The 144,179-nt window shown below is 47.1% G+C and overlaps 1 protein-coding gene across 1 annotated transcript; it reads right to left on the bottom strand.

Moving 5' to 3' along the window:
* Positions 1-32,848: 32,848 nt before the first annotated feature.
* On the bottom strand, positions 32,849-123,685 carry GIPC2 (GIPC PDZ domain containing family member 2). The gene is made up of 6 exons (XM_073643950.1): positions 123,189-123,685; positions 79,383-79,568; positions 62,128-62,308; positions 49,383-49,492; positions 47,213-47,294; positions 32,849-35,414 (listed from the first exon to the last, which is right to left on the bottom strand). Exons 1-6 carry the CDS (start codon positions 123,477-123,479, stop codon positions 35,263-35,265), a joined length of 1,002 nt encoding a protein of 333 aa, XP_073500051.1. The 5' UTR covers positions 123,480-123,685; the 3' UTR covers positions 32,849-35,262.
* Between the last annotated feature and the right edge of the window lie 20,494 nt (positions 123,686-144,179).

Here is a 144,179-nt window from a genome sequence, read left to right as displayed (position 1 = left end):
ACTCCTTGCAGTCTCTTCTCTGGCGTTAATGGTGCAACCTCGAAAATTTACCATGTTCTCATGCCCAAAAAGGCCCCCAGCGAGACCCTATATTGCTGCAGGGTCAGAAGGCCAGACAACCTGAGGACGCTAGCCTTTACAAAGCCAATCCTGCATTATCAGTGCAGTGTCCAAGGCTAGACGTGTAGGGGCTTTTGCTGACATCATGGTCATGTAATTAATGGTCATTCACCATGGGGGGGACTTAAGGCAATAGTGTGTGTGTCTAACATTACGTACAGTATATATTTTGTGTTCAGCGTGAAGTTTGAGTGTCTGTAACATGCAGAGTGTGTAGCATGGAGCTTATGCAACATACAGTGTGAAACACAATGTGTATACTATGCAGTGTGTGTAACACATACAATTTGTATGTAACATAGAGTGTGTGCGTAACATGCAAAGTGTGTGTGTAACATGGAGTGTGCGTGTATGTAACATACCGTGGGTTTAGCATGGAGTATGTGTAACATAGTGTGTAGCATGCAGCGTGTGTTCATGTCTGTGTAAGTAACATACAGTGTGTGTAGAATAAAGAATGTGTGGTAAAATTCAATGTGTGTCTGTATCTATCACACAGTGAGTGTGTAACATACAGAGTGTGCATGTGAGTGTGGATTATGTGTTCATAGCACGCAGTGTGTGCAGCATATAGTACGTGTGTAACATACAGAGTGTGCATGTGAGTGTGGATTGTGTGTGCATAGCATGCAGTGTGTGCAGCAGAAAGTACGTGTGTAACATACAGAGTGTGCATGTGAGTGTGGATTATGTGTGCATAGCATGCAGTGTGTGCAGCAGAAAGTATGTGTGTAACATACAGAGTGTGCATGTGAGTGTGGATTATGTGTGCATAGCATGCAGTGTGTGCAGCAGAAAGTACGTGTGTAACATACAGAGTGTGCATGTGAGTGTGGATTATGTGTGCATAGCATGCAGTGTGTGCAGCAGAAAGTACGTGTGTAACATACAGAGTGTGCTTGTGAGTGTGAATTGTGTGTTCATAGCATGCAGTGTGTGCAGCATATAGTACGTGTGTAATATACAGAGTGTGCATGTGAGTGTGGATTATGTGTGCATAGCATGCAGTGTGTGCAGCATATAGTACGTGTGTAACATACAGAGTGTGCGTGTGAGTGTGGATTATGTGTGCATAGCATGCAGTGTGTGCAGCTGAAAGTACGTGTGTAACATACAGAGTGTGCATGTGAGTGTGGATTATGTGTGCATAGCATGCAGTGTGTGCAGCAGAAAGTACGTGTGTAACATACAGAGTGTGCATGTGAGTGTGGATTATGTGTGCATAGCATGCAGTGTGTGCAGCATATAGTACGCATGTAGAATTGAGTGGATGACTGTAACATACATTGTATGTGAACCATTGAGTGGTGTGTGTGTTTGTGGGTGTGTAATAGTGGGGAAGGATATAGCCTTCCTTTAGCACCTATGTAGTTAAAAGAAAATGTTCCCGGAGTTAGACCTCTCTGAACTGTTGTTAGACCAAGCTAAGGGGTTAGCTGCAGTGGTCCAGTCAGTAGAGTAGGGGGGGGACTTAGTACCATGATCAGACGCTGAGTGTGTCTGGAGGTTAGTTTAACATAATTCCTTGTGAGCTGCAGTACTTGTAACCAGCCACAAGATGCCACTGTTGGGTACAGCTGTTAGTAAGAGTCTACTAGCAGGATGACAGTGAAGAGTTAATTGGGCAAAAGGACAGCCCATAGAGGGGGGCACTCTAGGCAACAAGTAGTGAGTTTCCAGAAAGATTCAGTGAGAGTTTGGACAGTGAACCTTACGGACAGCCTAATATAGTGGCTGCTAGGGTAGACAGGAGCTCCGTACCCTCAGACAGTAGGATCACCAGTGTAAAGATCTCCCTACGCAAGAGTCCTGTTAGCCGGCCGGAGAAACTCAACGGAGGTATTGAGGACCCGGGGCACTTTCAGTCTGCAGGCAGCAGAGGAGGAAGATAGGACTCCAAACTAAGACGTGGGGGAGATATAGGATCCGGATATATGGTCACTGGTGAGGAAGATTCTCTTGGGCTAGAGATTAGAGTTACAGAGATGCTCCACTTAAAGAGGGAACCAGGGCTGAAGATGTTGCCAGCGTCTGTGAGGGAGATGATAACCTGTCGGGCCTTATCTATTATATCTGCCTGTAAATATTGTACATATTCCTCTTCCCCAAGTAAAGTCCCAGTTATGGTTAAGAACCTCATGTCCTCTGAATTTATTACTGCCCTGGTCCCAGAAGAGAAATGCCTGGAGACAGTCGCTATTGGGTGGTCTGAAGTAAGTGGAGAGCACCACATACACAGCCACACATCAGAGGGGGTACACATATTGTCTGTAGAGTGCCAGAGCGAGCAGGGCCCACAGCTCGCCCACGACTACCTCGCTGAGGCACCTTACATTTGGCGTAGTCGGCAGGATGCGAGCTCCTCACATGAAGAAAACGGGGAAGAGCCGACCCAGAACACTGAAGAGAAAGTGTTGGAAGACATGCGGCCCAAGATGGCGGCCCGAAGCACGGATTTCAAAATGGCGACAGTGGCGGTAAAGTGCAAGAGAAGAACTGCCTATCGTGGGAGTGGATGGCGCCCGAGAGCGCAAAAAGGTGTTCAGCCCAAAGAAGGATGGGCCCAGCAGCCAAGATTTGTCCCAAGATGGGAGGCACAATGAAGAAGAGGGCACGGCGCAGAGTGAAGTCCGGCCCAATGAGTACCAGTGCATCAGGAAAGGAGGCGCGGCTGAAGGCGGAGTGAATTGTGACGCTGTGGCCACGTCAGGGATTCAGCCTAGGAAGAGGCAGATCCAGACGTGAAGGAAGCACGCAGTCAAAGAGCGACCGGCGCCATTTTCGCCCCAGCACATGAGAGGTAAGGTACTGGGGAAGATATCAGTTGTGATGACACACCATGATGGCGAGGCAAGAGCCCATCCTGTATTATGAATGAGCATTGGCATTGATGACGAAGAGATGGAAGACATGAGCGGTGAGAGTCAATATGGGGACCCGTATGCAGTGGACGAGTACTGGCGGGGACTTGGAGTCTTTTGTCTGCCCTGGGGACCTGATCACCGCGATCAAGTAGTTCCAGAGATACTACCATCCCCAGTTATTGTGGCTCAGCCTGAAGGGGGGCACTCAGTGTACACCGTTCCAGGGACTGGAGAGTCCGTGACCGTTCTAGAATACCAAGAAGAGGTGGAGCCCACTGCAGAAGGTATGCAAGCCTCAGCTCCATCCAGTTCAGTAAGGTTGGATGCAGGCCAGCAATTATTGCATGCTGCTCAGTTGCCAACCCAAAGAAGCTGCCGTGAATTCCTCAGAAGCATAGAGCGATGGTATGCCAAGGGGAGGAAGATGGTAGAGGAGCTTCAGGAAGGACTTTGGGCCTTGACTTCACTCTGGGAGCCTGATGCAGATGTGCAGGTAGTTCCAGTGATAACTTCAGCTGGAAGTGGCTTGGTTCTGCCTGAGAGGAGTCTGGAAGAAGATTGAGAAATTCCAGGAGACACCTGAGCAGTGACCTAGGTGCCCTATGGGCAGTTGCAGTTACTTGATTCGTCCACCAGTAGGCTATTTTGAGGGGTCGAGTTCTGAGGAACCCCTATTTAAAGACTGAAGACCAGTCGAGTCTCAGGAAACGAAATTTAAGGCACCTCGTCTTTGTTATTCTAGGAAGGACTGTTGATACCTTCATGGCCAGAAGGCCTGTGTGTGTTTTTTCCTGAAAAGGAATCAAAGGAACTGTTTGAGATATCCTAGAGGCCAAGTGGGTCTGTAGAAGCCGCGGACGGCTGAAGGTTTGTTTGCCCCTTTCTCATTCTCTGCTCCTGCTGGTTGTGGGGCTTTGTACTGTGAGAGGCTTCACACTGAGGCACACCTTAATGTTTGATATCCTCTACTACTAAGAGACTTGCAACCTAGCGGGAAGAACCGGTGACCGCCGCTAGGGCCAGGAAGAAAAATAATCAAGGGGTGTACCCCGTGACTGTGTTTCTCAGGATCCAGCCCTTAAGGAAGATGAAGGGACATTTGTGAGATGACCTGTTTTCGTAAAATGGACATGTACACTGTGCTTCTGGGGTCCTTACCAAGAAAGACCAGTATTCTTGAAAAGTTTTGAAAGTTATGACAATGAACTGTCTGAGTTGCTGGTCCGGGGCAATTAACCAAGAAGGGCTGGTATCCACACAAGAAGAAGACTTCACAACCAGTCGTGTACTAAAATGTTTTAGTAATCTGATATATGCTATAAGTGTTAATATGTGGTTTGTTGCCTGGTATGGTCGAGGACGACCATCATTAAAGTGTGGGGGAATGTAATAGTGGGGAAGGACATAGCCTTCCTTTGGCACTGATGTAGTTAGAAGAAAATGTTCCCGGAGTTAGACCTCTCTGAACTGTTGTTAGGCCAAGCTAAGAAGTTAGCTGCAGTGGTCCAGTCAGTAGAGAAGGGGGGGAACTTAGTACCATGATCAGATGCTGAGTGTGTCTGGAGCTTAGTTTAACATAATTCCTTGTGAGCTGCAGTACTTGTAACCAGCCACAAGATGCCACTGTCGGGTACAGCTGTTAGTGAGAGTCTAGTAGCAGGATGACAACGAAGAGTTAATTGGGCAAAAGGACAGCCCATAGAGGGTCGGCACTCTAGGCAACAAGTAGTGAGTTTCCAGAAAGATTCCGTGAGAGTTTGGACAGTGAACTTTACGGACAGCCTAATATAGTGGCTGCTAGGGTAGACAGGAGCTCCATACTCTCAGACAGTAGGATCACCAGTGTAAAGATCTCCCTACGCAAGAGTCCTGTTAGCCGGCCAGAGAAACTCAACGGAGGTATTGAGGACCCGGGGCACTTTCAGTCTGCAGGCAGCAGAAGAGGAAGATAGGACTCCAAGCTAAGACATGGGGGAGATATAGGACCCGGATATACTGCCACTGGTGAGGAAGACTCTTGGGCTAGAGATTAGAGTCACAGAGATGCTTCACTTAAAGAGGGAACCAGGGTTGAAGATTTTGCCAGCGTCTGTGAGGGAGATGATAACCTGTCGGGTCTTATCCATTATATCTGCCTGTAAATATTGTACATATTCCTCTTCCTAAGTAAAGTCCCAGTTATGGTTAAGAACCTCGTGTCCTCTGAATTTATTACTGCCCTGGTCCCAGAAGAGAAATGCCTGGAGACAGCCGCGATCGGATGGTCTGAAGTAAGTGGAGAGCGCCACGTACACGGCCACACATCAGAGAGAGGACACGTATTGTCTGTAGGATGCCAGAGAGAGCAGGGGCCACAGCTCGCCCATGACTACCTCCCTGAGGCACCTTACAGGTGCGCACATGGGAAGATAAGCGCCACGTTTTTAAACATTCTTTAAAAACACATCTTTTTATACAGGCCTATCACCTCAATTCACCAACCTTACTCTCCCCTGTTCCGTCTTTCTAAATTTTGCTTAGAACCTGCTCCCTCCTATTCATCTGTCTCCACACCCTCCATGCACCCAATAGCACTTGTTAACTGTACATAGACAGATATTGTCTGGTAACCGGGTCATGCAGCTTATTAAAAAATGCCCTATTTATTAAAATGAACAAGCACATTCTACCTATTGTGTTCTCCTATTTGCTTATAGATTGTAAGCCTGCGAGTAGCCGGACCCTCACTCCTCCTGTAACTGGTGAACTACAGGTGCTTCTCACAAAATTAGAATATCATCAAAAAGTTAATTTATTTCAGTTCTTCAATACAAAACGTGAACCTCCTATATTACATAGAGTCATTACACACAGAGGGATCTATTATATAGTCATTACACAGAGAGGGATCTATTATATAGAGTCATTACACATAGAGGGATCTATTATATAGAGTCATTACACACAGAGGGATCTATTATAGAGTCATTACACACAGAGGGATCTATTCTATAGAGTCATTACACACAGAGGGATCTATTCTATAGAGTCATTACACACAGAGGGATCTATTGTATAGAGTCATTACACACAGAGGGATCTATTACAAAAAGTCATTACACGCAGAGGGATCTATTATATAGAGTCATTACACACAGAGCAATCTATTCTATAGAGTCATTATACACAGAGGGATCTATTCTATAGAGTCATTACACACAGAGGGATCTATTATATAGAGTCATTACACACAGAGGGATCTATTATATAGAGTCATTACACACAGAGGGATCTATTATATAGTCATTACACACAGAGGGATCTATTATATAGAGTCATTACACACAGAGGGATCTATTATATAGAGGCATTACACACAGAGTGATCTATTATATAGAGTCATTACACACAGAGGGATCTATTATATAGAGTCATTACACACAGAGGGATCTATTATATAGAGTCATTACACACAGGGATCTATTATATAGAGTCATTACATGCAGAGGGATCTATTATATAGAATCATTACACGCAGAGGGATCTATTATATAGAGTCATTACACACAGAGGGATCTATTATATAGAGTCATTACACGCAGAGCAATCTATTATATAGAGTCATTACACACAGAGGGATCTATTATATAGAGTCATTACACACAGAGTGATCTATTATATAGAGTCATTACACACAGAGCAATCTATTCTATAGAGTCATTATACACAGAGGGATCTATTCTATAGAGTCATTACACACAGAGGGATCTATTATATAGAGTCATTACACACAGAGGGATCTATTATATAGAGTCATTACACACAGAGGGATCTATTATATAGTCATTACACACAGAGGGATCTATTATATAGAGTCATTACACACAGAGGGATCTATTATATAGAGGCATTACACACAGAGTGATCTATTATATAGAGTCATTACACACAGAGGGATCTATTATATAGAGTCATTACACACAGAGGGATCTATTATATAGAGTCATTACACACAGGGATCTATTATATAGAGTCATTACACGCAGAGGGATCTATTATATAGAATCATTACACGCAGAGGGATCTATTATATAGAGTCATTACACACAGAGGGATCTATTATATAGAGTCATTACACGCAGAGCAATCTATTATATAGAGTCATTACACACAGAGGGATTTATTATATAGAGTCATTACACACAGAGTGATCTATTATATAGAGTCATTACACACAGAGGGATCTATTCTATAGAGTCATTACACACAGAGGGATCTATTATATAGAGTCATTACACACAGAGGGATCTATTATATAGAGTCATTACACACAGAGGGATCTATTATATAGAGTCATTACACACAGAGGGACCTATTATATAGAGTCATTACACACAGAGTGATCTATTATATAGAGTCATTACACACAGAGGGATCTATTATATAGAGTCATTACACGCAGAGTGATCTATTATATAGAGTCATTACACACAGAGGGATCTATTATATAGAGTCATTACTCTATGTAATGACTCTATATAATAGATCGCTCTGCGTGTAATGACTCTATATAATAGATCACTCTGCGTGTAATGACTCTATATAATAGATCCCTCTGTGTGTAATGACTCTATATAATAGATCACTCTGTGTGTAATGACTCTATATAATAGATCCCTCTGCGTGTAATGACTCTATATAATAGATCCCTCTGTGTGTAATGACTATTTAATAGATCCCTCTGTGTGTAATGACTCTATATAACAGATCCCTCTGTGTGTAATGACTCTATATAATAGATCCCTCTGTGTGTAATGACTCTATAGAATAGATCCCTCTGTGTGTAATGACTCTATAGAATAGATCCCTCTGTGTGTAATGACTCTATAGAATAGATCCCTCTGTGTGTAATGACTCTATATAATAGATCCCTCTGTGTGTAATGACTCTATATAATAGACCCCTCTGCGTGTAATGACTCTATATAATAGATCACTCTGTGTGTAATAACTCTATATAATAGATCACTCTGTGTGTAATGACCCTATAGAATAGATCCCTCTGTGTGTAATTACTCTATATAAAAGATCACTCTGTGTGTAATGACTCTATATAATAGATCCCTCTGTGTGTAATGACTCTATAATAGATCCCTCTGTGTGTAATGACTATATAATAGATCCCTCTGTGTGTAATGACTCTATATAATAGATCCCTCTGTGTGTAATGACTCTATATAATAGATCCTTCTGTGTGTAATGACTCTATATAATAGATCCCTCTGTGTAATGACTCTATATAATAGATCCCTCTGTGTGTAATGACTCTATATAATAGATCCCTCTGCGTGTAATTACTCTATATAATAGATCGCTCTGTGTGTAATGACTCTATATAATAGATCCCTCTGCGTGTAATGACTCTATATAATAGATCCCTCTGCGTGTAATGACTCTATATAATAGATCCCTCTGCGTGTAATGACTCTATATAATAGATCCCTCTGTGTGTAATGACTCTATATAATAGATCCCTCTGTGTGTAATGACTATGTAATAGATCCCTCTGCGTGTAATGACTCTATATAATAGATCCCTCTGTGTGTAATGACTCTATATAATAGATCCCTCTGCGTGTAATGACTCTATATAATAGATCCCTCTGTATGTAATGACTCTATAGAATAGATCCCTCTGTGTCTAATGACTCTATATAATAGATCACTCTGTGTGTAATGACTCTATAGAATAGATCACTCTGTGTGTAATGACTCTATATAATAGATCCCTCTGTGTGTAATGACTCTATAGAATAGATCCCTCTGTGTGTAATGACTCTATATAATAGATCCCTCTGTGTGTAATGACTCTATATAATAGATCCCTCTGTGTGTAATGACTCTATAGAATAGATCGCTCTGTGTGTAATGACTCTATATAATAGATCACTCTGTGTGTAATGACTCTATATAATAGATCCCTCTGTGTGTAATGACTCTATATAATAGATCGCTCTGTGTGTAATGACTCTATATAATAGATCCCTCTGCGTGTAATGACTCTATATAATAGATCCCTCTGCGTGTAATGACTCTATATAATAGATCCCTCTGCGTGTAATGACTCTATTTAATAGATCCCTCTGTGTGTAATGACTATGTAATAGATCCCTCTGTGTGTAATGACTCTATATAATAGATCCCTCTGCGTGTAATGACTCTATATAATAGATCCCTCTGCGTGTAATGACTCTATATAATAGATCGCTCTGTGTGTAATGACTCTATATAATAGATCCCTCTGTGTGTAATGACTCTATATAATAGATCCCTCTGCGTGTAATGACTCTTTATAATAGATCCCTCTGCGTGTAATGACTCTATATAATGGATCCCTCTGTGTGTAATGACTCTATATAATAGATCCCTCTGTGTGTAATGACTCTATATAATAGATCCCTCTGTGTGTATTGACCCTATATAATAGATCCCTCTGTGTGTAATGACTATATAATAGATCCCTCTGCGTGTAATGACTCTATATAATAGATCCCTCTGTGTGTAATGACTCTATATAATAGATCCCTCTGTGTGTAATGACTCTATATAATAGATCCCTCTGTGTGTAATGACTCTATATAATAGATCCCTCTGTGTGTAATGACTCTATATAATAGATCCCTCTGTGTGTAATGACTCTATATAATAGATCCCTCTGTGTGTAATGACTCTATATAATAGATCCCTCTGTGTGTAATGACTCTATATAATAGATCCCTTTGCGTGTAATGACTCTATATAATAGATCCCTCTGCGTGTATTGACTCTATATAATAGATCCCTCTGCTTGTAATGACTCTATATAATAGATCCCTCTGTGTGTAATGACTCTATATAATAGATCCCTCTGCGTGTAATGACTCTATATAATAGATCCCTCTGCGTGTAATGACTCTATATAATAGATCCCTCTGTGTGTAATGACTCTATATTATATGAGTTTCACTTTTTGTATTGAAGAACTGAAATAAATCAACTTTTTGATGATATTCTAATTTAGTGAGATGCACCTGTATGTGTTACTTTCTGATGTTTCTATTGTCTCTACACTATTGTAAAGTGCTGCAGAATATGCTGGTGCTTTAGAAATAGAATAATTATTTTTATTATTTGTGTAACATACATTGTGTATGAAGCATTGAGCGTGTGTATGTATAACAGATAGTGTGTGTGTAACATATCATGTTTGTAGCATATAATGTGTGTAACGTATAGTGTGTGTGTAACGTATAGTGTGTGTGTAACATGTAGTGTGTGTGTGTAACATATAGTGTGTGTGTAACATATAGTGTGTGTGTGTAACATATAGTGTGTGTAACATATAGTGTGTGTGTGTAACATATAGTGTGTGTAACATATAGTGTGTGTGTGTAACATATAGTGTGTGTGTAACATATAGTGTGTGTGTGTAACATATAGTGTGTGTAACATATAGTGTGTGTGTGTAACATATAGTGTGTGTGTAACATGTAGTGTGTGTGTGTAACATATAGTGTGTGTAACATATAGTGTGTGTGTAACATATAGTGTGTGTGTAACATGTAGTGTGTGTGTGTAACATATAGTGTGTGTAACATGTAGTGTGTGTGTGTAACATATAGTGTGTGTGTGTAACATGTAGTGTGTGTGTGTAACATATAGTGTGTGTAACATATAGTGTGTGTGTAACGTATAGTGTGTGTGTAACATATAGTGTGTGTAACATATAGTGTGTGTGTAACGTATAGTGTGTGTGTGTAACATATAGTGTGTGTGTAACGTATAGTGTGTGTAACATATAGTGTGTGTGTAACGTATAGTGTGTGTGTAACATATAGTGTGTGTAACATATAGTGTGTGTGTAACGTATAGTGTGTGTGTGTAACATATAGTGTGTGAGTAACGTATAGTGTGTGTAACATATAGCGTGTGTGTGTAACATGTAGTGTGTGTGTGTAACATATAGTGTGTGTGTGTAACATATAGTGTGTGTCTGTGTGTGTGTGTAACATATAGTGTGTGTAACATGTACTGTGTGTGTGTGTAACATATAGTGTGTGTAACATATAGTGTGTGTGGCATCCACATTTAAATGCCGGCAGCACAGACGAACAATCGTAGGTGGAAACATGTCAGCAATCATCCAATTACTAAGAAATATGTTGCTTATTCATCAGGTGATTGGATTGTTTATGCCAGAAGAAAAGTCATCATTCTCGGCAGCACATCATCTGGTGTAAACAGGAGATGTGCTGCCAATAACATGAAATGTATGGAGATAGAGCGATTGTCCTCAGCCTGTGTAAGGAGGCCGGTAAACAAGTACTAAACAACTTGAATATAGTTGATCGCGAGCATCTTAAAGATTTCTGTCCACAAATAGATGTTGATCCAGCACTTCACATGAAATTAAAAAAATTCTATTCCATCTTTAAAAACATGTGTCTTAAGAAAGTCCACATTATTAATTGCTCTGCTAAATCATCCGAGGAAAGAATCCAAAAAGGATTAAGGTTTGGGTTGACACGTTTCGAAGTAACACTTCTTACTCATAACCAAGCTGAACAATTGATGATGTGGACTCTCTTTAGACACCACATGCTTTTAACGATGGAATAACAATTTTGTATTTTACCTGAAGTGCTGGATCAACCTGTATTTGTGGACTTTCTTGCCTTTGGACCAGGGATCCTGCGCACTCGTGGATAGGTGAGCTGATCACTCCCTTCATGTATTAAAGAGTTCTGTGTGACATCACAATATATTAGCCATTGGGGCTCCGCTTTGAATTTTGCTCAAGGCAAAATTTTGTCTAAAACGAGCCCTGTCCACAGTCATAGAGTATAAAGAAGTTGGCCACTACTTTTTTTTATTGATGGTCTATCCCTAGTTTAGGCCATCAATATCTCATTGTTGAGGGTGTGACACCCAGCAGTCCCCTCCCCACCGATCAGCTGTTACCAGAAGCATTGTCAGATGTTGCTGGAACACAGCAGCTCCATCAAAACTACAGTGGCTGCAGCCGGGTACTGCAGGTCCACCCCTATTCATTTACCCAGTCGTGGCCACTATAGAAATGATGGAGCGTGTGTGTTACATAATAGGCGGCTGATTGCAGGGGTTTCAACCAATAGCCATCCCATCAAACCTGATAACAGGTTGAATGGAGAGAATGTCATGCATGCTCACCATTGCTCCATTCATGTTCATACTTAACTACATGTGTTTAGGGCTAAAAATCACTTTTCTAATTGAGTTTGATTAACAATTTTGCATTGTTTGCCCTCTATAGCCTCTGTGCTGCACTGTCTATTGCAGAATGGGTTACATGAGAATCCCTCAATGAGCTCCTTCTGGCGACCTGAAGAAGAGCTTGCAACTTTTTCTGATATATCAACACAGACCACATCAAAGTTTAATGTACAGGGAACCAAAGAGCCTGTAAAAGCAAATCAGTGCACAGTTTTTAATGAAACCCAATTGCAAAAATTAGGTTAAGCCCTAAATACATGAAATAAAATAACAAAAAATGTCCCTGAAGGTGGACAAAACCTTTAGCATGTTTGGAACTAATGATGTCATTGCAGGTGACATCATTTTATGTCAGAACTCCTAAGCCAATGAGACCACTAGTGTCCAAAGATAGAAGTTTACTACAAAAGTCCAATTTAAATGTAATTACAAAAGTCCAATTTATGTTATTTTACATTATAATTTGTTATTATACACATTGCATCTAAGAAAATTCTAAAAAATTCTCTCCTCCATCCCCCAGTGCCTCCTCCCTCTCCTCCCTCTCCTCTTATTTCAGCCGAAGACTTTGCCTCATTCTTCAAGCAGAAGATTGACACCATCAGACAAAGCTTTTGCCTAAAGCCCCCACAGCCCCTCCCCACACCTACTCAACCCTCCTCCTCCAAAACCACCTTCTCCACCATTACGGAAGATCAACTTTCCTCTTTACTCTCCAAATCACACCTCACCACCTGTAAACTTGACCCAATCCTGTCCCACCTCATCCTAAACCTTACCACTATCTTCATCCCAGCCCTAACCCACCTCTTCAACCTGTCATTAACAACTGGTGTCTTCCCCTCATGCTTCAAACATGCCTCAATCATCATCAAAAAGCCCTCCCTTGACCCATCCTCTCTGACTAGCTATTGCCCCATATCACTTCTCCCCTATGCCTCAAAACTACTGGAACACGTCCATTCTGAGCTGTCCTCCCACCTCTCCTCCTGCTCCCTCTTCGACCGCCTACAATCTGGTTTCCGACCACACCATTCTACTGAGACTGCACTGACTAAAGTCTTCAACCTACTAACCGCCAAATCTAAGCGACACTACTCTGTCCTCCTCCTCCTAGACCTGTCATCTGCCTTCGACACAGTGGACCATTTCCTCTTACTACAAACTCTCTCATCTCTCGGCATCACAGACTTGGCCCTATCCTGGATGTCCTCATACCTAACAGACAGGACATTCAGTGTCTCCCACTCACACACCACCTCCTCATCTCGCCCTCTATCTGTCGGTGTCCCCCAAGGTTCAGTTCTAGGACCTCTGCTCTTCTCCATCTACACCTTTGGCCTGGGACAGCTCATAGAGTCTCACGGCTTTCAGTATCACCTCTATGCTGATGACACACAGATCTACCTCTCTGGACCCGATATTACCTCCTTACTAACCAAAATCCCACAATGTCTGTCTGCTATTTCATCCTTCTTCTCTGCTAGATTTCTAAAACTTAACATGGACAAAACAGAATTCATCATCTTTCCGCCATCTCATTCACCCCCCCCAACTGACCTATCTATCAATGTCAATGACTGTCCACTCTCCTCAGTCCATCAAGCTCGCTGCCTTGGGGTAACCCTGGACTCTGAACTCTCCTTCAAACCACATATCCAAGCCCTTTCCACTTCCTGCTGACTCCAACTCAAAAATATCTCCCGGGTCCGCACATTCCTCAGCCATGAATCTGCAAAAACAGTAGTGCACACCCTCATCATCTCCCTCCTTGACTACTGCAACCTCCTGCTCTGTGGCCTCCCTTCCAACACTCTTGCACCCCTCTAATCCATCCTAAACTCTGCTGCCCGACTAATCCACCTGTCCCCCCGCTATTCCCCTTCCTCTCCTCTCTGTCAATCTCTTCACTGGCTCCCCATTGCCCAGAGACTCCAGTTCAAAATGCTAACGACGACATACAAAGCCATTCACAACCTGTCTCCTCCAAATATCTCTGACCTAGTCTCCTGTTACATACCTGCACGCAACCTCCGATCCTCACAAGATCTCCTTCTCTACTCCCCACTTATCTCCTCCTCCCACAATCGCATACAAGATTTCTCCCGTGCGTCCCCTCTACTCTGGAGCTCTCTACCCCAACACATCAGACTCTCGCCTACCGTGGAAACCTTCAAAAGGAGCCTGAAGACCCACCTCTTCCGACAAGCCTACAACCTGCAGTAACCACTGATCCACCACACCGCTGCACGACCAGCTCTACCCTCACCTACTGTATCCTCACCCATCCCTTGTAGATTGTGAGCCCTCGCGGGCAGGGACCTCGCTCCACCATACCGCTGCACGACCAGCTCTACTCTCACCTACTGTATCCTCACCCATCCCTTGTAGATTGTGAGCCCTCGCGGGCAGGGACCTCGCTCCACCATACCGCTGCACGACCAGCTCTACCCTCACCTACTGTATCCTCACCCATCCCTTGTAGATTGTGAGCCCTCGCGTGCAGGGTCCTCGCTCCATCATACCGCTGCACGACCAGCTCTACCCTCACCTACTGTATCCGCACCCATCCCTTGTAGATTGTGAGCCCTCGCGGGCAGGGACCTCGCTCCACCATACCGCTGCACGACCAGCTCTACCCTCACCTACTGTATCCTCACCCATCCCTTGTAGATTGTGAGCCCTCGCGGGCAGGGACCTCGCTCCTCCTGTACCAGTCGCTGTCACATTGTGTTCAAGATTATTGTAATTGTTCTTGTATTATACCCCTTTTTCACATGTAAAGCGCCATGGAATAAATGGCGCTATAATAATAAATAATAATAATAATTAAAAAGTTCTAAGCAAGTTCAACTTGTTTTGCCCCTGCTGGTCTTAGGTGGTACTGCAGCTTTATAAGGTACAGTACGTTAGCAGTGGCAGTGGTTGACACCTGTGGTATAGAAATAATGTCCACATACTATGGATCTATCCATAAGTTAGATTATGAGCTTTTTTTCACTAATGACTGATATGTCACTCTTAGTATAATCTACTATTGTAATACAAAGAGGATGATGACGATGACGATAACTCCCAAAGCTATTGTAAAGGATTTCCAGTTATGTAGAGAGTGCTGGGAAGAGCGCAGTTATCTAGTAGACAGCGATGTTGTGTCTCCATACAATATGAGTCTATAAAGTCCTAATGTATATCTTACAGGCCCCGGCCCGGCTGTAATAAATATCCATTGGATATCAATTTGTGTCCTGTGAGTCATCTCAGCTAAAGTACATTGATGGATGAAGATGGTAAAACATAGTGCTTGTTACTAAACTCAGTGTTGCCCACTGCTGAATACATTTTCTTTGTATACACTCAAACAAGCTGTGCGGGAAGCAAAATTACAAATGGTTACTACAAATTCTGATTCTAAGCAATGATTGTTGATTCATGTTATAATTGCATTCAATTGTTCCACTGACTCACAGAATAATTTGACGAGCTTTAAAGGAGTTGTCCACTACTTTTTATGATTCCCCCAATGTATTAACCCTGTGATTATAAGTGTTTTTGTAATTACCTTTGCTTGTTCCTTCTTGCCTGTGAGTGGCGCTATCGCTGGCCGCTCACAGGCATTACGTGACCCCCGGCTGCAGCCGGCTCTAACATCCACTGATGTCATGTCAAGTTTCGGCTGCAGCCTGGGGTGACATCAGTGCTGCGTTCCATGGTGAGTGATGGGTTGTGGGTGGGGTTACCCCGCGCGGCACACTCAGTATCCACTGCGCACTCTGCCTCTCCGCATTCATTGGGAAAGCGCGAGGTGGATGCCGGGTGTGACACGCGGGGTAACCCCCGCCCACAGCCTAGCGTCCACCACGGGGAGCGCGTCACTGATGTCACGCCTCACTTGACATGACATCAGCGGGGGGGGGGTCACATGATTCCTGTGAGCGGCCAAGGATAGCACCGCTCACAGGCAATAAAGACTACCAAAGGTAATTACAAAAAGTCTTATAATCACAGGGTTAATACATGGGGGCAATCTTAAAAAGTAGTGGACAACTTCTTTAACTAATATAATACTGCTGCCTGTATAGAAGAGTATACCTAATATACACTGCTCAAAAAAATAAAGGGAACACTTAAACAACAGAATATAACTCCAAGTAAATCAAACTTCTGAGAAATCAAACTGTCCACTTAGGAAGCAACACTGATTGACAATCAATTTCACATGCTGTTGTGCAAATGGAATAGACAATAGATGGACCACAGACCACATCTCAGTACCAATGCTTTCTGGCTGATGCTTTGGTCACTTTTGAATGTTGGTTGTGCTTTCACACTCGAGGTAGCATGAGACGGACTCTACAACCCACAGAAGTTGCTCAGGTAGTGCAGCTCATCCAGGATGGCACATCAATGCGAGCTGTGGCAAGAAGGTTTCCTGTGTCTGTCAGAGTAGTGTCCAGAGGCTGGAGGTGCTACCAGGAGACAGGCCAGTACACCAGGAGCCGTGGAGAGGGCCATAGGAGGGCAACAACCCAGCAGCAGGACCACTACCTCCGCCTTTGTGCAAGGAGGAACAGGAGGAGCACTGCCAGAGCCCTGCAAAATGACCTCCAGCAGGTCACAAATGTGCATGTGTCTGCACAAACGGTTAGAAACCGACTCCATGAGGGTGATATGAGGGCCCGACGTCCACAGATGGGGGTTGTGCTCACTGCCCAACACCGTGCAGGACGCTTTGCATTTGCCACAGAACACCAGGATTGGCAAAGTCGCCACTGGCGCCCTGAGCTCTTCACAGATGAAAGAAGGTTCATGACGCGCCCCCTGGGCCGTGTGTGTGTGGGGATACCCGGAACCGGACCCGTTGTGGATGCTGGGGGTTGTAGTCCTTGCGTGGCGGGGACCCGGTCCCGTGGCTCAGGGCGGTCAACCCAAAGGGCAGTCTATTTGTGTGGCTTTGTGATATTTAAATGTCCGACTACGCCACCAGTGGATTGCGGTCAGAGAGTACCGCCGCTGCAGGGCAGACCGCTGAGGCTGGTATTGGGGGTGCAGCAGAGGATAGTATAACTCCCCACGGGAGGAGTATAGCCTCAGGGCAGAAAGTAGGGATGTTGGTGGTGATGGTGCGCAGGAGCAGCAGTAACCACACGGAGTCTGTCATGCAAGTCAGGGTCTTTACTGTTGGTGGTATTAAGGGACCCGTCCGGAATACAGGTTAACAATGGAGGCCTGGTCAGTCTGAGAGCAACTGGGAAATCCCACTGGTCAGGGGGAGTTTGTAGGCCTACCATTCTGACTTCACTCTTTCTTGGCTATCCTGCTGTAGTGTAGTGGTAGCCCACGTCTCTGAGTGTACCGTGTTGTTCTCACCCGTATGACTGGCGACTTGGGCCTTCCGTACTTCTCACCCCTCCGGGGCAGTAGTGGTCCCTCTCGTGTGGCTGAGCCTCCGGGCTTCCTTGGGCCAGAGGACTTGAAGTTGTCACGCTGTCTCAGCGTACAGGGGGTCAGGGGCCTGAGCTGACCCTAGACGGGGGCCCTGACTAATCCCTCAACCTGGAGGTACTGTTAATGGTACAGAGGTCCAGGCCACCAGCGTAACCCTAAACTCCTGAATATCCCTGAACCTCAGTAATCTAGTCCTGAGAAGGACCCCGATCACAACAATGAGGAACAGGATAGAAAATGCCCAAAACACAGTACTAGACAAACGAGACAGTACAAGGGGAAAACCAAAAACCACCTTGCATACAAAAACTAACACCACAATTACAGAGGGAACAACAACAGGTTAGGAGATAAATGATAAAGGGAGGAAGGGAACAAACCACACCGCATACTCCTCGCTCCGAACTCCACCAAACAACGATCCACTCTGAAGGTCTGCAAGAAATGCTTTCACCGACAACTTCCCTATCCGACCAGCAGGTATTTGAAGGAATCCCAATACTGCAGCATTAACTGCAGCTAGGCGAGGCTGAGCCTCGTCAAGCACAGAGAGAGAGAGAATTAACTCCCTCACAACCAAAAAACACAAAGCACCAAAAACTCAGCTGCGAGAAGTCAGGCTGAGTAGTCGCGACGATCTTCGTGGCGACACACCCATGACAGTACCCCCCCTTCTACGAGGGGCCTCCGGACCCTCAGGGTCAGGTTTATCCGGGTGAGTCGTGTGGAAGGCTCGAATTAACCAGTCTGCACTAATATCTGACGCAGGAACCCACGTTCTCTCCTCAGGACCATACCCTTTCCAATGAACCAGGTACTGAAGGGACCGGCGACTAAAACATGAATCGATGACTTTCGATACCTGAAACTCCAAATTTCCATTGACCACCACTGGAGGAGGAGGTAAAGGTGACGGTATCATTGGCGCCACATACCTCTTAAGCAAAGATCTGTGGAACACGTTATGAATTTTAAACGTAGGGGGGAGGTCAAGACGGAATGCCACCGGATTAATTATAGAACTGATCCTGTACGGCCCGATGAACCTGGGACCCAGTTTCCAGGAGGGAACCTTGAGTTTTATATTCTTGGTAGACAACCATACCCGATTGTTCACACTTAGGTCCGGACCAGACACTCTCCTCCTATCAGCCATACGTTTGTATCGGTTCCCCATAGTACTCAGATTATTCAGTACCCCTCTCCATACTGAAGCGAGTGATGATGAAAATCGTTCCTCCTCAGGAACCCTCGAAGAGCCCCCTCTACTGAAAGTACAAAACTGGGGGTGAAAACTATATGCCCCAAAAAACGGGGACTTACCAGTGGATTTGCTCCGCCTATTATTAAGAGCAAACTCCGCCAGAGGTAAGAAAGAAGCCCAGTCCTCCTGGTTCTCTGACACAAAACACCGGAGATATGTCTCCAAACTCTGGTTCAGACGTTCCGTCTGACCATTGGTCTGAGGATGAAAAGCCGATGAGAACGATAAATGCATCCCCCGCCGAGTACAAAAAGCCTTCCAGAATTTGGACACAAACTGAGACCCCCGATCCGACACCACATCGGAGGGTACCCCGTGAAGCCTCACAATCTCTCCAATGAACACCTGCGCAAGAGTTTTAGCATTAGGAAGAGCAGGAAGAGCGATAAAATGTGCCATCTTGCTGAACCTGTCTACTACAACGAGTATGACCGTTTTACCCGAAGACGGAGGGAGGTCCGTAATAAAGTCCATAGACAGATGAGTCCAAGGACGCTCCGGGATCTTCAAAGGTAAGAGGGCCCCAGACGGACGGTTATGTGGGGTCTTGGAGCGCGCACAAACCCCACAGGACGCAACAAAAGTTACCACCTCCTTATGTAAGTTAGGCCACCAAAACCGACGCGAGAGGAGATCCACAGTTGCTTTACTCCCTGGGTGCCCTGCCAAAGCTGAGTTATGGTGTGCCTCGATCACCTTTTGTCGTAGCTGATCTGGAACAAACAGTCTCCCTGGAGGTCCAACAGGGGCGTCCCCCTGAGCCTCCAATACCTCCTCCTCAAGCTCAGAGCATACTGCCGACACCACCACCCCCTCTTGAAGGATAGGAACCGGATCATCCGTATTCCCGGCCCCAGGGAAACTACGAGATAAGGCCTTCACATTTTTTGACCCAGGACGATATGTAACGACAAAATTAAACCTGGTAAAAAACAACGACCACCTGGCTTGTCTGGGATTCAGACATTTTGCGGACTCCAGATAAAGCAGGTTCTTGTGATCGGTGATGACGGTGACCGGATGGACTGCCCCCTCCAAAAAAATGTCCCTTTCTCCCGCAGAAGAAGCACCTTCCAGTCTTGTGGTGCACCGCCGGTCCCCTCCCCCGGAAAGATGTCCCTCCTAACTGCATAGGCTCCTCTGGACTGACCAGGGGAACCTCCATATGAGGGGACCTTGTAGGAGGTGGAGTCATCCCAGGGGGCGGAGTTATCCCGCACCTCTCCCAAAGCCGTCTGTCAGTGCGAATAGCAAGGGCCATAGCGGCTTCCAGTGAGGCGGGAGGGTCATACTGTGCCAACACATCCTTTAATTTGTCAGATAACCCTTGACAAAACTGGCTCCTAAGAGCCGGGTCATTCCGCTGGGTGTCCGTGGCCCACCTACGGAACTCCGAACAGAATTCCTCCGCCGGACGATCTCCCTGGTGGATCCTACGTAACTTAGATTCAGCAAGGGAGATCCGATCCGGGTCATCATATACGAGTCCCAGAGCAGCGAAAAACCTATCCACTGACTGGAGAGCCAGGGAGCCCGGGGGAAGAGAGAACGCCCAAGACTGTGGGTCCCCTTGTAGGAGCGAGATGACAATTCCCACCCCTTGCTCCTCACTCCCCGATGACCGAGGCCGCAGCCGAAAGTGCAACTTACATGCCTCCCGGAAAACAAAAAACTTGTCCCGCCCCCCAGTGAACCTGTCAGGGAGAGCTACTTTAGGTTCTGGTCCGACTTGCTCCAGAGGACACAAAACCTTGGAGTTAACGTTCGCCAACTCCATGGACAAACTCTGCAACTGCCGAGCTAGACTGGCTACTGGATCCATGGTGGTTGGAAAAATTTTTTTTTTTTTTTTTTGTGTCGGTCGGTGAAAATGTCACGCTGTCTCAGCGTACAGGGGGTCAGGGGCCTGAGCTGAACCTAGACGGGGGCCCTGACTAATCCCTCAACCTGGAGGTACTGTTAATGGTACAGAGGTCCAGGCCACCAGCGTAACCCTAAACTCCTGAATATCCCTGAACCTCAGTAATCTAGTCCTGAGAAGGACCCCGATCACAACAATGGGGAACAGGATAGAAAATGCCCAAAACACAGTACTAGACAAACGAGACAGTACAAGGGGAAAACCAAAAACCACCTTGCATACAAAAACTAACACCACAATTACAGAGGGAACAACAACAGGTTAGGAGATAAATGATAAAGGGAGGAAGGGAACAAACCACACCACATACTCCTCGCTCCGAACTCCACCAAACAACGATCCACTCTGAAGGTCTGCAAGAAATGCTTTCACCGACAACTTCCCTATCCGACCAGCAGGTATTTGAAGGAATCCCAATACTGCAGCATTAACTGCAGCTGGGCGAGGCTGAGCTTCGTCAAGCACAGAGAGAGAGAATTAACTCCCTCACAACCAAAAAACACAAAGCACCAAAAACTCAGCTGCGAGAAGTTAGGCTGAGTAGTCGCGACGATCTTCGTGGCGACACACCCATGACAGAAGTCCCCTGCATGGTGGTTTTCTGCGGCTGGGCTTATAACCCTCACAGCCTCGGACTCCAGTGTCCGGCTTTGTAAGTCTCTAGCCAGGTTGGGCTCTTCTAGCTCCCCTCCTGGCCTCGTGTTCCTCCTCTGCCTACAGGGACTCCTCAGCCTGCTGCTGACCTGTCCCCATCTGCAACTTGTCTGGAACTTCTCTGGCACTTGACTGACTAACCCCGCCCCAGATCCAGTTTATAAAGGGCAGGTTTCTCCCCTCCCTGGACTGAGGCAGGAGGTGCTGCATGCTAATTGTCCCCAACCAGGGAACCTCCCACCTGCTCTCAGACATGACATTGCCGCCACTGTGGCGACCAGACCTGGGGTGCCACATTCCCCCCTAGTGAAATTTAGTACTCCGGAACTAAACACATTTTGCAAAAACACAACAGGTAATAACAATACAGTAACATATATACAAGAAGTTTAGTCTTTTTTTTAGGTCACGGCACTCCCGTAACCAGGTGTCCTTGTCACCCATGATGCAGTTTGAGGGACCCGTCCAAAACCCTCCACGTAGGCCCTGGGGCGGCTACAGGGCTTTGATGATCCGGAGTTGGACCACGTCTTCAGCCACCTCCACGGGTTTTGTGTTCTGTGGTCGTCTTCAAAAGAGGGCACCTTACCAGGTGCAACTATGTACAAGGTACAGTTCCGGTTATTCAATGTCCATAACCTGTTAGTCCATGAACCCTGTCGGGTAACTAGAAAAACATAATTAATATACAGGCAACAAACAGTTTAACATTTGCAATGTACCGGCATTTATATCACATTTTTAAATTCTCCAGCGAGCGGGTATTTGACCTCTAGTGCTCCTGGTGGACCTACGTAACCCACTGTCTGGTGGTACTCTATTTGGGTCCCCTGTTTCCACCCCCTGTGTACTGGGTGTGCTCATGTCTGCACTAGAGGTGTTTGCAGATGTCACGGGTAGGTTGGGCAGCTTTCTGCGTACTCTTTGGCTCACCACGGGCATGGCAGGTTCATTACTAGCAGACGGTTGATTCTCCTGAGCTGTTAGTATGTACTCTTCTGCCTCCGGGGCCACTTGCTCTTCCAACACTACTTGCTCTTCTGTAGGCCCTTGAGGGGCTGGCTGGAGAAAGGTAAGGACGGGTACCACTATAGCGTTGTTGATTTGTGTCCAGGACCGGGGAAATTCTCCGAGCACTGTACTGACCATTTCTTCCCTTTCCTCTGCGGGTTGAGGGCTATCTTGGTTTTCATCAGCGCTTTGCAGCTGCTCGGGACACTTTTTCAGGTGGTCTCTGGAGACAGTGGCTGTGGTCTCTCCTCCATCCTTACTGATAACACATACCTTTGGGTTTTCATGGCTTGAGGGCAGTACGGTGTATGGGTCTTTCTCCCACTGGTCATCCAACTTGTGGAGCCATCTCTTCCTCTTCAAGACCTGCTCTCCAGGTGCCAGGGGAGCAGCAGGAGCATTCTGGTTGTAATTCCTCTCTTGCCTCTCTCTTGCTTGAGACAGACTTCGCTCCACACTCTCCTGTACTTTCCGATACTGCTGCTGTCGTTCTGTGTCCCAGTCTGCGTCTGGTGAGGTGTCCTCGGGTGTCAGGACTCCCATCTTCAGGTCAATTGGCAGCTTACCAGGTCTTGCTCTCATTAGGTAAGCTGGGGTGCAGTTGGTAGAATTTACTGGGATATGGTTATACAAGTCCACCAGATCCAGCAGTTTCTCAGGCCACAGGCTGCGTTCCTCCAGGGGCAACGTCTTGAGCAGGTCTATTACTACCTGGTTCATTTTCTCACACATCCCGTTGGTTTGGGGGTGGTAAGGCGTTGTCCTTATCTTCTTGCAGCCATACAGGTTGCAGAATTCCTGGAAGACATCAGCCTCAAACGCTGGACCTTGATCAGTCAACACTTGCTCTGGATACCCGTGTGGATGGCAGAAATGCTGCTGAAAGGCTCTGGCGGCCGTCTGAGCTGTTAAGTCTTTGACAGGGACCACCACTAGGAACCGGGAGTAGTGATCTACGATTGTGAGGGCGTAGACGTATCCCGATCTGCTTGGAGCCAGCTTTACGTGGTCCAGGGCCACCAGCTCAAGGGGCTGCTTTGTGATGATGGGCCGCAGGGGAGTCTTCTGGCTGACGCGGTCCTTCCTCCTTAGGTTGCACGGGCCACAGTCTCTGCACCATCTCTCTATAGCCCCTCTCATGCCTACCCAGAAGAACCGCTCACGCAACAGGAACTTCAGCTTCTTCCATCCAAAGTGCCCTGCTCTGTCATGGTATGCTTCTAGGATCATAGCCGCATCCCGCCTTGGGATCACTACCTGCCAGGTCAGCTCATGTGTTCGAGAGTTGATGGTTCTGCGGCACAGCCTCCCCTCGTAGAGAAACAGCTTGCTCCTCTCCTTCCACAGCTGTTTGGCCTCTTCTGGAGCATCTGGATCAAGGTGGGCATCAGCCTGGGTCAGCATCTCTTTTACCAGGCGGACAGCGGGGTCACTATCTTGTGTCTCTGCCCAGCCGTGGTGGGGTAAGGGATTGGACGTAGCGGTGGCAGAGCACCTCTCCTTTACGCAGTGGAAACACTGGGTGATCCCATGACGGTGGAATGCAGGGAGTTCAATTTCTTCCAGTTCTTCTGGATCCTCTCCCCCGTCCTGCAAGTGAGGTATTCTGGACAATGCATCTGCGTTGGCATTTGCGCGCCCTGTCCGGTATTTGATAGTAAATTCATAATTGGACAGCCGGGCCATCCATCTCTGCTCTAGGGCACCAAGTCTTGCAGTGTCCAGGTGTGTCAACGGGTTGTTGTCCGTGTACATAGTGAACTTAGAAGAAGCCAGGTAATGCTTGAAACGTTCGGTGACTGCCCACACCACTGCCAGGAACTCTAGCTTGAAGGAGCTATAATTCTCAGGGTTTCTCTCTGTGGGTCTCAGCTTTCTGCTAGCATAAGCAATTACCCGTTCTCTGCCCTGCTGGATCTGGGACAGTACTGCTCCTAGCCCCACGTTACTGGCGTCGGTGTGGAGGATAAAAGGCTGGTCGTAATCAGGGTAGGCCAGGATCTCATCCCCCATGAGGGCCATCTTCAGCTGGCGGAAAGACTCCTCCTCCAGCTTGTCCCACTTAAAGGGCGGCTTCTGACTTTTAGTCTTTGACTGACCTAACAGGAGGTCCTGCATAGGGGCTGCCATTTTGGTGAACCCGGAGATGAATCTTCGGTAGTAGCCTACCAACTCGAGGAACTGCCGCACTTCCTTTATGCTGGAGGGTCTTGGCCAGTCCGCCAGTCCTTAATCACCGTGATCTTGTCAGGGTCTGGGGCTACTCCGTCAGCACTCACCACGTGTCCCAGGTACTGTACTTTTGGCTTCAGTAGATGACACTTGGAGGGTTTCACCTTTAGGCCGAAGCCTGCCAGGGCATCGAACACCTCTGCCAGGTGCTTTAGATGGTCCTCATAGGTCTTGGAATACACGATGACATCGTCCAGGTAGAGTAGGACAGTCTCGAAATTTCTGTCCCCCAGACAACACTCCATCAGCCTCTGGAAGGTCCCTGGTGCGTTGCAGAGTCCGAACGGTATACAGTTGAATTCACTGAGACCCATCGGGGTGGTGAAGGCTGTCTTCTCCTTGTCTGACTCTCCTACAGGAACCTGCCAGTACCCGCTAGTGAGATCCAAAGTAGAGAAGAAGTTAGCAGATTTTAGTGCTGCCAAAGACTCCTCTATCCTAGGTAACGGGTACGCATCTTTGTGTGTTATTCTGTTGACCTTTCTATAATCTACACACATCCTCATCGTGCCATCTTTCTTTTTTACAAGAACTAGAGGAGCTGCCCAGGGGCTACAGCTATCCCTGATCACCCCAGCCTCCTTCATTTCTCGCAGCATACCCTTGGCATTCTGATAGTGTGCAGGGGGTACAGGCCGGTATCTCTCTTTTATGGGTGGATGGTCTCCTGTGGGGATTTGGTGTTCTACCCCCTTTACTTGCCCAAAGTCTAGCGGGTGTTTACTAAAGACTCTTTCGTACTCCTGGACCACCCAGTAGACTCCCTGTTTCTGGTGTGGGGGAGTGGAGTCAGTGCCCACGTGCAGCTTCTGGCACCCGTCCTCCGTTTGTCTTTTAGAGCCATTACCTTCCTCTGGGGGAGATGGAGGCAAGGGTTCCACGGCTTTTACAGAGTTTTGGTTAATGGTGAACAATTTGCCCAGAGTGGCATACCGGGGCAAGTGTACTTCTCTTTCCCCAATATTTAGGATGCGGACGGGTACCCTCCCATGGCGGACATCAACCACCCCCCCGTGCTGTCAAAATGGTGGGCCTACTGTCTGAGTAAACGGGCTCTACCATAGCTTGGTAGTCTCTACCTCTTAACCCGATTGCAGTCCGGCACCAGATCATCATTTCACTTTTTGGGGGCATGGGGATAGGGAACGGGTCACTCATCCTAACGCTACCAATCTCACCACCAGACAGTTCTACCTGTTGCCGCTTCATCAGGGCTCTGATCTCCTTTTGTAAGACACGCTGCTGGCTGGAGCTGGCATTCATTGCAATCTGCTGTAATATAACAATTATCTCTGAAAGACAATTTTCAATAACGTTAGTACCCAAGGTTATTTTAGGGTGACTTTCACGACGGTCAATGTCCACAATAATCAGTCCTTGCACCGGCAGTTCGACTTTACCAATTTTGATGGTCACCTCCTTGAACCCCACTTGCGGCACGGGCTGACCATTGCTGGTGATGATGCTCAAGTCATTATCTGGGTAGCGGGTAATATCCGTGTCATCCCAGTACCGCTTGAAAAGTATATAGGGGATGGTGGTTACCTGTCACCCGGTGTCCAACAGTGCATTCATGGGAATGCCATCCAGTACCACAGGCAAGGCCGGTCGTCCCCCCACATACTTGTCACGCCAGTTTGACGGGCCTGATGATCTTACGCCTGGGGGTTGGCCCTCTGCCCCAGGTTGGGCTCGTTTAACCCCTTAACCGCCGAGGGTGGTTTGCGCGTTAATGACCAGGCCAATTTTTACAATTCTGACCACTGTCACTTTATGAGGTAATTACTCTGGAACGCTTCAACGGATCCCCCTGATTCTGAGATTGTTTTTTCGTGACATATTGTACTTCATGATTGTGGTAAAATTTCTTCGATATCACTTGCGTTTATTTGTGAAAAAAATGGAAATTTGGCAAAAATTTAGAAAATGTAGCAATTTTCAAAATGTTAATTTTTATGCCCTTAAATCAGAGAGATATGTCACACAAAAGAGTTAATAAATAACATTTCCCACATGTCTACTTTACATCAGCACAATTTTGGAACCAAACTTTTTTTTTGTTAGGGAGCTATAAGGGTTAAAAGTTGACCTGCGATTTCTCATTTTTACAACAAAATTTACAAAGCCATTTTTTTAGGGACCACATCACATTTGAAGTCACTTTGAGGGGTCTTTATGACAGAAAATACCCAAAAGTGACACCATTCTAAAAACTGCACCCCTCAAGGTGCTCAAAACCACATTCAATAACTTTATTAACCCTTCAGGTGCTTCACAGGAATTTTTGGAATGTGGAAGAAAAAAATGAACATTTAACTTTTTTCACAAAAATGTTACTTTAGACCCAATTTTTTTTATTTTCACAGGGGTAACAAGAAAAAATGGACCCCGAAATTTGTTGTGCAATTTCCCCTGGGCACGCAGATACCCCATATATGGGGAAAAAACACTGTTTGGGCGCACGGCAGGGCTCGGAAGGGAAGGAGCGCCATTTGACTTTTTGATTGTAAAATTTGCTTGAATAATTAGCGGACGCCATGTTGCGTTTGGAGAGCCCCTGTGTGCCCAAACATTGGCGCTCCCCCACAAGTGACCCCATTTTGGAAACTAGACCCCCCAAGGCACCTATCTAGATGCACAGTGAGCACTTGGAACCCCTAGGTGCTTCACCAATTGATTCGTAAAAATGAAAAAGTGTTTGTTTTTTTTCACTTTTTCATTTTACGAATCAATTTGTGAAGCACCTAGGGGTTCCAAGTGCTCACTATGCATCTAGATAGGTGCCTTGGAGGGTCTAGTTTCCAAAATGGGGTCACTTGTGGGGGAGCTCCAATGTTTGGGCACACAGGGACTCTCCAAATGCAACATGGTGTCCGCTAACAAATTGAATGGAAAATCGGCTCAAATTGTTAGCGGACACCATGTTGCGTTTGGAGAGCCCCTGTGTGCCCAAACATTGGAGCTCCCCCACAAGTGACCCCATTTTGGAAACTAGACCCCCCAAGGCACCTATCTAGATGCATAGTGAGCACTTGGAACCCCCAGGTGCTTCACAAATAGATTCATAAAAATGAAAAAGTGTTTTTTATTTCACTTTTTCATTTTTACGAATCAATTTGTGAAGCACCTGGGGGTTCCAAGTGCTCACTATGCATCTAGATAGGTGCCTTGGGGAGTCTAGTTTCCAAAATGGGGTCACTTGTGGGAGAGCTCCTATGTTTGGGCACACAGGGACTCTCCAAATGCAACATGGTATACGCTAACAAATTGTCGGCTCAAATTGTTAGTGGACACCATGTTGCGTTTGGAGAGCCCCTGCGTGCCCAAACATTGGAGCTCCCCCACAAGTGACCCCATTTTGGAAACTAGACCCCCCAAGGCACCTATCTAGATGTGATGACGTTTTCAGCGGTACCATTTTTATTTATATTCGTCTTTTTGATCGCGTGTTATTCCATTTTTTGTTTGGCGGTATGGTGATAAAGCATTGTTTTTTGCTTCATTTTTTTTTTACCGTGTTCACTGAAGGGGTTAACTAGTGGGACAGTTTTATAGGTCAGGTTGTTCCGGACGCGCGATACCAAATATGTGTAGTTTTATTGTTTTTTTTTGTTGTTTTTTTATAATAAGATTTATTGATGGGTACATTATATTTTTATTTTTGGTGGATTATTTTTTTTATTTTTATTTTTATATTTTTACAATTTTTTTTTTCACTTTCTGATAGTTTTTATACTTTATTACTTTGTCCCACTATGGGACTTTCACTTTTTTTTCTCTGATTGCCTGCATGGCACAGGAATGCACCAACATCCCTGTGCCATGCAGGCTGTCAGCGCTGGACAGGGAGAAGATGGTTTGGAGATGCACTGCACATGTCCAAAAAATCTTCCTGCTGTCTGGAGACCCGGATGTTATCATGACGACATCGGGTCGTCATGGCAACATCCTGGAAGCCACGGCAGACAGCGCTGGAAGCCTGAAGAGGAGGTGAGTATCTGCGATCACCTCCCCTTGCCACCGCAATGCTGCGATCGACTTCGATCGCAGCATCGCGGGGGTTAATGTGCTGGGAACGGTGCGTGACCGCTCCCTGCACATAGTACCGGGTGTCAGCTGTGACAATCAGCTGACACCCGGCGGCGATCGCGCCCGCACAGCCTGTGAGCGCGCGCGATCGCCATGACGTACTAATACGGGTCTGGCTCTTAAGTCCCAGGGCACAGACGTGTATTAGTACGTCCAATGTTGTTAAGGGGTTAAATTACAGTACCTCGCCATATGTCCTGGCTGGCTGCAGTGGTGGCAGATGGGTTGTCCATCCTGGTCGTAGCGGTCCGTTGGCTTCACTCTGGACGGTGGGATCCTCTTCTGTCGGCGCCACGGGACATCCTCCGGACTGGTAGCTAGCTGGATCTTTCCTGGAGAAGATACCTGTAATGACTGCACAGTCCTGGTTAGTGCGGCAACGCTTTTGGTCAGTTCTTGGACCTGATGGTGCAGGTCTGCATCCGGGTCTTTGCCCAAAGCCTGTGCATCAGCTCCCACAGGCTCTACAGACAAGGGCGCCGCCTCCTGGTGATAGGTGATAGCAGGGCGCCTATGGGTTACAGCGCCACCTGGTGCCGGTTCCCGGAGCACCCGTATGGCCCTGTCTTTGAACTGTGCAAAGTCTAACTCAGGGTTCTGCAGGGCCATTAGGCGTAACTGGGTTCGGTGGGCGCTGGACAGCAGACCCTCAATGAATTGTTCAGTCAGCAGTTTATCTGCATTCCTCACACTGTCAGGGTCTGCCTGCTTAATGGCCCTCAGGGCCTCTTGCAAATTCAAAGCATAGTCTCTTATACTGTCTTGGGCCCGCTGATTGCACCCATAAAATCTCATTTTGATCTCTGCTGAGGTGTGGGTATCAAAAGTGTCCTTTAGACGGGCTAAAATCTCCTTCACGGTTCCCTTGTCCCTGACTGACCAGGACTTTACTTCTCGTTGGGCCGCGCCGGTTAACTGGCCTATCAGTATGGTCACTTTTTGTTCCTCCGCCAGGGGGTATACTTTAAATAGGCTATATAGTCTCTCTTTAAAGTCGCTCAGGGTATGCGACTCCCCTGAGTACTGAGGCAACCAGGCCGCCCCGGGGATATAAGCGGTGGCAGTTCCCTCCACTTTCAACATCTTCTTCCCCCCTAGTCAACCGTGGCCTACCTTCCGTTGCTTTTCTTCTGTAGGCCGCGGCTCCGCAGGCGACCGTCGGGGTTGAGGACCTTGCGTCGCGTCCTGGTGACGTCAGCGTCCGCTCGGCTCCTTTCAGGACCTTGCGCAGCGTCCGTGCGTAAGGCAGGGCTCCAGTTCTCGCGCGCTTTCGTCGTCCACGCCCCTCTTCTTCCCGCGCGGCGTCCCAAAGATGGCGCCTGATGGCGGGAAAATGGCTGCGGATGGCGGGAAACGGCTGTGGATGCTGGGGGTTGTAGTCCTTGCGTGGCGGGGACCCGGTCCCGTGGCTCAGGGCGGTCAACCCAAAGGGCAGTCTATTTGTGTGGTTTTGTGATATTTAAATGTCCGACTATGCCACCAGTGGATTGCGGTCAGAGAGTACCGCCGCTGCAGGGCAGACCGCTGAGGCTGGTATAGGGGGTGCAGCAGAGGATAGTATAACTCCCCACGGGAGGAGTATAGCCTCAGGGCAGAAAGTAGGGATGTTGGTGGTGATGGTGTGCGGGAGCAGCAGTAACCACACGGAGTCTGTCATACAATTCAGGGTCTTTACTGTTGGTGGTATTAAGGGACCCGTCCGGAATACAGGTTAACAATGGAGGCCTGGTCAGTCTGAGAGCAACTGGGAAATCCCGCTGGTCAGGGGGAGTTTGTAGGCCTACCGTGTTGACTTCACTCTTTCTTGGCTATCCTGCTGTAGTGTAGTGGTAGCCCACGTCTCTGAGTGTACCGTGTTGTTCTCACCCGTATGACTGGCGACTCGGGCCTTCCGTACTTCTCACCCCTCCGGGGCAGTAGTGGTCCCTCTCGTGTGGCTGAGCCTCCGGGCTTCCTTGGGCCAGAGGACTTGAAGTCCCCTGCTTGGTGGTTTTCTGCAGCTGGGCTTATAACCCTCACAGCCTCGGACTCCAGTGTCCGGCTTTGTAAGTCTCTAGCCAGGTTGAGCTCTTCTAGTTCCCCTCCTGGCCTCATGTTCCTCCTCTGCCTACAGGGACTCCTCAGCCTGCTGCTGACCTGTCCCTATCTGCAACTTGTCTGGAACTTCTCTGGCACGTGACTGACTAACCCCGCCCCAGATCCAGTTTATAAAGGGCAGGTTTCTCCCCTCCCTGGACTGAGGCAGGAGGTGCTGCATGCTAATTGTCCCCAACCAGGGAACCTCCCACCTGCTCTCAGACATGACATTGACGCCACTGTGGCGACCAGACCTGGGGTGCCACATTCACACTGAGCACATGTGACAGACGTGACAGAGTCTGGAAACGCCGTGGAGAGCGATCTGCTGCCTGCAACATCCTTCAGCATGACCGGTTTGGCAGTGGGTCAGTAATGGTGTGGGGTGGCATTTCTTTGGAGGGCCGCACAGCCCTCCATGTGCTCGCCAGAGGTAGCCTGACTGCCATTAGGTACCGAGATGAGATCCTCAGACCCCTTGTTAGACCATATGCTGGTGCGGTTGGCCCTGGGTTCCTCCTAATGCAGGACAATGCCAGACCTCATGTGGCTGGAGTGTGTCAGCAGTTCCTGCAAGATGAAGGCAAGCTATGGACTGGCCCGCCCGTTCCCCAGACCTGAATCCGATTGAGCACATCTGGGACATCATGTCTCGCTCCATCCACCAACGTCACATTGCACCACAGACTGTCCAGGAGTTGGCGGATGCTTTAGTCCGGGTCTGGGAGGAGATCCCACAGGAGACCATCCGCAACCTCATCAGGAGCATGCCCAGGCATTGTAGGGAGGTCATACAGGCACGTGGAGGTCACACACAATACTGAGACTCATTTTGACTTGTTTTAAGGACATTACTTCAAAGTTGGATCAGCCTGTAGTGTGTTTTTACACTTTAATTTTGGGGGTGACTCCAAATCCAGGCCTCCATTGGTTAATAAATGTGATTTCCATTGATGATTTTTGTGTGATTTTGTTGTCAGCACATTCAACTTTGCACAGAACAAAGTATTCAATGAGAATATTTCATTCATTCAGATCTAGGATGTGTTATTTCAGTGTTCCCTTTATTTTTTTGAGCAGTGTAAGAAGAATATAACTATTATAATACTGCTCCTATATACAAGTATATAACTACTATAATATTGCTCCTATGTACAAGAATATAACTACTATAATACTGCTCCTATGTACAAGGATATAACTACTATAATACTGCCCCCTATGTACAAGAATATAACTACTATAATACTGCCTCCTATATACAAGAATATAACTACTATAATACCGCACCTATGTACAAGAATATAACTACTATAATACTGCTCCTATATACAAGAATATAACTACTATAATACTATTCCTATGTACAAGAATATAACTACTATAATACTGCTCCTATGTACAAGAATAACTACTATAATACTGCCTCCTATGTACAAGAATATAACTACTATAATACTGCTCCTATAGACAAGATTATAACTACTATAATACTGCCCCTATATACAAGAATATAACTACTATAATACTGCTTCTATGTACAAGAATATAACTACTATAATACTGCTCCTATGTACAAGAATATAACTACTATAATACTGCTCCTATGTACAAGAATATAACTACTATATTACTGTTTTCACCAAAAATTGTGATTTCTATAATTTTCAACATTTAAATATATGTGTCTAGACATAATTTTGTATATTTAACTTGCTTAGAATCAGCGTTATAATGAAGAATTACCTTGTGCCGTGACGTTTCTATAACCTATCAGCATGTGATAAAGTGATCCAATATGAGCTGCTTGGAAGGTTTTACCCCTGGATCTTCATTGAAATTATCAAATAGACTTCATCCTCCAGCAATAGTTGCGTTTTTACCAAAATTTCACCAAATCGCCAAGTTTATATATTTTTTTATTTGTTTCGGTCATATTCCAACAAAAATATATAACTTAATATTTCAAGCAGTGATTTATACAAATGAAAATCAGGTAAAACAGTGAATCTGTGAAATAAGCGTCAGATAGATGAGAAAACTGCTTTAAGCTTACGTTTTCCAGGAATATCTATTGATTAACTATCCTGATCAGTGGTCTGATCCATCCTGATCGCCAGGATCCCCACTCATGACCCATCCTTGTGGGCGATCAGTGGAGATCCTCCCGCCTTATTTGTGCTGATCAGTTACAGTCCCGGGGTTTGGATCTTTTTTATCGCACTTTGATGGCCTTTGGCCTGATAGGTTATCAATGAATAGTTCTGGAAAATCCCTTTAAATGATGGTTGGTGTTCATGAATCATATACACTCTAAACAATAACAAAAAAAAACAACATTTTGTTGGATGATTTGTGGGTATTTGTGTATAAAATATCTACATATAAAATTACATCTTTCAGTCTCCACTTACAGGTAGCGCTTCATTAGAAAATTTGGATCCGGGGATAAAAACTCGAGGGCTCAACAAGATTAAAGAAAAACTCCGGAGGGTCTAAAGAGGCACCGCATGATGCAAACTTGCCAAAAAAAATAGAAAAATCTCTGATTCATGCAGTCCCTGCTTTGGGCATAACACAGTGTAACCCACTAAATACTCCTATAAGACAACAAGCAATAGGCAAGAAGAAACAAGTCGTCCTCTCAACTGTTTTAGGGAAGAAGATGCATCATGTGACGTACTTCTTTACAGCAGTGCTGCAAAGCTGTTCCGAGTGTGGGTGCGGCTTTCTTCTGCTGAATGGATACGTCGACTAATGGATTACAAGCCAAGGAAACATTCCCTTTAATAACTAGTTTAAACTCAGATGCCCTTGAAACTTTTTTTTAGGCTCATCCACACAGTGCAGTTTTGCTGTAGGTTTTTTTATTTTCCTTTTTATATTTTTGGATAAAACTGGGATTTAAAAAAGAAAAAGAGGAGTCATGTCAAATCTTTTCTAGCCCCTTCCCTCCACACACACACTACAACTTTATACTTTACTACTATTGATAGCTACAGAAATGACAAGAAAATTGCACCAATATGGCGCTGGGTGATATAACAGAAATGACTGAAACATCATCTGATCAGCGTAAAATCCCTTTACGTAAAGTAGAAAATAAATGTATCGTCAAATATGGATATTTATGGGGGCAAATTATTTTTAACTGAACTGCAAATATCTTGGCCTCAAATAATTTTTGCAAATACGTTTCAACTAAAAATGTTGCACCATTTGGCTTTTTAACAGGGTTTTCACAATGCTGGCGGCAACGAGTTAACTGAGAATACATCAGTGAGCTGTTATATAACTCTTTCTGTCATTTTCTGAATGCCTGATGAAGCGGAAGCGAAACGCGCGTCGGAGTGGTGTGAGGAGGCTGTGGTTGTGCCTTTCTGGTAAGTATCATGTCTTCAGTCCTTTCATTGAAATCCTTTGCCTCCCCATGAATGAGATTTTGACACATTATTAAAGTGATTTATTTGACATCATTGCCTATTTTTTCGATACAATTTGTTGGTTTATCATTTTCTGAACTCCTCTGTGCGGATTTACGACTACAGACCCCATCAAAGTTTAGCTGAACCTTGATGTGGTCATAAATCAGCTGAGAAGAGCTCAGAAAAAGACACATAAAAGATTTACAAACTGCCAGTCAGAAGGCGCTCACTGACGGATCCTCTGTTCAGTTATTCTGCATCCAGCAATATTCAGGGAAACAGCCTGTAAAAGCCAAATGGTGCAAATTTTTTAACGAGACCCAATTGCAAAAATAATTTGTAGCCCGAATTACATGCATTTAAGTAAAAAATAATCGGACCCTCATAGTCATGTGTAACCTTAATAATTTTCAAACATGACATCCAGCTGTGTTTTCACTGGCCCTGAAATTACTAGCCATGCATCCATGGGTTGGGCTGCTATTACATCTGAGCGTCCCTGAAGAAAATGGAGCTGAGATGCAATACCATTCACAACCTGTGGACAGGAGTGGTGCTGTTTTTGGATTGATGGCGTTCATGTTTTTCTAGTCCTGGACAACCCTTTTAATTCCATGCTCACAGCGCAGTTTATATACACACAGTGTGTGCCAATGTGGACATGCCCTTTAAACAGTATGTACATTAGTGGTAGCCGAGCGCATGGTCACACGTGGTGCCGGCGGTTCACGCTCACAGGTCAGAAGTGCACAGTTTATTCATCGAGACGTATGTACAAATATAAACTTTGCTTGGTGGAATTAGTGGATCCTCCGCGATTATTAAAATTATGGTCACAGTCATGTGCTCAGCAGTAATTAAACTGGATTGGAAATGTTGGGTTTTTCACGTTAAAGACGTCCTTGTTTCGCATCTCCGATCGCTCCCCAGACATCAAAGACAAACTCGTCAGGAAAAGCAAAGTCTCCGAGGGCTTCATCCAAGGCCACCGCAAACTCATCCGGATTATTCTTGTCCCGTCCGGCTTCCACCATGGTCGCAGCTGAGGATGAAAAAGTAGAAAGAAGAAAAAAAAAAAGCAGCATTAAAAAAAATACATACAATAAGTATAAAACATAAAAAAAGGGAAAAATAAAAAGTTACAATAAGTATAAAACATAAAAAAGGGCAAAATAAAAAGTTACAATAAGTATAAAACATAAAAAAAGGGAAAAATAAAAAGTTACAATAAGTATAAAACATAAAAAAGGGCAAAATAAAAAGTTGCAATAAGTATAAAACATAAAAAAAGGGAAAAATAAAAAGTTACAATAAGTATAAAACATAAAAAAAGGCAAAATAAAAAGTTACAATAAGTATAAAACATAAAAAAAGGGCAAAATAAAAAGTTACAATAAGTATAAAACATAAAAAAGGGCAAAATAAAAAGTTATAATAAGTATAAAACATAAAAAAAGGGCAAAATAAAAAGTTACAATAAGTATAAAACATAAAAAAAGGGCAAAATAAAAAGTTACAATAAGTATAAAACATAAAAAAAAGGGAAAAATAAAAAGTTACAATAAGTATAAAACATAAAAAAAAGGGAAAAATAAAAAGTTACAAACTCCCACATCACCCGCATAATACGGCATCTGGTTGTGCAGCCTATTAAAAACTTTTGGGCCCGATTCATTTTTGCACTTGCGCCTGTTATTTGTCTATTTTTTTTTTTCTTTTTTGGCTTTTTGTTTTGCTCCTATTTTGAACATTACGTTCAATACTTGTTTGTCTGTTTTTTTTCAGTTTTTTTGTAATTCAGATATTCGCGGCCAATTCAATATTTCTGACTTTTTAAAAAAAGTTGCAAAATTTGGACACAACCCCCAGAGTGATCTTTTTTTTATACGCCAGAAATTTTGGCACAAATATAAGAGTTGCCATCGACATTTTAACAGATTTTTTCACTTTGCTTGCTCATTTTTAAACAGACAAAAATAAAAGAGCATTTTTGGTAATGCGCAAATTTATAAACCCCTATGCGCTATATTAAAGAACTTGGTGCTACAAATGGCAACAAAAACCACAAGACAAAAATGGAAAGTGACTTTAAATAAAGAGCAAATGATGAATCGAGCCCCTCATTTTATGTTTATTGTTTTATTATTTTTTTTCATGACACGCTGGCCACTAGGTGGCAGTGTATTGGTGCAATGTACCTATGATGCATTTTGCTGCAGCCAATGAGTCCATATTTACCTGCGGGTTCAAGGGGGTCATTACTTGTAACGAACACATTGATATCTCTTCCCCCTACTTTTGATACTGTATAGAGCAATGTTTTGCCTATTTTTAAATGTTTTTATTTCATGTATTGTGGTAGATGGTCTTGTACAAAAAATTTTCAATAAAGATTTATAAATACAGTATATTGCGCATTTATTAGTGATGTACGCAATGATTGTTGTCGTCTGAAGTCAGATACAGTCACCATGAGATGTGTCATCTCAGCTAAATTTAGCAGAAGAAAGACCAGCGATGACCTCGCTTGTATTAATATCCCTTAATCTTACAGGAAAAACAAGATTTCGGTGAGGTAATAGGCTCTCCAGTGTAATGACGAGACCGGCGTAACTCACATAGAGGATACTGTGCCCTTGAGTTTCCAGAAATAGTGAAGAGGCGCAAAATACTGATATTTAGGTACAAGCGATAACTAATGTAATAAGCAACAATATAAGTAAAGTCCTGTGCGCCATAGGAAGCCGACAGTAACACTGAACAGAGCCGCATCATAGGTATGCAGCCTATGTAATACTGATGTGTACGGCATACATAGTACCGCTATCAGTCATACAGCTGTACAGAACCTACACAGTCCCATCAACATAGTGCACACAGGCCACATAATACCACCGTATACAGCCCATATAATGCCAATATACAGTCCATGTAATGCTGCCATACACAGAGCAAATAATGCTACTATACACAGTCCATATAATACCAATATACAGTCCATGTAATGCTGTCATACACAGAACAAATAATGCTACTATATACAGCCCATATAATACTAATATACAGTCCATGTAATGCTGCCATACACAGAGCAAATAATGCCACTATATACAGCCCATATAATACCAATATACAGTTCACGTAATACTGCCATACACAGAGCAAATAATGCCACTATATACAGCCCATATAATACCAATATACAGTTCACGTAATACTGCCATAAACAGAGCAAATAATGCTACTATACACAGTCCATGTAATTTCATCATATGTAGCCCCATGTAACACCATTATTCACAGACCACTTATAAACAGGCCACCTAATAAAACCACATGTAGTACATGTAATACTGCTGAACACAGACATCATAATGCTGCAATATACAGCCTATGTAATACTGCTGAACACAGACATCATAATGCCACCATATACAGCTCATGTAATACTGCTGAACACAGACATCATAATGCTGCCATACACAGCCCATGTAATACTGCTGAACACAGACATCATAATGCTGCCACCATACATAACCCATGTAATACTGCTGAACACAGGCATCATAATGCTGCCAAATACAGCCCATGTAATACTGCTGAACACAGACATCATAATGCCGCCATATACAGCCTATGTAATACTGCTGAACACAGACATCATAATGCCGCCATACATAACCCATGTAATACTGCTGAACACAGACATCATAATGCCGCCATACATAACCCATGTAATACTGCTGAACACAGACATCATAATGCTGCCATATACAGCCCATGTAATACTGCTGAACACAGACATCATAATGCCGCCATACACAGCCCATGTAATACTGCTGAACACAGACATCATAATGCTGCCATACACAGCCCATGTAATACTGCTGAACACAGACATCATAATGCCGCCATACACAGCCCATGTAATACTGCTGAACACAGACATCATAATGCCGCCATACACAGCCCATGTAATACTGCTGAACACAGACATCATAATGCCGCCAAACATAACCCATGTAATACTGCTGAACACAGACATCATAATGCCGCCATACACAGCCCATGTAATACTGCTGAACACAGACATCATAATGCCGCCATATACAGCCCATGTAATACTGCTGAACACAGACATCATAATGCCGCCAAACATAACCCATGTAATACTGCTGAACACAGACATCATAATGCCGCCATACACAGCCCATGTAATACTGCTGAACACAGACATCATAATGCCACCAAACATAACCCATGTAATACTGCTGAACACAGAAATCATAATGTCGCCATACACAGCCCATGTAATACTGCTGAACACAGACATCATAATGCCGCCATACACAGCCCATGTAATACTGCTGAACACAGACATCATAATGCCGCCATACACAGCCCATGTAGTACTGCTGAACACAGACATCATAATGCCGCCATATACAGCCCATGTAATATTGCTGAACACAGACATCATAATGCCGCCATACACAGCCCATGTAATACTGCTGAACACAGACATCATAATGCCACCATACACAGCCCATGTAATACTGCTGAACACAGACATCATAATGTCGCCATAGACAGCCCATGTAATACTGCTGAACACAGACATCATAATGCCGCCATACACAGCCCATGCAATATTGCTGAACACAGACATCATAATGCCGCCATACACAGCCCATGTAATACTGCTGAACACAGACATCATAATGCCGCCATACACAGCTCATGCAATATTGCTGAACACTGACATCATAATGCCGCCATACACAGCCCATGTAATACTGCTGAACACAGACATCATAATGCCGCCATACACAGCCCATGTAATACTGCTGAACACAGACATCATAATGCCGCCATACACAGCCCATGTAGTACTGCTGAACATAGACATCATAATGCCGCCATATACAGCCCATGTAATATTGCTGAACACAGACATCATAATGCCGCCATACACAGCCCATGTAATACTGCTGAACACAGACATCATAATGCCGCCATATACAGCCCATGTAATACTGCTGAACACAGACATCATAATGCCATGTAATAACCGCCTTCTATATTATGCTGAGTCCTAAAAATCATTTCAGATCAGGTTCTAACACTTTTATAATGGCCGATCACAACCACAGGTGACTGCATACAGACAAGCGATGCTCCGCCAGGCCCCGAGCTGAGGGTCAACACTATCAATTAGGGAGCACGTTTTTATCGCCATGTTACTTTTCTCCAACATTCGGTGCTGCAGCCGCCACCAGGAGAGCAGCTTCCTGCATACAGATTTATTATGGAGGTCAATGGAAGGACAGTATGCAGTTCACTCACAAGCTCCCCCTAGTGGTGTCAGCAGGCACCTAGATTTTTTCTCTTCATTTATATGCAGGGGATTTGGAGCTCTGCATCAGAAATAAAAGCTGAGACCCCAGAAGTCTCGGAGTCTCTGTAACTGCAGCGATCGCTGCCGACGTTACGTACAGAGAAGAAGCGTTCCTATAAGACAATTCTCAACTGCTCAGAGTAAACGTATTAATGCGATTAAATCACAGTCTCCTGGCATCACGGATCTGTAAGTGCAGCAACATCACATTAAATGAAGACGTTTTACAAAACACCAGATTATAAAGAGATGATTTACAGAAATTCCATTCAACATCTTCGATTCGCTGCTCATTAGCTGCTTAATGTCACCTCTTCCCATCTTAAGTGATCTTGGGACCAAGACGAGTTCAATGCTCCATGTGAGATCCTTGACTGCAGTAATGTCATTACGCCAGAACAGATAGCGCAGTGCCAGTCATTGACCCGGGCACCTGAAGCTCGGCGGGCAGAAGCCATTCTCTGCAGATCATTAAAAGTAGCAGCAAGAACAGAGCAACTACTGAAGAATCAGCCGTGAAGACGCCATGGAGGAGAAGAACGTCCCACCGACAAGGTGTCCACCGAGCACAAACCGTGGAACGCGATAAAACTCCTGCTGACACTTTTCTTTGCCGATCGAGCAGAGCGCAGGCGGCAGCATCACTCTGACTGATCCCGAGAAGAAAATGGGGAGGGCGGGGGAGGATGATGACTGGAAGTTATGGGGGGCAGGTGGCAGTTACCCAGTGTGATGTGACACTGTATATAAGGGGGGCAGGGGCTGACTAATATAGGGGAGCAGGGGCTGACTAATATAGGGGGGCAGGGGCTGACTAATATAGGGGGGCATGTAGCTGACTAATATAGAGGGGCAGGGGCTGACTAATATAGGGGGGCAGGGGCTGACTAATATAGGGGGCAAGTGGCTGACTAATATAGGGGAGCAGGGGCTGACTAATATAGGGGAGCAGGGGCTGACTAATATAGGGGAGCAGGGGCTGACTAATATAGGGGAGCAGGGGCTGACTAATATAGGGGAGCAGGGGCCGACTAATATAGGGGGCAGGGGCTGACTAATATAGGGGGGCAGGGGCTGACTAATATAGAGAGGCAGGGGCTGACTAATATAGGGGAGCAGGGGCTGACTAATATAGGGGAGCAGGGGCCAACTAATATAGGGGGCAGGGGCTGACTAATATAGGGGAGCAGGGGCCGACTAATATAGGGGAGCAGGGGCTGACTAATATAGGGGAGCAGGGACTGACTAATATAGGGGAGCAGGGGCTGACTAATATAGGGGGGCAGGGGCTGACTAATAAAGGGGGGCATGTGGCTGACTAATATAGGGGGGCAGGGGCTGACTAATATAGGGGGGCAGGGGCTGACTAATATAGGGGGCAGGGGCTGACTAATATAGGGGGGCAGGGGCTGACTAACATAAGGGGGCAGGGGCTGACTAATATAAGGGGGCATGTGGCTGACTAATATAGGGGGCATGTGGCTGACTAATATAGGGGGCATGGGCTGACTAATATAAGGGGGCAGGGGCTGACTAATATAGGGGGGCAGGGGCTGACTAATATAGGGGGCATGTGGCTGACTAATATAGGGGGCAGGGGCTGACTAATATAGGGGGCAGGGGCTGACTAACATAAGGGGGCAGGGGCTAACTAATATAAGGGGGCAGGGGCTGACTAATATAGGGGAGCAGGGGCCGACTAATATAGGGGAGCAGGGGCTGACTAATATAGGGGGGCATGTGGCTGACTAAGAGGGGGCATGTGGATGACTAATATAGGGGGGCAGGGGCTGACTAATATAGGGGGGCATGTGCCTGACTAATATAGGGGGGCAGGGGCTGACTAATATAGAGGGGCATGTGGCTGACTAATATAGGGGGGCATGTGGCTGACTAATATAGGGGGCATGTGGCTGACTAATATAGGGGGCATGTGGCTGACTAATATAGGGGGGCAGGGGCTGACTAATATAGGGGGCAGGGGCTGACTAATATAGGGGGGCAGGGGCTGACTAATATAGGGGGCATGTGGCTGACTAACATAAGGGGGCAGGGGCTGACTAATATAAGGGGGCAGGGGCTGACTAATATAGGGGGCATGGGGCTGACTAATATAGGGGGGCATGTGGCTGACTAATATAGGGGGGGCATGTAGCTGACTAATATAGGGGGGCAGGGGCTGACTAATATAGGGGGCATGTGGATGACTAATATAGGGGGCATGTGGCTGACTAATATAGGGGGCATGTGGCTGACTAATATAGGGGGCAGGGGCTGACTAATATAAGGGGGCAGGGGCTGACTAATATAAGGGGGCAGGGGCTGACTAATATAAGGGGGCATGTGGCTGACTAATATAGGGGGGCCGGGGCTGACTAATATAGGGGGGCAGGGGCTGACTAATATAGGGGGGAATGTGGCTGACTAATATAGGGGGGAATGTGGCTGACTAATATAGGGGGGCATGTGGCTGACTAATATAGGGGGGCATGTGGCTGACTAATATAGGGGGGCATGTGGCTGACTAATATAGGGGGGCAGGGGCTGACTAATATAGGGGGGCAGGGGCTGACTAATATAGGGGGCATGTGGATGACTAATATAGGGGGGCAGGGGCTGACTAATATAAGGGGGCAGGGGCTGACTAATATAGGGGGCAGGGACTGACTAATATAGGGGGCATGTGGCTGACTAATATAGGGGGCATGTGGCTGTTGAGTACAATATAGGAAGGGTCTGTGGTTGGAACTATATATGAGGAAAATGTAATGTTTATTCAGGCATGTGACATTCCCTTTGTATGGCTTAGCATGTGGCTGCAATGTATATAAGGAGACTGTGGCTGCAATGTATATGGAAAGAATGTGTCTGCACTGTATGTGTATGAGGAGAATATGGCTGCACTGTATATGAGGAGCATGTGGCTGTGCTGTCTATAAGGAGAATGTGACTGCACTGTATATGAGGAGAACATGACTAGAGTATATAAGGAGACTGTGGCTGCACTGTATATGAGGAGAATGCCTACATTTGGCACCGGCATGCACAACCATCCACCACTAGGTGGCAGAGCAGTACAGCTCTTACTATCCATGAGCCTATAAAATGAGGAGCCATGCTCTATAGATACAGTAATCTGATCAGCGCTGATAATCCAGCAGGTGTACGATTAATATTCCGGACTGTGGGAAGTTTAGCTAAACTTTATTTTAATACGTACCTTTTTTATTATTTTATTTTGCTACATAGAAGTGTAAATAGAGTATTATATTACAACAAATAATGTCCTGAACCAACCCCACTGGAAGAGAGGAAACGAAAAAGAAGGGGGGCTCAACTAATAAAACTAGACAGGAATTTGTGTAATTCTTTCAGAAGTGAAAAAGTTACAAACTCTTTATAGCTTTATCCCAAAGATAAACACTTTTATAAGCCTGAAATGTAAGACTTCCAGAATAAAGCAAATGTTTAACCGTGTAAACTATTTCCCTGAGAAGGAGACGGGTCACAACGTATCTAATCAACGACCTTAACAAACTGTCACTAAATTCTCCAAAGAATGAACACAGGCAGTCCTATGTAAACACGACTTTCTTTTCGTTTGTTCAGTCTTTCAAGTATCCTTTAAGCTTCAGGTTTCCAAAGATGACAAGCGGTTAAAAAAAGTGAGCTGATTATTCTTCAGGTGTTTTCGGCTCCTTACTTTCCAATACGAGCCAATGGGAAGGCTCCAAATATGCCCAATTAATAAACAACTCTCTTCATTAATAAACATAAAGATATGCCCGGGAATTTTTTTTGAGCGTTTTGTCAGCGTTTTTGCTTGAAAAACCACTAATGAAAAATTCATTGTTAAAAAAAAAGTCCAAAAAATGACTCAAAAATCGTTGGAAAAACTGCTTGAGGCCAAAACGTCAAAAAAGCGCTCAGGAAACGATCTAATAAATTACAAAAAGATACTTCAGCAGTTTCCGCTAAATGACTGCAAGATGTCAGAATAATGGAAGTGATAATAATAATGGTGACGCACCTTCCCCGGCCGCTCACTGCACTGATTGTGTCCTTGTATCACTTCTACGTGAACTTCCAGAAACTGTTTCCACAAATCCACAGGGGAATGAATTTAGATAAATGTAATTTATTACAGAAACTGAGAGACCTTCACATAGGTGACATTCTCCAAACTGCAGGATTTATCTCCAGATCTGCACTGATGATAGGGTTAAAAGATACAACTTCTTCTAAAGTCCGCTGGGTGTGACATCTGATGACATCACAGGGTGACAGTGTCGCAGTCACATGACCTGTCGGACTCTCTGGGGAAGATTCACGGGGGCTGCACCGGTCACGTCTCAACATCACTTCATTGTAAACGAAGACCCCCAGAGCCTCTGCACTGGATCAGGGGGCACTAAAGGGGAAAGTACTAATTGTTTAGGGGTGAAAGGGGTGCAATCTTTTTCTTTCTTTTTTTTTTTTTACTTTTGGACAACTCCTTTAATACTGTCTCACAATTTTTTTCATTGCTGAGAGAAGGAACAGTGAGTAAGGACAAACGTGCTGAGAGCACAGGGAAGAAGAGAGACGGGTGTGTGTGGGAGAAACCAGGAGGACTAACAGCAACGGGCACACCACCTAATCTATACTCTAAAGGTCAATTTGTGCACTGGCGGACAAAGACAGAAAAGGGCCCCTGTGCAAGAACAATACATGGGCCCTTTGTAGCCCAAGAGCTCCTAAAAATGCAAAATTGCACCTGCTATGGAGGTATAAATGGGCCTCCTTACCTCTTGGGCCCCTGTGCGGCCGCACAGGTTGCACCAATGATATGTCCGCCCCTGAATTTGTGTATCCTGGCCTCTTCCAGGCGATAGGCAGTAATGGACGTGCCCGGACTAGGGAGCCTCAGAAGCGAGGTAGTCCCTGCTAGAGTCAGGTATTGGGAGCCGTGGGGCGAAGCAGGACCTTCCCCAAGAGAAAGTCCAGAGGCAGTTTCCCCTAGGTCCGAGTCACGCCGTGACTAGCACCGTGTGGGGATTGTGACTGTGTTTTACCATCTGTGAATGCCCTGTTTTGCAGCAAGTGTTGTACCTGTAATCCCCTGTTTCTAAGGCCGTGCTGAACAAGTAAACTGGACTGTTTTGCTTTTAAAGAACTGTGTCATCTTTTATTCAAAGCGCAGAAGATCTGCACCCGTCTGACCCAAGGATGAAAGTGAGTAAAGACTTCCAAAGTACAGCACCCCGCACACACACCCAGGGACAAGTGACGCACCCCCTGGGCCATATTCTTTAGGGGAATACCCGGAGCCGGATCAGATGGGAGTTGTAGTCGCCGAGTGGCAGTGACCCGGTCCGTGCCCAGGGTGTCAAACTCAGTTGTATGTGGCAGTCCTACAGATGTTGTTAAGTTCTTTGTTGTCGACTACGCCACCCGTTGTATTGCGGTCACTATGGCCGCCGCTGCAGCAGGGTCCGCTGAGGCTGATGGTATAGGTGCAGCTTGTGATGGTATAACCCCCAACGGGTGGGGTATAGCCTCAGGGGGTCAGGTGCAGAGGATGGGGGTTGTGGTGGTGCAGCATAGATGTTAAAGGAAGACAGAGTCGGGTTATGCAGTTAAGGGTGTTTACTCACTGCTGATGTTCCGGTCACTCCAGCTTCAAGTGACCTCCCGAGCCGTGCTGCATCCACCAGGTCCTGGATCCAGCCAACCCCCAAGCAAGTCCGGAGCGTGACCCTGAGCTCTCCTTCTGTCCTTTCTCTGGCCGTCCCCACTATTGATCCACCCAGGTCCAGCTCCCTCGGGCCTTCTGTTGGGAGACCCTTGGCCTTGGGTTCCCTGACCCTCCACGTGGTATGCCTTCGGGGTGGATGTGGTGGGTGGCCGTGGCAGACGCTGCCCACGGCCTCCGGTCTCTGGCTGGGGTGTGTTTTTGCCCCCACCAGCTTGGGTTCCGGTACCCTGATGCCGACTCTTCACCCGTGGATTGGATTTGGGGTCTTAGAGTCCTTTCTTCTGTTTCCCCCTCTGGGTCTCTCTTTCTTCTCCTCTCTCTCTCTCTGGGGCTTCTCTGCTCCTCCTCTGCTTCTTACTCTGACAGACTGACTGACCCTGTTCTTTGATGGTGCCCACCTTATATACACCCTCTATGTGTGAGCTCAGGTGACCAGCACCCAATGAGCTCCTATCTTTTCCCAGGCTGCTCCCCCTATCTGCCCCTACACTACTTGGGATGTACCACCCCCCTCCCACTCCAGCCAGGAACAGACTCGGTCGTACCTGCACATTTCTCTAGTGGGAGTACCATCGGCCTGTTCCTCGGAAATGGGATGTGTGTAGTGCATGCAGCCTACCGAGCTCAGATCCACACTCCATCCTTACCCGGGAGTGGAATATCACACCTCTGGGTTGAGGTGCAATACCCCTGTAGCAGCCGAATCCTCAGGGTGCTACACAAGCACGTCCCCCTTTTTCTGTAGCGGGTCGGGGTGATGTAGAAAACACTGCGACACTCGCCCATGACTACCACCCTACCCCCCCGTTACACATGAACACAGAAATATATGAGTCTAAAAAATCCCCAGCGGTATTGTGAAAAATCCAATTTTGTTTGATATGAACATCAAATCCATTGTCAAAATAAAAATAAATACAATTAACACAAAAAAAAAAAAAACCTTTAAACAATAGAAGATTGTCTGATTTCAGCTCCGTCTTCAACCTGACGGCGTGAATTATTTCTCTCTGAATCAGCAAATGGCAACACAAATACAAAAAATTCTCCTTCCAGCCCGAAATCCTTTCCATGTGTGAGATGTGGAGACTTGGAACGAGGATTGGTAACATGGTCTTGTTTCAGGTCGTCTCTGCGGCTTACACAACACTCGCCCATCAGGAACTCATCTAACAATCACTCCGGCTGGCCCTGACCGCAACGTTTCAGGTAGAAACCACCATCCCGAAGCCAAGTCCTCAGGTTCTGAGGGATGGGGTTAATCTGAGACATATTTGATGGAGGTGCGGGCAGACGGAGTTTATGTCTTCTGTTCAGATTGGAAAGAAAGTTTACTCAACTATCGGGATCATTTGTCAAGTTCAAAGGTCGGATTTGATTTGTGATACGATCGGTGTTTCTCTTGGCCCCGAATCCCTATAACGTACTCGTAAAAAACAGACTTGCTGCAGGCTATAAAATCAAGGTATTCGCAAGGATAATAAATGGAATTTTCCTCGTCTTCTTCTCAATTTTACCGTTTCTAAGATCAGTATTTCGCCTTCAAAACCTCCAGATTGCCTAAAACTATATATTAATCATATAGGTACAAGCAAAGCAATTCCCAGAGCTGAACGTGCTCCCGGGGAGAGGGGCGCCGGTAATAAGAGCGGGATTATGGAGACCTTTGAATCTCATTGCTCTGAGGAAAAAGCGAAAGACTCACCCAGCTCAATATCGCGGATGCCCATGTAGCTCTCCAGAAGGTCGTCCACTTTTTTGATTGCCTTTTCTTCCAATGCAGTCGGCTAAAAGGTTAAAAAAGGCAACAGACTGTGAGGGCAGAAAATGGATGATTTCATCTCGGCTTCTAAAATAAGAGGTTCTCGGAAGCCAAGACGAGTGAAGAACACTGTAACACCATTCCCTATAGCGAAAAATGCATAAAATACAAAAACAAATGGCAGGACTGACCACAAGCGCTCATCAAAACCCAAAGTCCTTCCCTTCCCACCTTAGCAGTGCCACTCAAAGAGTCTCTGATGGATCGGAAGAGATGACGTCATGATCACCAGTCACCTGGTCTTATAGTCAATCAGTGACCCCAGCGATCAGGTCAGGTGGTCTTCACATCATTGCTTCCGTCTCCAGCAGGCACTATAGGGAGGGTAGTGCTGGGTGGGATGGATGGATTCAGGGGGTAAGTATGGCTTCTGTCTCTCTGTGAGACATCATGCTGTGATTACAGCTTCTCACACAGTAATTCAATGAAACAGCATGCTGTGAGAGGGGAGAAGGAGCAGCAGTGGGGAAACATCTGATGGACAGCTCTTCATACCAGGAAGAGTCTGGGGAGCAAATGAGTGGAAAAAAGCAAATAGGTAATAAAGATTATTATTATTATTATTATTATTATTAGAAAGATGCCGGCTTTTTCCTGTACTGACTGTAGTCAATGTTAATCCCACTCTTTATATTTTATTACTAACGGTCCAGAGCAATCGTCCTCAGAGGCAGAATTCACTGTACAGACTGTGCTAACAGATTATCTCCTGCATCTGAACTAGCAGAGGACATTACTTTTCTTACAGACATTGAACACAGTGACCTAGAAAAGCAACACCGAAGCTGTGGAAAAGTCTCAGAATCTGACACATCCGTTGTCATAATAATGGCGGATTATCGGAATGTTACTGTGATAGATACACGGGACGTCACAGCAATACTCTTATAGAGGCAATGTCAAGCCTTATAATGGTGAACTTAGAATAGATAGATAATAGATAGATAGATAATAGATAGATAATAGATAGATAGATAGATAGATAGATAGATAGATGATAGATAGATAATAGATAGATAAATAGATGATAGATAGATAATAGATAGATAATAGATAGATAATAGATAGATAATTGATAATAGATAGATAATAGATAGATAGATAGATGATAGATAATAGATAGATAAATAGATGATAGATGATAGATAGATGATAGATAGATAATAGATAGATAAATAGATGATAGATAGATAATAGATAGATAATAGATAGATAATAGATAGATAATTGATAATAGATAGATAATAGATAAATAATAGATAGATAATAGATAGATGATAGATAGATAATAGATAGATGATAGATAGATAATAGATAGATAATAGATAGATAATAGATGGATAATAGATAGATAGATAATAGATAGATAATAGATAGATAATAGATAGATAGATGATAGATGATAGATAGATAATAGATAGATAGATAGATAGATAATAGATAGATAATAGATAGATAAATAGATGATAGATAGATAATAGATAGATAATAGATAGATAATAGATAGATAAATAGATGATAGATAGATAATAGACAGATAATAGATAGATAATAGATAGATAAATAGATGATAGATAGATAATAGATAGATAATAGATAGATAATTGATAATAGATAGATTATAGATAGATAATTGATAATAGATAGATGATAGATAATAGATAGATTATAGATAGATAATTGATAATAGATAGATAATAGATAGATACTAGATAGATAATAGATAGATGATAGATAATAGATAGATAATAGATGGATAATAGATAGATAATAGATAGCTGATAATAGATAGATAGATAATAGATAGATGATAGATAGATGATAGATAGATAATAGATAGATAATAGATAGATGATAGATAATAGATGATAGATAATAGATAGATAATAGATAGATAATTGATAGATAGATAATAGATAAATAGATGATAGATGATAGATAGATAATAGATAGATAATAGATAGATAACAGACAGATAATAGACAGATAATAGACAGATAATAGGTAGGTAATAGATAGATAGATAGATTTGCATCCAGAAAACAAAACTTACCATTTCTTCCACAGTAGCAGGACCCTTAGATCTTAACCGGAGGGTCTCTCGTCCAGTAGAGATGTTACCTTCTGTTGTTTTTCCTCCTCTTGATCTTGGTTTAATCATTTCTAGAAAATTAGAGGATATGAGAATTATTTTAAAGGTTATTAATTCACTTAAGACAAGACTGTAATCAAATCTCATTTTTCTCGGACATAATTGGGGGTTAAGAGGACATATGCTTCATTTTTATTTTACAGAACATCTAATCCTCTGTATTGACATTAAATTACAAAATTCTGCAGCCACCACTAGGGGGAGCTCACTGAACACAGGTTTTTCTTTAGTTTAATGTATATGCAGTGAGCTCCCTCTAGTGGAGGCTGCAAGGTGCCAGAATATTATCATATGATGATTTAGCATACAGGCGGGGATTTGGGGGAATATTAAGCACATAGTCGGGGATTTCTTCCCGTCCCCCGGACGCCAAGCCTGTACAAAATAGAATTGATTAAAGCACTTTTCTCTGCAATCAGACCTCTACTATGGGCCATACAGGTACGTATAGATTTACTTTTCTATACCCTGTATGGCCATAGTAGAGGTCTGATAACTCCAAAGTGGTGACAGTTTCCCTTTAACTGTATAACTGTGCAAGAGATTTGGAGCTCCATATAAGAAAATAGAGTTCAGATAGAATATAAAAATGTAAACGTGTGTGTAATCGCAGCGGTAGGTGTCAGCAACCTAAACCATATATTTCTTGTGTATTACACTAGGGCAGGATTCACACACACTTTCTGATACATAGCGCTAAAATGTTCTGTGTATGCAGAAGCCAATAAGGACGTGGACTAAATGCATTGGTGGCTTGTACTGCGTATGATGCAGCGACCAGAATGACAGATTCCTGCTATGATAACACACAGCGGGTGATTACATGGTGTTGGCTTTCCCCATCATTGTGTAACGCTTTCTCTATTCCGGTAAAGGACGACAGTTTGATTGAATTGATTGTATTTAGACTATAATAAGAAACATTCTGTAAGGATGAAATATTGTGAAATTTCTAACATCTTTAAGAAACCTGTTTAGTGATGTGGCAATCAGTTAATCACAAAGATACGTCCAAATGTATAAAATATATTAGGAACCGAGGCTGGAAAAGATAGGACTACCGCTTTTTAAAGCTCAGGGTTTGTTACAATTGTAGCCATCCATTGTGAGCTGCCAGATACTTTACCGCCACTGATACATCGTAACAAAAACTATCAAGACCTCAAAAGAAGAAGGGGGGATTGTGTTCAGTTTACTGGATACAATTGTATCAGACTTTGAAATCAGATCTGTACAAGTTTTCAGACTCTGAATAGAAACAAGAACGCTTCTATCCACTGAAAGAATAGAGATTTAAAAACTTGTGAAGTATTGAAATGTAAAATCAGTAGAAAGTATCAAAACCTTTGATAAGACGATGATTTCATTCAGTTCTGCATTACCTTCACTGCGCTTCTTTATACCAAGGTGAAGGTGGGCTCTATAGCCTATATTGGCCATGTTACAGATACAATTTTGCATTGTTTCTTTGCTTTGGTTTTTTTCTATAAGTCATTAAACTTTATTGCCAGGTCACAACACTGACAGAGGAAAATGATGACCTGTCAGATTTGTTTCCAGCCCTGACAAGGACTTATGTTCAGTGAACTTGTCTATCTTTTAATTATCTGTTTGTTGGAAAGAAAGGTGATCACCTCTGGGATCCTCACCGATCGGCAAAATGGGGAATTTTTATCCACGAGGGGGAACTTTTATTCCCATTACAGAGTAGAGCAGCTGGTCGGATGCCCAATTACCTCTTAATTTTTCCTCTCTGGAACTGCCAAAATAGCCAGTCGCAGCCCTGTAGAGAGTGAATGGAGTGGTGATCGAGCATGCACACTACTGCTCCTTTCTAGTGGGGATAAAAGTTCCCAATTCTTCCAAACGGTGCCGCTCCCGGCGGTCAGATCCCCACCGATCAACACATTCTTACTTATCCCATTGATAGGTGATAACTAGCGATGAGCGGACCTAAACTTAAATGTTCGGCGATCGTACCTGACAGTTACTGTTTGGTGCTAAACGCAGAACACCGACTTTCCCCGGAAGTCCGTTGCGATGCTTGGAGTTCCAGGGGAAGTCCATTGCAGAGAGAGAGAGAATTTTTTCATTCAGAAGTCCGGGTCTCCATTGTTTTCAATGAAGTTCGGGTTCTGGTTGAAGTTTGGTACAGTTCTAGTACCCAAACCAAACTTTGGAAAAAAGTTCAGGTTGGGTACCAGAACCCGAACTTCGAAGGGGTCTGCTCATCTCTAGTCATAACCCATTTTCACATGAGAACCCCTTTAAAATCTGTCTGTTGTCCAAGAGAGGTTGGGCAGACAGTGTGAGTGGCCGACGTCACATAGGGACTGGGTTTCCCCTGGACTTTGCCCGCTGCAGAGAACATGTAGAGTGAAGCAAAGCACAGAGGCTGTGCCTAATGAATGAGTAGTGGAAATATCTGTTATAGTGCAGTGAATAAAGAGGGAAGATTGCCGCTGTGACTGTCCCTGGTGGAGCAAACTGCTTCCTTCTAAAGGAGAGGACCCCAGTAGAGAATATTCCCCAGTGACAAAGTAAGAGATAAGGAAGGAAAGCAAAAGCATGTGGACTGAAGAAGCTGTAACAGCCAAAGTCTAGGTGAGCAGAGCTGAGAAACAGTGCCAGGGGTATTGCCACCTGAAATAGCTGCCATAGCCGAAGCTGGTGAGCACAGCCAGCAAGCAACATGAGAGGAGCCAGTGGGCCAAGACAGGTGAAGAAGCCTGGAGATCCGGGAGGGGAAGCCTGGAGATCCCGGAGTGGAAGCCTGGAGATCCGGGAGGGGAAGCCTGGAGATCCGGGAGGGGAAGCCTGGAGATCCGGGAGGGGAAGCCTGGAGATCCGGGAGGGGAAGGCTGGAGATCCGGGAGGGGAAGGCTGGAGATCCGGGAGGGGAAGCCTGGAGATCCGGGAGGGGAAGCCTGGAGATCCGGGAGGGGAAGGCTGGAGATCCGGGAGGGGAAGGCTGGAGATCCGGGAGGGGAAGGCTGGAGATCCGGGAGGGGACCATCTGCTTGCATAAGTGGCTCTGTAAGAACGAGGGCCTGGAGTGAACGTCCAGAATGGGCCCGGTATGCAGAGAGCAACTAATGCGGAAAGCAGTCATCCTCATGAAGAGCATTGGAGCAGTGGTCCTAAGAGTGTGCCGAGGCCTGGAGCGTGGGGTCACCAAGTGGCTTCAAGTCAAGGGGTGAATCAGTGGCGACACGACCTCAGGTGCCAGGAAAGATGGAGATACCAGAGACTGTATATATTGCCGGAAAAATTCTACTGTTGTGCGATATTTATAGTACAAGTGCCTCCATATTGGAAGAGTGTGAATAAAGCCACGCAGCGCTGTCCTGTCATTTGCTTTCTTGTTGGGGAGTCAGTGTATGCCGAGTACATACTGCAGGGGGCGCAGTAGCACACAGGCTGCGCATCCTTACAGCATCACGACACCCGTCCATGTTCAGCTCCATTGACGTAAATAAGACTAAGCTGCAATACCACGTACAACCTGTGGGCAGCGATGGCGCTGTTTTTGAAAGAAAGCAGCTATGCCCTTTAATTCTAATACAACCCCTTTAAAGTCACCACAGAGTCATCGAATGTGCCAGCATGAATTAATGCCGGAAATCTTAGATGTGATTGGAATGGAGCCGACATGTGTATCACTCAATATTTTTAGTACGGCCTGGGGTGCAGGACTGTTACATGGCCAAAGCCTTCAAAAGCTTTCACAGAGCAGCGCTCCGGAGGCTTTTAAGGAAGCGGGCAGCGTGCCCATGGCAAGCAGATTTTTGTCATTGTGAAACCACCCATAGCGAATAAAGTAACCGTATCAATGTCAGCGTCCCCGGCAGAGCCATTACATGTCCGGAGGAAAGGATGGCGAATGGTTCTGCTTTTATTCACTTTATACTGACATTTGTGTAACATAAATGTAGAATTATTGCTGGATTTTCAATTTTTTTCTCTAGTCATTTAGTTTTTATTTTCTTTTTTTTTTTCCCCTGTATTTTAACTACAAAAGTCATCATCACCTGACCTGAGTTTTTTAATTTCTTCCTCCCCTTCTTTCAAAACCCATAATAATTTTTACTTTTACGCTGACATCGCTGAATGGACTTACTTTCTGTGAGATAAGCTGTAGCTTTTAATGATGGCAAACACTTTACCATATAGTGTACTGGAAATTATTGGAAAAAATCAAAATGGGGTGAAATTGTGAAAAAAAAACACAATTCCATATTTCATTTTTTTTGGGGGGGGGGTCATTTTCATGGCATTCATTGTGCAATATATATCACCCGGTAAAATGGTTTCTCAGGTCAGTGCAAAAGCTGAAATAGCAAACTTGTATAGTTATTTAGTTATTGTAGGGGCTCAGGAATTCAGAACTTTGTAAAAAAAAAAAGAAAAAAAAAAGTTGCTTGTTTTGTCGTAACTTTTTTATTTGTCAGTGGATGGAGCTGTGTGACGACTAGTTTTTTCTGCGTGGCAAGCTGACAGGTTTCTTGATACCACTTTGAAGTACATACAATGGTTTGAAAAACAACAATTTGGGGGTTCCGATTTTTTTTAATGCCATTCGGGTTAATTATTTATATATTTATAGATCGGACTTTTACGGACACAGCAAAAAGAGAATATTTTTAGTCTCCCAGAGGACTTGAACCTGTTTGATTGTTTGTGGGCTTCACAGGTGTACAAAGATGGCAATGGCAGCACGGTGGCTCAGTAGTTAGCACTGTATGGTGGCTCAGTAGTTAGCACTGTACGGTAGCTCAGTAGTTAGCACTGTATGGTGGCTCAGTAGTTAGCACTGTACGGTGGCTCAGTAGTTAGCACTGTATGGTGGCTCAGTAGTTAGCACTGTACGGTGGCTCAGTAGTTAGCACTGTACGGTGGCTCAGTAGTTAGCACTGTATGATGGCTCAGTAGTTAGCACTGTACGGTGGCTCAGTAGTTAGCACTGTATGGTGGCTCAGTAGTTAGCACTGTACGGTGGCTCAGTAGTTAGCACTGTACGGTGGCTCAGTAGTTAGCACTGTACGGTGGCTCAGTAGTTAGTACTGTATGGTGGCTCAGTAGTTAGCACTGTACGGTGGCTCAGTAGTTAGCACTGTACGGTGGCTCAGTAGTTAGCACTGTACGGTGGCTCAGTAGTTAGTACTGTATGATGGCTCAGTAGTTAGCACTGTACGGTGGCTCAGTGGCTAGCAGCCTTGCAGTGCTGGAGTCCTGGGTTCAAATCCCACCAAGGACAACGTCTGCAAGGAGTCTGTATGTTCTCCCCGTGTTTGCGTTGGTTTCCTCCGGGTTCTCCGGTTTCCTTCACTCCAAAGACTGATAGGGAATGTAGGTTGTGAGCCCCAGTGATGATGATGTCTGTAAATTGTCTGAATTATAAATCGCTGCAGAATATGTAGGCGCTATATAAATAAAAAGATTATTATATGATGGGGGGCTTTAAGAGGCATTTGGCTGACGTGGCGACTCACTCGCACCCCACGATTGCATTGCACCAGAAAAGGCGACGCTTAAATGCCACTATCATAGATTGAAACCCCAATTAAGTGGTTAAACAGCAGTGATCAGCGCTAGCTTAGGTCGCTGCTGTTAGAGACGCATGCCGTCTGTATAACCCAGCTCCTCACTCCCACAGCCGACATGGCCGTACATCCACATCACACAACAGGAAGAAGCCGCTTTGTAAATAGACTTTACCTTAAAAACAAACTTCTACCGTTTGGTATATGCAGGTCCTATGCAGGCCCATGTGTCTCCATGGTTACAAACTACAAATCTTATGCGTAACCTGATCCTGCAGTCATCAGTTACTGCTCTACACCTGCCTACCGCAGGATAAGGGGAGGCCGATGAACGCCCGGATGTGCTAGAATGGAGACATGGTAGATTTATAGATCACAGCTAATCATGTGGATGACAGCCACGTAATGCTGTATTGTATGTATAGAAACTAATACACCTAGGCCTCAGTTACTAACACTGTCCATGTCGCCCATAGAAACCAATCACAGCGCAGCATTCATTCTTCCAAAGCCACTTCAGAGATGAAAGCTGAGCTGTGATTGGTTGCTATGGGCAGCAGGACACTTGTGTGGAGGCCTCCTATGTTGTGCCTATAATAGGACCTCAGTTCCTTGATCTTTGCGCCCCATGTTGTTCTCGGCCTCCTCAGGTTTTGCGCTACATTTCGCCGCAGTAGAGATTTATATCATCTTCATAAACTTACACAGCTTAGAACTAGACCTCATCCATTTTCCCAAACAACGTAAATACTTTTTCTTGCTTCACCTTATTTGCAATCAAATTTTGGCACAATTTGGAGCCGATCAGAACTCCATTTAATACACATATGCACGACCTGTCCTCATCAATACCAGATCATTGGGGTCCTACACTTAGGACCCCACTGGCCAGCTGTTAACAGCCACACTGGCAGCCGGATGTAAAGTCCCATTCACACGTCTGAGCCTCACGTGCGCAATGCTTTCATTTTTTGGGTGGGGGATACAACCAGTGTCTATTTTAGAATTTTCACATGATAATTTTTTTTTTGTGGATCATTAGCAATAAAAACAGAGACCTGTCCATTCAAGTGAATGGCTCTACACAAAAATATAATAGATGCCGCGCAAATGCCATAAAAGTTGCATTTGTGATCAGAACATTTTTGACTGACCGGCTGCTGAGAGAACCTTGGGAAACCGCCATCAGTCTATTTTATCTCATACGAGTAAACTGGATGACGCACGGACGGTAGAAATGGAAACGCTGACCAAAAATGGATGAAAACTGCTCAGGTTTTCTTTTTAATAGAACTTAAACAGTGTAAAAAGCCAGAACAGCATGGCTCCAAATACTGACGGCTGATTACAGAACAGGAGCTCATTTCCTATCTGTTTCTACTGGATCTGAGCTGCGGTGCCAAAGAAACGCCATTAAACACTGCATGCAGCTGGTTACATCCAGCCACTGATGGGGCTGCAGACTGATAACCAGTTGGGGTCCCGGGTGTCGGAGCCCACCTATCTTTATGTAGCTTATGCTCAGAAGCAGCAGTATGCTGGACAATATGCAGCAGTACTGAACATTGTAGCTGTGAATCCAGCTCTGGGGTGCAATATACCAGTCACTAGAAAGAAGCAGCAGCATGGATGTCATTGTGCAGCAGTATACGACATTGTAGCCAGGAATAAAACTTTTGGCTGTGATATAAAACTTTCTAGAAAGTAGCACAGCACAGAGTACATTATGCAGAAGGGGTAAGCAATTTAACTGTGAATCTAGCACCTGCGTGAGAAGCAGCAGCATGGAGGACATTATACAGCAGTTTTGAGCAGTGTAGCCGTGAAATCAGCTGTGGGGTGAGATAAAATGCTTACTAGAAAGTAACAAACATGGTTTGAGTGTGTTTGTGCCTCCTCTATCTCACGGCTCCTCCCACCTGCTCCTCTTTTCTCTAAAGATCTTAATAGACAGCTGTCTGTGAGCTGGTAGATAGAGACCAGCTGCTATGATGTCCCCCATATAAAGCACACACAGACATGAGGGATTCCTGCTCTCCTGCTGCTAAGTATAACATGTACAGAAGCAGCATAGAGGATAGAACAAAACTGAGCAGTGAAGTTGTGAATTCAGCACTGATGTGAGATAAAACACTTAGTAGAAAACAGACCAGCATGGAAGACATCATAGATCTGTACTGAATATAGTGTATAGTGAAGCTATGAATCCAGCACTGGGGTGAGAAAAAACACTTATTAGAAAGCAGCAGGAAGGAAGTCATTATACAGCAGTACTGAGCAGTGCAGCTGTGGCTCCAGCTCTGGAGTAATATAAACTACAAGAAACAGCAGTAGCAACATGAAGGACATTATACAGCAATACTGATCAGTGTAGCTGTGAATCCAACTTTTGTGAGAGATAAAACAATAGAAATAAAATAGAGGTTTCTGTGTGTCTCTATGCTTCTTTCTACCTGTGCTCCAAAGCCCTCTCCCTTCCCACCTCTATAGACTGCAATAGACAGCTGTAATTTGATCCCTGAGTTACCTGGCACCCATCTTGTAAAGGGCAGAAGGAATTTTAGCAGATTTTTCGGGAGTGAATGGCGAGTTCAGGAGGCCTGAGGGGAAAAGAAGTGTCTCACAAGTGGAGAAAGAAATAGAACTCTCTGATGAGATATGTTACAAAGTTTCTTTTCATTTTCTTGTAAACAACAGCAACCATTTAGAATTGCATAAAATAACACTTTAAATAAAAAATAACACTTGTAAAAATGTATGAAATTCATGATTCTCTTAGAAGTCACAAAAAAATGATGTATGTCTAATAGAGTGAGCGACTTGGATCAGAGTAAGCAGCGGAATGGTGCAGCACACCAGAGGTGACGTCCACTACGAATGGCGCGGGCATAGCTCCTGTATATTGATGCCATGGGGCGGGAAATGCTTAGAATAACTTAGGAATTATATATATATACATGATCTTTTTTTTACTTTGGGGGAAATGCATTCTGCTAATTTTCATATTATTGAGAATGAATAAGACTCGAGGTGACACGCGGCGCCTCTGAGCAGCCCGAAACGTCCCCGTGACATTGCTGTCATTGTAAGAACAGGTACTAATTGAATATACATTACTCCAGGAAAGAAAGCGGCTACCTCCATGTACTCTGCAAATGCCAACACTGATCTAATTAAACAGGAATCTGATGCAGCAAATAAGAAATGGAGAACATTAGTGTATTAGCCGAATGTTACATTGTTCCCTTGTTACTGGATTCTATTTATCAAAACTTGCCCTTTATGTTCCATGTTTAGTTTCTAAATCAGACAAATCCCCTCCATTAAACACAGGAGCCGCCGCTAATTGGCAGCTAAATATTGTTCTGCGCAACATAAACGCCAGCGACAAAGGCGAGCGTTTACTGCAAGGTGTCAGCTCCACCTAGTGGGCCCTACTGAAATGGCAGCCCAAAAAAGTTCTGCACTTTGCATTTAGTTTTTAGTTTTCAAGGACAAAAGAAAGTGGAAGATAAAGGATTGCAGAAGACTGGGGTGTTAGATGATTGAAACCCTTTGAACACAAATGCTATTTTAGCGCCTACTTTACAACCGTACTATGCTGGTAATGAAAGTGGCATGATTTTCGTTCCTTGCATCAAATAAGCCTTCTGTGAGCAGGGGTGTATATTGCCATAAACGTGCACCAATCAGCATTACGCGGCATCTTCTGACACCTTTTATAGCCAAAACCCAAGACAGAAACAAAATGAATATATACCCTGCTATAAGTAAAAGCAATAGTGCGTATAAACAACATAGGCCCCCTGTAAACACCACTTTTGATCAAACAAAGCGTAAAAGCCATCCCACCAGCATCAATGTATACCACAATCGGGACGGTCCTAACCTCTAGTATTAAAACCTCATCATGTGTCAAAGTGACATCAATGTGAATAAGGGTAGAGCAGGACCAGGTCCTGAATATGGATACTCTGCAAATGGGAAGGTAAATAAATGTAATGTCCAACGCAAAGAAAGGGAGGCCACACTCTTACCTGTGCTAAATGAAGAAACCTGAAACTTAACCGGAAAAAAAAATTAACTGGAGTATAAGTTAGTATGCATGCAAAATAGGAGCATGTTCGTGTACCTGGAACACCCCACAAGACCCGCCGTATACCAAGAACACCCCACAGGACCCGCCGTATACTGGGAACACCTCACAAGACCCGCCGTATACTGGGAACACCTCACAAGACCTGCCTTATACCTGGAACACCCCACAAGACCCGCCGTATACCAAGAACACCCCACAAGACCTGCCGTATACCGGGAACACCCCACAAGACCTGCCGTATACCGGGAACACCCCACAAGACCCGCCATATACCGGGAACACTCCACAAGACCTGCCGTATACCTGGAACACTCCACAAGACCTGCCGTATACCGGGAACACCCCACAAGACCTGCCATATACCGGGAACACCCCACAAGACCTACTGTATACCGGGAACAACCCACAAAACCTGCCATATACCGGGAACACCCCACAAGACCTGCCGTATACTGGGAATACCCCACAAGACCTGCCGTATACCGGGAACACCCCACAAGACCTGCCGTATACTGGGAACACCCCACAAGACCTGCCGTATACCAGGAATGTCCCAGAAGACCTGCTGTATACCAGGAACACCACACAAGACCTGCTGTATACCAGGAACACCCCACAAGACCTGCCGTATACCAGGAACACCCCACAAGACCTGCAATATACCAGGAACACCCCACAAGACCTGCCGTATACCAGAAACACCCCACAAGACCTGCCGTATACTGGGAACACCCCACAAGACCTGCTGTATACCAGGAACAGTCCACAAGACCTGCTGTATACCGGGAACACCCCACAAGACGTGCTGTATACCAGGAACACCCCACAAGACCTGCCGTATACTGGGAACACCCCACAAGACCTGCTGTATACCAGGAACAGTCCACAAGACCTGCTGTATACCGGGAACACCCCACAAGACGTGCTGTATACCAGGAACACCCCACAAGACCTGCCGTATACTGGGAACACCCCACAAGACCTGCCGTATACCGGGAACACCCCACAAGACCTGCCGTATACCGGGAACACCCCACAAGACACGTGTGTATCAGTGTTTTATAACAGAATGGTCATAGTGGCAGTGGACGCTGTATGAGCGGTGATCCTGGGATCTGGTGATCCCTCCGCGCAGCGACCTGTGACGTTTCATCTCTGTACCCCCAGCACATGGTTGCGGTGTAGCCCCCGGTGTTTCGTGTTCTCGCTGTGCCCCCTCCTCCTCCTGAGAACTTGACTCCTCCGCACTTATCAGCCACATACACTTTTCAGTATCTTTTCTATCCATTTCCCTTCTCGTCTTTCCTCGGGGATCGTCTTACTTGTGACTCTGCTCACCGAATGTATGTCCCTTCCTTCTATCAGCCGCAGAGAACCAAAGGCCTGTACCTTGGGCAAAGCAACGGACCTATGAGGGCTGAAGCCTACCAGCTGCTGACGAACTACAAGTCTCAGCATAAAGGTGTTCACACGGCAATGGACAAGGACGTTCTAAGTGGTCAAATTGCCGCATTCTGGGGGCCCAACGATGCAGCCTGGACTCGGTCTCAGGGCCACAGGTTTCATTCAGTCGCCCTCTGGCAATGACACGATCCCATTTATTCTAATGGGGTATAGGGATGACCTGGTGAGCGCTCAGATGTGTCCGTATGACCCGGTACATGGCCGCCTCTTCCCTGCTGCATTCTGGAGCCCGACTAATAAAATATTCATTTATGCCATAAGTCTGCATAGTGCAAAAATACGTTCTAAGGGCCCTTTAATGTGGCCCATAGACCTCCGCGAGGCGTCAGGCACCATCTGCGAGGCATCAGGCCCCATCCGCGAGGAGTCAGGCCCCCTCCGCGAGGCGTCAGGCCCCATCCATGGGGCTAAGGCCCCATCCGCGAGGCTAAGGCCCCATCCGTGAGGAGTCAGGCCCCATCTATGAGGGAAAAGGCCCCATCCGTGAGGCAAAAGGCCCCATCCGTGAGGTGTCAGAACATTCTTGAGGCATCATGCCCTGGCCGTGAGGCATAAGGCCCCATCTGTGAGGCATCAGAACATCGGTGAGGCATCAGGCCCCATCTGTGAGGCGTCAGAACATCGATGAGGCTTCAGGCCCCATCCGTGAAGCATCATGCCCCATCCGAGAGGTGTCAGAACATTCTTGAAGCATCATGCCCCATCTGTGGGGTGTCAGAACATTGGTAAGGCGTCATGCCTCATCCATTAGGCATCAGGCCCCATCCATGAGGCATCAGAACATCGTTGAGGCATCATGCCCCATCCGAGAGGTGTCAGAACATCCGTGAAGCATCATGCCCCATCCGAGAGGTGTCAGAACATCCGTGAAGCATCATGCTCCATCCCTGAGGTGTCAGAACATCCGTGAAGCATCATGCTCCATCCGTGAGGCGTCAGGCCCCATCTGTCAGTGATAGAGGTCTTATACTGCAGGAGAGAACAGAAAGCTTTTCTAACTGTATACTACTAACAAGAAACCTTTTATTTTTCTTTTTTCATTTACTGTGGAGATTTTTTGTACTTTTTTCTATGCTGACAAAAACTAATTCCAACTGGAAACCATCAGCAAGCAGGCTACTTGCTAAAAGTTTACAACTCTGTAATAGAGCTTTGAGATGGCATATATTGTTTGCTAGAGATGATAAAAAAGACTCGCAGGACCCTGGTCCAGTGGCCATGTTGGTAGTCTGTGGCTGCCAGACCAGAGCCCTCCAAACCTACCTGCCAGTGTCCCCCGCGTCTCCTCTGATTAGAAGACCCCTCGTGACATCATTGTGTCACACATGACACCACCAGGCCAACTAATCAGATAGAAGGAGATGCCGGCAGATAGGGGGGAGGTTCGCAGGGCTCTGATCTGGGGGCCACGGACCACCGACAAGATCACTGAATCACCTGGCAGTCTTTTTGCTCGACTCTACAAGTATTAAACAATGATCACATGATGTAAACAGCACATCCGAAAACTGGCAACGTGAATGTGAAATACCGCACTCACCGAACGCTTTTACGGGCTCGATTAATTTCAGGGTGAACGTTTGTCCTTTCTCCAGCTCCTTCAACATCTTGGCAACTTCATAATGGCGCGACCCTACAATATTCTTCCCATTAATGGACTCAACATGGTCTCCAATGTTTATGACTTTGACTTTGTCGATGACGCTGTCTTCTTTAATACGCTGTAAAGAGAAAAGAGGAAATAGATCTGTGAATCGGTGCGTTCAATATTTCCATATAAAGAGGTACTCCGCTGTTATTACAGTCATGGCCGAAAGTGTTGGCACCCTTGAAATTTGTGTGTATTGAAACAAGACAAAAAAAAAAAACAGAAAAAAAAAAGACGAATTTGACATAATTTCACACAAAACCACCAAAATGGGCAGGACAAAATTGTTGGCACCTTTCCAAAATCGTGGGTAAACAACTTTGTTTCCAGCATGTGATGCTCATTCACACTCACCTGTGGCAAGTAACAGGTGTGGGCAATATGAAAATCACACCTGAAATCAGATAAAAAGGGGAGAAGTTGCCTCAGTCTTTGCATTGTGTGTCTGTGTGTGCCACACTAAGCATGGAGAACAGAAAGAGGAGAAGAGAACTGTCTGAGGACTTGAGAACCAAAATTGTAACAATATCAACAATCTCAAGGCTACAAGTCCATCTCCAGAGAAATTGATGTTCCTTTGTCCACGGTACGCAACATAATCAAGAAGTTTGCAACCCATGGCACTGTAGCTAATCTTCCTGGACGTGGACGGCAAAGAACAATTGATGAAAGGTTGCAACGCAGGATAGTCCGGATGGTGGATAAGCCGCCCCAATCAAGTTCCACAGAAATCCAAGTTGTCCTGCAGGCTCAGGGGGTATCAGTGTCAGTGCGAACTATCCGTCCACATGTGCATGAAATGAAATGCTATGGCAGGAGACCCAGGAGGACCCCACTGCTGACAGAGACATAAAAAGCTAGACTACAGTTTGCTACAATGTATGTGAGTAGCCAAAAGCCTTCTGGGAAAGCGTCTTGTGGACCGATGAGACCAAGAAAGAGCTTTTTGGTAAAGCTCAACGTTCTACTGTTTACCAAAAACGAAATGAGGCCTACAAATAAAATAACACAGTACCTACAGTCAAATATGGTGGAGGGTCACAGATGTTTTGGGTTGTTGTGCTGCCTCTGGAACTGGGTGCCTTGGCTGTATGCAAAGCATCATGAAATCTGAAGATTACCAAAGGATTTTGGGTGGCAATGTAGTGCTCAATGTTAGAAAGCTGGGATTACGTCCTAGGTCATTGGACTTCCCGCAGGACAATGACCCCAAACATACTTCAAGAAGCCCCCAGAAATGAAGGGAAACAAAGCGCTGGAGAGTTCTGAAGTGGCAGCTAGGAGTCTGGATCTAAATCCCATTGATCACCTGTGGAGAGATCTTACATTTGCTGTTGGGAGAAGACGCCTTCACATATGAGAGACCTGGAGCAGATTGTAAGAAGAGTCCAAGATCCCGGCTGAAAGGAGTAAGAAGCTGATGGTTATAGGAAGTGATTGACTGCAGTTATTTATTCCAAAGGGTGCAACCAAATATTAAGGAGGGGGGAAACAATTGTGTCCGACCAATTTTGGGGTTTTGTGTGAAATTATGTCCAATTTGCCTTTTTTTCTCTGTTTTTTTGAGTTGTTCCAATACACAAGGAAAGGAAAAAAAACTGTGTATAACAAATCGTGTGTAATTGTAATGATTGTCCTGGAGAAATACTTCATTATCTGGGACAATTACAAGGGTGCCAACACTTTTGCCCATGACTGTATGTAGAGAGGCTTATCATGTACAGAGGTTCTCCACTGTTATTATAATATAGGCTTGTTAGGTCGTAAAAAGAGTGAATTTACCCAAATCACAAATCAATTCTCAGTTCCGCACAAATAAAGTTCTGCTTCAACTGAGACAACTTTACATCATACAACATCAACAAAGAATTAACAGCGATTACATAATAAAAGCAGAATATCTGCCAGCACCAGCTTGCTGACAGTCTCCGGGTATTAAAGGGACCTTCCTTCTTGACAATGGATAGTGACTACACAGTTGTCATGTACAGTCTGTTTGGTGCCTTCCGGTCCTTCTGCATCCACGGGGTGCACAGTAATAAGTCTGACCTCCCCTGACTTTCCTGTGCTGTGCTGGCGTGGATCAGACTCACCACTGCCCCCTATGCCACCCCAGTGTCCATCTTGGATGCAGGAGGATGTAAGGCCAGTCTGAGAGCAGAACGTTGTCAGAGGGCACCCCATGGAGCATTGCTTTATCTGAGCGTGAATACATGGGGGTGTTGTAGGCTTGTTCTGCTACTTTGGGGACTCCCGTAGAAGTTAATAGGGTCAGCCTCCCAGGTGCAGCCTCCTCTTCATTCACAGGTGTGCAGGAGGGGGCCTCCATTCTCAAGACTCTTGGAGTCTATGTGGACCCATAAGGTCCCTGTAAACCATATTATAAGGCAATCAGTAATATTAGATACCTGTGATATTTGGGCGCCGTGTTGCAGATTCTGCATTGGGGCCCCGAGCTTCCAGTTATCCTACTAGAAATGAGTCTGTAAATGAGTCTTGTGGAGTGTTTATAGCATGTTGTCAGGATGCTGTAAGTACCTACAGTACAGACCAAAAGTTTGGACACACCTTCTCATTTAAAAAAAATTCTGTATTTTCATGACTATGAAAATTGTACATTCACACTGAAGGCATCAAAACTATGAATTATCACATGTGGAATTATATACTTAACAAAAAAGCGTGAAACAACTGAAAATATGTCTTATATTCTAGGTTCTTCACAGTAGCCACCTTTTGCTTTGATGACTGCTTTGCACACTCTTGGCATTCTCTTGATGAGCTTCAAGAGGTAGTCACCGGAAATGGTCTTCCAACAATCTTGAAGGAGTTCCCAGAGATGCTTAGCACTTGTTGGCCCTTTTACCTTCACTCTGCGGTCCAGCTCACCCCAAACCATCTCGATTGGGTTCAGGTCTGGTGACTGTGGAGGCCAGGTCATCTGGCGTAGCCCCCCATCACTCTCTTTCTTCATCAAATAGCCCTTGCACAGCCTGGAGGTGTGTTTGGGGTCATTGTCCTGTTGAAAAATAAATGATGGTCCAACTAAACGCAAACCGGATGGAATAGCATGCCGCCGCAAGATGCTGTGGTAGCCATGCTGGCTCAGTATGCCTTCAATTTTGAATAAATCCCCAACAGTGTCACCAGCAAAGCACCCCACACCATCACACCTCCTCCTCCATGCTTCACGGTGGGAACCAGGCATGTAGAGTCTGTGGCACCCCAGGTCTGGTCGCCACAGTGGCAGCAATGTCATGTCTGAGAGCAGGTGGGAGGTTCCCTGGTTGGGGACAATTAGCATGCAGCACCTCCTGCCTCAGTCCAGGGAGGGGAGAAACCTACCCTTTATAAACTGGATCTGGGGCGGGGTTAGACAGACAAGTTCCAGACAAGTTAGAGACAAGTTCCAGACAAGGTTCCAGTGAAGTTGCAGATAGGGACAGGTCAGCAGCAGGCTGAGGAGTCCCTGTAGGCAGAGGAGGAACACAAGGCCAGGAGGGGAGTTAGCAGAGCTCATCCTGGCTAGAGACTTGCAAAGCCGGACACTGGAGTCCGAGGTTGTGAGGGTTATAAGCCCAGCAGCAGAAAACCATCACGAAGGGGACTTCAAGTCCTCTGGCCCAAGGAAGCCCGGAGGCTCAGCCACACGAGAGGGACCACTACTGCCCCGGAGGGGTGAGAGGTACGGAAGGCCCGAGTCGCCAGTCATACGGGCGAGAACAACACGGTACACTCAGAGATGTGGGCTACCACCACACTACAGCGGGATAGCCAAGAAAGAGTGAAGTCAGCACGGTAGGCCTACAAACTCCCCCTGACCAGCGGGATTTCCCAGTTGCTCTCAGACTGACCAGGCCTCCATTGTTAACCTGTATTCCAGACGGGTCCCTTAATACCACCAACAGTAAAGACCCTGAATTGCATGACAGACTCCGTGTGGTTACTGCTGCCGTGGGGAGTTATACTACCCTCAGCTGCACCCACAACACCAGCCTCAGAGGTCTGCCCTGCAGCGGCGGTTCACTCCGACCGCAATCCACGGGTGGCGTAGTCGGACATTTAATCACAAAACCCTATAAATAGACCGCCATTTGGGTTGACCACCCTGAGCCACGAGACCGGGTCCCCGCCACGCAAGCACTACAACCCCCAGCATCCACAAAGGATCCGGTTCCGGGTATCCCCACACACACACACGGCCCAGGGGGCGCGTCAAGTCCATCCGTTCACCTTTTTTGCGACGCACAAAGACGCGGTGGTTGGAACCAAAGATCTCAAATTTGGACTCATCAGACCAAAGCACAGATTTCTACTGGTCTAATGTCCATTCATTGTGTTCTTTAGCCCAAACAAGTCTCTTCTGCTTGTTGCCTGTCCTTAGCAGTGGTTTCCTAGCAGCTATTTTACCATGAAGGTCTGCTGTACAAAGTCTCCTCTTAACAGCTGTTGTAGAGATGTGTCTGCTGATAGAACTCTGTGTGGCATTGACCTGGTCTCTAATCTGAGCTGCTGTTAACCTGCGATTTCTGAGGCTGGTGACTCGGATAAACTTATCCTCAGAAGCAGAGGTGACTCTTGGTCTTCCTTTCCTGGGGCAGTCCTCATGTGAGCCAGTTTCTTTGTAGCGCTTGATGGTTTTTGCAACTGCACTTGGGGACACTTTCAAAGTTTTCCCAATTTTTCGCACTGACTGACCTTCATTTCTTAAAGTAATGATGGCCACTCGTTTTTCTTTACTTAGCTGCTTTTTTCTTGCCATAATACAAATTCTAACAGTCTATTCAGTAGGACTATCAGCTGTGTATCCACCTGACTTCTGCACAACACAACTGATGGTCCCAACCCATTTATAAGGCAAGAAATCCCACTTATTAAACCTGACAGGGCACACCTGTGAAGTGAAAACCATTTCCGGTGACTACCTCTTGAAGCTCATCAAGAGAATGCCAAGAGTGTGCAAAGCAGTCATCAAAGCAAAAGGTGGCTACTGTGAAGAACCTAGAATATAAGACATATTTTCAGTTGTTTCACATTTTTTTGTTAAGTATATAATTCCACATGTGGTAATTCATAGTTTTGATGCCTTCAGTGTGAATGTACAATTTTCATAGTCATGAAAATACAGAAAAATCTTTAAATGAGAAGGTGTGTCCAAACTTTTGGTCTGTACTGTATATGCGGTGTCTCGCCTCTAGGACCACCACCGGTCAGGAGAACTGGGTGCTACACCCCCCACATGTCAACACCAGCTGCTTCCTCAGCTCTTTACATCAATGGAGATCAGAGTCATAGCTAGGCTTCCTGCACCGGAGCAAAGATTTAGTTTATAGCCCTCGTCCTCTATCGAATGCCATGGCCAGAAGCCAGGGGACCCCCATAATCAAGAGATACGGGGGTTTGTTGTGGAATTGAGTGGGAGCTCCCCTGTACTCTGGACCCCACTTGTTATCCCACTATCCATTTACGGGAATTACACTGGAATACAGAAATAATTATAAGAGCAAAGTTTAGGCAAATTCCAGGACGTTGTGAGTCCGCACATACCATCGAAATATTATCCCGTCTGTGTAAACAGTGGGGGGTCCTCCCTCCGCATTCTCTGTATTTATAGACAGCGAATCAGCGCGACGCCCTCAAAATACCCCCGGAGTTGTGCCGTAACAGCAAAGGGAGGCACAAACAGAAGAAAAGGAGGGTTTCTGATGCCAATATTGTACTTTCCCAGGTATTTGGTGCATTATGAGTTTTGCACCAAATATTAATTTGCCCCCAGGTAAAGGTGATATTATATCGTGCCACAGCAGCAGTGCCCCATATCTGCCCCGCTACCAGTAAGGATGCATTGCCCCTGACCACAGTGCCCCCATTACAGTCACAGTGCCCCTGACCACAGTGCCCCCTTCACAGTCACAATGCCCCTTACCACAGTGCCCCCTTTACAGTCACAATGCCCCTGACCACAGTGCCCCCTTTACAGTCACAGTGCCCCATTTACAGTTACAATGCCCCTGACCACAGTGCCACCTTTACAGTCAAATGCCCCTGCCCACAGAGCCCCCTTTACAATCACAGTGCCCCATTTACAGTTACAATGCCCCTGACCACAGTGCCCCCTTTACAGTCACAATGCCCCTGACCACAGTGCCCCCTTTACTGTCACAGTGCCCCATTTACAGTTACAATGCCCCTGACCACAGTGCCCCCTTTACAGTCACAATGCCCCTGACCACAGTGCCCCCTTTACAATCACAGTGCCCCATTTACAGTTACAATGCCCCTGACCACAGTGCCACCTTTACAGTCAAATGCCCCTGCCCACAGAGCCCCATTTACAGTGACAATGCCCCTGCCCACAGTGCCCCCTTTACAGTCACAATGCCCCTGACCACAGTGCCCCATTTACAGTGACAATGCCCCATTTACAATGACAATGCCCCTGGCCACAGTGCCCCCTTTACAGTGACAATGCCCCTGACCACAGTGCCCCCTTTACAATCACAGTGCCCCATTTACAGTCACAATTCCCCTGACCACAGTGCCCCATTTACAGTGACAATGCCCCTGCCCACAGTGCCCCCTTTACAGTCACAATGCCCCATTTACAATGACAATGCCCCTGGCCACAGTGCCCCCTTTACAGTGACAATGCCCCTGACCAATGTGCCTCCTTTACAGTCACAATGCCCCTGACCACAGTGCCCCATTTACAGTGACAATGCCCCTGCCCACAGTGCCCCCTTTACAGTCACAATGCCCCTGACCACAGTGCCCCATTTACAGTGACAATGCCCCATTTACAATGACAATGCCCCTGGCCACAGTGCCCCCTTTACAGTGACAATGCCCCTGACCACAGTGCCCCCTTTACAATCACAGTGCCCCATTTACAGTCACAATTCCCCTGACCACAGTGCCCCTTTTACAGTCACAATGCCCCTGACCACAGTGCCCCCTTTACAGTCACAATGCCCCTGACCACAGTGCCCCCTTTACAGTCACAATGCCCCTGCCCACAGTGCCCCCTTTACAGTCACAATGCCCCTGACCACAGTGCCTCCTTTACAATCACAGTGCCCCATTTACAGTCACAATGCCCCTGACCACAGTGCCCCCTTTACAGTGACAACGCCCCTGACCACAGAGCCCCCTTTACAATCACAGTACCCCATTTACAGTCACAATGCCCCTGACCACAGTGCCCCCTTTACAGTCACAATGCACCTGCCCACAGTGCCCCCTTTACAATCACAATGCCCCATTTACAGTCACAATGCCCCTGACCACAGTGCCCCCTTTACAGTGACAACGCCCCTGACCACAGAGCCCCCTTTACAATCACAGTACCCCATTTACAGTCACAATGCCCCTGACCACAGTGCCCCCTTTACAGTCACAATGCACCTGCCCACAGAGCCCCCTTTACAGTCACAATGCCCCTGCCCACAGTGCCCCCTTTACAATCACAATGCCCCTGACCACAGTGCCCCATTTACAGTGACAATGCCCCTGACCACAGTGTCCCCTTTACAATCACAGTGCCCCATTTACAGTCACAATGCCCCTGACCACAGAGCCCCCTTTACAGTCACAATGCCCCATTTACAGTGACAATGCCCCTGGCCACAGTGCCCCCTTTACAGTGACAATGCCCCTGACCAATGTGCCTCCTTTACAGTCACAATGCCCCTGACCACAGTGCCCCATTTACAGTCACAATGCCCCATTTACAGTGACAATGCCCCTGACCACAGTGCCCCCTTTACAATCACAGTGCCCCATTTACAGTAACAATACCCCTGACCACAGTGCCCCCCTTTACAGTCACAATGCCCCTGCCCACAGAGCTCCCTTTACAGTCACAATGCCCCTGACCACAGTGCCTTCTTTACAATCACAGTGCCCCATTTACAGTCACAATGCCCCTGACCACAGTGCCCCCTTTACAGTGACAATGCCCCTGACCACAGTGCCCCCTTTACAATCACAGTGCCCCATTTACAGTCACAATGCCCCTGACTACATTGCCCCCTTTACAGTCACAATGCCCCTGCCCACAGAGCCCCCTTTACAGTCACAATGCCCCTGCCCACAGTGCCCCATTTACATTTACAATGCCCCTGACCACAGTGCCCCATTTACAGTGACAATGCCCCATTTACAGTGACAATGCCCCTGACCACAGTGCCCCCTTTACAATCACAGTGCCCCATTTACAGTCACAATGCCCCTGACCACAGTGCCCCCTTTACAGTCACAATGCCCCTGCCCACAGTGCCCCCTTTACAGTCACAATGACCCTGACCACAGTGCCTCCTTTACAGTGACAATGCCCCTGACCACAGTGCACCCTTTACAATCACAGTGCCCCATTTACAGTCACAATGCCCCTGACCACAGTGCCTCCTTTACAATCACAATGCCCCTGACCACAGTGCCCCCTTTACAATCACAATGCCCCTGACCACAGTGCCCCCTTTACAATCACAGTGCCCCATTTACAGTCACAATGCCCCTGACCACAGTGCCCCCTTTACAGTCACAATGCCCCTGCCCACAGTGCCCCCTTTACAGTCACAATGACCCTGACCACAGTGCCTCCTTTACAGTGACAATGCCCCTGACCACAGTGCCCCCTTTACAATCACAGTGCCCCATTTACAGTCACAATGCCCCTGACCACAGTGCCTCCTTTACAATCACAATGCCCCTGACCACAGTGCCTCCTTTACAATCACAATGCCCCTGACCACAGTGCCCCCTTTACAATCACAGTGTCCCATTTACAGTCACAATGCCCCTGACCACAGTGCCCCCTTTACAGTCACAATGCGCCTGCCCACAGTGCCCCCTTTACAATCACAGTGCCCCATTTACAGTCACAATGCCCCTGACCACAGTGCCCCCTTTACAGTCACAATGCCCCTGCCCACAGTGCCCCCTTTACAGTCACAATGACCCTGACCACAGTGCCTCCTTTACAGTGACAATGCCACTGACCACAGTGCACCCTTTACAATCACAGTGCCCCATTTACAGTCACAATGCCCCTGACCACAGTGCCTCCTTTACAATCACAATGCCCCTGACCACAGTGCCCCATTTACAATCACAGTGCCCCATTTACAGTCACAATGCCCCTGACCACAGTGCCCCCTTTACAGTCACAATGCCCCTGCCCACAGTGCCCCCTTTACAGTCACAATGACCCTGACCACAGTGCCTCCTTTACAGTGACAATGCCCCTGACCACAGTGCCCCCTTTACAATCACAGTGCCCCATTTACAGTCACAATGCCCCTGACCACAGTGCCTCCTTTACAATCACAATGCCCCTGACCACAGTGCCTCCTTTACAATCACAATGCCCCTGACCACAGTGCCCCCTTTACAATCACAGTGTCCCATTTACAGTCACAATGCCCCTGACCACAGTGCCCCCTTTACAGTCACAATGCGCCTGCCCACAGTGCCCCCTTTACAGTCACAATGCCCCTGACCACAGTGCCCCGTTTACAGACACAATGCCCCTGACCACAGTGCCCCCTTTACAGTCACAATGCCCCTGACCACAGTGCCCCCTTTACAGTCACAATGCCCCTGACCACAGTGCCCCCTTTACAGTCACAATGCCCCTGACCACAGTGCCCCCTTTACAGTCACAATGCCCCTGACCACAGTGCCCCCTTTACAGTCACAATGCCCCTGACCACAGTGCCCCCTTTACAGTCACAATGCCCCTGACCACAGTGCCCCCTTTACAGTCACAATGCCCCTGACCACAGTGCCCCCTTTACAGTCACAATGCCCCTGACCACAGTGCCCCCTTTACAGTCACAATGCCCCTGACCACAGTGCCCCCTTTACAATCACAGTGCCCCCTTTACAATCACAATACCCAATTTCAAGCCATTAAACCTAAGATTTCCCCGACCACGACCCCAGTGTCCCATTTGCAGTACCTCCTCTCAGCCATATTGCCCCCTTTACATTTACTATGCCCGCACCACTACTGCTATTAAGGGCATGGAGTGTGGGGGATGTTCTCAAATGAAAAGATAAGGTTCTGAGGAAAGGGATGGATAAAAGAAAAGCAGTCGGCTTAGAGAAGCAATGCCTACGAAGATATGTGTTTACTGTGGATGTGGGGAATTAGCCTGATTGTCTGGGGTAGCACATCCCAGAGGACTGGTGCAGCTCAAGAGAAGTCTTAAAGAACAAAGTGGGAAGCGCGTATTAAAGAGCATATTAATCTTAGATTGATAAATTACCATACTGCACGGGTATTGTGATAGTCCTACTTGTAGACCTCTCCATGTAAACCATGGCTTCATAACCTGCCATTTTCCAAATGTGGCGAGAACGTTTTTTTGGCAAAATCTGCCTAGTAAGTGTGGTCTAGTGTTGTATTCTCAAGGTAAGGTACTTTCCCAGTCCGGGAGGAGATTATCAGTATTTTAGTACTGTGCCCTCCCTGCAGTGCCAGCCGCACACGGGTATCCACATGGTAGTGTCACCCAGGCAGCAGTGACGGATGATTTTGACGCGCCCCTGGGCCTGCTGTGTCGTGCGGCATCGCACGCACGGGGGCTTACCCGGAGCCGGATCAGATGGGGGTAGTAGTCTCGTGGCGGTAATCCGGTCCGTGCCCAGGGTGTCAAACTAAGTGTGTGGCAGTCTTGGTAGATGTTGTTTCTGTGTTGACTACGCCACCCGTTGATTTGCGGTCACAAGGCCGCCGCTGCAGAACAGTCCGCTGAGGCCGGTAGTATGGGTGCAGCGATGGTGGTATAACCCCCAACGGGAGGGGTATGGCCTCAGGGCAGCTGGTGCGGATGATGGGGGTAGTGATAGTGCAGAAAGGAGAGTCAGAGACGTGAGATGCAGTTTCAGGGTTTTTACTCACAGGTGTTCCTTCAGTCACTCTGGCCTTGAGTGACCACCCGAGCCGTGCTGCATTCCCCAGGTGCTGGACTCGGCCAACCCCCAGGCAGTTCCGGAGCGTGGTCCTGAGCTTCCCTCTCTCTCTCTCTTTCTCCTGGCCGTTCCCACCAGGGATCCACCTTTGTCCGGTTCCCTTGGGCCTTCTATGGTAAAACCTTCTCTGGCTTTCCTGACCCTACTCTTGGTGTACCTTCCTGGTGGATGTGGTGAGGGTCGTGGCAAAGCTTGCCCACGACCTCCGGTTCCTGGTTAAGGGTTACTTTTGCCTCCGCCAGCTTGGGATCCGGTGCCCTCTTCTGCCAACCCTTCACCCTTTTTGGTTTGCTTCTGGGATCTTAGGGTTCCCTCTTTTCTGCGTCTCTGGGCCTTTCTTCTTCCTCTCTGCTTCAGGCCTGGCCCTGGAGCTGGGCCCAGCCGGAGCCACAGCTCCCTGTCAGCCCTCCTGGCTGAACTCCTCCTCAGAACTCTCCTGCCAGACTCACCCTATCTCTAGATGGTGCCCACCATATATACTCCCTCTATGTGTGAGCCCAGGTGACCAGCACCCAATGGGCTCCTATCTCTATGCCCAGAGCCCCTCCCCTATCTGCCCCTACACTACTGGGATGTTCCACCCCCCCTCCCACTCCAGCCAGGGACAGACGCTGTCGTACCTGCACATCTACTTGGTGGGAGTACCGTAGTTCTGTCCCCCGGAAATGGGATGTATGTAGTGCATGCAGCCTACTGAGCTCAGTCCCACACTCCATCCTTACCCGGGAGTGGAATACCACACCTCTGGTTTGAGGTGCAATACCCCTGTAGCAGCCGAGTCCTCAGGGTGCTACATTCCCCCCTGGTAAATCACAGCACATCCTCGGGCTGTAAAAAAGAATAAAACATACCAAAACATACAAACTTTTTAAAACATACACCAACATATAAAACATTATAAACATTATCAGATTCTAGCAATATAAACTTTTTCATATAAAACTCTTTTATATAAAATGTTCTTGAGCTTCTGGCCACTGTGCACTTGTGACCAGGTAAAGTGCCACAGTTACTGGGAGGAAAACAGTAATCCTCCTATAAAACCGGTAGGGGGTGCCTTAGGAAGCGCAACTATTTACAAGGGTATGGCCGCTCTCAGTCCTCGGCCAGGTAGAGGGAAAGAACGACCGCTCTCAGTCCTCGGTCAGTGGGAATAAGGGATGGCTGCTCACAGTCCTCAGCCTGTTAAGGGATAGGGACACACGGGTAACAGTTTGCTGGTCCCTACGGGGACTATACTTTACTGGTAACAGTTCTTGTACCCTTACGGGTAACTATTTACAGCTTCACTGTACCGTACTTTAATAACGGCATCCTCCTGCTCCTTCTTGAGGGTAATCTTCAGACCCGTCCGGGTCCTCTTGACCTTCCTCAAACCGCAGCTCTTCCTCAGTCAATCTGTGCACATGGAGAGCATATGGACCTTTGGCACATTGATGCCGGGTGAAGGTGACCTCATCACCCAGGTAAAGATCACGTCCTCTGTGTCCCTCCGGCAGATGGCTCTCGACGTCCCTGCGGGTGACAAAGACGTCGCCGGGGGTTCTGTGGTCCCGGATAAAACCCCAACCGTGCTGCAGTTGAAACTTGATTACGGTCCCGGTGGCGCGGGGACCATAGGCTGCACGGGGGTTCCTCCTGGTCCGGCTCTTCTGTTCTGCACTTTTTATTTGCAGCCGCTGCTCGCGGACCCGCCTCTCTCTTCTTTCTCGGTCAAAGGCTTCCAACTGCTGGCGGCAGCACTCTGCACGCTCCGCTGCAGCCGCCCGGGTTTCTTGAGTGAACCCGATGAGGTCTCCTCCTGCGGGGTCCCACTCAAACTGCGCCTCCTCTAACGAGAGCGGGGTCATCTTGACGGGCGCCGGAGCCGGGATCAGGGGCTCATCCAGAGGTCTTTCTTTCCGGAGTCGGGGATGGTGGAACTCCGGTGGCCACACAAAGGGCTGCCCATCCGGGCATGTGTGCTGGGCAAATAGGTCTTCACCCAGGTGTGGCGCTGTGGACGTTGAGGGCGCTGTTGTGGTGGCGGCGCCCGGGTTCACCAGGCCTTGCGACCAGGCTTGGGGCACCCTGAATGTAAAGGGCACCGTGAAGACGGCGGCGCCCGGGGTTACTTGGCCCAGCGACCAGGCCGGTGGCGTCTCCTGCTTGGCCGCGCTCGGGGTTGAGGCGCGTGACGTCACAGGGGGCGTGGCCGCGGCTCCTGCTTGAGGCCTAGTCTGGAGCGGTGGCGGTGCAGCGACGGGCACGGTAGGGGGAATTTCGGGCTCTGCGACGGGGAGCTGGGGCAGGCTCACGGTTTCTAGGCTTGGGGTAGTGTCGTCCCCTTTACCTGCCTCCGTCTCTTCAGCTCCTTCCACGGCGTCGTCTCCGGCCTTCATTCCTCCTGCACCATCCTCAGAGGCGGTCAGACTCCTCGTCTCGGGTGGCGTGCTCCGCTGGCGGGTTCCAGCCTGCCGGGCCATCTCCCTACTCCACTCAGTCAGCGTTTCTCGCTGCACCTGGGCCATCCTCCGTGCGAGGCCCTCCAGCGCGGTCTGTGCACGCTCCCGGTCTCGGGGGAGCTGTGCCGAGATCTCCACCAGGTCTTGTGGGGTGGTGGCTTGCAACAGGCTCCTGACCACAGGGTCGGTGCTGCCTGACTCTCCCTCCATCTCAGGGTGCGACCTCCCCAGACTCCTCCAGGCTGCACCCATCCTCACTCTTTTGTTCTTGATCCGCCCACACTGAGGGCGGTCCTGGGGCAACTTGGTGATTGTCAGTTCCAGGGGCAGTCCCCCCACGCTGATGGACATCTCTGTCATTGCAGTCTCTGCTGGTGGGGGCGGTCCTTGCTTTTGGCGCTCTTCTGGGACCAGGCCCACGATGGGAGGTCGTCTCTTACCACCCTCTGGCACGCCCATAATGGCGTCCGCTCTGCCAGGGCGGGAAATCTTCTCAGATGGCGGGAACCGTCTCCCAATGGCGGGAAACTCCGTGGACGGCGGGAAAAGACTGCAGATGGCGGGCAAACGGCGGGAAACGATCCGAGATGGCGTCCGATGGCGGGGACCCTCTGGAATTGGCGGGAGACTCCTTTTTACGGTAAGTGTGAACTTCTCTTCAGGCACGCAGTACCCGTCGGTTGCGGGCACGTAATCCTGCCGACTACGCCAAAGTTGACGCGCCCCTGGGCCTGCTGTGTCGTGCGGCATCGCGCGCACGGGGGCTTACCCGGAGCCGGATCAGATGGGGGTAGTAGTCTCGTGGCGGTAACCCGGTCCGTGCCCAGGGTGTCAAACTAAGTGTGTGGCAGTCTTGGTAGATGTTGTTTCTGTGTCGACTACGCCACCCGTTGATTTGCGGTCACAAGGCCGCCGCTGCAGAACAGTCCGCTGAGGCCGGTAGTATGGGTGCAGCGATGGTGGTATAACCCCCAACGGGAGGGGTATGGCCTCAGGGCAGCTGGTGCGGATGATGGGGGTAGTGATAGTGCAGAAAGGAGAGTCAGAGACGTGAGATGCAGTTTCAGGGTTTTTACTCACAGGTGTTCCTTCAGTCACTCTGGCCTTGAGTGACCACCCGAGCCGTGCTGCATTCCCCAGGTGCTGGACTCGGCCAACCCCCAGGCAGTTCCGGAGCGTGGTCCTGAGCTTCCCTCTCTCTCTCTTTCTCCTGGCCGTCCCCACCAGGGATCCACCTTTGTCCGGTTCCCTTGGGCCTTCTATGGTAAAACCTTCTCTGGCTTTCCTGACCCTACTCTTGGTGTACCTTCCTGGTGGATGTGGTGAGGGTCGTGGCAAAGCTTGCCCACGACCTCCGGTTCCTGGTTAAGGGTTACTTTTGCCTCCGCCAGCTTGGGATCCGGTGCCCTCTTCTGCCAACCCTTCACCCTTTTTGGTTTGCTTCTGGGATCTTAGGGTTCCCTCTTTTCTGCGTCTCTGGGCCTTTCTTCTTCCTCTCTGCTTCAGGCCTGGCCCTGGAGCTGGGCCCAGCCGGAGCCACAGCTCCCTGTCAGCCCTCCTGGCTGAACTCCTCCTCAGAACTCTCCTGCCAGACTCACCCTATCTCTAGATGGTGCCCACCATATATACTCCCTCTATGTGTGAGCCCAGGTGACCAGCACCCAATGGGCTCCTATCTCTATGCCCAGAGCCCCTCCCCTATCTGCCCCTACACTACTGGGATGTTCCACCCCCCCCTCCCACTCCAGCCAGGGACAGACGCTGTCGTACCTGCACATCTACTTGGTGGGAGTACCGTAGTTCTGTCCCCCGGAAATGGGATGTGTGTAGTGCATGCAGCTAACTGAGCTCAGTTCCACACTCCATCCTTACCCGGGAGTGGAATACCACACCTCTGGTTTGAGGTGCAATACCCCTGTAGCAGCCGAGTCCTCAGGGTGCTACAATTTCATCACGATTTTTATTTCTTCTTATGGCGGTACACGAGCGCCTACAATACATAACAGGCCCGATAATGCCTAGATGAGAGCGGTGCACTTTTTATAACTCAGCCGCCATATTTGCCCGGTGTCACATGACACAGGACGATCGCCGTCTGTGCGGCAGCGACACGTTCACAGCTGTGAAAAATTGTTGTATTACAACCTCATTAATAAACCAAAGAAACATTAAGAGAGAAATCCACCGCGACAAAGGGATCCAGGGCCGGTCTGTCCACGGGCAATCTCAGCCGCGCTCTCCTATTCACCTCTCATGACAGATCCGTCAGTAGGTGCGGGTGTGTGTTACCAGTCCTGTCTGCACGCCTGTATCCGTGACCTCCACGCTCGCCCCCTTCTCCCCTAAACAGTGAGACGCCGTCTCCAGAAATATCACACCACGTGTAGCGGAGAGAAAATCATCAGCTGCCGGTGTAAATAAGAGCTGGCACCCCGGGGCGCCCGCCATAGACGTACGTGTAGATATAGATTGTATCAGCTAAGAGGGTACCACGAGAAAAGGAACTGTAAGGATAAAGGGGCCACACGGTCCGGTACAGCAATATGCCCCAAAAAGGAGAAGACCATATGGACATAGAAACATAAACTTCATCTATATATTATATCCTATCCTGAACTGATCCTAAATATCATCCTGTATTATACTCCAGAGCTGCACTCACTATTCTGCTGGTGAAGTCACTGTGTACATACATTACATTACAGATCCTGAGGTACATCCTGTATTATACCCCAGAGCTGCACTCACTATTCTGCTGGTGCAGTCACTGTGTACATACATTACATTACTGATCCTGTACTGATCCTGTATTATACCCCAGAGCTGCACTCACTATTCTGCTGGTGCAGTCACTGTGTACATACATTACATTACTGATCCTGAGTTACCTCCTGTATTATACTCCAGAGCTGCACTCTTATGTGTGTAGTCTGCTTTCGTTAATATCTCCCAGCACTCCTTTATTTTTCAATCTCTGCACAGAACTCACTGTAGTAAAATTCTTTCTCCGTGTTTTTTCGACCCCATTCTACACGTGTATTGGCTCAGTCAAGTATATTTGTGTGAGAGGAACGAGCTGCTGACACAATCCTCTGGCTGAGACTTTATGCTAGGAAAAAAAAAGTGATTGGACATGTTGTAATTTGACATGCTCAATCCTTGCAATATCATTCATTTAATGTGTATGGCCACATGAGCTCACTATACCATGCATCACTATAATGACTGGCAGCTGACAGTAGCCAGTACCCGGGTGATTTCTGCTCCTCAGGTCATTCAGTTACTGACGTATATAATTCTGCACGGTGTGGAGCTCCCGCTCACTTGCTGCGCCCTTCCTTACTTCACCTGGGTAAAGTGCAATAAATACGGATCTGACACCTGAGATCTTAATCCTTGTAACCTGGTAATAAACCGGTGTGTCTGAACATGTGATAAGTTATTATGCCACGTGTGCTCTTTGGCAGCCATTCATCATCCTCTATCAAATCTATATTAACCCTCAAACTTGACCCTTGTTTAATCAGCAGTTTGTACTCCAGAGCTGCACTTCCTCCTGTACCCGAGAGCAGGAAGCAGCAGCTTTCTGCTCATCCTTATAGTCCTGTGAAAGCTTCATACGCCACGAATGTAAACTCCTCCACTCGGGTCTCCCTTTGTTTCAATAAAGAAACAAAAAGCATAAAAACACAAAAAATAACAATCAAAAACCTGATAAAACGTTACCTTTATAAAAGCAATCCCCGCCCCGTTGTCCGTAATAGTCAACCCCAAAGCATCGTCTGACTTCAATACTTCCACTTCCTTCTTTGAACCTTTTATGTGGGCGAAGATGAAGTCCTCCAGGCCAATCTGCCCCCCTAGGAGCTTATCCATGTCGATTTTATGGGTATTCAAGGTGCAGAATAAGATCTGAAGAAAGAACAAATATGTAATAAAAGATTAAAAGTCGTATAATTAAATACACCTCATAATGGTAGATATGCAGATGCCCGGCTGGTTGGATATCTGCACAGAGAAGGTTCCTCCCAATATTGGAAACCCTAAAACATTTTTACGCCCCGCCTCTGATCCACCCAGAAAACATTCTAGAAACACCCACTTTGGCGCAGAAACAAGGAAAGAACAGGATTCACTGTGATATATATGTGTGATACTAGTACAAGTATACAGATCCTGTGTGGACCAGCCGGCCCAGAGACTGGTGAGTAACATAGTGACAGAGGATTTGTGTCAGGAGGAAGAAGTAGCAGAGAGAGGAACAGACAAGAATAGGCATAAAAAGGTTAGGCTGCTCCTTTCTAATAAGTGTTTCTGTCTCAGCCCAGTGTTGGATTCACAGCTACATGGCTCAGTACTTGTTAAATATTAATTATGGATATTCATTTTATTCTGAATTCTGTACCATACATTACATAAGATTGCATCAGCCATCGTTTCTAGATGACATGCGCTATTTGTGCATTTTTAGTTCAGCACCATAATTAGAAGAACAGGTGCCATATGCCTATAAAAGCCCATGTTAGAGACAGGGGGGGGGCTCTCTTGCCATTCCACAGGACACAGGATGAGGGTCTGTGTGTAACACAGCTGCTGATGTAGGCCCAAGGAAACACGTTCTTTACCCGGACACATGGTGTCATCCGGACACATGTGCTGGACACAGACAGACGCAATCTACCATCCAGGATCCCAGGGAAAGATGAGTGAATCTCAACAATTAAGCTAATTATGGACAAATGGGCAATCACTTTGTAACTAATTATCGTATGTACGTTCTGCAATAATTCTTTTTAATGGACAACCCGAGAATAAATAGATACATTTTTTATAAAAATATCTTGATATTGATACTTTGAGAAGTCCTCGATAGAGAAAAAATACAGAAAGAAGTATTTTTTTACAGTACTCCTGTATAATCTTCTACATGTTGCTACTATTTTCTAATGCTTTATCATAACCCATTGTTGGATTCACAGCTACACTGCTCAGTACTGCTGTATAATGTCCTCCATGCTGCTGATGCTTTCTACAAAGTGTTTCCCTTTACCTCAGTACTGGATTTAGAGTTTCACTGCTCAATACTTCTGAACAATGTCCTCCATGCCACAGCTGTGTTCTAGTAACTGTTTTATCTCACCCCAGTGTTAGATTTATTCTACACTGCTCAGTATTGCTGTATAATATCCTCCATGCTGCTGCTCCTGCTTTTTAGTAACTGTTTTTTCATAACCCAATGTTGAATTCACAGCTACACTGCTCAGTACTGCTGAATAATGTCCTCCTTGCTGCTGCTGCTTTATAGGAACTGTTTTTCATAACCCAATGTTGGATTCACAGCCACACTGCTCAGTACTGCTGTGTAATGTCCTCCCTGCTGCTGATGCTTTCTAGAAAGTGTTTCCCTTTACCTCAGTACTGGATTTAGAGTTTCACTTCTCAGTACGGCTGGACAATGTCTTCCATGCCACAGCTGTGTTCTAGTAAATGTTTTCTCTCACCCCAGTGTTAGATTTAATCTACACGGCTCAGTACTGCTGTATAATGTCCTCCAGGCTGCTGCTGCTTTTTAGAAACAGTTTTCTTAACCCAATGTTGGATTCACAGCTACACTGCTCAGTACTGCTGAATAATGTCCTCCATTCTGCTGATGCTTTCTAGAAAGTGTTTCCCTTCACCTCAGTACTGGATTTACAGTCTAACAGCTCAGTACTTCTGGACAATGTCTTCCATGCCACAGCTGTGTTCTAGTAACTGTTTTATCTCACCCCACTGATAGATTCAAGCTACTCTGCTCAGTGCCGCTGTATAATGCTCTCCATTCTGCCGATTCATTATAGAAAGTGTTTGTTATGATGCAAGTGCTGGATTCACAGTGCTGCTTAGTACTGATGTAGCAGCAAGAAAAAAGTCAGAGATAAAGCCTGCACGTGCATAAACGTATACAGAGAAGGGAGGACCTGAAGACCCTGGTGTGGCAGTAAGTACTACACACGTCACACTGCTCTAGTGCGGCTTCCGCAGGGGCAAATCCCCTAAAAAAGCTGCATTTTAGCAAGTTATGTCCCCTGAGGAGCGGCAGAATAGTCCATGGCCTCCTAGCTGCCACATCTGGGTCTTCTGGTCCTTCTACTGACATAAGCATATTCTCATCACCTCTTCTGCATTTTGCCCTGATGCTCATGTACAATTAGTATTCAATTGTCATTCTGGGTTCTTTGCCCCTTACCCCATATTTTTGGAGGGTGTGTAAACAGAGCGCCATTACTCATTTGCATTTATGATGTAGCACAACAGTTTGTGCTTTTAATATTTTGTCTTTGTCCTTGAATTTGAATTAATTTTAAAAATTACATTATTTTTTGTACACAGGGTGTGCGCATGGATTTTTTTTAACCCCTTCACAACCTTGGGATTTTCCATTTTTGCCTTCTTCCCAAAGCCATAACAACTTTTTTACTTTTTTTTTTTTTTCGGTCAATACGGCCGTGTGAAGGCTTGTTTTTTTTTTGCGGGACGAGTTGCACTTATGAGCGGCTCCATTGACTTTACTATGTAGTGTGCTGGAAACAAAATTCCAAGTGCGGTGAAATTGCAAAAAAAAAGTGCAACTCCACAATTGTTTTTTGTTTGTTTTTTACCATGTTCATTAATGATAAAACTGCTATTGTGATTCCCCAGGTCATTACAGGTTCGCAGATAACAAATATATATAGGTTCTTTTTTTATTTAACTGGTGAAAAAAAAATTCCAAACGTTGTAACAAAAAAAAAAAAAAAAATGTCGCCATTTTCCGAGATCCGTAGCGTCTCCATTTTTCAATGTATGATTTAGGGATGTGCGTCGTTGACTTTTTTTCTACCATTCTGTCTTTTTTTCAGAACACGGTATGTCATGTACTGAGTACTACTTACACTCCCTCAGTCCCGCTGCTTGGCTGCAATGTCATGTCAATAGCGCTGCAGCCAATCACTGAGCTCATAGGCTTGTGCTAGCTACACGTTACCGCTGCAGCCAAAAAAAAGAGACCAGGGAGTCTGCGCTGGACCCGGTGAGGGTAAATAATAATCATTTGGGGTTTATATAGATAAATCAGCATATGGCATAACGTTTTCTATGTGGGCACAATACCTTTAAATATTTGTAGTATAAAATATAAAAAATATACAAAACAGATAATATAAAAATCCTTGTGCTTCTTTTGTCTTTCCTGGTTTTCGTTTAGTTTCTAATGGTTTAATAGTTAACACTTTGGACTTTGAGACGCTTTTACTGCTGCACATTACAAAATGCAAATCCTCCATACAGGCATCCCTCTAAGCTGAGCATGCTGGAAAAGAAAGAGTTAAAACAACAGACTAATGGACTAGGTATTCCTGTCTGCAGAATGTGGAGTTTTTTTTAACTCTTATCATTTCCACAGCTGAGACCTAACATTGCCTCTATATCCTTCCATGCAAACCATGTGTGGGGGACTCGAAATTCATCAGGTTCCATCAAGTCCATGTATGACCCCAAAATAATGAGTCTGTGCAGAGAAAACAGATCAGAAAGTTTATGCAAATGAACCCCAAAGTAAATTGACTATGTCAGCAAGTGCATCACCCCGCCCAAATGCACTTCCACACTCATTTGCATACATTTTCTAACCAGATTATGAAAAAAATTAAAAGGATTAGAAAAAAACGTAGCTATTTTCTTTCAAAAACAGCACCACCCCTGTCCAGAGGTTGTGTGTGGTATTGCAGCGCATACAAATTCACTTAAATAGAAACTAGCTGCAGTGCTACACACCACCCTAATCCTGTTTAACTCCTTTAATGCAGTGTTTCTACAGCTCCGCACCTGTAAGCTGTGAGTACAATGAGGGGATTTAGCATTCCCTCTACCCCAGGTTTCCCATTTGTCGCAACAGGTATCTGTGCAAAAAAATTACGACCTTTTTCCCTTTTAAGAACACAGTGTCCACCATTTGTTCCTAGTGGCGCCCAAAACAAATGGTGGACACTGTGTTCTACCTGCCAGAATCCCCTACACAGCACCAAACCGCACTGGAGCGATCGCCCCTACTGGACACTTGTCCCATACAAAGCTCGTTTTCTACACAACCGTCCACTGATGAAGATCAGCTGTGACCGAAACATTTGTGTGTTCTTGTACTTCCCCCTATTAAAACTCTATTAAGAATCTATTGAGTCTCAAGAGTGCCAAGTTTTCTGTATGTACTACAGGTGCATCTCACTAAATTAGAATATCATCAAAAAGTTAATTTATTTCAGTTCTTCAATACAAAAAGTGAAACTCCTATATTATATAGAGTCATTACACAGAGGGATCTATTATATAGAGTCATTACACACAGAGGGATCTATTATATAGAGTCATTACACACAGAGGGATCTATTATATAGAGTCATTACACACAGAGGGATCTATTATATAGAGTCATTACACACAGAGGGATCTATTATATAGAGTCATTACACACAGAGGGATCTATTATATAGAGTCATTACACACAGAGGGGTCTATTATATAGAGTCATTACACACAGAGGGATCTACTATATAGAGTCATTACACACAGAGGGATCTATTATATAGAGTCATTACACACAGAGCGATCTATTATATAGAGTCATTACACACAGAGGGATCTATTATATAGAGTCATTACACACAGAGGGATCTACTATATAGAGTCATTACACACAGAGGGATCTATTATATAGAGTCATTACACACAGAGCGATCTATTATATAGAGTCATTACACACAGAGGGATCTATTATACAGAGTCATTACACGCAGAGGGATCTATTTCACGTGTTTATTTCTGTTGATGTTGATGATTATGGCTTACAGCCAATGAGAACACAAAAGTCATTATCTCAGTAAATTAGAATACTTTATAACAACAGCTTGAAAAATGTTTTTAAAATCTGAAATGTCTGTTCAGTAAATGCCTCAATACTTGGTCGGCTCCTTGTGCATCACTCTGTGTGTAATGACTCTATATAATAGATCCCTCTGTGTGTAATGACTCTATATAATAGATCCCTCTGTGTGTAATGACTCTATATAATAGATCCCTCTGCGTGTAATGACTCTATATAATAGATTCCTCTGTGTGTAATGACTCTATATAATAGATCCCTCTGCGTGTAATGACTCTATATAATAGATCCCTCTGCGTGTAATGACTCTATATAATAGATCCCCCTGCGTGTAATGACTCTATATAATAGATCCCTCTGTGTGTAATGACTCTATATAATAGATCCCTCTGTGTGTAGTGACTCTATATAATAGATCCCTCTGAGTGTAATGACTCTATATAATAGATCCCCCTGCGTGTAATGACTCTATATAATAGATCCCCCTGCGTGTAATGACTCTATATAATAGATCCCTCTGCGTGTAATGACTCTATATAATAGATCCCCCTGCGTGTAATGACTCTATATAATAGATCCCTCTGCGTGTAATGACTCTATATAATAGATCCCCCTGCGTGTAATGACTCTATATAATAGATCCCTCTGTGTGTAATGACTCTATATAATAGATCCCTCTGTGTGTAGTGACTCTATATAATAGATCCCTCTGCGTGTAATGACTCTATATAATAGATCCCTCTGCGTGTAATGACTCTATATAATAGATCCCTCTGCGTGTAATGACTCTATATAATAGATCCCTCTGTGTGTAATGACTCTATATAATAGATCCCTCTGCGTGTAATGACTCTATATAATAGATCCCTCTGTGTGTAATGACTCTATATAATAGATCCCTCTGTGTGTAATGACTCTATATAATAGATCCCTCTGTGTGTAATGACTCTATATAATAGATCCCTCTGCGTGTAATGACTCTATATAATAGATCCCCCTGCGTGTAATGACTCTATATAATAGATCCCTCTGCGTGTAATGACTCTATATAATAGATCCCTCTGCGTGTAATGACTCTATATAATATAGGACTTTCACTTTTTGTGTTGAAGAACTGAAATAAATTAACTTTTTGATGATATTCTAATTTTGTGAGAAGCACCTGTACAGGCTTCAGACCCTACTTGTGCGCCTACTCACTCCAGGAGTGCGGTAGTTTTTTATATACTATCGGACGCCAGGGAGGACCGGATCCCAGGGAGTACCAGACGCAAGGGAGGACCGGACCTCAGAGAAGACCGGACGCCAGGGAGGATCGGACCCCAGGGAGGACCGGACGCCAGGGAGGACCGGACCCCAAGGAGTACCAGACACCAGGGAGTACCGGACGCCAGGGAGTACCAGACACCAGGGAGTACCGGACGCCATGGATGGCCCGGACCCCAGGGAGGACCAGACATGAGAGGAGGGCAGCAGAAATCAAGTTGCTCATCTCTAATAGGGAACAATAGTCTGTGGAGATACATTTTAAGACAAGTGCATCTGTCTACAGCAACTTGCTGACGGTTTCCTGCTAACAAATGATTTCTTCTTTTTTTTTGTATCTTAACCAAAAAAGTGAGAATAACGAAAGAACAGGATATAATAAGTAATTATAAGGATTCGTTGCAAAAATTGGGATGTGTCCACGCTGCCCGCAGTTAATTCTATATTGTCTATACAACTTACCCTACAACTGTACACACAAGAGTAGAGGTCGGCGTTGGGCCCCTCCACTATAGGGCCCATTGGGGCTGCTATGCTTGATACCGCAGTAATTATACCTTTGGTAGATATGACATTCACTGAGTAAACACGGCGGAATATATTTCATGTTACATAAGCAAAGGCAAAGCTTCATCTGTTAGTAGAGGTCGACATGTACAAGGAAGTTCACAGGTAAAGACGATAACCATTCCGGTATTTACAATGGAAACACTGGAGCGATCACACGGGGAGGGGAATGTACTGGTGACTAATGGTTATACACCGATCCACGTGACACTAGGGTGCGAGCCCCCTATATTCTCATCATCTGCTAGGTGTATCGGCTGATTACATGGACGTCACTGACTCTGTAATCGCCTCCATTTCCCGCACCTGGAAGAAGCATTTTTATTATTTGTTTTATCAAATTCACAAGTTAATAAAGAAGGCGTCTCATGTTCCACGACTACAACCAAACACGAGCCCTTAATCTGTCCAGTATTTTATCCAAAAGTCTTGAAGTGTGAAAGCGTTAATTCACTGACAACCGAACGCTACTACACCGAGACTGACAACCGAACGCCACTGGACTGACAACAGGATACTACTACACTGAGACTGACAACCGGACGCTACTACACTGAGACTGACAACCGGACACTACTGTACTGAGACTGACAACAGGACGCTACTACACTGAGACTGACAACCGGACACTACTGTACTGAGACTGACAACCGGACGCTACTACACTGAGACTGACAACAGGACACTACTACACTGAGACTGACAACCGGACGCTACTACACTGAGACTGACAACCTGACACTACTGAACTGAGACTGACAACCGGATGCTACTACACTGAGACTGACAACCTGACACTACTGAACTGAGACTGACAACCGGACACTACTACACTGAGACTGACAACCGGACGCTACTACACTGAGACTGACAACAGGACACGACTGTACTGAGACTGACAACAGGACGCTACTACACTGAGACTGACAACCGGACACTACTGTACTGAGACTGACAACCGGACGCTACTACACTGAGACTGACAACCGGACACTACTACACTGAGACTGACAACAGGACATGACTGTACTGAGACTGACAACCGGACGCTACTACACTGAGACTGACAACAGGACACTACTACACTGAGACTGACAACCGGACACTACTGTACTGAGACTTACAACCGGACGCTACTACACTGAGACTGACAACAGGACACTACTACACTGAGACTGACAACCGGACGCTACTACACTGAGACTGACAACAGGACACTACTACACTGAGACTGACAACAGGATACTACTACACTGAGACTGACAACCGGACGCTACTACACTGAGACTGACAACAGGACACGACTGTACTGAGACTGACAACAGGACGCTACTACACTGAGACTGACAACCGGACACTACTGTACTGAGACTGACAACCGGACACTACTACACTGAGACTGACAACCTGACACTACTGAACTGAGACTGACAACCGGACGCTACTACACTGAGACTGACAACCTGACACTACTGAACTGAGACTGACAACCGGACACTACTACACTGAGACTGACAACCGGACGCTACTACACTGAGACTGACAACAGGACACGACTGTACTGAGACTGACAACAGGACGCTACTACACTGAGACTGACAACCGGACACTACTGTACTGAGACTGACAACCGGACGCTACTACACTGAGACTGACAACCGGACACTACTGCACTGAGACTGACAACAGGACATGACTGTACTGAGACTGACAACCGGACGCTACTACACTGAGACTGACAACAGGACACTACTACACTGAGACTGACAACAGGACACTACTACACTGAGACTGACAACAGGACACTACTACACTGAGATTGACAACCGGACACTACTGTACTGAGACTTACAACCGGACGCTACTACACTGAGACTGACAACAGGACACTACTACATTGAGACTGACAACCGGACACTACTACACTGAGACTGACAACCGGACGCTACTACACTGAGACTGACAACAGGACACTACTACACTGAGACTGACAACAGGACACTACTACACTGAGACTGACAACATGATGCTACTACACTGAGACTGACAACCGAATGCCACTGGATTGAGACTGACAACAGGACACTACTACACTGAGACAGACAACAGGACACTACTGTACTGAGACAGACAACCGGACACTACTACACTGAGACTGACAAAAGGACACTACTACACTGAGACTGACAACCGGACACTACTACACTGAGACTGACAACATGATGCTACTACACTGAGACTGACAACCGAACGCCACTGGACTGAGACTGACAACAGGACACTACTACACTGAGACAGACAACAGGACACTACTGTACTGAGACAGACAACCAGACACTACTACACTGAGACTGACAACTGGACGCTACTACACTGAGACTGACAACATGATGCTACTACACTGAGACTGACAACCGGATGCTACTACACTGAGACTGACAAGCGGATACTACTGCACTGAGACTGACAATTGAACGCTACTGCACTGAGACTGACAAGCGGATACTACTGCACTGAGACTGACAATTGGACACTACTACACTGAGATTAACAACCGGACACTACTACACTGAGACTGACAAGCGGATACTACTGCACTGAGACTGACAATTGGACGCTACTACACGGAGACTGACAACCGGACACTACTACACTGAGACTGACAACCGGACGCTACTACACTAAGACTGACAACAGGACACTACTACACTGAGACTGACAACAGGACACTACTACACTGAGACTGACAACATGATGCTACTACACTGAGACTGACAACCGAACGCCACTGGACTGAGACTGACAACAGGACACTACTACACTAAGACAGACAACAGGACACTACTGTACTGAGACAGACAACCGGACACTACTACACTGAGACTGACAAAAGGACACTACTACACTGAGACTGACAACCGGACACTACTACACTGAGACTGACAACATGATGCTACTACACTGAGACTGACAACCGAACGCCACTGGACTGAGACTGACAACAGGACACTACTACACTAAGACAGACAACAGGACACTACTGTACTGAGACAGACAACCAGACACTACTACACTGAGACTGACAACTGGACGCTACTACACTGAGACTGACAACATGATGCTACTACAATGAGACTGACAACCGGATGCTACTACACTGAGACTGACAAGCGGATACTACTGCACTGAGACTGACAATTGAACGCTACTGCACTGAGACTGACAAGCGGATACTACTGCACTGAGACTGACAATTGGACACTACTACACTGAGACTAACAACCGGACACTACTACACTGAGACTGACAAGCGGATACTACTGCACTTAGACTGACAATTGGACGCTACTACACTGAGACTGACAAGCGGATACTACTGCACTGAGACTGACAACTGGACGCTACTACACTGAAACTGAAAACTGAACACCACTGGACTGAGACTGACTGTTACGCTCACGCCTGGACTGGCTGGCGTGAGCGTGATTAGTAATCCCACTGTACCATGAACCGAGGAGTGCCTGGAGGGGCGTAACTAAGTATCAACCCGATCCGACCAAGGTCGCACGGCGGCTTAGTCGACTCCGTGGACCAAGGAGGAACCGAGCAGAGGGTCCAGGTGCGACTCCAGGTCAGACCCTGGTCACAATTGTTGACCCACACCGGGGAATGCAGGAGCAGGCAGGTTAGACTGGCATACAGGCAGGTGGGTATTGGCAAGTACGGCTGGTATGCAGACAGGTGGGTACTGGCAAGTACGGCTGGTATGCAGACAGGTAGGCACTGGCAAGCACGGCTGGGATGCAGACAGGTGGGCGCTGGCAAGCACGGCTGGAGTGCAGACAGGGAGATACTGGCAAGCACGGCTGGAGTGCAGACAGGGAGGTACTAGCAGGTTGGAGCGCAGGCTGGATAGGGTCCAGTACAGACTTGGAGACAGGTACAGAGCCGCAGATGCGGTAGACAAGCAGAGTAAAGCCAAACCGCCGGAGCGGAGGACAAGGCAGAGCAGAGAGGAACTGCTGGTGTGGTGAGCAAGCAGAGCGGAGCGAAAACCGCAGGTGCGGTGGGCAAGGCAGAGCAGAGCGGAACCTCCGGAGCTGTGGACAAGGCAGAGCAGAGAGAAACTGCAGGTGCGGTGGACAAGGCAGAGCAGAGAGAAACCGCAGGAGCGGTGGGCAAGGCAGAGCAGAGAGAAACCGCCGGAGCGGTGGGCAAGGCAGAGCAGAGAGAAGACGCCGGAGTGGTGGGCAAGGCAGAGCAGAGAGAAGCCGCCGGAGCGGTGAGCAAGTCAGAGCAGAGAGAAACCGCTGGTGCGGTGAGCAAGGCGGAGCAGAGAGAAACCGCCGGAGCGGTGGGTAAGGCAGAGCAGAGGGAAGCCGCTGGAGCGGTGGGCAAGTCAGAACAGAGAGAAGCCGCCGGAGCCGTGGGTAAGGGAGAGCAGAGGGAAGCCGCCGGAGCGGTGGGTAAGGGAGAGCAGAGGGAAGCAGCCGGAGCGGTGGGTAAGGGAGAGCAGAGGGAAGCCGCCGGAGCGGTGGGTAGGGCAGAGCAGAGGGAAACCGCCGGAGCGGTGGGCAAGTCAGAGCAGAGAGAAACCTCCGGAGTGGTGGGTAAGGTAGAGCAGAGGGAAGCCGCCGGAGCAGTGGGCAAGTCAGAGCGGTGAGAAACCGCCGGAGCGGTGGGCAAGACAGAGAGGACAGGGCTCTGTTCACATGGAACAGACAGGAAAATGCAGGAAGAAGGCTAGAACACAGGAGGAAGATACGGAGGAAGGGAAAAGGGACAAGCAGAACCAGATACACACAAGGTACTTCCCATGAAGTAGCGAGTGGACACAAAAGTCACAAACAGAAGTACAGAGACAACGAGTTGGAGTTAGGTGCAGTTTCAGATACTGCAGGAAAAGGGAAGGTACGGACATAGAGACAAACAGGTAACAGGCTAGGATACAGTTCAGACAGGAACTGCTACTGCAATGAGATACAAGAACGAGCCTGGGTATACAGCCCCCAGAGTGGCGGAACAGACTAGAAGTCAGAGATAACAGGCCTGGGTATACAGCCCCCAGAGATGGCAGAAACGGACAAGAAGTCACAGATAACAGGTCTGGGTATGCAGCCCCCAGAGATGGCGGAACAGACAAGAAGCAGAACTGGACCTGGCAACTTCAGAGTCAAGGAGCACATGGAATGTTAGTGTTGCTCAGGCACCTCCTACTGGGTGGAGGGGGTTTAAATATCCAGTGACTCACAGCAATAGGCTGGAGACGCATTAGGGGTGCGCCCACAGCAGCTATAAGAATCAGGAAGTAACCGAGCCGCCGCCCTAAGCAGTCAGTCAAGAGACGTGCACACAGCATGAACTGGAGCAAGATCTGCAGGCTGGACTGACAGGTAAGATTGCGGTCTTGCATAATGGGAGGTGGTGCACTATGCAAGCATGCCGCCAGGGATGTTACACTGACAATCGGATGCTACTACACTGAGCCAGACAACTGGACACCAATGCAATGAGACGGACAAACAGCCACAACTGGACGGAGACTGACAACCGGATGCTACTACACTGAGACTGACAACCAAACGCTACTACACTGAGACTGACAACCAGACACCAGAACGCTGAAAATGTCAACTGGATGCCATTGAGCTAAGACTGACAACTGGATGCTACTACACTGAGACTGACAACAGGACACGACTGCACTTAGACTGACAACCGGACGCTAGTACACTGAGACTGACAACTGGACACTGCTGTACTGAGACTCACAACTGGACGCCACTGAACTAAGACTGACAGCCGGATGTCACTGCACTGAGACTGACAACCGGACGCTACTGAACTAAGACTGACAAGCAGATACCACTGCACTGAGACTGACAACCGGAGGCTACTACAGTGAGACGGACAACCGGACACCATTGGACTGAGACTGACAAATGGCCACCACTGGACTTAGACTGACAACCGGACGCAACTACACTGAGACTGACAACCGGACACTACTACACTGAGACTGACAACCGGACGCCACTGCACTGAGACTGACAACCGGACGCTACTGTACTGAGACTGACAACCAAACACTACTACACTTAGACTGACAACCAGATGCCACTGTACTGAGACTGATAACAGGACACTACTGTACTGAGACTGACAACCGGACGCTACTACACTGAGACTGACAACCGGACGCTACTACACTGAGACTGACAACCAGATGCCACTGTACTGAGATTGACAACCATACACCACTGCACTGAGAATGACAACCGGACACTGCTGTACTGAGACTCACAACTGGAAGCCACTCAACTAAGACTGACAGCCGGACGCCACTGCACTGAGACTGACAACTTGACACCACTGCACTGAGACTGACAATCGGACGCTACTACACTGAGGCTGACAACCGGACACCACTGCACTGAGACTGACAACCAGATGCTACTACACTGAGACTGACAACCGGACGATACTGTACTGAGACTGACAACCGGACGCCACTCCACTGAGACTGACAACAGAACACTACTACACTGAGACTGACAACCAGATGCCACTGCATTGAGACTGATAAAAGGACACTACTGTACTGAGACTGACAACCGGACGCTTCTGTACTGAGACTGACAACCGTACACTACTACACTGAGACTGACAACCAGACACTGCTGTGCTGAGACTCACAACTGGACGCCGCTCAACTAAGACTGACAGGCGGACGCCACTGCACTGAGACTGACAACTGGACACCACTGGACCCAGAATGACAACCGGACGCTACTACACTGAGACTGACAACCGGACACTACTACACTGAGACTGACAAGCGGATACTACTGCACTGAGACTGACAACCGGACATTACTACACTGAGACTGACAAGCGGATACTACTACACTGAAAACTGGACACCACTGGACTGAGACTGACAATCGGACGCTACTACACTGAGCCAAACAACTGGACACCAATGGACTGAGACTGACAACCGGATGCTACTACACTGAGACTGACAACCAAACGCTACTACACTGAGACTGACAATCGGACACCAGTACGCTGAAAATGTCAACTGGATGTCACTGAGCTAAGACTGACAACCGGACGCTACTACACTGAGACTGAGAACCGGACGCTACTACACTGAGACTGACAACCGGACACCACTGCACTGAGACTGACAGCCGGACGCTAGTACACTGAGACTGACAACCGGACACCAGTGCACTGAGACTGACAACCAGATTCTACTACACTGAGACTGACAACCGGACGATACTGTACTGAGACTGACAACCGGACGCCACTCCACTGAGACTGATAAGAGGACACTACTGCACTGAGACTGACAACCGGACGCTACTACACTGAGACTGACATCCGGACACTACTACACTGAGATTGACAACCGGACGCTACTACAATGAGACTGACAACCGGACGCCACTCCACTGAGACTGAAAAGAGGACACTACTGTACTGAGACTGACAACCGGACGCTACTACACTGAGACTGACATCCGGACACTACTACACTGAGACTGACAACCGGACGCTACTGTACTGAGACTGACAACCGGACACTACTACACTGAGACTGACAACCGGACACTACTACACTGAGACTGACAACCAGACACCACTGCACTGAGACTGATAACCGGACACTACTACACTGAGACTGACAACTGGACAATGCTGTACTGAGACTCTCAACTGGACGCCACTCAACTGAGATTGACAGACGGATGCCACTGCACTGAGACTGACAATCGGACGCTACTACACTGAGGCTGACAACCGGACACCACTGCTCTGAGACTGACAACCAGACGCTACTACACTGAGACTGACAACCGGACAATACTGTACTGAGACTGACAACCGGATGCCACTCCACTGAGACTGACAACCAGACGCCACTGCACTGAGACAGATAACAGGACACTACTGTACTGAGACTGACAACTGGATGCTACTGTACTGAGACTGACAACAGGACGCTACTACACTAAGACTGACAACCGGACACTACTACACTGAGACTGACAACAGGACACCACTGGACTGAGACTGACAACTGAACATCACTGGACTGAGAATGACAACCGGACGCTACTACACTGAGACTGACAACCAGACACTACTACACTGAGACTGACAACCGGACACCACTACACTGAGACTGACAACAGGACACCACTGCACTGAGACAGATAACAGGACACTACTGTTCTGAGACAGACAACCGGATGCTAATGTACTGAGACTGACAACCGGACGCTACTACATTGAGACTGACAACCAGACACCACTGCACTGAGACTGATAACAGGACACTACTGTACTGAGACAGACAACCAGATGCTACTGTACTGAGACTGACAACCGGACACTCCTGAACTGAGACTGACAACCGAACTCTACCACACTGAGACTGAAAACCGGACACTACTGAACTAAGTCTGACAAGCGGATACCAATGCACTGAGACTGACAACCGGATGCTACTACACTGAAACTGAAAACTGGACACCATTGGACTGAGACTGAGAACCGGAGGCTACTACACTGAGACTGACAACCGGACACCACTGGACTGAGACTGACAACTGGACACCACTGGACTGAGACTGACAACCGGACACTACTACACTGAGATTGACAACCGGACGCTGCTACACTGAAACTGACAACCGGACACCACTGCACTGAGACTGACAACCGGACAACACTGCACTGAGACTGACAAACGGACACCACTACACTGAGACTGACAACTGGATGCTACTACACTGAAACGGACAACCGGATGCTACTACACTGAAACTGAAAACTGGTCACCATTGGACTGAGACTGACAACCGGACGATACTGTACTGAGACTGACAACCGGATGCCACTGCACCCAGACTGACAACCAGACACCACTGCACTGAGACTGACAACCAGACACCACTGCACTGAGACTGACAACCGGACACTACTGAACTGAGACTGACAACAGGACGCTACTGAACTGAGACTGACAATAGGACACTAATACACTGAGACTGACAACCGGACGCCACTGCACTGAGACTGATAACAGGACACTACTGCACTGAGACTGACAACCGGACACTACTACAATGAGACTGACAACCGGACACCACTGCACTGAGACTGACTACCAGATGCTACTACACTGAGACTGACAACCGGACGATACAGTACTGAGACTGACAACCGGACGCCACTCCACTGAGACTGATAAGAGGACACTACTGTACTGAGACTGACAACCGGAGGCTACTGTACTGAGACTGACAACAGAACACTACTACACTGAGACTGACAACCAGATGCCACTGCACTGAGACTGATGAAAGGACACTACTGTACTGAGACTGACAACCGGACGCTTCTGTACTGAGACTGACAACCGTACACTACTACACTGAGATGGACAACCGGACACTGCTGTGCTGAGACTCACAACTGGACGCCACTCAACTAAGACTGACAGGCGGACGCCACTGCACTGAGACTGACAACTGGACACCACTGGACCCAGAATGACAACCGGACGCTACTACACTGAGACTGACAACCGGACACTACTACACTGAGACTGACAAGCGGATACTACTGCACTGAGACTGACAACCGGACATTACTACACTGAGACTGACAAGCGGATACTACTACACTGAAAACTGGACACCACTGGACTGAGACTGACAATCGGACGCTACTACACTGAGCCAAACAACTGGACACCAATGGACTGAGACTGACAACCGGATGCTACTACACTGAGACTGACAACCAAACGCTACTACACTGAGACTGACAATCGGACACCAGTACGCTGAAAATGTCAACTGGATGCCACTGAGCTAAGACTGACAACCGGACGCTACTACACTGAGACTGAGAACCGGACGCTACTACACTGAGACTGACAACCGGACACCACTGCACTGAGACTGACAGCCGGACGCTAGTACACTGAGACTGACAACCGGACACCAGTGCACTGAGACTGACAACCAGATTCTACTACACTGAGACTGACAACCGGACGATACTGTACTGAGACTGACAACCGGACGCCACTCCACTGAGACTGATAAGAGGACACTACTGTACTGAGACTGACAACCGGACGCTACTACACTGAGACTGACATCCGGACACTACTACACTGAGATTGACAACCGGACGCTACTACAATGAGACTGACAACCGGACGCCACTCCACTGAGACTGAAAAGAGGACACTACTGTACTGAGACTGACAACCGGACGCTACTACACTGAGACTGACATCCGGACACTACTACACTGAGACTGACAACCGGACGCTACTGTACTGAGACTGACAACCGGACACTACTACACTGAGACTGACAACCGGACACTACTACACTGAGACTGACAACCAGACACCACTGCACTGAGACTGATAACCGGACACTACTACACTGAGACTGACAACTGGACAATGCTGTACTGAGACTCTCAACTGGACGCCACTCAACTGAGATTGACAGACGGATGCCACTGCACTGAGACTGACAATCGGACGCTACTACACTGAGGCTGACAACCGGACACCACTGCTCTGAGACTGACAACCAGACGCTACTACACTGAGACTGACAACCGGACAATACTGTACTGAGACTGACAACCGGATGCCACTCCACTGAGACTGACAACCAGACGCCACTGCACTGAGACAGATAACAGGACACTACTGTACTGAGACTGACAACTGGATGCTACTGTACTGAGACTGACAACAGGACGCTACTACACTAAGACTGACAACCGGACACTACTACACTGAGACTGACAACCGGACACCACTGGACTGAGACTGACAACTGAACATCACTGGACTGAGAATGACAACCGGACGCTACTACACTGAGACTGACAACCGGACACTACTACACTGAGACTGACAACCGGACACTACTACACTGAGACTGACAACCGGACACCACTACACTGAGACTGACAACAGGACACCACTGCACTGAAACAGATAACAGGACACTACTGTTCTGAGACAGACAACCGGATGCTAATGTACTGAGACTGACAACCGGACGCTACTACATTGAGACTGACAACCAGACACCACTGCACTGAGACTGATAACAGGACACTACTGTACTGAGACAGACAACCGGATGCTACTGTACTGAGACTGACAACCGGACACTCCTGAACTGAGACTGACAACCGAACTCTACCACACTGAGACTGAAAACCGGACACTACTGAACTAAGTCTGACAAGCGGATACCAATGCACTGAGACTGACAACCGGATGCTACTACACTGAAACTGAAAACTGGACACCATTGGACTGAGACTGAGAACCGGAGGCTACTACACTGAGACTGACAACCGGACACCACTGGACTGAGACTGACAACTGGACACCACTGGACTGAGACTGACAACCGGACACTACTACACTGAGATTGACAACCGGACGCTGCTACACTGAAACTGACAACCGGACACCACTGCACTGAGACTGACAACCGGACAACACTGCACTGAGACTGACAAACGGACACCACTACACTGAGACTGACAACTGGATGCTACTACACTGAAACGGACAACCGGATGCTACTACACTGAAACTGAAAACTGGTCACCATTGGACTGAGACTGACAACCGGACGATACTGTACTGAGACTGACAACCGGATGCCACTGCACCCAGACTGACAACCAGACACCACTGCACTGAGACTGACAACCAGACACCACTGCACTGAGACTGACAACCGGACACTACTGAACTGAGACTGACAACAGGACGCTACTGAACTGAGACTGACAATAGGACACTAATACACTGAGACTGACAACCGGACGCCACTGCACTGAGACTGATAACAGGACACTACTGCACTGAGACTGACAACCGGACACTACTACAATGAGACTGACAACCGGACACCACTGCACTGAGACTGACTACCAGATGCTACTACACTGAGACTGACAACCGGACGATACAGTACTGAGACTGACAACCGGACGCCACTCCACTGAGACTGATAAGAGGACACTACTGTACTGAGACTGACAACCGGAGGCTACTGTACTGAGACTGACAACAGAACACTACTACACTGAGACTGACAACCAGATGCCACTGCACTGAGACTGATGAAAGGACACTACTGTACTGAGACTGACAACCGGACGCTTCTGTACTGAGACTGACAACCGTACACTACTACACTGAGATGGACAACCGGACACTGCTGTGCTGAGACTCACAACTGGACGCCACTCAACTAAGACTGACAGGCGGACGCCACTGCACTGAGACTGACAACTGGACACCACTGGACCCAGAATGACAACCGGACGCTACTACACTGAGACTGACAACCGGACACTACTACACTGAGACTGACAAGCGGATACTACTGCACTGAGACTGACAACCGGACATTACTACACTGAGACTGACAAGCGGATACTACTACACTGAAAACTGGACACCACTGGACTGAGACTGACAATCGGACGCTACTACACTGAGCCAAACAACTGGACACCAATGGACTGAGACTGACAACCGGATGCTACTACACTGAGACTGACAACCAAACGCTACTACACTGAGACTGACAATCGGACACCAGTACGCTGAAAATGTCAACTGGATGCCACTGAGCTAAGACTGACAACCGGACGCTACTACACTGAGACTGAGAACCGGACGCTACTACACTGAGACTGACAACCGGACACCACTGCACTGAGACTGACAGCCGGACGCTAGTACACTGAGACTGACAACCGGACACCAGTGCACTGAGACTGACAACCAGATTCTACTACACTGAGACTGACAACCGGACGATACTGTACTGAGACTGACAACCGGACGCCACTCCACTGAGACTGATAAGAGGACACTACTGTACTGAGACTGACAACCGGACGCTACTACACTGAGACTGACATCCGGACACTACTACACTGAGATTGACAACCGGACGCTACTACAATGAGACTGACAACCGGACGCCACTCCACTGAGACTGAAAAGAGGACACTACTGTACTGAGACTGACAACCGGACGCTACTACACTGAGACTGACATCCGGACACTACTACACTGAGACTGACAACCGGACGCTACTGTACTGAGACTGACAACCGGACACTACTACACTGAGACTGACAACCGGACACTACTACACTGAGACTGACAACCAGACACCACTGCACTGAGACTGATAACCGGACACTACTACACTGAGACTGACAACTGGACAATGCTGTACTGAGACTCTCAACTGGACGCCACTCAACTGAGATTGACAGACGGATGCCACTGCACTGAGACTGACAATCGGACGCTACTACACTGAGGCTGACAACCGGACACCACTGCTCTGAGACTGACAACCAGACGCTACTACACTGAGACTGACAACCGGACAATACTGTACTGAGACTGACAACCGGATGCCACTCCACTGAGACTGACAACCAGACGCCACTGCACTGAGACAGATAACAGGACACTACTGTACTGAGACTGACAACTGGATGCTACTGTACTGAGACTGACAACAGGACGCTACTACACTAAGACTGACAACCGGACACTACTACACTGAGACTGACAACCGGACACCACTGGACTGAGACTGACAACTGAACATCACTGGACTGAGAATGACAACCGGACGCTACTACACTGAGACTGACAACCGGACACTACTACACTGAGACTGACAACCGGACACTACTACACTGAGACTGACAACCGGACACCACTACACTGAGACTGACAACAGGACACCACTGCACTGAAACAGATAACAGGACACTACTGTTCTGAGACAGACAACCGGATGCTAATGTACTGAGACTGACAACCGGACGCTACTACATTGAGACTGACAACCAGACACCACTGCACTGAGACTGATAACAGGACACTACTGTACTGAGACAGACAACCGGATGCTACTGTACTGAGACTGACAACCGGACACTCCTGAACTGAGACTGACAACCGAACTCTACCACACTGAGACTGAAAACCGGACACTACTGAACTAAGTCTGACAAGCGGATACCAATGCACTGAGACTGACAACCGGATGCTACTACACTGAAACTGAAAACTGGACACCATTGGACTGAGACTGAGAACCGGAGGCTACTACACTGAGACTGACAACCGGACACCACTGGACTGAGACTGACAACTGGACACCACTGGACTGAGACTGACAACCGGACACTACTACACTGAGATTGACAACCGGACGCTGCTACACTGAAACTGACAACCGGACACCACTGCACTGAGACTGACAACCGGACAACACTGCACTGAGACTGACAAACGGACACCACTACACTGAGACTGACAACTGGATGCTACTACACTGAAACGGACAACCGGATGCTACTACACTGAAACTGAAAACTGGTCACCATTGGACTGAGACTGACAACCGGACGATACTGTACTGAGACTGACAACCGGATGCCACTGCACCCAGACTGACAACCAGACACCACTGCACTGAGACTGACAACCAGACACCACTGCACTGAGACTGACAACCGGACACTACTGAACTGAGACTGACAACAGGACGCTACTGAACTGAGACTGACAATAGGACACTAATACACTGAGACTGACAACCGGACGCCACTGCACTGAGACTGATAACAGGACACTACTGCACTGAGACTGACAACCGGACACTACTACAATGAGACTGACAACCGGACACCACTGCACTGAGACTGACTACCAGATGCTACTACACTGAGACTGACAACCGGACGATACAGTACTGAGACTGACAACCGGACGCCACTCCACTGAGACTGATAAGAGGACACTACTGTACTGAGACTGACAACCGGAGGCTACTGTACTGAGACTGACAACAGAACACTACTACACTGAGACTGACAACCAGATGCCACTGCACTGAGACTAATGAAAGGACACTACTGTACTGAGACTGACAACCGGACGCTTCTGTTCTGAGACTGACAACCGTACACTACTACACTGAGACTGACAACCGGACACTGCTGCACTGAGACTCACAACTGGACGCCACTCAAGTAAGACTGACAGGCGGACGCCACTGCACTGAGCCTGACAACTGGACACCACTGGACTCAGAATGACAACCGGACGCTACTAAACTGAGACTGACAACCGGACACTACTACACTGAGACTGACAAGCGGATACTACTGCACTGAGACTGACAACCGAACACTACTACACTGAGACTGACAACCGGACGCTACTGAACTGAGACTGACAACCGGATGCTACTAAACTGTGACTGACAACCGGATGCTACTACACTGAGACTGACAACCGGACACCACTAAACTAAGACAGAGAACCGGACACCACTGCACTGATACTGACAACCGGACACTACTACACTGAGACTGAAAACTGGACACTACTGAACAGAGACTGACAACCGGACGCTACTAAACTGAGACTGACAACCGGACGCTACTACACTGAGATTGACAACCGGACGCTACTACACTGAGATTGACAACCAGACGCCACTGCACTGAGACTGATAACAGACCACTACTGTACTGAGACTAACAACCGGACGCTACTGTACTGAGACTGACAACCGGACGCTACTACGCTGAGACTGACAACCAGACACCACTGCACTGAGACTGACAACTGGACACCACTGGACTGAGAATGACAACCGGACGCTACTACACTGAGACTGACAACCGGACACCACTACACTGAGACTGACAACCGGAAACTACTACACTGAGACTGACAACCAGACACCACTGGACTGAGACTGACAACTGGACACCACTGGACTGAGAATGACAACCGGACGCTACTACACTGAGACTGACAACCGGACACCACTACACTGAGACTGACAACCAGACGCTACTACACTGAGACTGACAACTGGATGCCACTGCACTGAGACTGATAACAGGGCACTACTGTACTGAGACAGACAACCGGACGCTACCACACTGAGACTGACAACTGGACACTACTGAACTGAGACTGACAACCGGACACTACCACACTGAGACTGACAACCAGACACTGCTGCACTGAGACTCACAACTGGACGCCACTGAATTGAGACTGACAACTGGACACCACTGCACTGAGACTGGCAACCGGACACTACTGAACCAAAACTGACAAGCGGATACCACTGCACTGAGACTGACAACCGGATGCTACTACACTGAAACTGAAAACAGGACACCATTGGACTGAGACTGACAACCGGAAGCTACTACACTGAGACTGACAACCAGACACCACTGGACTGAGACTGACAACCGGATGCCACTGCACTGAGACTGACAACTGGACACCACTGGACTGAGAATGACAACCGGACGCTACTACACTGAGACTGACAACCGGACATCACTACACTGAGACTGACAACCAGACGCTACTACACTGAGACTGACAACTGGATGCCACTGCACTGAGACTGATAACAGGACACTACTGTACTGAGACAGACAACCGGACGCTACCACACTGAGACTGACAACTGGACACTACTGAACTGAGACTGACAACCGGACACTACCACACTGAGACTGACAACCAGACACTGCTGCACTGAGACTCACAACTGGACGCCACTGAATTGAGACTGACAACTGGACACCACTGCACTGAGACTGGCAACCGGACACTACTGAACCAAGACTGACAAGCGGATACCACTGCACTGAGACTGACAACCGGATGCTACTACACTGAAACTGAAAACCGGACACCATTGGACTGAAACGGACAATGGGACGATACTGTACTGAGACTGACAACCGGACGCCACTGCACTGAGACTGACAACTGGACACTACTACACTGAGACTGACAACCGGACACTACTGAACTGAGACTGACAACCGGACGCTAATACACTGAGACTGACAACCAGACACCAGTGGACTGATACTGACATCCGGACACTACTAGACTGAGACTGACAACCGGACACTACTGAAATGAGACTGACAACAGGACGCTACTGAACTGAGACTGACAACCAGACACTAATACACTGAGACTGACAACCGGACGCCACTGCACTGAGACTGATAACAGGACACTACTGAACTGAGACTGACAACCAGACGCCACTGCACTGAGACTGATAACAGGACACTACTGTACTGCGACTGACATCCGGACGCTACTATGCTAAAACTGACAACTGGACACTACTGTACTGAGACTGACAACCTAACACTACTGCACTGAGACTGACAACCAGACGCCACTGCACTGAGATTGATAAGAGGACACTACTGTACTGAGACTGACAACCGGACGCTACTGTGCTGAGACTGACAACCGAACACTACTACACTGAGACTGACAACAGGACACTACTGAACAGAGACTGATAACCGGACGCTACTGAACTGAGACTGACAACCGGATGCTAATACACTGAGACTGCCAACCAGACACCAGTGGACTTATACTGACAACCGGACACTACTACACTGAGACTGACAACCGGACACTACTGAAATGAGACTGACAACAGGACGCTACTGAACTGAGACTGACAACCAGACACTAATACACTGAGACTGACAACCGGATGCCACTGCACTGAGACTGATAACAGGACAATACTGAACTGAGACTGACAACCGGACGCTACTGAACTGAGACTGACAACCAGATGCTAATACACTGAGACTGACAACCGGATGCTTCTGAACTGAGACTGACAACCGGACGCTACTACACTGAGACTGACAACCGGACGCTACTACACTGAGACTGACAACCAGACACCACTGCACTGAGACTGACAACCGGACACTACTGAACTGAGACTGACAACCGGACACTACCACACTGAGACTAACAACCGGACGCTACCGAACTAAGACTGATAACAGGACACTACTGTACTGAGTCTGACAACCGGACACTACTGTACTGAGACTGACAACTGAACACTACTGCACTGAGACTGACAACCAGATGCCACTGCACTGAGACTGACAACCGGATGCTACTACACTGAGACTGACAACCAGATGCTACTACACTGAGACTGACAACCAGACACCACTGCACTGATACTGACAACCGGATACTACTGAACTGAGACTGACAACTGGGCACTACCACACGGAGACTGTCAACCGGACGTTACTGAACTGAGACTGACAACCGGACGCTAATACACTGAGACTGACAACCAGACACCACTGCATTGAGACTGATAACTGGACACTACTGTACTGAGACTGACAACCGGACGCTATTGTACTGAGTCTGACAACCGGACGCTACTACACTGAGACTGACAACAAGACACCACTGCACTGAGACTGACAACCAGACACTACTACACTGAGACTGACAACCGGACACTACTGAACTGAGACTGATAACAGGACACTATCACACTGAGACTAACAACCGGACGCTACTGAACTGAGACTGACAACCGGATGCTAATACACTGAGACTGACAACCGGACGCTACTACACTGAGACTGACAACCGGACACTACTGAACTGAGACTGATAACAGGACACTACTGTACTGAGACTGACAACCAGACACTACTGTACTGATACTGACAACCGAACACTACAAAACTGAGACTGACAACCAGACGCCACTGCACTGAGAATGATAACAGGACACTACTGTACTGAGACTGACAACCGGACGCTACTGTGCTGAGACTGACAACCGGACACTACCACACTGAGACTGACAACCGGACACCACAGCACTGAGACTGACAACCGGACACTACTGAACTGAGACTGACAACCGGACGCTACTGAACTGAGACTGACAACCGGATGCTACTGAACTGAGACTGACAACCGGATGCTACTACACCGAGACTGACAACCGGATGCTACTACCCTGAGACTGACAACCAGACACCACTACACTGAGACTGACAACCGCACACCACTGCACTGAGACTGACAACCGGACGCTACTACACTGAGACTGACAACCGGACGCTACTACACTGAGACTGACAACCGGACACCACTGCACTGAGACTGACAACCGGACGCTACTGAACTGAGACTGACAACCCATACGCTACTGAACTGAGACTGACAACCAGACACCACTGCACTGATACTGACAACCGGACACTACTGAACTGAGACTGACAACCGGACACTACCACACTGAGATTAACAACCGGACGCTACTGAACTGAGACTGATAACCGGACACTACTACACTGAGACTGACAACCGAACACTACTGCACTGAGACTGACAACCAGACGCCACTGCACTGAGACTGACAACCGGATGCTACTACACTGAGACTGACAACCGGATGCTACTACACTGAGACTGACAACCAGACACCAGTGCACTGATACTGACAACCGGACACTACTGAACTGAGACTGACAACCGGAAGCTAATACACTGAGACTGACAACCAGACGCTACTGAACTGAGACTGACAACCAGACGCTAATACACTGAGACTGACAACCGGACGCTACTGAACTGAGACTGACAACCGGACGCTACTACACTGAGACTGACAACAGGACGCTACTACACTGAGACTGACAACCGCACACCACTGCACTGAGACTGACAACCGGACGCTACTACACTGAGACTGACAACCGGACGCTACTACACTGAGACTGACAACCGGACACCACTGCACTGAGACTGACAACCGGACGCTACTGAACTGAGACTGACAACTCATACGCTACTGAACTGAGACTGACAACCAGACACCACTGCACTGATACTGACAATCGGACACTACTGAACTGAGACTGACAACCGGACACTACCACACTGAGATTAACAACCGGACGCTACTGAACTGAGACTGATAACCGGACACTACTACACTGAGACTGACAACCGAACACTACTGCACTGAGACTGACAACCAGACGCCACTGCACTGAGACTGACAACCGGATGCTACTACACTGAGACTGACAACCGGATGCTACTACACTGAGACTGACAACCAGACACCAGTGCACTGATACTGACAACCGGACACTACTGAACTGAGACTGACAACCGGAAGCTAATACACTGAGACTGACAACCAGACGCTACTGAACTGAGACTGACAACCAGACGCTAATACACTGAGACTGACAACCGGACGCTACTGAACTGAGACTGACAACCGGACGCTACTACACTGAGACTGACAACCGGACGCTACTACACTGAGACTGACAACCGGACACTACTGTACTGAGACTGACAACCGGACGCTACTACACTGAGACTGACAACCGGACACCACTGCACTGATACTGACAACCGGACGCTGCTACACTGAGACTGACAACCGGACACTACTGAACTGAGACTGACAACCAGACGCTACTACACTGAGACTGACAACCGGACACCACTGCACTGAGACTGACAACCAGGTGTCACTCAGTCACCTTATCCTATACTTCTAGGGTGGGAAACCAGTAACTGGAGCCTGGTAGGGTCTTGTTTCGGTCCAAAGGTCAACAAGACAGCGAGGAGGAGCCGCCCACCACTCACTGGCATCTCTGAGTCTGAAGCAATCTGGCAGTGGTGTCCAAATAATGGAATAATACAGATTCTTTTTTTATTTTTCAACAGGTTTTGACTATTTTCAGAATCTGTTTTAAATACCAACCGTCCCTTTAAATTTGGCCTCGATCTTACAACCAATAGATCAATTTTCCTTCAGTCACAACCAATATACACATATAATCAATGTCATGGGAGACCAGGAATGTCAATATCATTTATGGACTATACAGTCAGCCCATCCACACAAGAAATGGCTGATAGCAGAGAGCAATAGAGGATGACCAGCGAAGCGAATGGTTGTGTTAGAACCTGTGTTTAAATTTAGGAACATTGAAGGTGTTCTTTGCTTTGTCCATAATTTTCTCTTAAATCGGGAAATACTGACAATTACATGTAACCGACACTGTACAATTTAAGGGGAGTGTCAGCCCAGACAACCAACTTTCTGCATTTTTCCTTGGCATTCTTTAAAAGCTCATAATGCATGATGTGAGCGTGAGATTTCTGGACTCTCATAAACTTTGCTGGTACTGCAAAACGCAGCTGAAAATTTGCATTAAAAAAACGCTGAAAAAAAATGCTGAAAAAACCAAGATGTGTGAATATATCCAAAGGCACCTTTATTACTAGTGGCCGTGCAGTTCAGTGTTGGCCAAAGTCAGACATGAAGGGCTAAGTGATCCAAGACTGTTTGGTCGGCCATACTGTGAGCTTTGCGTTCTCCCAGCCCCCCATCCTCCTCCTCTAGTATGTAGGATCACATTTCCTTGGAAGGAGATAAAGCTTTGTCTCTGGGGAGCAGATCTCTAGTTGGACATGAGCTGCAGCTTCTCAGTCATCTCTTTAGATATGTTACTACTATACAGAAGAAAAAAAAAAAGTTTTGGTATCGAGTCAGGGCTCATTCCGACATCTGTGGATCTTGGTCCGATCACGGCTGCAATACATGGACTGACAGCATCTCTCCCAACCAAAGAGCGACCCATAAAAATATATAAAGCTGCGACACTCGTGCCGGGAGAGCCGCGACTAAGCCGCACATTGCAGTCCGTGATCGGCCGATTTGCACAGACGTCTGCATGAGCCCGCATCCAGGTGAAAACTGATTGATTGATTGATTGATTGATTGATTGCTCTCCGTAAGAGAAGCAAAATAACAATCTTGTAGATATGAGACTTTGTAGCAATACAATAAGTGACGTTACACAGCGAGCTCTGCAGACTGCTGAGGCCTCTGAGAACGCTGCGTACCATCAACATCACTTATCATATGAAAAGGTCTCATATCTACAAGATTATTATTAGGCTTCTCTCACCGAGAGCAATCAATCAATTATACAGAAGATAGAAAGGAAAGTTTTACTCTAATTTATACATCATCTCACAACTGATGCTCTTTAGAAAGATGCAATGACTAAAGGAACTTTCCCCAACATCCCTGCATGTCCATCCCTTACTAAACAAAAGTCAGAATAGTGAGTGCAGCTCTGGAGTATAATACAGGAGGTAACTCAGGATCAGTAATGTAATGTATGTACACAGTGACTGCACCAGCAGAATAGTGAGTGCAGCTCTGGAGTATAATACAGGATGTAACTCAGGATCAGTAATGTAATGTATGTACACAGTGACTGCACCAGCAGAATAGTGAGTGCAGCTCTGGAGCATAATGCAGGATGTAACTCAGGATCAGTAATGTAATGTATGTACACAGTGACTGCACCAGCAGAATAGTGAGTGCAGCTCTGGAGTATAATACAGGAGGTAACTCAGGATCAGTAATGTAATGTATGTACACAGTGACTGCACCAGCAGAATAGTGAGTGCAGCTCTGGAGCATAATACAGGATGTAACTCAGGATCAGTAATGTAATGTATGTACACAGTGACTGCACCAGCAGAATAGTGAGTGCAGCTCTGGAGTATAATACAGGATGTAACTCAGGATCAGTAATGTAATGTATGTACACAGTGACTGCACCAGCAGAATAGTGAGTGCAGCTCTGGAGCATAATGCAGGATGTAACTCAGGATCAGTAATGTAATGTATGTACACAGTGACTGCACCAGCAGAATAGTGAGTGCAGCTCTGGAGTATAATACAGGATGTAACTCAGGATCAGTAATGTAATGTATGTACACAGTGACTGCACCAGCAGAATAGTGAGTGCGGCTCTGGAGTATAATACAGGATGTAACTCAGGATCAGTAATGTAATGTATGTATACAGTGACTGCACCAGCAGAATAGTGAGTGCAGCTCTGGAGTATAATACAGGATGTAACTCAGGATCAGTAATGTAATGTATGTACACAGTGACTGCACCAGCAGAATAGTGAGTGCAGCTCTGGAGTATAATACAGGATGTAACTCAGGATCAGTAATGTAATGTATATACACAGTGACTGCACCAGCAGAATAGTGAGTGCAGCTCTGGAGTATAATACAGGATGCAACTCAGAATCAGTAATGTAATGTATGTACACAGTGACTGCAGCACCAGCAGAATAGTGAGTGCAGCTCTGGAGTATAATACAGGATGTAACTCAGGATCAGTAATGTAATGTATGTACACAGTGATTGCACCAGCAGAATAGTGAGTGCAGCTCTGGAGTATAATACAGGATGTAACTCAGGATCAGTAATGTAATGTATGTACACAGTGACTGCACCAGCAGAATAGTGAGTGCAGCTCTGGAGTATAATACAGGATGTAACTCAGGATCAGTAATGTAATGTATGTGCACAGTGACTGCACCAGCAGAATAGTGAGTGCAGCTCTGGAGTATAATACAGGATGTAACTCAGGATCAGTAATGTAATGTATGTACACAGTGACTGCACCAGCAGAATAGTGAGTGCAGCTCTGGAGGATAATACAGGATGTAACTCAGGATCAGTAATGTAATGTATGTACACAGTGACTCCACCAGCAGAATAGTGAGTGCAGCTCTAGAGTATAATACAGGATGTAACTCAGGATCAGTAATGTAATGTATGTACACAGTGACTGCACCAGCAGAATAGTGAGTGCAGCTCTGGAGTATAATACAGGATGTAACTCAGGATCAGTAATGTAATGTATGTACACAGTGACTGCACCAGCAGAATAGTGAGTGCAGCTCTGGAGTATAATACAGGATGCAACTCAGAATCAGTAATGTAATGTATGTACACAGTGACTGCAGCACCAGCAGAATAGTGAGTGCAGCTCTGGAGTATAATACAGGATGTAACTCAGGATCAGTAATGTAATGTATGTACACAGGGACTGCACCAGCAGAATAGTGAGTGCAACTCTAGAGTATAATACAGGATGTAACTCAGGATCAGTAATGTAATGTATGTACACAGTGATTGCACCAGCAGAATAGTGAGTGCAGCTCTGGAGTATAATACAGGATGTAACTCAGGATCAGTAATGTAATGTATGTACACAGTGACTGCACCAGCAGAATAGTGAGTGCAGCTCTGGAGTATAATACAGGATGTAACTCAGGATCAGTAATGTAATGTATGTGCACAGTGACTGCACCAGCAGAATAGTGAGTGCAGCTCTGGAGTATAATACAGGATGTAACTCAGGATCAGTAATGTAATGTATGTACACAGTGACTGCACCAGCAGAATAGTGAGTGCAGCTCTGGAGGATAATACAGGATGTAACTCAGGATCAGTAATGTAATGTATGTACACAGTGACTCCACCAGCAGAATAGTGAGTGCAGCTCTAGAGTATAATACAGGATGTAACTCAGGATCAGTAATGTAATGTATGTACACAGTGACTGCACCAGCAGAATAGTGAGTGCAGCTCTGGAGTATAATACAGGATGTAACTCAGGATCAGTAATGTAATGTATGTACACAGTGACTGCACCAGCAGAATAGTGAGTGCAGCTCTGGAGTATAATACAGGATGTAACTCAGGATCAGTAATGTAATGTATGTACACAGTGACTGCACCAGCAGAATAGTGAGTGCAGCTCTGGAGTATAATACAGGATGTAACTCAGGATCAGTAATGTAATATATGCACACAGTGACTGCACCAGCAGAATAGTGAGCGCGGCTCTGGAGTATAATACAGGAGGTAACTCAGGATCAGTAATGTAATGTATGTACACAGTGACTGCACCAGCAGAATAGTGAGTGCAGCTCTGGAGTATAATACAGGATGTAACTCAGGATCAGTAATGTAATGTATGTGCACAGTGACTGCACCAGCAGAATAGTGAGTGCAGCTCTGGAGTATAATACAGGATGTAACTCAGGATCAGTAATGTAATGTATGTACACAGTGACTGCACCAGCAGAATAGTGAGTGCAACTCTGGAGTATAATACAGGATGTAACTCAGGATCAGTAATGTAATGTATGTACACAGTGACTGCACCAGCAGAATAGTGAGTGCAGCTCTAGAGTATAATACAGGATGTAACTCAGGATCAGTAATGTAATGTATGCACACAGTGACTGCACCAGCAGAATAGTGAGCGCAGCTCTGGAGTATAATACAGGAGGTAACTCAGGATCAGTAATGTAATGTATGTACACAGTGACTGCACCAGCAGAATAGTGAGTGCAGCTCTGGAGTATAATACAAGATGTAACTCAGGATCAGTAATGTAATGTATGTACACAGTGACTGCACCAGCAGAATAGTGAGTGCAGCTCTAGAGTATAATACAGGATGTAACTCAGGATCAGTAATGTAATGTATGTACACAGTGACTGCACCAGCAGAATAGTGAGTGCAGCTCTGGAGTATAATACAGGAGGTAACTCGGGATCAGTACAGGATCAGTAATATAATGTGCGCCGATACAGCTTAAAATCTTAATAAGCCAGACAATTAGATTTATTAATCCAAGATAAATACCTTATTGTGTTTTATTAGAGATTGCTGGTTGTGTTTTATTAATGTTCTGTTTGCTCGTCAGTTTATGTACACTACTTTAACTTGTAAAGTGTCCAGCATTCCACTAATCTCATTAGTATCTCAGGAGCCTCTAGCCATTGTTCAAAAATCCTATAGGCATATTGTGTAAGGCTGTGTGCCCACGATGCGTTTTTTAAGCGTTTCCGCAGCGGCAAAAACGCTGCAGAAACGCTTAAAAAATGCATAGTAGAAGGCCTGCCATGTTCCCCAATGATAATCCACATGTGCTGTGCACATGCTGCGGAAATTTCCACTGCGGATTATCATTGCGGAAAAAAACGCAGCACTACCAATTATTTTGCGGAAGTGCTGCGTTTTCGCCGCCATTGACTTGCATTAGAACGCATGGATTACACATCACTGTATATGTAGATGCGCATTCCATGCGTTCCAATGTGCGGATGGTACCCGGGTGTGGAGGACAGGAGACTCTCCTCTGGACCCGAGTACCATGGAAACTGTGATAAAAAGAATAACATAAAATCTAAATGTTATATTTACCTTCTGACGGCCCCCGCTCTCCTTGTCTTCACTTGCCGGCAGCTCGCGATGGACTGAAGGACCTGCGCTGACATCATAGTCATGTGACGGGTCACGCGATGCTGACGTCGGCAGGTCCTTCAGTGTACTGAGATCTGCCGGCAAGGGAGAATGGAGGGAAGCAAGACACCGGGGGCCATCGGAAGGTAAATATAGATTTATTTTTTTATTTTTAAACATTCTTTCGGTCACAGTATATATGCCGGTTGCATGGATTTATATAGTGTGACCAAGTTGTCAAGCACTTTCCAAGTGATGCTAAAATCGCTTGTCAACCCACATGCGGAAATGCAAGTGAAGAACGCTTCACATCCGCATGTCCCTGGCAGGAAAAAGGCATGTACAATCCGCATGTACAATCCGCATGCACAATCCGCATGTACAATCCGCATGTACAATCCGCATGCGTTTTTTCTGCCAGGGAGATGCAGAAAAGCTTAGGAAAAATCCGGAGCATTTCTGCATCGTGGGCACATAGCCTTAGTGTTGAAAGAAGATCCGGTGGAGCCTTCACCACGGGGAGTCTCACATGTAGACCCAGGTGATGTGGTCGACCTGAGAAAGATGCCTCCACTAATGCACACTTAGCTTTGGGGGAGGAGGGTGAGAGCAGTTCTGCTCATTCAGGGGGCTGAGCCCAGAGAATTAGAAGGGACATGTGTTTTTGTAGCAGTCAGACTTGGGACTGAGAATCAGAAAGACTTTACAAGGAGAATGAGAGACATCCTTCAGGATAGTAGATGGATTGCATGGCATTACCCAAAGAGACGCAGATTTGAATTCTACATGATTCTAGTCTAAGGATACGGCCCTGACTGGAAAGATTCGGATCTGCTCCCTTAACCATCAGAGAGACATGGATACATTTTGGGGAGACCAGGATTGGAACGAACAAGTCACCTGGCCCTATGGATTTGTTGTTTGGGGTTGTCTGGAGGGACCCACCGGTCGCCTGCAACCCACAGAGACATTCAGAGAAGGCAGATTGGGACCCGCCGGTCATCTGGCTCCATGGAAACTCTCGGAGAGGCCAGGTTGGGACCCTCGGGTCTCCTGGCCTTGCACCCTGATGGACTGCTAGCTTCATAAGCTTGCCGCTACCTCTTCTCTGTGGTGGCCGGCCAGAAGCGGGGGGCCACTGGTTGAAGTAGTCAGCCCTGGAAGTCTCCAAAGTCGCAGCTGTTCTATCCCAGGCGGGCGGAGCGGAAGGGTGAGGACTGTGTAATGTTGCACCATCTTGGGTATTTGCTGGGACTGTTCTGTGTCTTTATTGTCCGCTTTGTCGTTCAATAAAATATTGCCACGCTGTTTTACCCTCACACTTTGTTGTCTGAGTAGCATTACGCCCACGGAAGACCCAGGGTCTTAACATATTTAATGTATGTACACAGTGACTGCACCAGCAGAAAAGTGAGTGCAGCTCTGGGGTATAATACAGGATGTAACTCAGGATCAGTAATGTAATGTATGTACACAGTGACTGCACCAGCAGAATGGTGAGTGCAGCTCTGGGGTATAATACAGGATGTAACTCAGGATCAGTAATGTAATGTATGTACACAGTGACTGCACCAGCAGAATAGTGAGTGCAGCTCTGGAGTATAATACAGGATGTAACTCAGGATCAGTAATGTAATGTATGCACACAGTGACTGCACCAGCAGAATAGTGAGTGCAGCTCTGGAGTATAATACAGGAGGTAACTCAGGATCAGTAATGTATTGTATGTACATAGTGACTGCACCAGCAGAATAGTGAGTGGAGCTCTGGAGTATAATACAAGAGGTAACTCAGGATCAGTAATGTAATGTATGTACACAGTGACTGCAGCAGCAGAATAGTGAGTGCAGCTCTGGAGTATAATACAGGATGTAACTCAGGATCAGTAATGTATTGTATGTACATAGTGACTGCACCAGCAGAATAGTGAGTGGAGCTCTGGAGTATAATACAGGAGGTAACTCAGGATCAGTAATGTAATGTATGTACACAGTGACTGCAGCAGCAGAATAGTGAGTGCAGCTCTGGAGTATAATACAGGATGTAACTCAGGATCAGTAATGTATTGTATGTACATAGTGACTGCACCAGCAGAATAGTGAGTGGAGCTCTGGAGTATAATACAGGATGTAACTCAGGATCAGTAATGTAATGTATGTACACAGTGACTGCACCAGCAGAATAGTGAGTGCAGCTCTGGAGTATAATACAGGATGTAACTCAGGATCAGTAATGTATTGTATGTACATAGTGACTGCACCAGCAGAATAGTGAGTGGAGCTCTGGAGTATAATATAGGATGTGACTCAGGATCTGTACAAAATTATTAATGCAACATCCATGCAAAGTGACTGCACTTTTCATGTAGATTATATATAAGCAAATACATCCCTTTTGCTTTTTCTTCTCGAACGGCTGCTAAATCCTAATCCTTAACTCCTCGTGTATTTACCACACCGTCTTGCGCTGCAGATAATATGGTTTCTTCTTTAGTCTCAGCTTCCACAATTTTACTATATTTTTCCAGACCATATATAGCATCCCATAGGGATATGACGTGTCTGTTCCCCATCAGTGATCTCCGAACTGCAGCAACACAGAGGAATCCGGTTACCGGCAATGGATCTGCACACTATGGGGGGGATCATTCTGTGGGACATACAAACAGCTATACCAAAACCAGCATGTCATAGAAAGTCCAGCTCAGTAAATGGTCACTTTCTGAAATCCAACCCCAGCACCTCAAAAAAAAAAAATGTAATAGTTGCACCTAGGAAATAACTATCGTTTCATAATTTCCCAATTTTTTCCAAATAATACAAAAGCGATGCCCCCGAGGGTAAATGTTTCCCGTCAGCTGGACCGTGTGAGCAGCTGCCACCCGTGCTGATAGGGAGCTGCAGTTTACCTGTCTTTGTATGGCATTTGGTCACTGCATGGTGCTAAGTACTGTATGGCAGTATTTGTGGCACTGCACTTTACGGCATATTGTTTTTTCAGCGTATAGCAGTGGTAACACTATATTGCATATGTACCAACCGTGCTGTGGGCATAATAGGAATATATGCTGTAAGTCCCGCCTGAGAATGCCTCCAAACTGAGCCTGATTTTCTATGTTTAGGTGGAGCTTACTTAAGCCCCTCCTCTTTTTTTGATAGGGACCGCCCTGAATTAGCCAGGATTGTTAAGAAAAAAATAAAATAGTCCTCGCAAATTCTGGCCTGTTGGCATCTATTCCTATTTAGGCAAACATAAAAAGAAGTATTTTCGGCCTCAATGCAAAATCCATAACATCTGTTATGTGACATCCAGTGTCTTATGTGGAAGGGAGACCTTTGGGTCTGGGTGCATCCTATAGTTAAGCCCCTGTATATTTGACATTTGGTGTCATATAAATATGTTGTACTGCACTGTAGGGGTATGTGTACACAGGATGTCTGTACAAGGGGGCAAGAAAGGGTACCGCAATGGGCACGATTCAAACCCCAAAAGGTCAGCCATGTTTCTGAGTAATCATCTTTAGCATCCTGCTACCGGCTATCCTGTCAGTCTCTGTAGTCCAGGTGTTATGTTTCTTCCCTGAAAACTAGACTTCAAGGCACATGACCACGCTAGCCATTTACTGTGAAGTTCATGTTGTGAAAAATTACCAAAATATATATATAGGGCTATTTGTTGGGGTCCTCCCGCTACTGTGTTAATTTAATTGTAAAGTGCTGCAGAATATGTTGGAGCTATCTAAATATTAATAATAATTTATATTAATATTATTACATTAGGGAAGCAAGATCAGCAGTGATCTCAGAGGTTGTGGTCATGCTGGGGCGTCTGATTGTGAAAGGTCACGCTGCTTTATTTGAGAAGACCAGATGGGGCACTGTGTTATATTTTGTATTTGGGCTCAGGAGAGACATAATTCAACTGAAACTGGATGTATTTTGTGCGTTCGAGAAAAAATTAGGGTATGGTCACATGACATTTCGGCCACACGTTCATGACTCCATTACAGGTTTCGTCTGAACCGCTGAAAAATGGGATTTGAACTTGCCATTGTTGGAGCCATGGAATTCATTTATCAGACAGGGGGCAATACATGCAACTTTAAAATCTGTTTGAGCTTTTTTTCTGCCAGATCTATCTTCAATAAACTTCAATAGGCAGCTGTAATCTGATCCCTCAGTGATCTTACAGTCCCTCTCATCTTGAAAAAGATGGATTTTAGCTGTATTTCAGGGTGAACGATGAGTAGACGAGACAGGAGGAAGAGAAGAAGAGGCTCATAAGTGGAGAAAGAAGCTGATTTCTCTGATTAGATATATTATAAAGTTTTATTTGTTCGCTTGTACTATTGATTTATGCAAACTTTGCTGAAACAACCACATATTATAACTAGGACTCAGGTCTAAAGAATTTTACCAATCACAGGGTGACTCAATGGCTGATATTTCCCGGCGGTGACCTGGCTTTAGTATTATGACATGGCAGCAGCTAATATTAGGTCGGCAAATCTGAATATTAAATCAGTGTAAAACAAGTTTCTTATATTTAGAGCAATGATAATGTTGCGATCGGCATGAATCAGCGCCTATGTCCCATCCATGATCCGGGAAAGTCGCCAGAGTCATTAGTGTAATCTGTGTTCTCTGGGGTAATTAATGCCAATGCTTTTATTTTATGGCCACGTTCACACGTTGTGGTGAGCAGTAATTAGGTTTCCGAGTATTTCCATGTTGCCTACCAGGGGTATAGATATGGGGGGGGGGTGCGTGTGCTCCGAACAATGGCCTTGACCAGGGTGAAGTAGAAGATAGCTACAAACTCCCACAACCATCATCCCGTATAGGCATAGTGAAAAAAAACACATCTCCATCATTGATTTTGGAATTTATCTCAAAAAAACTATTCGACAACACAATTCCCCAGTTCAGTACGATTACGGTGACACCAAACGTGTGAATTTTTTTTTTTTTTTTTTAAGTTTTAAATTAATGTTTCAATAATAAATCAGAACTTTGCAAAAAAAAAAAGAATTTGGTTTGTCTCCAGATTCCGTATTTTTTATTCTTCTTCTTTTTTTGCACGTTGAGCTTTAATTTTTATCATATTATGTTTTGATCCCTCTTATATTGTGGGGGGGTGGGGGTATGGCAGTCGAAAGATCAATTCTGGTGGTTTCAATTATTTTTCTTTTCGGTTTAGCCCTCATCTTATGGCATAAATATACAGGGGTTTTTTTATCTTTTTTTTTTATATTGATCCTGCAATCATTTAATCACTTATGTAACATGTTGCAGCACTATGGCTAGCCTAGATACATGGCAGCCGCGTTGTCGTACAGCCGGCCCCCGGGCTTCCATTGCAATCCAATGATTCCCCTTAACTGAGTCATGCTGTGGGCCGATGACCATCAGAACTTACGGCCACCATGTTGAAGCTTTTTAAATGCAGTTATCATGCTTGCAGCGGCACTTAAGAGGTTAAAGTGTGGCGATCACAACCGTTATGTAACCCAACCCCGGGACCGCTCTATACAAGCAGTGGGCAGAGCCGCCATGTAATGCACTTGCAGAAAGTTGCAATCGATCGGCCAATCATGACAAACGTCCGATTTCAGCCAACAAAGGGTGAAAAGTTCCAAGGTGACAGATCAAACACCAATGGCGATCAATCATTCCTGCCTACATTCAAAAGGACAGTCACTGGGGACATCTTCTATCCTATGTGTATGGCCACCTTGAGATTCACGGCAGATGCCACAAAGAAAAAAACGCATCTGACAACGATCTGCAGATAAATGTCTCATCCTGGAACTGCTGCTCTTTTAATGAGTCATGGTGTAGTGCTTAAAGGAGACCTGTCACTTGCCATAAATATGTCATTGTTACCTGGTCTAAACGCCGCTGTTCTCCTGAATCCGGCGATGTTTTTCTTTTCTTCCTGCTCCTCTCCGTTCCTGAGATACGGCCTCCTCTTTCCAGAATATAAATCTGGTCTTGTTGGCCAAGTGGGCGTTGCCCTGAGGAAGACACTTGTAGAGGAGAGCTGATGACCAAACCCACTTGGCTAAAATTTAGATTTAAATACACAAAAGAGGAGGAACGGAGCGGTGCAGGAAGAAAAGGAAAACATCGCTGGATTCAGGAGAACAGCGGCATTTACACCTGGTAAAGAAAATGACATATTTATGGCGAGTGACAGGTTCTATTTAAAGGACCTGCGAATTCCTCTGTGTTTACTCCATGGGGTGGAAAATAGTGACAGGTCTTCTTTAATACCAATTGTGTCTGGAATTGCTCCTTAATCCCCTTCCAGTATTAGCTTTCAGGCTGCGTGTGAACCTGCAGAGAACAATGCTCCTCCATAGACTACAATGTCCCATCACCTGGCCGATGTCCACACACCGGTGACATCACTTCATAAACCTCTAGCACCACAGGTAAAGCTTTCTCACCTGCAAAGTTTCTTAAAGAGACAGGATCATTTTATTTATTGTCTCTATTCATCATTGTCTTTGCACCTTATTTTTTTGGGGGGGAGTGAAAATCAGTTTTTCAGGCATTTCTATGTTTGCAACAAATTCATTACGGCTCACGCTAGTTTTTTCAGTCCTTTTCATTTTTTCGGTTTGCTTGTCGATGCGGCCGGGATATTTTTAGGTTAATTCATCATTTGCAATTTTTCAAAATGTTGTTAAATTTTTGCACAACTGTACTATGGTGGAGTAAGAAAAAAAAAAGCTGTCAGTCTTTTTTTTTTGAGTAGTTCAAGGCTATCGTCAACATTTTAAAAGTCATTAAAAGGACATCGCAACATTTTACACAATAAAGGCGCACGCACATAAGGCAAAAGAGCAAAAGACGATCTTTGCATTAAATTCATCAAGGATCCTGCCTGCGCCATTTTGATGAATTTGGTTTTAAAGTCTGCAAGTGCAAAAAGTAACAAAAAGACAAAAAAAGACTTAAGGCTACTTTCCCACAATAAGTTTTCGGTGAGTTTTTTTTTTTTTTCATGCAAGTAAACTATTTTACTTAATGGGTGCAGAAAATCTGCAACATGAAAAACTCACCAAAAGCTCATCGTGGGAATGTAGCCTTAAAAGAAAAAAAGAGATCACTTGGGTCATGTATGATTATTATTAAAGGGGAATTTCGGCTGCATCAATCCTTTTTTGTGAATCCTGTTTTCAGGAGCTCTGCTTGCTGTTATGGGAACTTTCATAGTTCATGATTTACTTCCAGTGAATAACAATGTGTCCAGTCTGGGCAGGAGTTGTTACAGTTACATGACTTCAGAATGTCTGACTATTCTTGGGCGCTTGTTAACCCCTGATTCACCAGCCTCCCTTCCCCAACCCGCCACACCGTGTGACGTGGATGAAATTACTGTAGCACATAACATAACTTATAACATATATATTATGTGCAACAGTATATATAAATAGCACCCAATGTAATCGCCCGCCGACACAGTAGTGGTAGCCCCAATGAACTCTTCATCCAGCTCAATAACTCTGCCTCGATTTCCTTCCTGAAGTCATGTGACCCTTCCTTAAAGGGGAATGCAATCGCTCTCAGACTAACATTGTGTCAACTTATGATCCTGGATGATTACCTGGTGAGCATCAATCACCATATTGTCTGTAGCGCCCATCACCCTCTCATTTCTCAATACATACGTGAGAGACATTGGATAATCCCTTTAAAGAAGACTTGTCACTTGGCATAAATATGTATTTTTTTTTACCTGGTGTAAATGCCGCTGTTCTCCTAAATCCGGCGATGTTTTTCTTTTGTTTCTATTCCTCTCCATTCCTGAGATATGGCCCTCTCTTCCATGTATATAAATTTAGTCATAGTACCAACTGGGCGTGGTCCTCAGCTCTTCTCTGTGGGTGTGTTCTTAAGGACCACACCCCAATGGCTAAAAAGACTACATTTACAAACAGAGAAGATGGGGCCATATCTCAGGAATGGAGAGGAGCAGGAAGAAAAGAAAAACATGGCCGGATTCAGGAGAACAGCGGCATTTACAGCAGGTGAAAATAATATTTATGACAAGTAGTCTATGAATCAGGCCAGGACTTTACTGTATGGTTGCCAGAGCTGTATCCTGTCACAAGCCATACACCGGTGTGTCCATTGCATGGCCAGGACATGTTTGTAACCACTGCAAGCAAACAATGAAGGTTGCTATTAAGTGACAGCAGGTAGAGATATTAAAAATATTAGTAATTAATTGTTTAACTTTTCATTAATCAACACATTTTTGCAGATTACTCCTTTTAATAAATTTTTGCAAAAGTTTTTTTTTGCAAGATGAGTGACTTAAACTTTTTACAAAGTTTAATGTCTTTCTCTTTAAGCCCAAACCCCCCTCCTCTCCGCCGCACCTATCGCTTCCCATCCCTCCAGGCGCTGATACAAGCTGCACCTAACAAGCGGAATTTACAGGTAACACTCTACACTCCCATAAAAAACAATTGCAAAACCTCATGGCCTTACAGCTCAGGAAAGTGGCCATTGACCTAAGACCTGACATTAAGGCTAGTAATGGTTACAGCCACAACTTCACTCTCCAACCAGGAGCAGTTGTGGCTGTCACCCCAGCTTTAGTTGTGGTTGTCACCCCAGCTTTAGTTGTGGTTGTCACCCCAGCTTTTGTTGTGGTTGTCACCTCAGCTTTAATTGTGGTTGTCACCCCAGCTTTAATTGTGGTTGTCACCCCAGCTTTAGTTGTGGTTGTCACCCCAGCTTTAGTTGTGGTTGTCACCCCAGCTTTAGTTGTGGTTGTCATCCAGCTTTAGTTGTGGTTGTCACCCCAGCTTTAGTTGTGGTTGTCATCCCAGCTTTAGTTGTGGTTGTCACCCCAGCTTTAGTTGTGGTTGGCACCCAGCATTAGTTGTGGTTGTCATCCAGCTTTAGTTGTGGTTGTCATCCAGCTTTAGTTGTGGTTGTCACCCCAGCTTTAGTTGTGGTTGTCATCCCAGCTTTAGTTGTGGTTGGCACCCAGCATTAGTTGTGGTTGTCACCGACTTTAGCTGTGGTTGTCACCCAGTGTTAGTTGTGGTTGTCACCCCAGCTTTAGTTGTGGTTGTCACCCAGCTTTAGTTGTGGTTGTCACCCCAGCTTTAGTTGTGGTTGTCACCCCAGCTTTAGTTGTGCTTGTCACCTAGCATTAGTTGTAGTTGTCACCTCAGCTTTAATTATGGTTGTCACCCCAGCTTTACTTGTGGTTATCACCCCAGCATTAGTTGTAGTTGTCTCCTCAGCTTTAGTTGTAGTTGTCATCTCAGCTTTAGTTGTGATTGTCACCCCAGCTTTAGTTGTGATTGTCACCCCAGCTTTAGTTGTGCTTGTCACCCCAGCTTTACTTGTGGTTGTCACCCAGCATTAGTTGTAATTGTCACCTCAGCTTTAATTATGGTTGTCACCCCTGCTTTAATTGTGGTTGTCACCCCAGCTTTAGTTGTGGTTGTCACCCCAGATTTTGTTGTGGTTGTCACCCCAGCTTTTGTTGTGGTTGTCACCTCAGCTTTAATTGTGGTTGTCACCCCAGCTTTAATTGTGGTTGTCACCCCAGCTTTTGTTGTGGTTGTCACCCCAGCTTTTGTTGTGGTTGTCACCCCAGCTTTTGTTGTGGTTGTCACCTCAGCTTTAATTATGGTTGTCACCCCAGCTTTAGTTGTGGTTGTCACCCCAGCTTTAGTTGTGGTTGTCACCCCAGCTTTTGTTGTGGTTGTCACCCCAGCATTTGTTGTAGTGGTAGTTGTGGGTATTCACGGACGCAGTTTTCCCAGACTCTTGATCAGTGCTACCTAATGCAATAATACAACAGTTGGAAGATGAGTGTAGAAAAGCTGGGTGACAAACCTCCAGAAACAGAAATGACTTTTGTTAGGTTTTTTGTTGTTTTCTACAACTTCAAGATTTCCAGATTTTTGGCAGGAAATGATGGTTCTGATAGCTCGCTCCTTGCAAACCAGCAATTTAAAAGGAGTTTCATTTCATAGATTGTACGGTGAGACATTATGTCAGTCTGGACTATACTTTGTGTTTCAGCTCCTTACGCTGTTAAGAACTTTGCTTGCAGTAAGTGAACGGAACTGTTCATCCGGGGATCTGACAACAGACCAGGTCCAGGGATATCCCAGAATCAGCTCTCATGTACTTCATAGGCAGCAAAACTATCAGGACTGATTCTGAGCCCAATGGCAAGGAGTTGAGATACCTGTGTGGTACCGTCAGCTGTCGTTCCTTCACCCTGGTCAGTACTCTGCTTCATGCCCTTACCCCCGTACCTACCCTGCCCTATGGCTTGTAGACACCCCCTGTGGCGCCCAATAATCAAACCCAAATAAATATGATTCCAACTGGGTGATTGATAAAAAAGCAATTTAACCCAAATCCATTACTCAGTAATCAATACTGGATTACTCATGGGTGTCCGTATCCTGGTTGTTCCCCACCGGGCACTTTGTACCTGTTGATGGGCCCCCGCCGGTACCTAGAAACTCATAATGGTCCAGTCATTGGCGGCTGACCCAGGAAGGGTGAGGCTCAGCAATGACTCGCTGGTGACCTTTACCCCGAGACCTGCCGGAGTGACTAAATAGTAGTGAGCAGGTGACCCTGTGACTGCCCCTTGCCCACCAGCTGTTGATCTTACCTCTTCTGGGGTGATCTGGAAGACTTCAGCAATCTTGGCGTACAATTCCTTGACATTAGTGAACCCCTCGATCCTGCCGGTTGGGCTGCCATGTGCTAGTTGGGTGTGGAACACGAGTTTTGGGCGCAGGCTCACCGGGGGAGGTGGCAGACCGGGCGCAACATTGGCGTTGGCATATTCTTTCGCTGCGCTGCTCGCCGCTGTCCGGTTCTCCACTTCCTCACTTTCCACTAACTTGGAGGAGACCTCCTTGGTCTTGTTTTTCTTCCTCCCTCTCAGTCCTAGAGGCATGGTGGAAGCGCAGGGATGGAGAGGTGTGCTGGAATGAATTAAATCCCCCCGACTCCTGGTCCTGTCGCCCCCGCAGCCGCCTCCTCGCTGTCGCTCTGGCCACCTGGTCGCTGACTCAGTCTCGGTGCATGTTCACAGGTGAGACACTTCCTGCTTCTCTGGGAATAAGAGAAGTGGCTGAGAAGTCTCCTCCTCCATCGTCCTGCCCTCCCCAGTGCTGCTCATCTGCTCCCTGCGTCCCCCTCCTCCTTGTGCACCCGCTCCCTCCCCGCTGCTGCTTCTTACTCTGTCACCTCCTCCCCATCATCTTCATCTTCACTTCTACTCTGGACCCCCTCAACCCACCGCTCCGAATAAAAGAGGGAAACTCAAAGACGCTTTCTCTTATTCTGCTATCGTATGAAATAATAGATTGGTGATTGGTAGATCCTGTGTTATCTACTGTATATAGAGGTGTTATCAGTCATTGTACAAGAGGAGGAGGTGAGCTGTGACATCACCTATTGTGAATGGTGGATCCTGTGTTATCTCCTGTATATAGAGATGTTATCAGTCATTGTGCAGGAGGAGGAGGAGGTGAGCTGTGACATCACCTATTGTGAATGGTGAATCCTGTGTTATCTACTGTATATAGAGGTGTTATCAGTCATTGTACAGGAGGGGAGGAGGTGAGCTGTGACATCACCTATTGTTAATGGTGGATCCTGTGTTATCTACTGTATATGGAGGTGTTATCAGTCATTGTACAGGAGGAGGAGGAGGTGAGCTGTGCCATCACCTATTGTGAATGGTGGATCCTGTGTTATCTACTGTATATAGAGGTGTTATCAGTCATTGTACAGGAGGGGGAGGAGGTGAGCTGTGACATCACCTATTGTGAACAGTGGATCCTGTGTTATCTACTGTATATAAAGGTGTTATCAGTCATTGTACAGGAGGAGGAGGTGAGATGTGGCATCACCTATTGTGAATGGTGGATCCTGCGTTATCAGCTGTATATAGAGGTGTTATCAGTCATTGTACAGGAGGGGGAGGAGAGGGGCTGTGACATCACCTATTGTGAATTGTGGATCCTGTGTTATGTACTGTATATAGAGGTGTTATCAGTCATTGTAGAGGAGAGGAAGAGGTGAGCAGTGACATAACTTATTGTGAGTGGTGGATCCTGTGTTATCTACTGTATATAGAGGTGTTATCAGTCATTGTACAGGAGAGGAGGAGGTGAGCTGTGACATCACCTATTGTGAATGGTGGACCCTGTGTTTTCAGCTGTATATAGAGGAGTTATCAGTCATTGTGCAGGAGGAGGAGGTGAGCTGTGACATCATCTATTCTGAATGGTGGATCCTGTGTTATCTACGGTATATAGAGGTGTTATCAGTCATTGTACAGGAGGAGAAGGAGGTGAGATGTGACATCACCTATTGTGAATGGTGGATCCTGTGTTATCTACTGTATATAGAGGTGTTATCAGTCATTGTACAGGAGGAGGAGGTGAGCTGTGATATTACCTAATGTGAATCGTGGATCCTGTGTTATCTCCTGTATATAGAGATGTTATCAGTCATTGTACAGGAGGAGGAGGAGGTGAGCTGTGATATCACCTATTGTGAACAGTGGATCCTGTGTTATCTACTGTATATAAAGGTGTTATCAGTCATTGTACAGGAGGAGGAGGTGAGATGTGGCATCACCTATTGTGAATGGTAGACCCCGTGTTTTCTACTGTATATAGAGGTGTTATCAGTCATTGTGCAGGAGGGGGAGGAGGGGAGCTGTGACATCACCTATTGTGAATTGTGGATCCTGTGTTATGTACTGTATATAGAGGTGTTATCAGTCATTATACAGGAGGAGGAGGCCGTGAGCTGTGATATCACCTATTGTGAATTGTGGATCCTGTGTTATCTACTGTATATAGAGGTGTTATCAGTCATTATACAGGAGGAGGAGGCAGTGAGCTGTGATATCACCTATTGTGAATTGTGGATCCTGTTGTTACGGATCCGGGTGGTGGAACCTCTGTGCTGCGGTGCAAGGAGGGACCAGAGGGGCGTAGGTATCTACTCGGACCGACCAAGGTCGTACGGCGGCTCAATCAACTCCGTGACCAGGGAGGGACCGAGCAGAGGGACCAGGTGCTACTCTGGCGACCGACCTTGTATGAGAGCAGGTGACTCCCACGGGTCAGAAGGCAGGGACTGACCGGTACAGCAGATGAGCACGGCAGGTAACAAGCAGGAGCCTCCAGGTAAGCGGGCTGATAGGCACGGCACGTAACAGGCAGGTGCTTCTAGGTAAGCGGGCTGGCAGGCACGGCAGGTAACAGGCAGGAGCCTCCAAGTAGGCTAGCTGGCTGGCAGGCACGGCAGCTAACAAGCAGGAGCCTCCAGGTAGGCTGGCTGGTAGGCACGGCTGGTAACAGGCAGGAGCCTCCAGGTAAGCGGGCTGGCAGGCACGGCAGGTAACAAGCAGGAGCCTCCAGGTAGGCGGGCTGGCAGGCACGGCTGATAACAGGCAGGAGCCTCCAGGTAAGCAGGCAGGCAGGCACGGCAGGTAACAGGCAGGAGCCTCCAGGTAGGCTGGCTGGTAGGCTCGGCAGGTAACAGGCAGGAGCCTCCAGGTAGGCTGGCTGGCAGGCACGGCAGGTAACAGGCAGGAGTCGCCAGGTAGGCTGGCTGGCAGGCACAGCAGGTAACAGGCAGGAGCCTCCAGGTAAGCAGGCTGGCATGCACGGCAGGTAACAGGCAGGAGCCTCCAGGTAGGCTGGCTGGCAGGCACGGCAGGTAACAGGCAGGTGCTTCCAGGTAAGCAGGCGGGCAGAGCCCATAGACAGACTGGCGGACTGGCTGTAGGCAGACTGTCGGGCTGTAGAGTAGACAAGCAGACGGACTGGACTAGTAGTCTGGCTGGCGGACTGAACTTGTAGTCTGGCTGGCGGGCTGGACCTGTAGTCTGGCTGGCGGGCTGGACCGGTAGTCTGGCTGGCGGGCTGGACTGGTAGTCAGGCTAGCTGCGGGACCTGAGGGCTGAAGCAGAGTATCACACACAAAGCTACAACCTTGCACGGGCACCTCCATATTGGAGGAGGTGCCTTTTATAGGGGAAGTCCTCCGGCCATTGGCCGAGGACTTTTTAGGACGGCGCGTGCGGCCCCTTTAAGAGGGAGGGAGCGTGCCCTAAGCACAGAGCCAGGGAAGCTGCGTGCACCAGCAGCAGCTGCAGGGAGGCCAGAAGACGCCAGAGCAGGACCGCGGCGGTAAGGGGGACGGCGTCTCTGCCGGGCAGGAGGCAGAGACGCCGATGCTACAGTACCCCCCCCCCCTTTACGCCCCCTCTTTTTCAGGCCAGCAAGAAATTTTTTAAGGAGAAGCGGGGAGTGGATCTCTCCTCTGGGCCAAACCCCTTCCAATCCACCAGAAAAAAGGTTTTTCCTCTTACCCTCTTGGTGGCCAGAATGTTCTCTACCTCATAGACGTCCTCAGCGGAGACCGGACCTGGGGGGGTACCTGGATCGTCAGAAAAAGAATTAAGCACAACTGGTTTGAGGAGAGATACGTGGAAGGAGTTGGGATTCCGTAAGGTGGCCGGGAGTTTTAACTTGTAGGCTACTGGGTTGATTTGCTTGAGGACTTCAAATGCGCCGATGAACAGTGGGCCCAACTTATAGGAGGGTATTTTGAGCCGAACATGTTTGGAGGAGTGGCAAACCTTGTCGCCCGGACGGAATTGAGGTGGATCCAGACGTCTCTTGTCGGCATGTCTCTTCATATGCTCGGAGGATTGAAGAAGTGCGGATCTAGTGTCCTCCCAAATAGTGGAAAATTCGTTGACCAGAGACTCCGCGGCCGGGTTGTCCACAGAAGCGGAAACGGGAAACGGAATCCGGGGATGTTGACCGTAGACCACAAAGAACGGGGACTTGGAAGAAGATTCGCTCTCATGGTTGTTGTAGGAGAATTCGGCCCAAGGTAGGAGCTCCACCCAATCGGTATGGTGAGCGTTGACGAAGTGCCGGAGGTAGCTTCTAAGGATCTGGTTGATACGCTCCACTTGGCCATTGAACTGTGGATGATAAGCGGAGGAGAAATCCAGGGTGACATCCAGCAGCTTACACGTAGCTCTCCAAAAGCGCAAAGTGAACTGGACCCCTCGATCAGACACAATGTGGAGGGGTAGTGACGCACCCAGGGGATGGGGAACGACTCGGCGCCCGGGCCTTGCTGTTGGTTTTGGGGGATGTCGCTGGGGTCACTCTTAAAAGCAAAGAAAGGGGGGAAAAGGTATATGGGAAAGGGGAATGTTCGTGGTGGTGCCTGGTGAAGGTCACCAGCACTGCAACAGTCCTCTGAGGCAGGTGTCAGGGCAGCTATAGATGGTTCGGCTCCCCACAGGTGAAGTGGGGCCTCTGGACAGCATAGAGAGGGAGTGGAATAGAGCGTTGGCGGGTGCAGAGCCGCGGAGGAAAGAACAGACAGAGGCGGTAGTTGAAGTCATCCAAGTCTTTACTCACGGTGGTGTTTTCTCAGCTCAGAGCTTCTCTCTGCGAGCTGCGGCCACCAGGGTGGGGTTCAGCACACTCCAGGTAGTTCAGGAGCGCTTGACAGGACCCCCGCTCTAGTGTGTTCCTTTCTTGTTGAACTTCTCCGGCCAAGTGTCCCCCACTGAGTCCCGTAAGGGTACTGCGATGTCCCTTGTGGATAACGTGTAGTTCCCGGACCGACTGGGTGCCCTTTTGGTGACTTGTGGTGAGAACGTGGCATAAGGCCTGGTCCCTCTGGATAAACTCAGATTAGGGCATACAAGTGGAGACTCCGCTCTGTCCGTATCCCCCTGGGATCCACATAAGCCTCCGGACTTTTCCGACAGAGACGTGAAGTGCAAAGTCAGATAATCAGGGACCGGTACCCCCACTTGCAGCAGGGTCTCTCTGGCTAAGCCAGAATAAGGTATGCAGGTGGCAACTCCGCTCCGTCCGCACCCCCTGAGATCCTTTCGCCTGTGGAGCCTATCTCCTCTGCTCCCCTCCTGGGCCTTCTTGGTTGGACTCTGACCGGGGACAGAGCCGGTTTTAACTCTGCCCCAATCCCCCGTCTCGAGGCCTGAGACCGGGAACTGTGGACCCTTCAGCCAGCTGCAGCTTTGTGCTGACTTGCCGTCCCAAAGACCCACGACCAAAGACCCGGTTATTAAAATGGCCTCCAGTTATATAGAATTCTCATAAGTGCTTAGGTAAAGTGCTTCCTCCACCCTCACTCACTACGTGGTTCCCGCTAACTTTGGTTCCCCCCAACTCCTCCATTGAGGCCCGGAGCAGCACTATGGTGCTTTAGGCCCCCTTCAGAACTGGAGTGGTGTAGTGTTGAATTTGTGGTTGGGGTCCTGTGTAGCACTCCATCCTTACCTGGGAGAGAAGATACCACACCTCATTCTGAGGTGCAGTACCCCTGTGGCGACTGAACCCTCAGGGGCGCCACAGTAGGCCGTGGAGACAAAAGATATGATGGATGAAGTCCTTAGCCAGCACAGATGCATTTGGGAGACCAGGCAGAGGAATGAAGTGGGCCATTTTAGAGAAGCAGTCAGCGACCACCCAAATGATCGTACAACCGGCAGAAACAGGGAGATCCGTAATAAAGTCCATAGCAATGTGTTGCCAAGGGGCAGCAGGTACAGGGAGAGGCAGGAGACGGCCGGCAGGAAGATGTCTGGGAACCTTGTTGCGGGCACAGGACGAACAGACCGTGACGAAGTCTACCACATCCTGGCGCAGGGTAGGCCACCAGTAATGCCGGGTAATGAGCAGGAAGGTCTTCTTCTGGCCAGCATGGCCGGCTAGTTTAGATGAATGACCCCAGTGAAGAACCTTCTTACGATCCGGAACCGCTACAGACGTCTTACCGGGTGGGAGACGAGACAGATCCAAGGGGGCCACATTCATCACTTTAGAGGAATCGATGATATGCATAGGCTCCTCCTCTTGATCGGAAGACAGGAAGGATCGGGACAAGGGGTCAGCTTTAACGTTCTTGTCCGCCGGGCGGTAATGTAGGGTAAAGTTAAAGTGGGCGAAGAACAAAGACCACCGGGCCTGACGCGGATTGAGTCTTTGGGCATTCTGTAGATATGCCAGGTTTTTGTGGTCAGTACAGATGACCACCGGGTGCAGAGTCCCCTCGAGCAGGTAACGCCACTCCTCCAGTGCCAATTTGATGGTTAGCAGCTCTCGGTCTCCTATGGAGTAGTTGCGCTCAGACGAGGAGAAGAGCTTGGAGAAGAAGGCGCAGGTTACCATTCTCCCGGATGAAGATTTCTGGGTGAGCACCGCTCCGGCTCCGGAGGAGGAAGCATCAACCTCCAGGAAGAACTGTTTGTTTTTATCCGGATGGTGCAGCACAGGGGCAGAAGAGAAGGCTTGTTTTAAAGAGAGGAAGGCCTCCTCCGCTTCGGACGGCCATTCCTTAGGATTTGCTCCCTTTCGGGTGAGCGCAGAGATGGGAGCAGTCCGGGAAGAGAAATGTGGGATGAAGAAACGGTAATAGTTGGCGAAGTCCAGGAATCGCTGAATCGCCTTCAACCCCTCCGGACACGGCCACTTTAAGACGGCAGAGACCTTCTCGGGGTCCATCCGTAGACCTGTCTTAGAGATAATATAGCCCAGGAACGGAAGGGAGGACTGCTCGAAGAGGCATTTCTCAAATTTTGCATATAGGTGATTCTGCCTGAGCCTAAGCAGGACCTGACGAACATCCCTCCGATGTGAGGAAAGATCCGGGGAGAAGACCAAGATGTCGTCCAGGTACACCACCACGCAAGAATATAAGAGGTCACGGAAGATGTCATTAACTAATTCTTGGAAGACGGCGGGAGCATTACAGAGACTGAAGGGCATCACACGTATTCATAGTGACTGTCCTGGGTATTAAATGCCGTGTTCCACTCGTCTCCTTGGCAGATCCGGACCAGGTTATACGCCCCACGAAGATCGATCTTGGTGAAGATCTTCGCGCCTTTAAGGCGGTCGAACAGCTCAGAGATGAGTGGCAGGGGGTATTTGTTTTTGACAGTGATTTGGTTGAGTCCTCTATAATCGATACATGGACGTAGTGAACCATCTTTCTTTTTAACAAAGAAGAATCCGTCTCCAGCCTGGGAGGAAGATTTCCGGATGAATCCCCTAGCCAGATTTTCTTCGATGTACTCCGACATGGCCCGGGTTTTGGCTAATGACAACGGGTAGATACGCCCAAGGGGTGGATTGGCACCGGGTATCAGGTCGATAGGGCAATCATATGGCCTATGGGGTGGCAGAGTCTCTGCCTCATTCTTGTCGAAGACATCAGCATAGGACCAGTAGGGTGCCGGTAGACCGGGTAAATTAGTCGGAGAATATGGGGGTCGAGCCGGGCAAACCGGAACCAGGCAGGTCTCATGGCAATCCTGCCCCCAACGGAGCACCTCACCGGATTGCCAATTCAGAACGGGTTCATGTTTCTGTAATCAGGGTAGACCTAGCAAAATGGGGTGAGAGAGTCTGGAAAGCACATGGAAGGAAATCCTCTCGGAGTGCAGCATTCCCACCTGCAGGGTTACGGGCTCTGTGACGAGCAAGATGGTCACCGGAAGGAGTCTTCCATCCACGGAAGCGACTGCCAATGGTTCGGCCAGAGGTTTGGTAGGAATCTGATACTTCTCTACAAGGGACTCGGATATGAGATTCCCAGCGGCTCCAGAATCCAGATGTGCGGTTTCAAAGAAGCGGTTCTCTCCACAGGAAATAGAGACGGATAAAGTCAAGAACTGAGAGGATTTACTTTTGCCTAGGACGACCTCTCCGAGCGGTTCTAGACACTGGAGTTTCCCGGCTTCACCGGGCAGGAACGAATCAGGTGCTCCTTACTGCCACAGTAGAAACAGCTCCCCTCGGCTCGGCGTGACTCTTGGCGAGATTTGACCATCTTGGTCTGGTCGATCTGCATAGGTTCGGGCGAGCGTGCCCAGGGAGATGCAGGTTGGGAAGCGGGTCTCTGGAAAGCAGGAGCAAGACGAGGAAATCTTCTCTCCTGGGTAGTCTCCTTAGCACGTTCTAGGAAACGGATGTCAATCCGGGTTGCAAGTGACACCAGGTCATCCAGGGTGGTAGGAACGTCCCGGCCAGCTAACTCGTCCTTAATCCGACCGGAAAGGCCCTCCCAGAAGGTGGACACCAGGGCCTCGTTGTCCCAGGCAAGCTCAGAAGCGAGGGTACGGAACAGTATGGCATACTGGGCCGCAGTGAGACTCCCTTGGCGGAGTCGGACCAATGAGGAGGCAGTAGAGGTCCTTTGTCCGGGTTCATCGAAGACCTTCCGGAAGGCAGTGAGGAAAGCCGAAAGATCGGACACCGGGGAATCCCCTCTTTTCCATAGAGGGTTAAGCCATGCCAATGCTTCCCCGGTGAGGTGAGACATGATGAATGCCACCTTGGCCCGGTCGGAGGGAAATTGATGTGGCAGAAGTTCAAAGTGCAGCGTGCACTGGTTCAGAAAGCCCCGACATAAGGCGGGGTCACCTCCAAAATGAGGAGGTGCAGAAAGCCGGGGTCCTAGGCTGGATGCCGTGGTATGGGTAGGTAGCGGCGCTGCTGGAGCAGGTGTCGCTCGATTTGGGGCGGACACAGGTGGTACAGACAGCGTGTCCAGGCGAGTGTTGACAGACCGCAGGTAGGTCAGGATGGTTTCCTGTTGGGATCTCTGACGAGAAACCTCCTGGTACAGGTCAGCAAGCGAAGGGGCCTGGGGGCCACTGGGTTCCATGGCCCGTGCAAACTGTTACGGATCGGGGTGGTGGAACCTCTGTGCTGCGGTGCAAGGAGGGACCAGAGAGGCGTAACTAGGTATCAACTCAGACCGACCAAGGTCGTACGGCGGCTCAATCGACTCCGTGAACAGGGAGGGACCGAGCAGAGGGACCAGGTGTTACTCTGGGGACCGACCTTGTATGAGAGCAGGTGACTCCCACGGGTTAGAAAGCAGGGATTGACCGGTACAGCAGATGAGCACGGCAGGCAGGCTGACGAGTGATCCGGGCAGACGGACTGGCAGGCACAGCAGGTAACAGTCAGGAGCCTCCAGGTAGGCTGGCTGGTAGGCACGGCAGGTAACAGACAGGTGCTTCTAGGTAGGCGGGCTGGCAGGCACGGCAGGTAACAGGCAGGAACCTCCAGGTAGGCTGGCTGGCAGGCACAGCAGGTAACAGGCAGGAGCCTCCAGGTACGCTGGCTGGCAGGCACAGCAGGTAACAGGCAGGAGCCTCCAGGTAGGCTGGCTGGCAGGCACAGCAGGTAACAGGCAGGAGCCTCCAGGTAGGCTGGCTGGCAGGCACAGCAGGTAACAGGCAGGAGCCTCCAGGTAGGCTGGCTGGCAGGCACGGCAGGTAACAGGCAGGAGCCTCCAGGTAGGCTGGCTGGCAGGCACGGCAGGTAACAGGCAGGAGCCTCCAGGTAGGCTGGCTGGCAGGCACGGCAGGTAACAGGCAGGAGCCTCCAGGTAGGCTGGCTGGCAGGCACGGCAGGTAACGGGCAGGAGCCTCCAGGTAGGCTGGCTGGCAGGCACGGCAGGTAACGGGCAGGTGCTTCCAGGTAAGCAGGCGGGCTGAGCCCATAGACAGACTGGCGTACTGGCAGTAGGCAGACTTTCGGGCTGGAGAGTAGACAAGCAGACGGACTGGACTAGTAGTCCGGATGGCGGGCTGGACTTGTAGTCCGGCTGGCGGGCTGGACTTGTAGTCCGGCTGGCGGGCTGGACTTGTAGTCCGGCTGGCGGGCTGGACTTGTAGTCCGGCTGGCGGGCTGGACTTGTAGTCTGGCTGGCGGGCCGGACTTGTAGTCAGGCTAGAAGCGGGACCTGAGGGCTGAAGCAGAGTATCACACACAAAGCTACAACCTTGCACGGGCACCTCCATATTGGAGGAGGTGCCTTTTATAGGGAAAGTCCTCCGGCCATTGGCCGGGGACTTCTTAGGACGGCGCGCGCGGCTTCTTTAAGAGGGCGGGAGCGCGCCCGCGTGCGCCCTAAGCACAGGGGCCGGGAAGCTGCGTGCACCAGCAGCAGCTGCAGGGAGGCCAGAAGACGCCGGAGCAGGACCGCGGCGGTAAGGGGGACGGCGTCTCTGCCGGGCAGGAGGCAGAGACGCCGATGCTACACCTGTGTTATGTACTGTATATAGAGGTGTAATCAGTTATTGTACAGGAGGAGGTGAGTTGTGACATCACCTATTGTGAATGGTGAATCCTGTATTATCTACTGTATATGGAGGTGTTATCAGTCATGGTACAGGAGGAGAAGAAGGTGAGCTGTGACATCACCTATTGTGAAAGGTGGATCCTGTGTTATCTACTGTATATAGAGGTGTTATCAGTCATTGTACAGGAGGAGAAGAAGGTGAGCTGTGATATCACCTAATGTGAATGGTGGATCCTGTGTTATCTCCTGTATATAGAGATGTTATCAGTCATTGTACAGGAGGAGGAGGTGAGCTGTGATATCACCTATTGTGAATGGTGAATCCTCTGTTATCTACTGTATATAGAGGTGTTATCAGTCATTGTACAGGAGGAGGCGAGCTGTGACATCACCTATTGTGAATGGTGAATCCTGTGTTATCTACTGTATATAGAGGTGTTATCAGTCATTGTACAGGAGGAGGAGGTGAGCTGTGACATCACCTATTGTGAATGGTGGATCCTGTGTTATCTACTGTATATAGAGGTGTTATCAGTCATTGTACAGGAGGAGGAGGTGAGCTGTGACATCACCTATTGTGAATGGTGAATCCTGTGTTATCTACTGTATATAGAGGTGTTATCAGTCATTGTACAGGAGGAGAAGGAGGTGAGCTGTGACATCACCTATTGTGAATGGTGGATCCTGTGTTATCTACTGTATATAGAGGTGTTATCAGTCATTGTACAGGAGGGGAGGAGGGGAGCTGTGATATCACCTATTGTGAATGATGGATCCTGTGTTATCTACTGTATATAGAGGTGTTATCAGTCATTGTACAGGAGGAGAAGGAGGTGAGCTGTGACATCACCTATTGTGAATGGTGGATCCTGTGCTATCAGCTGTATATACAGGTGTTATCAGTCATTGTACAGGAGGAGAAGTTGAGCTGTGACATCACCTAATGTGAATGGTGGATCCTGTGTTATCACCTGTATATAGAGATGTTATCAGTCATTGTACAGGAGGAGGAGGTGAGCTGTGACATCACCTATTGTGAATGGTTGATCCTGTGTTATCTACTGTATATAGAGGTGTTATCAGTCATTGTACAGGAGGAGGAGGAGGTGAGCTGTGACATCGCCTATTGTGAATGGTGGATCCTGTGTTATCTACTGTATATAGAGGTGTTATCAGTCATTGTACAGGAGGAGGAGGAGGTGAGCTGTGACATCATCTATTGTGAAAGGTGGATCCTGTGGTATCTACTGTATATAGAGGTGATATCAGTCTTTTTACAGGAGGGCGGAGGAGGTGAGCTGTGACGTAATATCACCTATTGTGAATTTGGACACCTCCCTTTCTTGATCACAGTATGCCCATAGAAGGTGAATTACTTGCAGTCCGGCTGATCTCTCTGTAGACTCTAGGGAGCACACAATGGTTAGAGACTTATGCAAATCCATCTCATGGCTGATCGTGTGACTTCATGTACAAACATTTGCCTTTCAAACCATTGACTCCTCCATTAGTGCTGAAAACCCCCACTACTCGCAGTAGCGCAGCGTCGGTTGCAGCTTCCGGGACAAGTCAAGTAACAAATAATGCTCCGAGTGCCTCATTAAAACAAATACTGTCCCGAAGTATTAATGCTTCCTTATTGCCCCCTGAAAAAGTAATGATGGTCTCTAAGTGCCACCCCGAAAAAAAAATATAGCATATAGCCACGTTCTCCGAGGACTGGACACGGCGCTGGTACGGTGATGACAGGACTCTGCTGCCTACAAGACCGTGAATGGAGGGGCCGATGGCCACAGATCCAGCTTTATCAGCATCATGTTACAGACACGGAGACCTGGAGCGCCCGACTAGAAGTCCACGGCACGTGCACTGACCTTCATCTTCGGCTCTAATGACGCCACTTCTTACGGGTACAGTATTTTAAGAAATAAATAAAGTTTAATATCCGTTTTTTGTACTTTCCTTTTTATCTCTTTTGAAAATTTGCGCCCTTTAGAATTTTGCACCCAGTACAAGCACCGTTGCACCCCATCACACGCTGTGCCGCAGTGGGATCAGTCCCTGACAATCCTTGTCGCGGTATTACTATGCTCCTTACTTTATAGGTAAGGGCTATGCGGCCACCGCCCAGGTCATAATGTCTGAGTCGTCATAATCATGCGACTTTGCCACGATAGCGGGTGACCGGATGTCATCAAATCACTTTAGTCTCAGTTTAGATCACTGAGCTAAAATCCACATTAAAGTGATAACCAACGGTGCAACCCAGACACCCTCTGACCAGGCACACCCCAAAGCGGTGACCGGATGGGCACCTGAGAGTGTAAGTGCACCGCGATTCAGAGAAAAATTTTATTCACTTTTTATGTTCACTTGGCAACTTTTTGTGTTCCTAAATTTTTCAGGGTGCGGAGCCTTTAAGGTTGTCCCTTTTAGAGGTCTAGAGTGAGTGTTCATGGCCATTATTTTTCCCAAACCTCTTCAAGTTTGATTGTCCGTTCTCTGGGAGCCGTGCAAGACAGGCTTTCCTTAAAGGGACTCTGTCAGCAAAAATGACTGTTCAAACCAAGCACAGGCACTCGATGCACCCTTGGAGTCGTGGAGCAGTTCAGTGCACCTCTCCACCCATTTGTTTTCCATCTGTCTCCATCTTCCTCTGGCTTCTGTAAGACCAGAGATGTTAATCAAGGAAGAAGAGAAAGTGAGAGATGGAAAACAAGTAGGTGAGAAAATGCACTGAACTGTTTGGACGCGCCAAGAGACCAAGCGTGCACCGAGTTCTGTTTGGAGACACCAAGGGTGCTCCTAGCGTCTGTGCTTGGTCTGAATAGTCATTTTGAGCTAACAGACTCCCTTTAAGCTGTGGCTTGTGAAGGTTATTGATCCCTGATCATTGCAGGGTCTTTTAGTTTAGAGGGTTGGGGATAGGTTACAGGGGTCTTCCTCCTTTTGGAGAGGACCTGCAATAGACAGCATCATTGTGCATCATTGTGCATCATTGTGCATCATTGTGCATCATTGTGCATCATTGTGCACTGTTCTGAGCAGCGCACTGCACTTTTCAAATGGATGAAAAGACATAATCTTGGTTTTTTTAAGAACTTGACTTCCCGAACTGCATAATTACAGCAGTAACAGCTGCTACCGAGGCCGAGAGGGACATTCAGAGGGGAAAGTCATTTTAGAACGTACGGGGGGCTGGCACATGGAATAAGACAAACTTGTCATTAATATCTATAGAATAGAATATTTGGTCTCAGCCCGGCAGCAGATTGTACAGGTTTTACACCAAGATGCAATACGTCCTGGAAAACGACTGCAGGCAACGAGCGTCTCATAAAACATGAAGAAGCCGATAGGTATCTCGTAGTAATACGAGTCCTTTAGATTCTGCAGCAATCCCATCCTCCCGGGAAGTATCCAGCATCTGCTGCGAGCACCGTCCTCCGAACAACACTCAATAGTTAATTGTTACCCACCATGAAGACCCGGCCCCAACAGGGATCAATACCTCATTGATGCAAGACGATGCCCCCCATATTATAAAGCATGAATTATAAATGTCAGCATGAGATTACGAGAGTGCGAGTCAAGATGAGGAACTTACACTGGGCCATGGAGCAGAGGGAGGACCAGAACAATCAATGGTCCTTCCAATGACCACCCAACATCACCTCTAAAGGAAGGTTAAAAGACCCCAATGAAAGTGCTGCCCTCGAAGCCCCATATAATAGCTGTTTTGTGCTCCCACTGCAACTCTTGGCCCTATTCTGGGGCATAACCCAGGATTTTTGGGTCATGTAGATGCTTGGGTGACCTGCGGCATATGACCTGATCCATAACCTGAAGTTTCCCCTCTCCAAACAATGACCCGTTTGCCTTCTTTGCAGAGATATTTCCTTGTTCTTGTGTAGTTTTCTAGGGTCAGACACTATTACCAGAGAATTATCAGGTGGCTCCAGGCATTGAAACAAAACTGATCCCCTAAAACATCAATGCCCAAAGTTCAATAAGAAGACAATCCCAGCTGCTGTACTGGAGCTTGTATGCATGAGAAGAGGGGTCACTTGAAGCTCATGGGCCCCATTGCAATATCTCCATTAGGGACCCCAACTATAAGGGGTCTTTAATAGTAATTGTCTTCTCATATGGGCCAACGCAACCTTTTGGAACTTCCAAGGCTCCAGGGACCTGGGTGCAATTGCACTAATGATGCATTCCTGCACACAAGGTCTTAATCTCTGGATTCATGTGAAAAAATTCTACAGGCGATTAATTTGCCTTTTCTTCTTTTCTCCACAATTAGCGGCAGACAACCTTATGGTAACTGTCATGGGACAACATTTATCATCGTGACAAGTGTCAACGTCGACACAAATCTTTTGTGGCGCCCAGCTGTGCTTGGTACCACAGATCCTAGAAGAGTGCATGAAAGGATTCCTCCACAAGGGGCCCTCGCAGCATACACACACCTCCACCTCCCACCTCAGACCACCAGAGGGAGCCCGTTAGGGATATAAATAGGGGAGGTGGAGCTAGGTAATGAGTTCAGTTCCTCTGGAGAGTTCAGGAGATACAGATCTGAATACAGAGTTAAGCTCAGGTTAGTGAACCTAAGGCGTGCCGACGCCATAAGAGCGGTGAAGCACGGCAAGCTGCCGTTAGTGTGTAAAGCCTAGTTAGGGCCTTGAGCGTGGCCGAAGGCGAGTGGAAAGTGAGTAGCATTGGGGGCAGAGGAGCTTAACCAGCTCACCCTGAAACGTTTACCGGACACCGGGTCTGAGCTTACGGGGATCTCTATGACCCAGTAAGGCATAACCGGAGTCCCTGGAGAACTACAAGTCCCAGGTTCGCTAAAGCGCTGATACGTAACAGAGCCGGGAGACACATAGGCCCCGCAAGCTGAGGAGCGTCTACTCCAAGAAAAGGCCCTACCACAAAGTCAGCCAGCGCAGGACAGAGACAAAGTTAGGCCTAGCTCCAGGCAGGTCAGAAACTTACTATGCAAAGGCAGTAAACAGGAGGTCCTATACCCGCTCACTGGGGAGGATCCTGAAATGCACCCTTCACCCTGCAGTGCTCCGGGATGTGCCTGAATTTCCACAAGTAAAAGGTACTGAAGAGAACTGTGTGTGCTTGCCTGTCTTTCCGTAGGCCCGGCTGGGTCTCCCCCTGTCCTGCATCCCCTCTTCATACGCTGCCCTGAGGCCAAGCTCCACCTGTGGGGAGCTGTACCACCGAGCTGCCTTATCACCGGCCTCAGCGGACTGCCGCAGCGCTGGTGATTCTCACCAGATACCACAGGTGGCGTCACGAACTTTCATTTAATTTGTCCACCCTTTTAAAAGAGAGGCCCAGAGTACGGGCCCGGGAGCCGACCACCGCGACATCCCCAAGGCCAGGCAAAGGCCCGGGTACCGAGTAGTCCCCTATCCTCTGGGCTCTTCAGTTTCAGTACACACAAGGAGGCGCATGTTCCTGATGAGGACACTTGTGTCATCTCAGGTCCCTGTTCTCTTCACAGGACTGTGTTACTCCACACAAGCCTCCACAAACAATCCCTTTCTCAACGGATTGCAGGCTGCCATTCCTCCTAACCCAGTCCCTATTCTCAAAAATTGTGCCTCTTTCAACTAACACATAACTATGGAAAGTCCCTTCACTTTACCCAAGCCCTGACCTCAAAAGCGCTGCCTCCCGTCTCCCAGGACCTACTTCTTCTGTGTAGACTCTGCACTTTCAAGGGCTCTCACGCTCTTCCCAAACCCACTGCGCAATAGCCTTGCATCTTGTCACCCAGAAGGGCTTTGTGCCACAGACAGTTCCATTCTGGTTAGAAACTGGTGCAGATAGGTGGACGAGTCGGTACACAGCGGTGGTGGTGATATGGTGAGCTGAAATAATGACACTGAACTGATATAGCCGAGCTGAAATAGCAAAGTTGTTGAAGTGAAATTGGAGACTAATATAGTAGAGCTGAAACAGTGAGTTGGTGTAGTGGAGTTAGAGATTGATGTAGCAGAGCTGGAACAGCAGAGTTGGTGTATTAGAGTTGGAGACTGATGTAGCAGAGCTAAATCAGGAGAGTTTGTGTAGTTGAGTTGGAGATTAATGTAGCAGAGCTGGAAACAGCTGAGTTTGTGTAGTGGAGTGAAGTTTGAGACTAATGCAACAGAGCTGGAACAGCATCGTTAATGTAGAGGAATTGGTGCGCTATGGGGCCCGTGAGCGGAGGAGTCCAATGCCTGCGACTGGGCCCCCTGTGCTTGCTCAGGGCCTCAGCCGGCACAATACTTACCTCTCCCCGTGCCTCCGCAGGTCCTGTCTGACTGTGACATCTCAGGTCAGAGGGCGTAATGACATCGCCCTCTGCTGAGCAGTCACAGTGCAGCAGAGAGAGGGAAGATGGCGACGCTAAGGAGTTCGGAGCAGAGTAGCAGCAGCGAGGAGAGGTGAGTACTTTTTTGTTTTATTTTTTTATGTATGCCTGCATGGGACATTAAATAGGGCCAGTATCCTGTATGGAGCATTATATTGGGGCCAATATCCTGTATGGAGGACTATACTGTCCGGTCTGCACTGTGCGCTGCGAGGATTCGCCGGTTTCAGAGCTATTGTGGAATTTACAATAGATATCACTCATGTAATGTAAGAAGTGAAATCTTTGCATTGTACTATATATATATATTTCTCCGCCGTATCTCTGCATCATGAATCGTGATATGTGTTAAAGGGGCCCACTGAGACTCTTCCCCCCGGGTCCCACGAAAACCTGGAGCCGGCCCTCTATATAAGTGAGTAAAATAAATAACTCTATAAAGAAAGCAGCATTATGACAACTGTTCTAAATTTGCTGCTAAAGTCGCATCAAATTTAGGGAATCCTGGGCCAAAAAGGGGCAGAGAGTAGAGAAAGTGGGGGTTCTGGGATGGCGCTGGTGGTGGAATGTAATATAATGTATGGTAGGCGTTATATACCAGCACAACATAAACCATATATAATATACAAGCAGGAGCATATAAAATACCGAGCAGCCCCTCTGATAATAACGAGTCCATCGAAAGGAAGATGCAACATCTTCAGTCCGGAAGAAGGACGTACAGTTCTTCTTTCTTACAACCAGATTGCGACTGTAAAACAAACCTTTGATCAATGATTTCTTATCCATTGAATGCAATGTATATTGAATATCGGACATCATATTGTGAAAGTGACGTGGGAGAGCCGGAGAGGGATCAAAGGCAGCCGCCCAGATCTGAGAGCATAAAAAATGTGACCAAAAAGAAGAGGAAATGCGATAAAATAATAAAACAAAATTCAGGAGGTGAAAAAACAAATATCAGTAGAGGCGTCATTAAGGGGTTAAAACAGAGGGAGGTCAACATCGGAGCCAATCAGTGGCTGGCACAAAATAAGGAGCTTCCCAGACTAGGTGATGTGTAAGGAGTAGTGTTGAGCGAGCACTAAAATGCTCGAGTGCTCGAAGCTCGGGCCGAGCTCGCCGTGATACTCCGGTGCTCGACCCGAGCAACGAGCCCAATGTTAGTCTATGGGAGACCAGAGCATTTTTGCGGCGGCACCCCCGGCAGTCTGTAGAAAGCCTAAAAAGTGCCCAAAACGATAGTGACAGTGCTCAAATGACATGGGGACAGCATGGGGATCGCCCCAGGAATCATTTCTGACCCCCAGGTCACTGCTGTCAACAACGTGGTCAGAGGTATTAAGCCACTTTTACAGGCTCACAATAAAACGTTCAAAAACTAAACTGAAACTGCTTTCCTGTGAAATATGTTAAGGAAGTTCCTTTCCAGGGTAAAGACTTGTGTATAAGGTAAAATAAATAACCAAAAACAAAAATACTCCTCCACACCTTGGGCTATGTTCACAAGTAGCATTTTTTATGCGTTTTTGCACTTTTGTATTGCTTTCAACCGTGACAAATACATTCACCGGGAAATGTCATTTTAACATTTTACAATCTTATCTGGCCATGTGCTGTGTGACACATGCATACAGTGCTGAAAAGACATGGGAACAGCATGGGGAAGACCCCTGGAAGCATCTCTGACACCCAGGTCACTGCCTAAAAGTGTGCCCATCAGAAGTGATCCTTGCCGCATCAGAAGATGCAGACTTGCAACTATCCCCGTGCAAGTTCTTGTCCCAGGGCAGTGTTCCATTGTACCTCCCCCATTCCTTGCAATGCAAGCGCAAGTATGCAGCCTGCCACCAACCCACCCCCAGGCTGCAATACCATACTGCTTGCTTGCTTGCACTTGAAATTGGGCCTTTTAGGCATGTGGAGGCAGACGCCGGCCACCATGTCATGGTTGCGTCGGCAGCCTGGTATCCATGCTTAGTCCCCAGCTGCCCGGTGGCCGGGTGTCCATGCTCGGTCCCCAGCCACCAGGGGGCGGCCGGGTGTCCATAAACGGCCCCCAGCCGCCCCTATTTCTCTGCTGAACTTCCCCCACACTTTTCTTAGCCTGGCCTGCTTTAGGGCAGCATTGGACGAGCCCACCAGAGAACCAGACTCCTCCGGTGGGCCCTGGCTTCTCCATCAGGGGAGTTGAATGCCAAGGTGAGGAGCATGATGATGATGATAGAAGTTAGCATCTGCTTTGTTTTCTTGGAATGCAAGCGTAAGTGTGCAGCCTGCCACCCACCCACCCCCAGGATGCAATACCATACTGCTAGCTTGCACTTGAAATGGGGCCTTATTAGTTTGGAGGAGGCCGAAGCTGGTCACTACCTCATGGCTGCTTCGGCAGCGAGGTGTCCATGCTCGGTCCCCAGCAGCCGGGTGTCCACACATGGTCCCCAGCCGCCTGGGGGGCGGCCAGGTGTCCATAAATGGTCCCCAGCCGCCCCTATTCCTCTGCTGAACTTCCCCCACACTTTTCTTAGCCTGGCCTGCTTTAGGGCAGCATTGGACGAGCCCACCAGAGAACCAGAACTCCTCCGGTGGGCCCTGGCTTCTCCATCAGGGGAGTTGAATGCCAAGGTGAGGAGCATGATGATGATGATAGAAGTTAGCATCTGCTTTGTTTTCTTGGAATGCAAGCGCATGTATGTAGTAGCGGCTAGGCCTGAGGTGGTCAGCGTTTTGGCGCATATCCTACCTCCTCCGAGGATTGCTGGATGTTTTCCTGCTACTATCCTAAATAAATCCAAAAAGAACAAAAATAATAGGTGACCAGATATACCTAATTAAATAAAGAACCTATAAATGTGAATCTTGGTCAATATAAAATAAATATTTATTGAAAATTCATAAAAACACATAAAGAATAATTATACAAGAGAGGATACATAACATGAATAGTGTCCAAATGACTACCTGAACGTCCCTCAGAGTCCACACAGGACCTGTGTGGACTCTGAGGGACGTTCAGGTAGTCATTTGGACACTATTCATGTTATGTATCCAGTACCCCTGACCTTTATAGCTACCTTCGCCTTACTGATTTACTTTTCTCTCTTTCTTTTAAGCAGTCTTTACACTTACCCATATGGGAAATTAGTATTGCACTTTTGCACTTTATCTGTATGACTGGCTTAATACATGTTTAGACTTAGGCTGGCTATGGTCATTGTGTGCCCTTTGTACATGATTTTATATGTCTATTCATGTTCTTACCTACCCTCAGTTGCCCATTTTTTCTGATTACTTTTTTCCTCTCTTGTATAATTATTCTTTATGTGTTTTTATGAATTTTCAATAAATATTTATTTTATATTGACCAAGATTCACATTTATAGGTTCTTTCTGCTACTATCCTAGTTCTATGACTCCCGTTAAAACAAAGCTTCAGGTGATGAATGATGGATGAGGTGGTGGCAAAGGAGAAAGAGCAGGAGGAAAAGGGACCATTCACATCAATATCAGGCCAGTCAACCAGATATGTCTTGTAGGATATGTTTCTGTACCAAAAGGAGCGGTTCGGCTACACAGTTATAGGGCACACAGTGAGTGCAATGCCTACCAAAAATTTTGAGGCACTCCAATGCCCCTTGGAAGTGACATGGAGGTCAGAGGGCCTTTACTAAACCGTTTTTTCCATTTATAGCAACTGGGTCTCCTGTACACTGTTGGCCTAAGCAGTGAATGGAAGGCTTTCCAAAAATTATGAGGAACTGCAATGCCCCTTGAAACAGACGTGGATTACAGCATACTAAAAACCTTCTACCCATTATTGGGGAGTGGGTCTCCCTTAATGTTCGCCTATGCACTGAAAAGCAAAAGCTGACTAAAATTAGGAGGAAATGCAATGACCGTTGGATGGAGTGGAGGTCGCAGTGGAATAAAAAGACAATATCAATGCCCCTTGGAAAAGTGGTTGAGGTCGCAGTAGCTTAACAAGACGGTTTTAATGCCCCTTGGAAGAGACGTGGAGGTTGCAGTAGCTTAACAAGATGGTTTTAATGCCCCTTGGAAGAGACGTGGAGGTTGCAGTAGCTTAATAAGACAGTTTAA

Source organism: Phyllobates terribilis, unplaced genomic scaffold (genome assembly GCF_046119375.1).
Source record: "Phyllobates terribilis strain yellow unplaced genomic scaffold, ASM4611937v1 Scaffold_8__6_contigs__length_399053987, whole genome shotgun sequence".
NCBI classification, from domain to species: Eukaryota; Metazoa; Chordata; class Amphibia; order Anura; family Dendrobatidae; genus Phyllobates; species Phyllobates terribilis.
Note: the sequence above shows the minus strand (reverse complement) of the source record. Positions and strands in the feature narration are given on the sequence as shown.

What these genes read in the sequence shown, in the direction of transcription:
- GIPC2 (XM_073643950.1), bottom strand. Translation starts at nt 123,479, where the DNA reads ATGCCTCTAGGACTGAGAGGGAGGAAGAAAAACAAGACCAAGGAGGTC. An exon ending in TCCAGATCACCCCAGAAGAG is followed by an intron (nt 79,569 to 123,188) that starts GTAAGATCAACA and finishes TTCTTTCTTCAG; the next exon opens with ATCTTATTCTGCACCTTGAA. An exon ending in CTGCTACTGTGGAAGAAATG is followed by an intron (nt 47,295 to 49,382) that starts GTAAGTTTTGTT and finishes TTAACCTTTTAG; the next exon opens with CCGACTGCATTGGAAGAAAA.